This window comes from Bactrocera tryoni, chromosome 1 (genome assembly GCF_016617805.1).
Source record: "Bactrocera tryoni isolate S06 chromosome 1, CSIRO_BtryS06_freeze2, whole genome shotgun sequence".
In the NCBI taxonomy this organism is placed as follows: Eukaryota; Metazoa; Arthropoda; class Insecta; order Diptera; family Tephritidae; genus Bactrocera; species Bactrocera tryoni.
Genome location: NC_052499.1, coordinates 82,366,413 through 82,473,803, shown reverse-complemented (window position 1 = coordinate 82,473,803; position 107,391 = coordinate 82,366,413). Strand labels below are relative to the sequence as shown.

The 107,391-nt window shown below is 36.3% G+C and overlaps 4 protein-coding genes across 4 annotated transcripts; 3 read left to right on the top strand and 1 right to left on the bottom strand.

Annotated features, from left to right (window-relative positions):
• Positions 1 to 7,941: 7,941 nt before the first annotated feature.
• Positions 7,942 to 21,624, top strand: LOC120776083 (alkaline phosphatase 4). The gene is made up of 4 exons (XM_040106559.1): positions 7,942 to 8,558; positions 19,724 to 19,959; positions 20,016 to 20,696; positions 20,757 to 21,624. Exons 1-4 carry the CDS (start codon positions 8,360 to 8,362, stop codon positions 21,414 to 21,416), a joined length of 1,776 nt encoding a protein of 591 aa, XP_039962493.1. The 5' UTR covers positions 7,942 to 8,359; the 3' UTR covers positions 21,417 to 21,624.
• A 388-nt stretch (positions 21,625 to 22,012) lies between these two features.
• On the bottom strand, positions 22,013 to 23,222 carry LOC120776090 (MICOS complex subunit MIC25). The gene is made up of 3 exons (XM_040106571.1): positions 23,153 to 23,222; positions 22,925 to 23,076; positions 22,013 to 22,728 (listed from the first exon to the last, which is right to left on the bottom strand). Exons 2-3 carry the CDS (start codon positions 23,040 to 23,042, stop codon positions 22,211 to 22,213), a joined length of 636 nt encoding a protein of 211 aa, XP_039962505.1. The 5' UTR covers positions 23,043 to 23,076; positions 23,153 to 23,222; the 3' UTR covers positions 22,013 to 22,210.
• Positions 23,223 to 23,606: 384 nt separating this feature from the next.
• On the top strand, positions 23,607 to 25,743 carry LOC120766323 (stress response protein NST1). The gene is made up of 3 exons (XM_040091747.1): positions 23,607 to 23,757; positions 23,846 to 25,111; positions 25,311 to 25,743. The coding sequence occupies exons 1-3, from the start codon at positions 23,685 to 23,687 to the stop codon at positions 25,340 to 25,342; spliced, it is 1,371 nt and encodes a 456-aa protein (XP_039947681.1). The 5' UTR covers positions 23,607 to 23,684; the 3' UTR covers positions 25,343 to 25,743.
• An 8,957-nt stretch (positions 25,744 to 34,700) lies between these two features.
• LOC120782612 (neuroendocrine convertase 2) lies at positions 34,701 to 99,213 on the top strand. Its single transcript, XM_040114979.1, has 12 exons — positions 34,701 to 35,598; positions 86,350 to 86,457; positions 89,524 to 89,791; positions 89,857 to 89,894; positions 92,619 to 92,695; positions 93,010 to 93,098; positions 95,672 to 95,847; positions 96,205 to 96,518; positions 97,561 to 97,794; positions 97,879 to 98,043; positions 98,143 to 98,260; positions 98,335 to 99,213. Exons 1-12 carry the CDS (start codon positions 35,356 to 35,358, stop codon positions 98,494 to 98,496), a joined length of 1,992 nt encoding a protein of 663 aa, XP_039970913.1. The 5' UTR covers positions 34,701 to 35,355; the 3' UTR covers positions 98,497 to 99,213.
• Positions 99,214 to 107,391: the final 8,178 nt, after the last annotated feature.

The following is a 107,391-nucleotide window of genomic DNA, read 5'->3' as shown; positions in this document are numbered from 1 at the left end:
AGATAGAGATATATACTACATTTCTCTCACGTGCAAAAATCGTGTGTGGTCGCAGACTGTTAGCGACATTAAAATATCGTTGCTAGCAGTTATTACGAGCGGAGACGATTTAGCCGCGCTAGTCTGTCCGTTAATATATGTACATAATAATATTTTTTAGATATCAGTCTGAATTTCTGTACTCCTTGCCATTCAAACTAACCGATCAAAATCATGATAAAGATCTTTTTATTACTATTTCGAAACTGAATTTTATACAAAATACTCTCAGAGCTGGAGTGTTTTCCTCCATGCGGGCGACATACCTAGCCAGCGCAGTCGCTGTCTCATAATTCGCTGAATTAAGTCAATGTTGTCATATATCTCACATAACTTATCGTTCCATCGACTGTGATATTCGCTGCTGCTAAGGCACAAATTACCATAAAACTTCCGCAAAACTCCTTCTCTCGAAAACTCGTAACGCCGACTCATCGGATTTTTTCATCGTCCATGCTTCTGTACCATATGACAGGATGTAGAGTTTGGTCTTTGTTCGCCGAGAGAGGCCTTTACTTCTCAATTGCCTACTCAGTCCGAAGTAGCACCTGTTGGCAAGAGCTATTCTGCGTTGGATCTCGAGGCTGACATTGTTATTGGTGTTAATGCTGGTTCCAAGATAGACGAAATTATCTACGCCTCCGAAGCTATGACTGTCTACAGTGACGTGGGAGTCAACTCGCAAGTGCGACGACTGTTCATTTGATGACAGGAGATATTTCGTCTTGCCCTCGCTCACTACTAGACCCATTTGCTTCACTTTCTTAACCAGGCTGGAAAAAGCAGAACTAACGGCGCGATTGTCGATAATGATTGTAACTTCTCTATTCAGCTCTGCAGCTCGAATAATTTTTCCTGGAGTATATTGAAGAAGTCGCACGATAGGTTGTCACCTTGTCTGAAACCTCGTTTGGAGAGGTTTTTCTCGATCCTGACGAAGCTTTTGGTATTTTTCAACGTCAGTTTACTCAACCATATTAGTTTTGCGGATATTTCTCATTCGAGGCTGTTTTCTTCTTTTCATTGGAGGGTGTTTTTTTTTGGCTGGTCTCAAACCCAGCGCACAACCTTGGGGAGGGATGTTTCGTCAACAGAGAATTTTCTTCGCTTGCTGATTCCTTCCTCCACTACACCAACAAAAAATATTCAAATATTTAAATATTTTTTCAGTTGTGGTATAATTTTATCCCAATTTGTATAGGCTGTTAATTTAATAATCATTGTACCTTTTATGTAACTACAACAGCCATTAAATTTAGCGTAATGTTTAGCTATTTTCTTCATAACTCCAGCAAGATAACTATTTCTGAATAAGAACGGGACATTGAATTAGATATATAGTAAAAGTGACGCTCCCTGAGAACTACAAATATACATGGCTTAATTTTTAGTTATAAACGTAATTTAAAGTACGGCTCTTCTAACCGGACTCCAACGAAAATGAAATATTTAAGAACTAAATTTTTTTTCAATAGTCTTTTTTCATGTTAGTGATATTGTTTTTTTCAGAATTGTTTGTCAATTCATCAAGGTCAGACTTACACCTGAACAACGTTTACAAATCGTTCAACTTTATTACGAAAATTCACCTACTGTAAAGAATGTGTTGAGCCTACTATTCGTTACACCATCCATCTTGAGACCCCGCATTCATTACTGGATAATATTCGACCTAATAGACCACGTCCAGCACGCAGTGAAGAAAATCGGGTCGTTCGGTAGTTACCAGTCGAAAATTGGACTCAACGGATGGATCATCTGAGACGTCTTTCAAAAAATAAATGCCAACGAATGTTCCCCATTAAATTTGAAGTTTCTGTGTTTTTCCTTTAAAAAAGTAGGGAAGTTCGTAATTTCCTAATCTCGGCGATTTCCGAAGCAGAGTTCTTCTATAAATAATTTTTTCATAGAAAATCAATAACATCCAATTTAAAGTTTTCAGCAATCAGTTTTAGTCACTTTGTTCATACTTTGGATATGGATAAATTATGAAGATAGTATTAAGTATATTTGGCTTACTGTGTAACTGGCCAAACGTTTCGAGATTGGACAGCAAATGGTATAGTCTTATAGAACTTTTAGAATATCTTAATATATAGTATAATACTACAACTCCTTAACTATTAAACGGTTTATTATTGAAACTTTTAATTGCAAATCTACTCGTTCTTAGCATTAAGTAAACATAAATGAAATGTTTTGACGCATTTGACGACCTAAAACTGTCGATATGGCATTGCAAATGTATACATATGTACGTCAAAGAAATAATCACATAGATAAGTACGTGAGGCGATCATCCATGAGGCCTGTGATAATAGCCTTCATAACAAGTAATGCACAATTGCACTTTTATAGAACTTGTTCTTACAACAAAATACTCATTTTGTCCTCATTACAAACATGTATTCAAACAACTTGTTTTTGAAGAAGAGTTACTAATATGTATACATATATATAATAACATATATACATATAATATGTTTTATTATCTTTAAACAATACCCACTTTGTAGTAATAATAATAATTCCATATGTCTTACTGTAAGACTCTTACAGCACCGCTTTGGCGTATTATTACATTATCTACTACTGTGTTTGGTAGAAGGGGGGATCATAAAGATCAAATACTTTTTATGATATCAGGAAAATTGAAGTTTATGTGTAGATGACAACCTATTTAGTATACTAAATGTGACAAAAAAGTACCCGCAAATTTTAAATAAAACGCAAAATATTTAATTATTAATCAACATTTATTTTGTCGCCTTCAAAATAATTCCCACCAGATATAATATACTTATGCCATCGATTTTGACACACTTTTCATAAGTGCTTTTTGGGATGACTTTCAGCTTCTTCAGCGAATTTTGTTTTTTCTCCTCGATCGACTGAAAGCGGGTTCCACGGAGCGCCAATTTCAGTTTGGGGAACAAGAAAAAAGCATACGGGGCAAAAATGTGGTGAATACGGTGGTTGACCGATGGTATTCATTGCGTTTTTTGCTTTAAATTCGGTCACAATCGGGGCTTGATGTGATGGTGCATTATCATCGTGTAAAATGCATGAATTGATCTTCCACAATTCCGGTCGTTTTCGACGGATGTTCTCACGGAAATGCCTCAATACGGCCATATCGAGCATCACCTTGATTTTGAACGGTTTTTTCGTATTTTGTTTTTGTTTCGGGTTGTTTTTTCTCTCTATTCCGATGATTGTAGACTTGTTTGCATTTCAGACTCATAAACCCATATCATCATGTGGGATCGGAATTCGCAAGTGACCCGTTTACGATACTCTTTCTGAGCTCGGAATTCGCACAATCACAAATTCGCTTTTTCGGGACGAGTCGTGCAAAAACGGGTTTCATAACACAAATATCCAGCAAAATCATTTTAAGGAATTCTTAAGTACCATATCTTACACTATTTTTAATATTTTCATCAGTTGAAGGGGTCGAAGATCGTCCAGAATGCGGCTTGTCTTCAACGACCTCTCGACCGTCTTTGAAGGCTTTGTACCACTCGTACACTTACGTTTTTGATTAAACTGGATCACCGTTTCCAACATTCGAAACGATTCCGTACACGAAATTAGCTTAGAAATACAAAATCTTTGAGACAAATACTTTGTTCTATATATTTAGCCATTGTAAAAATGGCAACGCTTGATTTAAAGTTTTTTTTCTATACTTAAAAATGAGCTTCCTAAGAAAACAATTCAATATCGAATTGAAGAGGCTAAAGAAAAAATACAGTTTGGATATTATTATGATCTTGGTATCCAAAAAAACTTATTTTAGAAATATTTCATATTGTAATAATTCAGTCCTCTAACACTCCTTCTTCTGTGGTACATCCTCATTTACTTCTTAATTAACTCTGGTTATCAGAAGAATTTATATAAAGATTTAGTGAAGACAGTGTTGATTATTCATTCACTGCAATTTTTTGTGTTTATAAATTTATGTAAACATTTAAATATGATATTTGGTTGCTCTGCGCATTTCAGTTTTGTTTTTGTTTTTCAGATTTTGCACAAATCTTATCGTTTGACACCGTACCGTCTAATTCACGAGACTAGTTTCTGTGTAACCTTCCGCTTACCCATCAGTGACTATAAACATTAACGTTTGTTTGTATGTATGCAGATATTAAATACTCTATCGTTACACTCAAAAAGCTTTTGTAATTATTTCAACGACATGATATAAATGAACTCACGTGCGCGTCACGCCGTGATAAATGCCGCGGTCCCACTATTGTAATCGCACAGATAAATACTAAAAAAAGGTATTTCTGTAATCTTTACGTTTTACGTTTTACGTTGATTTTCATTTTCCTCCAGTCGTTGGGTGGTAGTAAATTTTTATTGAGTGCAATTTCTAATCTTTTATTAGAATATACAAAAATTAAAGAAGTCAACTTGAATAAATATAACAACAATAAGTTGTTACAATGCATTGGCGATGCTCTTATTTTCATTTGTTCATTCTCTTTTTGGCTGTGTAGGCATATCAACATACTAATATTTACATTTTGCTTATATGTATGACACTTTGACGTAGTAAGATATACAAGGAGCGTTCCAAAGTAAACAGGACTTTTTGAATCTAGTGCCCCCTGGTGGCGTCATTTATATGTCGACTGGTGCGTTAGAATCTGCTATCTTTATCGATTGTCCATTGAGAATTTCATGACATTTCATTGATTGGAAGTGAATTTATTGCGTTTTGAGTGTCAGTATGTTTGTGTTATCGGTGCCAAAATGAGCCTCCAACAAAGAGTCAACATTAAATTTTGTTTTAAAATTGGTAAAACTTTTACCGAAGCGTTTCAATTGATGGAACAAATTTATGGCGAAGATTGCCTATCCCGTAGCGCAGCGCACGAGTGGTTTTAACGTTTTCAAAGTGGTCGTGAGGACATAAATGGCGATCAACATGTGGGACAATCAAAATCCGTGATCACCAGAAAGTCCATCGAAACTGTGCGTGAATTCATCAGCTGAAATCATCATTGAAATTCATGAAAATGAAATTAAACATCTCCAAAACATCGATTTATCGCATTTTGGTCGAACATTTCCGCACAAATGGACTGACGTCCAAAAATTTCTCAGAATCCAACATTCGAAGGACATTATCAAAGAGGTTTATTTGACCAGAAACCACATTTTAACCATTAAACACCCGTATTCGCCGGATATGACACCGTGCGACTTCCTCCTTTTCGGAAAAATGCATTTGCCAATGAAAGGAAAGCGTTATGCAGACGTAGAGGCCATTCAAAAGTCTTGCACCGGCATACTGGCAGCCATACCGGCCAACGAGCTAAAACACTCGTTCGACATGCTTTTGGACCGTGCAGAAAACTGTATTGAAGCAAAAGGAGACCATTTTGAATAAAATAAATTGATTTTGCCGAAAAAACCCTGTTTTTTTAAGTCCTCTTTACTTTGGAACGCACCTTGTACGATATTCACACAAAAAACAATAGATTTGTTAACCTAAGGGTTTTCAAACTTCTGAAGGGATTATATCTACTTGTGAATTTCAAAAAATCCAATATACATATTCAAGTATTAGAAAATATTCACCGAAATTTTCAAGTTGTTCCGTCAATTAATTTATCCGGATATGAGCGTATTTGAAAGAGTTTTTTAATTTAGTGTAATCCCAAGACTTTATATGTGTTTTTCTCGAAAAGGTGATGACGATGATTTCTCCGACTCTCAGATATATTTGGAAGGTAATGCTCGAAGGAAATCGATTTTTTGATAATAATTTCGATTTAGGTCACTTTGAAGAGTAAACTTTTTTCAGAAAAATTACTTTTTTATGAAAACCGCTTTTTTTTCAAAAAACATTAAAAGTTTGACTTGTTCCCCCATCATTTCATCTAGAGTAATAATAAATTTCTTTGGTTTTTGAATCTCAGATAAGATAGGTTAAGTTATGGTAGTAGGCTTATGAGCCACGCATGGACCAGTTTTGGTTCTTTGCCCTACCAGATGGAGTTCAGTTCTTAGGTCCATAAGTAGTGGTCATCCTTTAGAACGCTCGCGCTTGACGCGACTTTTAACAAAAAGTGCGGCCTCACTATAGATGCTTCTTCTAGTGTATCATACCGTGGGGTCCCCTGATGCTTGCAGCGTAATTTTGCCAATGTGGGACAAGTGCACAAGAGATGCTGAATTCCTTCCCTAGTGCTTTGCTTTAGAAGAAGACTTATGATCCTTTGCGCGTTGGCCACGGCGAAAATAGCATTCGATGGAACGATGAGCTGTACGAGTTATACAGGCCATTTAACGAAACGAGAGGCTGCACATTCTGACCAATGCTAAAATTCTTAGGGCGCTTCTCAAAGAGTTGATTCACCACTTTGTACGAGTTATACAGCTCATCGTTCCTATGCTATATTCGCCGTGGTCAACGCGAAGAGGACCATAAATCTTCTTTGACAACATTGACATAGTTCAGCGAATTAAAAGACAGCGGCTACGCTGGCTAGGTCATGTTGTCTGAATGGGTGAAAACATTCCAGCTCTGAAAGCAGTTGACGCAATACCCGCCGGAGGAAGCAGAGGAAGGAGAAGACCTCTACTCCGTTGGAAAGACCTTGGAATTCCCAAATGGCGCCACGTTGCGGAAAGGAAGAGTTGTAAACTCGGCTATAATCGCGTATGCGGTGTCTACGCTAGTAAAGAAGTAGAAGAAGAAGCCTTGTTCTAGACTTTTCCTGCAGTCTTCTCGTTCTGAGAATCTGATTCTGAGAAAATTTCGAGCAGAAAAATCTTTCTTACTGTACGACAACTTCTTTCTGGAGTTTGGTTATAGGATCGTGGGAATTGAATAGTTTTTCAAAGTGAAGTTTCAGAGCAAAGCTCTGATGCAAAGCGAAGCAAAAGTTCTATGTACATTAGCCATTAGAGGATATAACCCCTTCAATTAGTCGAAATATGTTTTGGGCTCCGAAAGTCTTTCCCAGTAAGCAAGTTGAGTTTCGCTCTATAGTTTCCTAACTCTTCATCGCACTTTCACGTTTTATATCGCATATATAGGTCAAATTGTGAGGTTATAGCACATATTGAAATTAAAAAACAATAAGAAGGTTTCAATTTAATTTTATTTGGTAGTGTATATACATATTTTATTGGCCCACAATGAGTACTTTTTAGTACCATTATAAAAATTTGTTTGGAAGAAACTATGATGCTTTCATTACACTTCACTGCTTTTCTAGAGACGAACTCTTTGGCCTTGGAAATATTCCGTTATGTTTTAAAATTTCCATTTGCATTTTCAAGGGAGAGTAATAATATACCTAAATGTACAAACATAGGATTATAAACGTCAATTTCTAAGTAAACACGACAATAAAATACAATTTTAAATTTCACCGATCTATTCGCTCCACTGTAGGAAAGCTGATTAGAACACAGTTAATCCATTGCTCTAACGTTCTAACGCTCAAACCGCGCTCCGCCAAGACGGCGGGAATGCGTCTTTGCGCGAGCATATTCAACTGTTCGTGTCGCGACACTTTCACGCTGTCGCTGCAGCGTTCTTGCACTCGTTTATTGTCGTAAACGTTGATAGAGTGTTCTTGGTGTTGTTGTGCTTTTTGTTATTTAAGGTAGCAATATTACGAAATGTGCGCCACGCTCGGCGGGGGTTTGGGCGCAAAGCTTGGCGAATGCCTGTGGGGCGTTAACTTTGCGCAGTGCAGCAGAATTTTGCTAAACTTACTGCCTTTGTTGTTATTGTCATTGTTGTTGAAGCACTCTAGCGTTTGCGTATGTAGATTGTTGACTGTGTGTACGCGTGTGTGTGGTTACGGTTCATCGCAAGTCGACGTTTTGGAATCATAATGATATAACGGCGCCGGTGCTTCGAACAGATCGCAGTAGTCGCTGTGACTCCAGCGAATATATTACGCTCATTCGCGGCTAAAGGCCTCCGTCAGTAAGGCACTGTAGTGTGCAGCTTGTATTTTGAAAAAATATATACATACATACATAAATAACACACGTTATAACGGTGAACGGCATTTGTTTCGATTTGCTTCAGTTAACGCTTAGTTAGAGGCTTTCCGCGTGTCGACGCTCCGGAATTCAATAAATATTCTTGCGCTTGATTTCAATTCAGTTTTTGTTTTTGAAATTGCACCTGTGCAACGGTTTGCGCGCTCGTTAACGCATACGTTTTCGCTCACAAACGAGGCTGTGATATTTTTCAGTACCTTCTTCTTACAACAAGAATAGAAGATAGTCAATTAAACTACTATTACGAGCATACAATTGAGTTCCTTAAACGAAAATGTATAGTCTAAAATTAGTATGCGCGTGTGCCTTACTGTGTCAATACGTCATGGCGGCCTCGGTGGTGCCACACTCGCCGTTGCAGACAACTAACGCCACGGATCTCGGCGTGGAATTTGTGCCACTGGAGGCATCCACCACCGAGAAGGAGCACAAAGGCGCCGGCGACGCACAACAACCTGAAAAGCGAATTGAAGGTGAGTTGATCTCTGGGAGGCAAGAAATATTAATGCGTAGGCTACTTAAAGTATGCGGGATTGAGAAACGTGTTCCATTTTCAAGTTAACTAGTTGTGAAAATTGCTTGCTTTTGTTTATTTATAAATTCATTGTTATTTTGAAGCATTGTTTATATGAATAATGCGCGTTGTTTGGGTTGACCTTTGAGTTTTTTTTGTTGCTTACATAAGTTATTGAAGTACAAGTCAAAATTATAAAAAAAATTGTTATTGATACTTGTGTAAAAAAATATGAAAATATTTTAGATAATAAATAAAAATTTTAATTAAAATTATTTTCCTAAATTAATATAGCAATTCATAGTTGTAGGTATTCAAGTGAAATTAATTTGAGGAATTTTTCGTAGATTAAATTTAATATATCGTCAACAAAAATGTAAAATAACGTAACACCACTTTAGATAAGTTTACAGGCGAAGGTAAAACGATATAATAGCAACCAGTCATATTGAAATAAAATTTGAGTTTTGGTTATAAAATGGTTATACATTGGTTATAAAACGGTTATATATGGGTTAAAAAGTGGTTATATATTGGTTATAAAATGGTTATATATTGGTTAACATACACTCATATTGAAACAAAAAATTGTTTATATATTGGTTATTTTATCTAACAGCGATTTTCGGTTTTTTTGATGTTACGTTATTTTATATTTTAGGTGACGTTATGTATTTTCTGCTTTATTCGACTTGCTCTGGAAACTTTTATAGTATCTTTTTCAGATTTGTATTTTGAGTTCTCGAAGTTTAAATGTTCAAATAGTATTAGTTCAAATAGAATATAGCGCGATAGCAACGTCTTTTGTGCCGTCACGAACTTTAGTAATTAAACAATGAGAGTTTTTACAGCTGTATACACTAACTTAGTACTACCAGAACACTATCTCTGAATAGTTCTTAATTTTTGCACTATAAATGCCTTAATATACATATTTTGTAATCTACTACTAACATAATGTTTTTGGCAGCATGCTGGGTTTAAGTAAGCTTAGTCCGCCATTAAAAGTTATTAAGTAAAAGGTTATAAGTTAGGTTAGTTGGTCAGAGCAAGCAATGAGATCAACGTTTTTTTCAATATTTGTATACTTGCTCTATAATATGGCGATTAGATCTATATACAGTGGAACCTTCTAGTATATATTGACGACTACCTCAGCGAAATTGATATTTGAGCATCAAACTTTGTTTGTTTTTTTTTGCGAACTTTAACTTCATCAATTTTTTTTTTATAATTTATTTTGAACAGGTAATTAACAATGATATTTAATAAAAAAAATGTTTACATCAATTTGAATTATTTTATTAATAAAAATTAATTTGAAAATTTTCTTCAACGAAAGTTGATATTTGTGCAAAAGAAGGATTGGTAGAAAATAGGAACGAAATTAATTAATATTTACATACAACGTTTAAGTTGTTGATTAGATTAGTAACATATTGAGTCTCCCTTTCGTTCTGTAACCAATTTTAATCGTCTTGGCATTGAATTTACTAAAATTTAAAACTTATGCCGATAGCTGCCCATTTGTCAACAACGGTCTCTTTTAAGTCTTTTAAGTTATCAAATTGTCGTCCACATTCGTTAACTTTTGAGGAGAGAATGCCCCAAAGATCCTAAATTGCATTCAGGTCTGGACTTGCAGCTGTCCAATCCAATAGCGGGATACTTTTCGACTCGAGAAATTACTTCGTATACCTTGAAACTTATCTTATTGAAATATTCAGTCTTGGCCATGAAACATTTCCGCAAATGACATAAGTTCGCTTTCATGGAGACCCGTATAGATTTGTGATTCAATCCGGCCGGGTACAAAGCAAATCAAAGACTTTCCCAGTGAGCTAAAAGCTGTCCATACCATGAGAGTGTCACCACCATGGTTACGTTTATAGTAAGTCTGCCGGGTATGTCTTGGATCACGCCAATATTTCTGATTTCCATTTGGGCCATCCAAATTAAACTTTTTCTAATCACTGAAGATCACTTTTTTAAACTCATTTTCTCAAAACTTATATTTTTCGAAAATGCAAGTCGGGTCTTCTTATGTCAGGTAAAAGTTTTGAAGTCCGAACTTTGGCATCATATTTCAAGGGAAACGCCTTTCGGATAATATTATATTTTTTTTTGTCTTCAAATTAGCTTTCACGATTCCGTAAGGGCAATAAAAACACTGGAAGGATTTAGATTGTTGGTGGATTTTGGCATAACATAGTATTTAAGAGAAAACGACAGTCAACCACAAAATTTCAATGCAATATGCAGCCAACTTTTTTTCTTGAGGTCTTCTCACTTAATACTGCTGATTTAATAATTTTCAAGAGGCATTCGTTATACATAAAAGATTGATTACATCTCAAATATCCGATAGACTTTCAATATCTTTGAGCTTGGTTTTTGTGGAAATTTTAGTGAAGAACACTTTCTGGGCTGTTTGGCAACGTCGGTCATGCCCGCAACCGTTTTTGTTCGAAAATATATTCCCAACAGAACTTACTAGAAGAGAAACATCGATTAACAAGTAGCTAAATGAAATTTTGACAACACAAACTTTGGTTTTAGATTATAAATTCCTCAACTCAAAAAGCTAACTGTAAGTATTATAGAACGAAAACGTTTCAAATACGTAAAAAGATATACAAATAATTATACAAGAAGATCGGTTTTTTGAAAATATTGTTATTTGTCTTTTGACAGTTGTTAAGAGCTTCTCAAAGAACATACAGGCTGATTACAGATGTAAGATTTAAATTCCAATCTTAAAAATGTTGAATACTTTTACCGCTTTTACATACATACATATTATGTATCTTTTATTGGTCAATATTTTTTCAGTCTCTCTAGAATTCATAACTTTTTTGAAATTCCAGCGATTTCTGTTACGTCACTTTCAATTTTTCTCGCATGACATAATTTTTAAAAACCTTTCAAATTTTTACTTAAGCATTTCAACTTTAAAAATTCTTTAAAACAATTTTTTCCCCAATATCTCACTACATTGCATACAGTTTCTTATTGTAGAAAATTCAAAGTACAAACTGTCTTCTATTTGATTTGGTTTCATCCAGTTTTTATGAGTTTTCCTACCGCAAAAGATCAAATGCATATTTCCCTGTTTTAAAAAGTTAGTAACTAATTAAAATTCGTATAATTAGCTTTTAGCCTTCCGCGTAGTTGAGCCGTTAGGTCGAACGATTTACACACTCAATCGAACAAATTGAAAGCGGATACCACAGACAACTCACTCAAAGCAGTTATCACAGGATTTTATAGAAATAGTTGGCATTCGCGCCGCTTAACTAAGCAGAGATATTTAAAGCGATCAAAATACACTCTCACTTTTATACATACATATGTACACACACACATAAATACGCAGTTAAGTGATATGTGACTTAAGATATGCATAATTGAAATGAAAGCTTATATAGTTGCTACGTATGTATATAATAAGTGTATGTGAAAGATCTGCTTCACATGTAATGAGTCTAACTAATGAGCTGATTAGTTACTAAATAACACGATGATCTGTTCAAGCGATGCCCAGCTTGTTGTATGTAAACATGCTTAATCAAGTCGGCTAAATGACAAGCTTAGAGTCTGTACTTTAAAATCCAGAGCAAGCAACTACTACTTTTCTAGTTGATCCTTATAATATTATATTTCATATTATATTAAGTGGTTATGCCAGTCTAGGTCCAGACAATCTGAGCCGAAACCCTTTGCTGCATGTACATATGTAAAGGCAAACAGATTTATTGAAAGTCACATATGGTTACAGCCGCCTAAACAAGCTCAGATCAAATGCATGCATATAAAATCGATCAAAGCAATCATTCCCGTCAAAACTCATGATTCTCGCTTGATATACGACTAATAAGTAAAGTATGGGCATTTGACATTTTTTGGAAAAGTTGTTACGGTAATAGTTAGTTCGATGAAAGATCTGAACAAAGTCTATATTAAAATGAATGTATTTACCTAAAAAAACTATAATATTTCGAAGAAATCACTAATCAAAGTTCCTTTTATAATACATATCTATTCTCTCTCAAAAAATGCTCAACTAAGTAAAAACATTTTGGTTATCGAATTCACAATGAAATGTTCGTCTCCATGTATCGAAGTTTACAATCAAAGAATCTTAATTTATATTTTGAGTATATAAAAAAATTTCTAAAGAGCGATCCATTTCAAGGTTTCCTAATTTTTTAAAGAAAAAACATAGAAACTTCAAATTTAAGGAGATATGTTTATTATCATTTTTTTTTTGAAGATTATCTCTTTCAAATATTGGGCCCGGCTACAACTCAGATGGTCCAACCGTTGGGTCCAATTTTTGATGACTCGTTCGAGCTTCGTCTGGAAACTGGCGAATGCATCCGTGATGTTTTGCTAAAAGGCCCGAATCGAAGCGGGTTTGTTGGCACAGACTTTAAACTTTACATATGGCCCACAGGAAAAAGTCCAACGGTGTGATATCACACAATCTTGGTGACCAATCGACCGGCCATAAACGTGAAATTATCTGCTCACCGAAGTGTTCTCTCAATAAATCCATTGGTTGATGAGTTGTTTGGAAAATGGTGCCATCTTGTTGAAACCAAATATTGCCGAAATAACGAGCTTTAAATTTAGACATCAAATAGTCGCTTATCATGCGCGATAACGGTCGCCATTTACGGTTTTGTAATAAAGTTGAACGATTTGTAAATTCTGTTCAGGCTTAAGTCTTTCCATCATGAAATGCCAAACAATACTGAACTAAAAAAACATAACAACTTGACACGACTCACGCGTGATCTGTCAAAAACAGGCTATTGAAAAAAGTATCTCAACTTGGATCACCCGTTATATATAATATATAATATGCTAATAAATGGCGGCTACTGTCATAGGGATCGAACATTTATAGAGAAATATTCTTGGAAGTCGTCATCTGAAACGTAATAAAAAATGAAAAAGATTTCTCCCAATCAGTGGGTATCTTAAGAGTTTACCTTCGATTTTAAATTTTACATAGATCAAATAGACTTAAGTAGTATGAACGCCTTAAAACTGGAAACTTTTTACAGTTTTCTTAAGGAAAACTATTTGTTGCAGTCTTCAGCGTGGTTGAGAACAAAAAATATTGAACTCAGCAAGGTATAGCCAATAACCTAAGGTTGTAAAAAAAAAATCGAAATTCAAAAAATGTCGAACTTTTCTCAAAAATGAGATGATTTTTGGCATGCCAAAAGTACACTTTTCTTACAATCGAAAAACTTGAAGGTCATTGACAGTGAAACATATACAAAACAAGCAGAAAAATCGAAGAGATCGAATAATTTAACTTTAATTTTAATTTAAATTAAAAAAAAACCAAATTAGCTATGTATATGTACTTGTATATGTCTCAAAACTTTCATATTCGACAATAGTTATTTTTCCATAAGAGTAGATATTTTTGAGATCTGCAAAATTAGGCACCGAAATAATTGTAGAGTGATAAGAATCGTATACGGTGGCGTTAATTTATTCGTTGCTCAGATAAACGCGAAGATTTCAGAGATAAAAACAATTAAATAAAAAAAAAAAAATTCAAAATTAAAATGAGGTCAACAGTCGAAATACGTTTAGTACAAGTATATATTAATATATATACATATATAAGGTAGCAATTTAAATAAATGAGTACTTTTTTAAGTAAGTCGTGACCCATTAATCCAATCGATAAAACTAGTTAACAGTCATTTTGCGACTGTGGTGTCAGAGGCCGTTTCTTGGTAATTTTGGAATGCTATTACCGAAATTTGAAATAGGAAATCTTTACTTCCGAACACGTCGGAATTTCTGTGTTGTAGTCAAGGGATGCAAATCTGCAAACCAACAACATTCACTAAAATGGCAAAAATAGCAGTACGTGATGGGAAATATTTTAGCGCAAATTCGTTATCAGCTCAAATACCCCACAGACCGCTTAGCACGTCAGTCGCAAATTTTTCGTTCAAATTTGTTTAGTAATGTTATTTGATTATTCTGTATACTTTGATTCGTAATTAAGAAATTAAACGCACAACAAGATCACGCGGAGCCACTTTATTTTCTAAAAAAAAAAAAATTGGGTTCAGCCTGTTCTAAAATAATTAACTTTACACTTAAACAGGTATCTGCAATTATTTGCGCAGTTGCATTCCTTCTGACATTGTTCGTGTGATTCCCGTTGAATATTTAACACATTTCAGCAATGCAGGCCGACTTTTTTAAGTTTTATGGCGCGTATTCAGTCCGCAATTAAACCAAAACCACGTTCTTGACTTACTCATAGACTTATGTAGATGCAGAACGTATACAGCGGTAGAGGGGTTGGTGCAGATTAGAATCTGAAAAATGTTGAAACTTTCAAGCACTTTGAAGTTAAACAAAATTTTAGATCTACTATTTTTTACACGTGTTTATTTGTTGAAGATAAGGGAAAGTATCAATCAAACACTGAATAAAAACATGGAAACAGAGCTATTTGAAACAAAAGAATTGGATTCAGTTAGCGATAGTGAAGAAGAGAATATTAGAAGACAGGAAAGAAAGAGAGTTTTCTTGACAACCGAAAGTGAGACAGATTTAGAGGATCAACACTTCGAAACAGCAGCTGATGGAACAGTCTGGGAGACAGAAATAAATAGAAGTGCCGACTCTGGCAGGTTATCAGGATTTGTCAGGGCCAACAAGATATGCTAAGCTATATACATACATATAATGAAAGGACAAATGAACACGGCATTTGGGGTATTAGGGACTAAGTGAGAGTTAAATGCAACAAAAGTAGATGCACTCATTGCTTTTCTGTTTGCTCGTGACGCATATGGAACAAAAAATTTTTATATCTCTTATTTGTGAAATAAAAATTGGGCACCCGCTTTTTTTGAAAACAATGAGCCGAAACGACTTTACTGAAATTATGAAGTTTCTACGATTTGATAAGAAGAGCAAAAGAAATCAGCGTACACAAATCAATAAATTTGACATGATATCCACAACATGACATCGATTTATTGAAAATTCAAAAAATTGTTATAAACCTTCTTATAGTAATGTACATGGGTTTCTCTATTGCAAAGGGAAGGATGAAAGGAGAGATTGTTCAATTCCCCTTGGGGAGTTCGTTGTCCTAAAGCTAATGGATCCTTTAACAGAATGCTGCGGTAGGAACGTAACAACGGATAATTTTTGCTCGAGTGTATCATTAGCCATGAAATTGCTTTCAAAATAAAAACTACAATTCTTGGAACAATTCGTGGAAACAAGTCGAAAAAATCCTTCTTCCAAATCTTCAAGAATTATATCTCAAAAATCTGTGTAAAATTTTACGAAGATCGGTTAAGTAGTTCTCATGAAATCTTGCCAACCGACTTCAAAAAGACAGTTTCGAGAAAAACGCGTTTAAAGACGGCGCATTTAGTCCAGCTAGCCTCGAGCGCACAAGTTCTCAAGGCTGTATCTCCGAAACTAATACTCGGATCAACTAGAAAATTTAGTTCAATATTTTAGACATGTTGTAGAATTCAATAAGTTCATAAAAAACAATTTTTTTTTTTAAGCCCGTAAACCCCTGTAACTCCTTACTTAAGGGAAAGTTATCTTTTGTGAAGTTCAGTTTGCATGACAGTTATAATCTATAGTGAGCCGATCTGAATATTTTGCTCGGATATTGTAGCGTTTCTTTAGACAATAATTCATATCAAATTTCGTGAAGATTTAAAAAATAAAAAAATGTGTATAGAACATGATTTTGATCGTTCAGTTTGTATGACAGCAATTTTTTATAGTAGTCCGATATCGAAAGTGAGCAACTTTTTGGTTAGAGAAGAGCGTGCGCCAAATTTCAGATCGACATCTCATCGGCATATTTTCACTGAGTGCTTTCTAATGAAATTTGCACACAATTGAAAACAAAATTGTTTATTAAATATATTGAATTTACGTACTTGTCAGTATCAAGTTACAAGCTCTTTATCTTTCTATTTACGCAATTGCATTACAATTTTTTCCTTTTTGCATAAACAAATTTACTTTCTATGAAATATTAATTTTATTCAAAGATAATTAAAAAGTAAATAAATTCGCTCGTAATGATTTCCACTCATATTGAATATGCATAACTGCGCTATTTTTAAAAGCCAGATATGAGTATGAGTTGACCTTGAATGAAGGTGCCATTGACAAAAAAATTTTAATATGGTAGCGCTATGTGTTGACGGTTAAACACGCATACACACATACATTACATTTTGCCGGCAACATTTAGCCGCCTGCTCACGTGCCGCTACGGAAACGCTAAAATGAAACGACTTAACTGTAAATGTGCGAACATATTACCAATCATTTCTTTAAACCACATAACTCAATTCAAAGCAGCAACGTGTCCAACACAAGAGTGAGCGCAATGGATTGACGTATTGCTTTGTTTTAGAAAAAATTATTAAATATTTTTATAAAGCTGATACATTAGTTTCATATTATAGACCTCAAGCCATTCAACATTATTTTTGGTAATCATTTTCGACTTTTTTGAGTTATGACACTATTCATGTTTCTCTGTACAATGACCTTCCGATTTTTCGTTCGAATAAACAGAGTAATTTTGGCTTTTCAATAATTATATTATTTTGAGCAAAATGTTCCGTTTTTTCCAAACATGGAATACATTTTTGTCAGCAATGACTTAATGACTGCAACAGTGGGGGACTTTTTTTTAATAAGCTGAGAATTAGAGAATAGCTCCTAATGTTTTTTTAGTTTACAGTCTGTGATGTCAGACACTGTTTCTTGTTAATATTGAGTTGCTAACGAGAGCTGATGAGGGAAGCGAGACGCATTTGCAGAAAAAGAAAAGATAGAGGCCGAAATGCTTGAGTATGAAGAGCTGGACAAGCTGGCCGACAGTTGTAATGCTCGAAAATTCTACGAAAAGATGCGGCGACTAACAGAAGGTTTTAAGACCGGAGCATACGGGATTGATACTCAGAGCATACTAAAATTATGGAGCGAACACTTTTCCAGCTTGCTGAATGGCAGTGAAAGTATAACGCCAGGAGAGGGCGAACCCGATTCCCCAATCGATGATGATGGAGCGGACGTTCAATTTCCTGACCATGAAGAAGTTCGAATAGCAATTACGCCGCCAAAGAACAAAAAAAGCGGCGGATGCCGATGGATGGCCGGGCTATTCAAATACGGCGGCGAAGTACTAAGAAAGAGCATGCATCAGCGTTTTTGTGGAATATGGTCGGATGAAAGCATGCCGTACGATTGGAATTTAAGTGTGTTCTGCACAATCCACAAAGAGGGAGACAATCTGCACCAACTACGGTGAATAAACCTCCCCAGCATCGCATATAAGGTTCTATCAAGAGTATTGTGTGAAAGATTCAGATGTCAACAAACTGATTGAACGTTATCAGTGTGGCTTTAGGCCTGAAAAGTCAACAACCGACCAGATATTCACAATGCTCCAAACCTTGGGAAAGACTCGTGAAAAGAGAATCGACACACGCCACCTCTTCGTAGATTTTAAAGCTGCTTTTGACAGCATGAAAAGGAGCTGTCTTTATGCCGCTATGTCTGTATTTGGTATTCCCGCAAAAATAATATGGCTGTGCAAACTGATGTTGAGCAATACCAAAACCTCCGTCAGTAACGTAAAGAACCTCTTCGAGCCGTTCGATACCTAATGAGATTTCAGACAAGGCGACTCGCTTTCGTGCGACTTCTTCAATCTACTGATGGAGAAAATTATTCGAGCTGCAGAGCTTAATTCAGCACACAATCTTCTATAAGAGTGTAGAGCTACAGGCATACGCCGATGATGTTGATATCATTGGCCTCAACACCCGCGCCGTTAGTTCTGCTTTCGCCAGACTGAATAAGGAAGCGAAGCAAATGGGTCTGGTAATGAAGGAGAGTCTCGGAACCAGTACCAACAACAATGGCAGTCACGAAAGCCAACACAGAATAACTCTTGCCAACAGGTGCTAGTTCAGACTGAGTAGGCAATTGAGAAGTAAAGTCATTTCTCGACGAGCAAAGACCATCTCGTCCTGCTATATGGTGCAGAGGCATGGACGATGATAACACCTGACGAGTCGGCGTTACGAGTTTTCGAGAGAAAGGTTCGGAGAGAAAGGTCGGAAGATTTATGGTGCTTTGCGCATTGGCCACGGCGAATATCACATTCTTTGGAACGATGAGCTATATGAGTTATACGACGACATTGACATAGTTCAGCGAATTAAGAGACAGCGGCTACGTTGACTAGGTCATGTCGTTCGGATGGATGAAAATGCTCCAGCTCAGGAAGTACTCAAATTCGTAATCCGAACACCCCAAATACACTTCAGATCTCTTAGCACATCAGTCGCCAATTTTTCCTTCAGATTTGTTGTGCTGTGGTATTTCGAAATACATACTCAAAATCTTAAAGAATCCTATGCAATCATTTTCTTTAAAAAATCCCAAAGATAACATTTTTTCAAGCGGTCACACTAGATGTACGTTGCAAAAGTCTCTTCCAGCATTTCAAAGATGTGCAGTTTTGACTTATGTGCTTTTATAAAACACACTCTAAATATTTTTTGGAGGGTTGTCAAGTACGAATAGTGTATTGATAGTTGAAATGCATAGTGGTTAACCCTCGTAAATATTATACGTAAATGAAAGTATTAGCAAGTTTTAAATTAATTCAGGGTACCAATTTGACGCAATTATTTTGTATAACACACATACATACATACATACATACAAATATATATCAAACTGATTTCAATTTAGTATGCTTATTAATTCAATAATAATGAGTGATTTCGATCTAATTCTGACTAACATTGAACAATAAGGGGAACACCCTGTCGGGACTATTAGTTAGATAATTTTAGAAGTAGCAAGAGGTGATATACATATGTATGTATGTATTCTGGAAAGAATAAGATCAAGCTTTAAATCTTTTACGGAACAATTCAAGTCCGTGTAACATCATATTTAAATATTTGGGGATGCTAAGATTGACTTTATTTATATATTAATCCATTTATTCTAATGTTTTCAATTAAAAAATATTTACCGTTTATAATTTCATTTCTTCAACTAATTTAGACGCCGCTTTTTGGCATGAAATCGGCATGAAGCAACTTCGAAAAGCGATGAATATAGCCAAAAAATCAGGTGAATCGGCGCGGAAAGCCAAAAATATAATCGTGTTCGTTGGTGATGGCATGGGGCTGACAACCATAACTGCTGGACGCATTTTCAAAGGGCAATATTTGAAGCACGGCTTTGGTGAAGAGGAAATGTTAGCGTTCGATGAGTTTCCTTACACCGGTTTGGCCAAGGTCAGTTGAACCGAATAAATCATAACCTCAATGTTTGCAAATATAATGCTTTTCAGACCTACAATGTGGACAAACAAGTACCGGATTCGGCTGGCACTGCAACAGCGATGTTTTGTGGTATCAAAACTGACTATGGCGCCATTGGTATGGATACGCGACGTTCTAAGGTGGATGCCAACCAGGGTCGATTGAAGTCCATAATGGACTGGGCGCAAATGGAGGGCAAACGTACTGGCATCGTTACCACAACACGCATAACACACGCCACACCGGCATCCACGTATGCACGCATTTACCATCGTGACTGGGAGTGCGACACTAAGGTGCCCGCCGAATCCGTTGGAAAGCATGTCGATATTGCGCGGCAATTGGTAGAAAATGCGCCAGGTAATAAGTTTAATGTGATAATGGGTGGTGGTCTTTCGCCAATGGGTGCCTTGCGCGCAAATGAGCCGAACACTGTGCGCTTCCAAGGCGACACCGAAGAAGTGTGTGCACGAGGTGATGGTCGCAACCTTGTTCAGGAATGGCTGAAACTTGGCAAAAATGAATCCCGCGTATTTGTGCAGTCACAAGCGGAATTAAGTAAGGTAAACTTTGAGAAAACGGATCATTTGTTGGGTCTCTTCCGGAACAATCACATCACTTACTCCATTGCACGACAAGAAGGTGAACCCTCGCTAAAGGAAATGACAGAGGCGGCCATACGCGTGCTACAGCGACCAGATAATACGAAGGTATGGAAAATAATCTTCATTTAGTAGAAATTTTCTATTTTATTGTTAATCTTATGGTAGGGCTTTATGCTGATGGTGGAAGGTGGGCGAATCGATCAAGCACATCATCAGAATTACGCACGCGCAGCTATGCGTGAAGTGCTAGAGTTCGACATGGCGGTACAAGCAGCGTTGGATCTCACAGATGATGAGGAAACTTTAATTCTTGTAACTGCTGACCATTCACACTCGGTCACACTGAATGGCTACCCAAAGCGTGGAGCCGACATTCTTGGTTTTGCCAACAAGACCACCGAACGTGTAGTGTACGAGACAATATCTTATGCCAATGGCCCTGGCTATTATGATCATTTGGCGAACGATAGCGTGGGTGCAGTAGGCGCTGAAGTTTGGCTGCCACTTGAGAAATTCACAGCTCTTCAACGCATGTCGCCCACATATCGACACCGTGCCACTTTGCCGTTGGAAGACGAGACCCATGGTGGTGAGGATGTTATAGTGTTTGCAAATGGACCGGGAGCGAATATGGTTCGTGGCGTTTTCGAGCAGAATTATCTAGCTTACGTCATGAGCTATGCCGGTTGTATGGGCCCTGCTAAAGATACGGACGATAGTTGTAGGACGGTACTGAAACATAGCACAAGTGGCTCGAGTCAAGTAGCCCAACATAGTTTTCTCTTTTTGATTACATTATTTTTGTTGAGGGCATTCTATTCCTAAAGCAAATTAAATAAATAAAGTTGTTATGTTATTAATGATTTACTGTTATTATGAAATATACATGCGGATGTGTATATCACTTTCTCCTAACCCCATCGACAAATTGGACCTACCTTGTTATATTTTTTTCTAGAAGTCATAAGTGTAATCTAAGGCAATTGTATTAAGATGTAAAAACATAAATAAAAGTTGATCATATGAGAGTGTACCAAGTGTTGTTTTACTTTTGGATTCCTAATAAAAACAAGATACCCTTCACAATTACAAAAGATTCCTTACATGATTTCGTTCGGATATCTGAAAAACGGACGAACGAATTTTTATAACCCTAAACCACTTCATTTTCAAAAATGCTAGCTCAAAACTGATTTTAGACCCCTTATTTTCTTACTCGAAACTGTTCTGAATGATCTGTAGAACATTTCCCGCATACGCGATTTTTTAGTTTCTTGAACTCCCTGTAAATCAACTCGCTCTACTAAATCGACACAGATGTCATGCTGATCATTTATATTTTCCTCTGGTTGTTAAAATTTCGTCGCAACCTCAATATACACCGCTGAGGGTATAATTAGTTAACACATTTACAAAAGCGGTTTATGTCTTCAAATTATAATTTACTCTCGGACTTCATAAGCGATACATTATGTTCAGCAGAAGTTAAACTCTCATTTACTTTATACCTTTAAACTTATTTCACTGAAAATTAAATTTCAAAAAACCGGCTAGCACAGTGATTTCGTTACAGCACATTTTTCGATTAACCACTAAATCAAGTATAAGGCGGCGCACATTTAAGCTGCTTTGGCTATTGGTTTTGCATCTTCAGCATCAAGTTTCTTGATACGGTTTAAGTTAATGCATTCTCTGAAAGCTGCAACTTCTTCGGAACACTTCAAGGTTTGACCAGGATTTGCGCGATAACAAGCAATGACTTGTGCCTTGAGGTCCTGACACGGTGGTAATTGGTGTACAGGCGAAGCTGTAGCAAAGCGCTGACGAACATCCTCAAGTGCTGAGGAGTATTCTTTTTCCATGATTGTATTTGTTTTCTTGAGTGTCTCTTCAAGCGCAACCAAACGCTGACGCCACATCGCATCATTTTGCGTAAGTTCGGCCTCTTTTTGACGGACCATATCAGCTGCTGTGATCGTTGTGCCGCTTGGAGCAACGTAAACTGTCTGAGTTGCAGGTGCTTGGTAAACAACGGTTGGTGGTGCTACAGCTGGTGGTGTTGCCGGCTTAACGGGAATTGGGCGAACATCTTTGACTGGAGGGGCTGGTGCCGCTTCTGCCGCAGCACTTTCTTTCGCTAAAAATAAAATTAATAATATAAAATAATTCCAGTGTTAATTTTCAAAATATAGCAACAAAAATCGAATGGACATTGTCGCTGTTGCATAACAAATGCCAATAAGATTTGAGCAGATAACTAATGAATAATTATTGCTGCTTTTAGGGCCAACCTGCATACTTTTCGTTAGGAAATCAATTTGTATCGTATATACCTTGTTTGTTTATGCCTTTCTTTAAACGTTGCACAACCTCGTCGGATATGTCGATAACTCCAGGGTTCGGGTTGTCCATCGACACAGAGCGTGGTTCAGTTGAATGTGCCGCTCCCATTTCAGTAATTTCTTCGACAGTGACACAAAGAGTTCTGTAATAATATATTGTACAGATTAGTTACTTTTATAGCTGTAGGATATCTATAAGTATATATGACTTCAACATACAGTTCCAAAATTCGCTACCACAAATAAAAAAAAAAAAAACCTCAACGAACACACGCACGGCGGAACGTCATAATCAGCTGTGCTTACTGTCCATGCCATATTAAGATAATGTTACTATATTTTTTCAATTGCATCAATCAAATTATTTGTTCTATCATTTTCTAAAATATAATTTTTTATAATTGAAAATAAAAATTTGTTTGAAATACAGAGAGTATGCATTGGCTTATTAAATTATTTTAATCACTTGGAGTTTCGGTCGGCGTAGATTGGTTCAACAAGAATGCGGGATTTCAAAACAAACTGGCTGAGAACTACGGCAACTCTAGGGAACAACTGGTTCTAAATTATTTGGCATGCATACACACTGCTCTGTTCCATTCCACCCTATTCTTCTTTTTTATGGCACTAATTGTCTTGTAGTTACCGCGTATTTATGTTCAATTTGTTTTTGAAATCGAATTTCTCCAATAATTCATCTTCCAATATATGTATTATGATCTTTATACAATTGAATTTCGCGCAAAATTAAATGAAAATGGAAGGAACTCCTAGATTGAAAAAGAGAGGGTCGCTTACTTTGGGACGACATTACAAAAGAGATGGTATGTTGATATTAAATAGAACAATGGTTACAAAAAAAAAAAAAAAATCTGAAACCACGTATACGTATTTTTATTTTTTTTTTTCCAGCGTCTCCAATTATTTTACAAGGAAAAATGCGTTCATCCTCAATTAATAGCATCGATAATAACAATGATGACAACGACGAATATCAACTTTTAAGAACACCTAAAACGCCTTCAATTACTTCATTAAGTTCTGATAGAGGCATCGAATGTACACCGCCACACAAAAAATTCAATTTAGATGACAGTGTGGAATATTCCCCCAAATGCTTCGATAATAGTTTTTCGCCCGGCGGTTTGCTATCACAGACACTTTCTTCAAATAGTCCTGAAGTCGGTTGGAAATGGGGCCGTCGTTCCACCGATGACCCAGCAGAAACTGCCACTCCAGATTCGGCTTATGCAGCAGATAGCAGTTTTACTTCAGCTGGGTCTAGTAGCAAAGATGTAATTAGCAGATTAGGACGATTTCGTAGCGATTCCAATGCTCAACGGCTTGCTTATGAAATGCGAAAGGAGGAACAGCGCCGAAAACTGGAAATACAAATGCGACGAGCCGAAAAGCTACGAGCAGATGAATTATTAAAACAGCGTTGTGCTAAGCTACAGGAGCAACTAAGAGAAGCAGAGAAACGACGTAAGCAGGAAATGAAAAAAAAGTTAGAAATACAAGAGCAACTTCAAAGAGTAGAAGAAAACAAGAAATTTTTGGAAGCAACCGCAGAATCGGAAACCATAGCAGAATTAGCTGAAATAAATGATATTTTCGCAAATGCGAACGATACTTTAGATGACTTCTTCAATGATTCAGATTCTGATGATTTGCTACTTGAAGCCACGCAACAGGTAGAATCAAAAATAATAGAGCAAACACAGAAGCCAGAAATTAAAACAACAGTAACTTCCCAAACAACAACATTAGTTGCAAATAATTCAGTACAAACACATAATAAGGCACTAAATCAAGAGAATACGTCAACAACTCCAAATCGTGAAGAAAAGCGTTCGTCTCTTTATATGAAGTTTTTGGAGGATGACACCCCAGATGATTGGCTCTTTTCACTCGATGATGAAATTTTACAAGCCACACAGCAACCAAAGCCACGTAATTCGCTCCAAAGACACAATTCTATGCCTACTAATACTACTAATCCTTCGATGACTTCAGCTACTGGCGGTGCCGGAGCATCTAAAAGAATCTCAACTATTACCTCGTCTGCATTACAAACTTCTTCGAGTACGGCAAGTTGTAAAGCAGTTTCTTCGCCAAAAATCAAACGTCATTCGAGTTCAACAGCCCTCCGGCCCTCTACAAGTGCTGCCTCCGGTTGTAAGTAAATTATATTTTCTCAAAACACTTGTATTTGTGTATTCAGATTAAACATAGTCGTCTTGCATTACATCCTTTAAGGCTCAATTTGCATTAAATGAAGTGCGAGCTATTTTAGGAACTCCCTCTTTCTTGGTGCTTTCAATAGTGAACACAGTAAATTATATTTTTTTTTTGTTATATTTTTTTTTCATCATAGATCGTGGTCACCAGCCCTATAACAAGAAGTAAATTGGCCACAAATATAACCGGAGCGCCGTCGATTTTTATGTATCGAGTAAAAAATAACAATCTAGCAATTAATGAAGGAAATATATATATATTTTTGAAATATGGATATACATATGTACGTAATGTTTATGAAAAATCCGAAATCAAATTATTTAGCATTCATTTACAATGCCTTCATTTCACTTTCAATATCATCTATGTATGTATACGGAATAAATATAATTCATGATTGCATAAGCAAATAATTAAGTTATGATAAACATCTAGATGAAAGTTATGTTCTGTTTGAACGTGATAGTGATAGTGGTGTTCTGTTGAAAATTTTTCTGATAGTGTTAATTAATTGAAAGAGTTTGTGAGAAAAATAAACTATCTGTTAAGCCATAGTAATAATCAACTAAGTATTATAGTATTTTATTTTGTCTTGTTTTATGTATAATAATAACATCTACTCTATTAATTAGAGTTTTCAACTGAAATCCGTTGCTCACATGCAAAAATTTAGTTGTTTAGTTTATGTTAATATGTTAGAAATCCTTGATAATGCCGACTTCCGAACTGATTGTCGAGTTAAGTCATACGCATGCACGCATAAAGTTACCTACAGAACTTACATACATATATATTCGGTTTGTTCCTCATAATCTTCCTTATATTTAAGAGCTTCCTCATAACAATAAATACATTCATCGCTGATATTTCATTTATGGTTAAAATAATTTATTTTTAAAAACTAGTTGTATTTAAGCATGTGAACAAACAATTTTTTTTATTAAAATTTATATTTTTTATAAGTAATTATAAAACTTTCTAACAAAATACCAATTAAAGAAAGCGAAGTTTCAGGCTTTAAATCACTATTTTTTATTTCTCAAAATAATTAAAATATTTTTTGTTTTTATGAAAATATGTAAATATAAATGATCCATATACGTACAAATATACAAGATTTTCTACCAGTGTTGTTGTTGTTGTGGCGGCGAATTCTGCCGGGTTGACCGTCGTTGACCGAGTAAAAAATCCGGCTCCGTTCTGGTTACGTAGACCCGAGTGTCGTGGGACTACTAGTCTTCAATAACGGTTAGTAGTTTCTTCACTTTCGAAGCAGCAAGTAATTCCAATCCTTCTCCTCATGGTGTTTTCAACACCTTGGAGTCTTCCTTTTTTTTGCCATATTAAGTTCCTTTTATAGGTGGAGATGCATCCATTGCATATACATATGTATGTATGTCTGTATTTCTCTAACTTTTTTTTTGGTAATTTTAGTGTTTCACTGTGTTCTCGATATAGTCTGTTGTAGTTGTAGCAGCAGAATTCTTCCGAGTTTACAGTCCGGGTCCGTTCCGGTTATGTAGACTCGACCGCCTTGGCAACGGATATAGCTTGTTTTTCTTAACTGCTGTTGTTGTCGGCATAGTTAAGGAAGGACCTCTTGATGCTTCTGGGAGACGATTCCGCTACAAGCAGGTGATTGCTGGGATCCCAGCAGAAATTTATGTTAGGCTACAACAACAAAAATTTCTCTATTGTTTGCTAATTGGTTAGCTTAATAGATAGATTTTCGATACTAACATATGGGAGAGACTCATTTGTATGCTATGTATTCCAAACTTTTCATTATTCGAACAAATTAAAGATTTCCGTTTATAAAGGCCAAATATATGAATTTTACAAAGAAATTTTGAACCTTGATTTCGACTTTTAATGTTGACTGCTAAAACTTCTTTAAGTAGATTGAAGAAGGGTTTCGTTTTAAATCGGGAATCCTAAATTGTTCAAAAGGAATGGCCTATAAGTGAATCCACAGGCACAGTACAAAATGTGCCCGTGTCAGTGAGACAAAGAAGTGCCACTAGTGTCGAGAATATTGCTGCCGCTAGCGCATCAATTGAGGAAGACCCAAATCGGTCTCTCACACGTCGGTCTCAAGCGTTGGGCATCTCTGTGACGTCGTTGTTACGATTTTTGCGAAGAGATCTTGGCCTAAATCCTTACACGATCAAATTGATACAAGAACTGAAGTCGCTTGACCACCAGAATCGTCCTATGTTCGTGAATTGGGCTGAACAACAACTTGAAAATGGTCATTGGGCCTTGCTTCTTCCGTGATGATCAAGACCCGCACGTTACTATGGATGGAAATCGCTACCGTTCAATGATAACCGAATATTTTTGGCCCGAATTGGTTGACTTGGACTTGGACAATTCCAACAGGACGGCTCCACAAGCCACACAACGATTGTCACAATTGGTGAACGTGTTATCTCACAATTGGGCGTCTCGGTCGTGCGATTTCACGCCGTGAGACTATTTTCTGTGGGGCTACGTCAAGGCTATGGTTTAAGTCAACAAGCCAGCGACGATTGATGAACTTCGTATGAATATTGAACCTGAAATTGCAAAATTATCGGCCGATTTATGCTTGAACCGTCGAAAATTGGGTTCAGCGTCTGGACTTCTGCAAGCGTGCCCGTGGTGGCCATGCAAAAGAAGTCGAGTTCAATACATAATGACATCAAATGTAATTTCACAGGAATAAAGAATTTCATTAATATCGCAAACCGTTTTTGTTTTATTTAAAAAAAAAAAATTGTAGCGCTCTTATTGAAAAACCCGTTATTAAAATAATAATTATTAAAATGCTCTTCAAAAAACCAAAAAAAAAAACAAAAAAAAATATTTTTTCTAATTGCAAGTCTATACGTACATATGTACATATGTATGTACTATATGCCCTTAATAATATAATGGGTTGTCAAAAAAGTCTTGATTTTTTTTTAAATTTTTTTTTTATTGAAATTGAAATGAATTTTTTTTTTATTGAAATTGAAATGAATTTTTGATGACTCATGCCCAGCTCTTGACCGATGCTACGGCTGCTACTACGCCGGTCTCTTTCGACCAATTCAGCGATTTTATCGCAATTTTTGACGACAGGCCTTCCGGAGCGTGGCGCATCTTCGATCACCTCTACACCAGAACGAAAACGTCGAAACCATCGTTGTGCGGTGGAAATGGAAACTGTATCGGGTCCATAAACTGCACAAATTTTATTGGCGGCTTGAGATGCATTTTTGCCTTTATCGTAGTAGTACTGTAAAATATGCCGTATTTTCTCTTTATTTTGCTCCATGTATGCGACGCTATAACTTACGAACGACTTAAAAGAAACGACAATCAATCAAACACGTGTTAGCGCGTGAAATGAGCTTTCCAAAAAGGTATAGCATGACCCGATGCGACGAACAAAACTAGAACTACGCGCTTTCAGCGCCAACTAGCAAAAATACCGCAAGACTTTTTTGACAACCTATAGTATATAAAATCTCAATTGAATATAAATTATTGCATAAATATAAAATAACTGTTTCTTTTCCAGTGCAGCAACTATATGAATACCATTTGGGCCACTGCAAAAGACTTTTGCGTAGAATTCTAAGAAATCAAGAGCTCAAGCTGCGATCGTGTCGATGCAAGTCGGTTGGCTTTCGTTGAGTGCAATATTTTCGTTGATGATTTTATCATAATTGTTCCATTGTGTGGAAGCTACAACTCACATGTCTAATGCTTATCCTCTTTAAATAAGTATTTACCAATGGCTTTAACTTTGCTCTTGTTATTGTTGTTTTTCCTGTTATTGTTAATGTTGTTACTTGCTTTTATTCCAGGTTTTCCTAGTTTTTGCTTACATTCGGCTTGTTGTTTTTGTTTTTACAGTATGCCATATTCATTTTGCTGTTGTTGTTTTTTTACAGCACGTCATATTCATCTTGTTCCATCATTATGTTAATGCTTTTATTGTTGTTGCTTTCTAATCACCGTTAAAATAAACTGTTAATTATGCATAAATTGGTTTGTTTCGTTGAAGTTTATTTGTAACTGTCGCTGAATAACGGTGCGCACTGCGCATGCCCCATTCTTGTTTTTATTATTATTTGTTGTTGTGCACTCCATCATTGGCCATGCATTGAAGTCGCTCGCCACTGCCATATGTTCGCATTTTCTTCCTGCACACGTTGATATCAAAGTCCACACACGCACACACACGCTCGCTTTGGCTTTATTTCACTGATAAGCACAAATCAGCGCCGCCAATAAAGTTGGTCCTCCTTTTATTGCAAATCATTTATTTTAATTGTGATTGCGCAAATTATGGGAAAATCCGGCCATAAAGTCATTTGCTACTGTACATACATATGTACATATTTACAAATGCAATTGCGTGTGTGTGTGTATGTGTAAAGTAATATTTATACTCGCACAACCCGCTGCGTTGATAGTTCGCTCCATGTGCCGCTACTTTCCCGCATTTGTCATTTAATTTGTTTGTCCGTCTATGTGTGTGTGTGTGTGTTATTTGGCATGCTCTTAACCTGCTGAGTTGGAGCGTTGCGTGGCGGTTGTCGGTCGTCGGTAAGTGGATGTTTCGTGTTCTTTTTTCGTCTGCTGTCCATTTGACGTCACTCTGCTCCACAGCGAGTATGTATGTATGTATGTGTATTGTATCCCCATTTAACTGTGTACACATAAAGCTGCGCTGTGTGTGTGTGCTTGTTGGGGGTTTGCTTTTGCTCGCTTTGCTCTAGATAGAAGAATGCCAGCATATGTTTCAATTTGATTGTCAAAGAAGCTGTTGAATGGATTCTTTAATCCATTCAATGAAGTATACACAATAAAAATGAATGAGCCGAGATAAAAAAAAAATCGAACATACTTTCATGTGACCCTTTTGTTCGCAAACTCAATAAATTACTATTAAAAATAGTAGTGAAATCAACAATCAATGATAACCATTTTCTAACCGTTTGAGAACAAAAGTTACCTTTGACGCGACAATATCCATTGTCAGACGCCGTTATATCTAATTATAGAAAATAGGATAAAAGAGCCTAAGCTTCGCCTTAAAATGTGTTTTAATAAAAATAAATCCATTATTTTTCTAGTAGATGCTTTTACTAATCTATGTATGTCTCGCGTTGTATAACTCTGATCAGGTTGAGCTACATATGTACATACTTATGTATATGGCGTTTGAAAGATAAGATTTCTTATTAAGAAAAAATTCTCAGACAGTTATTTGACTTAATACTGTTAGAGCACGCGTCAAAGATGAATAACAGCAAAAAAAATTCGCCATATTTTACAGTTTTTCCTCAATAAAGTCGAAAAGGCAACTCAGACGACTGAAAATATACTTAAATAGCGTTTATAGTCCTGTAAGAGCTAATCATGCGTACCTCTGGTTTCGTCGATTTCGTTCCAGAAATTTTCATGCCATAGATGTTCCACGCTTTGGTGGACTAATTGTCGATTAAATAATGGAAATAGTTGAGTACGCGCTGAGCAGGCGCAAATGGTGACCAAGCCTGAATTGATGGCTAAGAAGATTTTGCTAAGTGTTTGGTGAGATAAGTAGAAAATCATCTCCAATCAATCAAACTCTTAATTCGGGTCTGTACTGTCATCAATAGAACAATCTAAAGGAAGTAGAAGCGACCAGCTTTAGTCAAAATAAGATAAATTCTGTTTCAGGTCACAATCATTGGAATAGCTCACCACACGCTCTGGGAGCCAAAATTTATATTATGTACTGTAAAAAATATTTGAATTTGATGGAGAACTTTGTACGAGAACCTTCGTTGAACAGTACAAGACATTTCTGAGGTAGTTTTAGGTCATCTTAAGTGAAGTTCGATTATCTAGTGTAGAAATGAGGCCATTTTGAGGCATGTCAGGTTAACTCGATCTGACTATTAATTCTTCAAACTCTCAAGTTAAATGCGTAAATTCATTAAATCTAGCTTTCAATGGCCCCGAGAAAGAAAAAAAGAGAGAGGGAGATATATTAAATTAGTGACACGCGCTTGGATCTGTATAGACTGAGTTAAGCACTACAGCGCAGTGTGCTTCGATAATTATTTCGATAAACGGACTTTTTAAATTTATACTTGTATGAATGATGTTTTGGGAGTCAAACTACCACCTAATGTAGGCGGAATGCCTCGGAAAGACCAGGCTTGACCTCATTGTACTAATCGAATCTAATTACACATTTGAATGCACGCATAAACCCAGTCATCGAAGAACACATTCTTTATGGTAAGGCTCAATGATTTCTTAAACCTACCGTTACATCACATCACTGTCTTATGAATTTGAATAACCCCTACAACATCTACAACAACAGAGGACTATACTTTTCGTCGAAAAACCTAAAGTAACTCCTAAGGTATCTAGTCTTGACTATTCTTGAATATCATTAATAGGTGGCAAGCTTAATCGAAGTAGTAACCGATTTTTGCCAAAAAGGTAGGCTAAAGTGGTGGTTAGTAAAGGACAATACTTTACAAACAACAAAGCAGAGAAAAGTATTGGATTGAAATGTAAACATATATTTCACACTCCACTATATCAACCAACCAAATAAGTAATAATTTGAGTTCGCTGATTTCAAATTTCACTCACGTAAATATGTTCATTTAAGGAGTTATATCCACTTTAGAATTTCAAAAAATCGATTCTTCGGCAACTTGTTTCAGAGATATGAGCGTATTTCTAAGAATTTTTGAGGGGTGATCCATTTCGAGGTTTCATATTATATTTTTTCTTTAAAGAAAAAACACACAAATCTCAAATTAAATGAGGAATGTTTATTGTAATTATTAACATTCTTTGTCTTTTATTTTTTGAAGATTATCTCTTTCAAATGTTGGCTGCGGCTACGTCTCAGATAGTCCATCTGTTTAGTCCAATCTTCGGTGACTGGTTCAAGCATTTCGACTAGTAACTGGCGTATGACACGCGTAATGTTTTGCTCCAAGGCCTGAATCGAAGCGGAAAAAGTCTAACTGTTTTATCTCACACGACTTTGGTGCCCAATCGATCGGCTTAAAACTTGAAAATATCTGCTCACCGAAGTATTCTCTCAACAAATCCATTGATTGATGAGCTGTGTGGAAAGTGGCGCCGTCTTGTTTGAACTTAACGTTGCCAAGGTCGCGAACTTCAATTTCAGGCAACAAATAGTCGGTTATCATGACGCGATTACGGTCGGCGTTGATGGTTGCGTTTCCACCGGCATCATATTAGAAGTTATAGTGAGTGATGATTTCACCGGCCTACAAATCACACCAAACCATTCTTTTTTCTGGATAAAATGGCAGCTCTTGAAGCTCTTCAGGTTGCTCTTCGTCACGAATGCGCCAATTTTGCTTGTTTACATACCCACTGAGCCAGAAATGGGCCTCATCGCCTAGCAAAATTTGGCTCGAAAGTGTCGGATCTTCTTGGAACTTTTCAAAAGCCCATAAAGCGAAGCGATGTCGTTTGGGAAGATCGAGCGGCTTCAATTATTGTACAATCAGTATTTTGTATGCTTTCTATTTAAGATCTCGACGTAAAATGCGCCAAGTCGTTCCATACGTCAGTCCGAGTTGCTGCGAACGCTGCTGAATCGACTCTCCACAGCTGCTATATTTTCTTCACTACGTGCTGGTCACGGCCTCTTTGATCCAACATCCAATAATGAATGCAGGGTCTCAAGATGAGTGATGGTGTTGCGAATAGCAGGTTCAGTAGGCCGATTATGTTGACCCTAAGTTGAGCGAAGCGCGGCTTCATAGAACGTGAATTTTCGTTATAAAATTGAACGATTTGTGAACGTTTTTCGCGCATAAGTCTTTCCATGATGAAATGCCAAACAATAGTGAACAAAAATAACATGGCAGCTTGACACGACTCACGCGTGATCCGTCAAAAAAAGGCTATGGAAAAAGATACCTCTAGGGGGGTCGCTCGAAAATTTATTGTAATGGGCTTAAAACCTTAAACGCGTCGGTGAGGAACATGGTTTTTGGATTTGAGATATTTTTAAGTTGAAATAAATTCCTAACCGACAGACTTGTTGTCGGAGCTCCTCCTGAGCGTCAGATATGGGATCAATGAGGCCCAACTGATTATTAAAGTACATTGAATTCTGTAAATGTACATAATTGTTCTTTATTTTTAAATTAAATGTCTTTTAAAACTTCCAGAAAAACGGTTTTCTGATTTGCAAGTGAGTATAATTCCTTAACAATAACAAATATTTGTGAAAAGTTTGTAAATTAAAATCTAAATTAAAGTGAGTGCTCAAGCACTCTCAACTTCCATACCGCCCTATCGTTTAAAAACTGTAAATAATCAGGAAACTTAATTTTTTGTATCATCCGCTTTTAATTAACCGGAAGTTAGTTACTAAAACATTGTATAAAGCTGAGAGTATTGCTTTGACTTATTGTTATAAATTAGCCGGAGGGGTTGCTTAGTACATCAAAGCAACAAGAGTGGCGAGTTTTAACCGGCAACCTTTGCTTGGAGTGAATTTCGTATGTGTCTATGTGTGCGTATGTGTTTGTGCGTGTGAGTGTTGGTGTGTGGAAAAGCGCTTTTTGCCAAATAACTGCACGCAGCGACAAGAGCACGAAGGGGAACAGCAGCAAAATACTCTAAGCGCTTGGGGGGCGGGTTGTAGGGGTGTGTGCGCAAAAATTGGTGACGTCTTCGTCAGCAAACTCTCGCGACGGTGCCAAAAGCGTACACCACAAAAAAGGCAGCCACACAAGCGTGCTGATAATGAAAACGACGCCAGTCAAGCAAGACATACATACGAACATGTACATGTATATATACGTTAATATAAGTACATATGTGTGCTTGCACGCAAAAACTGCTGCATATCTACACATACATACATACATGCGCATGCATATATTATTCATTTACATACATACATACACACCTATTTAGGCGACTGTTTATATTTAGTATACACATCATAGCTGCTTTGCTGCTTTTCAGCTGCTTTGGCGCGTTCTGCCACAGTCAAGCATACATTTAGGCGCACCACCTACCGCAAGAGGAAATTGCGTGGCCGCGTCTGCACCGCGCGCGCCATTCAAACAACACAACACGCACTGAAGTCATCCACAAAGCAATGCGACTGTGGCGCGCGGTGCGTGGGGCGGCAGCGGGCGTTAAGCTGCTGAGCAGATGATTGCCCGTCAATGCTGTGAATGAAGTCCACCAACCAAACAACACGAAGCTGCACGGCACAACAAGTGGGGTTGAATGAGCATTTACACACACACACACACAAACACAAAAAAATCCATGCTTGTATGTGTGCATGTCGAGCAGCACGGCCAGCCGTTTTGATGGGCGGCCGCAGCAGGCGCACTGTTGTATCGTGAGCTTTCGTAAGCTTTCGCTGCTGCATTTGCAGACCTGAAGCTTCGTCTGCTTTACAGCTGCTGCTCCGACTGTTTGGTATTCATTATGGCGTCGCTTCAGCAAATGCTGAACAGTTTCGTTCGGTTAGTGTAGCAGTTAAGTTCGTATAAGCGGCTAAAAACGGCACTACACACTTTACCGTCTTGTGAATTGAGTAGTACACAGTGTGAGCACAAATTAACTGCCAAAATATTGTGCAAATTGTAGTGAATTACCAGCCGTAAGCCGAATTATTGTTGTAAACTTAAACACGAAAAGTGATTGAGGAGAGTAGCAAACATTTGTAGCATACTTTTTGGCGTGGAAGCATATTGTGCATTAGCGAACATCAGCTGTGTTTGCGCAGAGTGGTTGAAAGAGTTTGGCCGCAGTGTACATATGGGCCACAGCTAAATTTGGCAAGTGTCAAAATAACGTTTGGCGTAAATTCGGGCGCAGTGTTGCCTACTCGCGAGTGTGAAGTGTGAATTTGCCCGTGGTGAAAAAAAATCAGTCTGAGCGCACAATTTACGAGCAGCGGACGCAAGGCATTCAGCAAGAAAGTTAATAAAAACAAAATAGTAATTAAATTCAGTGATTATAACGACGTCACCACAGACGATAACGGTAAAACGGGTAAAGAGCACGGGCAACTGGGCAATAATAAGTGAAATTGTGAGTTTTTCTACGAACGCAGCAGCAGCAGCAGCAGCAGCGGTGACAAGCGCCGCAAGCGTGTAAATCGCGGTTTCGATAAGTGTGCAATGGTCTTTGCTGCATGGGGCAATCCTTCGGGCCTGCTCATGTTCCTGGTATGCGCGCTGGTCGTGATCTTCGTCACTAATGTGCCCAGCGCTGTGGCCAAAGGCGGAAACGCTGCTCCGGCCGCGCTCAACGGCAGGAATGACGTATTCACCAGCTCGTTTCTGGTGCGCTTTAGGCGCAGCGTCGACAATGACCTAGCAGGCGAAGTGGCAGCGCGTTACGGATTCGATAACATTGGACCAGTAAGTACCCAATAGAGCGCAGTTAACAGTAAAGCAAATGCATTATTTTCATATGAGCAGTTTTGCTTGGCAAATCGATTAGGAAACGCAAGTGCGAAGGAACTTTCTGCTGTGCAAAGATTTTGCGTTGCAACTTCTAAATATAAAATGTGCATTCATGCGTTCAAATCACTCGTCTCATATGTGTGTTATGTTTGTGTTTGGTATAGCTGTAACTTGCCTTGTCCCTTGCCTGTGGGAAAAATCAATTCGGTTCCACACACTTGCAACATGACAACGTCACATTTAACCCTTGAAATGCCGGACAACACAACGACGACACAAGCGAATGGAAGCCAAAAAAGCAAATTAAAGAAAACAACAAGCAGAAAACAAATAAGCAACGAAAAAGCGTAGAAAAAAATGAATAAAGTTCAAAAGCGTCAAGCACTTCACTTCCCCCTCAGTGCGTTTGAAGCGGAGACTAAATGAAACCATACTTACACACACCTACATATAATTATGTATATATATAGATGTATTGTGTCTGTGTGTACGTGCAGAACAACATTGCGGTAGATGTATACCGTTACGTATAAATATATATGTACTTCCATATATGTCTACTCGAAACTTTGCACTTTGCCTTCATATGTATGTGTATGTGTCTACACACACAGCTCGGTGGGGCGGGGGCGGGGCACGTGTGTGGTGTTGGCTGGCGTATTTTTGTGATTTTCATCGCTTTCACAGCGTTGCTGAATTGGTTTTGCATTTAAATTGCCTTGTGCGTGTGCAATGAATTGCGGAGCACACTTTTCGGCAGTTATTCTTTTAATAATACAACAACAAAATCAAGCGCAGAGCTAAAAGAAAAATGTTTGCAAACTTTTAGCCTCCAACGTACGAGCCCCGTATTTGTGTGTTGTTTGTGTCTTTGTGCCTAAGCCAAATTCTTTTTAATAAGCCACAAAGTCAGCTCTCTAGCCACATTGCTGAAACATTCGTAATTTTTATGCAGTTTCATTGAAGTCAAGATGAAAAGCGAATTTCTCGAATATTATGAATATAAATGGAATTATTTGAAAATATCAAAACCCCACGCAAATCTGTATGTTTGTGCAAAGAATTTTAATTTTTTTTTCAACAGAATTGAGGGTGAGTTAGAAATTTGTATTTATGTTTGTTATATGTTTGTGTTAGTAACGTATGGTTCATAGTGTACGTAGTGGTCTAAACGCCTACTCAGATTTTGTTGCAACAGTTTGTTTTGCGAAAAGCTTGTTGAAGGTGCTATTAGTGAGAACTTGCTTTAAAATCCTAATTGCTGAAATGGGGAACATTCGAAAACAGCACGTAACAACGGTTATTTTTTGCCCTAGGTATCTTATAAATAGATGTTTTGTAAAAATACATTTCATAAATATGGTAGTCGAAAAAGTCTTTTCGCATTTTTAATCAAACTCAAACTATTTTTTTTTATTTATACTAACAAATAAATAAACAAAAATGTACCAATTTGCTCGACCACTTTATGTCATTTTTCCGATAAACACATTATTCGATCAGTGTAAACCTTTCATGAGTATAAATCGAAATTTCGAAATTTTCAGAACGAAAGCGAGCGAACCATTGTTGTGCTACACGAACTGATACAGCGTCGTCTCCGTGAACTTCATAAATTTCATTTGTGGCTTGCGTGGCACTCTTCCCTTTTTATACAAAAATTTCAAAATATAGCGAATATCTTCATACTTTTTTCAACTTCCCCGAATTAAAGTTTTTTTGGTCAAATGAAGCTTAAAATCTCACCTTTCCAACACTGTATGGTATGACACAATGTGATTGGTAACACTGGAGATATACGACTGCAACGACATCTATTATTAAATATTCCAGTCATTATAGTAAGTTCACCTCGGAATTCGATATACCCATTTCGTATATCGAATTCCGAGATTCCTACCTAATTTAAGCTTAAATGACTGGACTATAAAATACGAAAAGACTTTTTCGACTTACCAATATTTCCTATAAAAACTCATAAGACACACGGCAAAAATGCAAATTTCCATCGCCGACGGTCAAACGCTTTTAGACAAAACTTTTTCGATTTTCTTAGATTTTGCCACAACTGAGATTCGAACCTTATAATTTATTTTTCTTATAAAATATGCCAGGGTTTCCCATGTACATAAGCCGATATTTACATACAAAGGCTGAACTGATTGGTAGTTTTCTTGCTTAAGAAGTGCAAAGTAATATATGTACGACAAGTGTTCAATATATAACGGTTTTCGTGTTTTGAAAATAATAATTATTGCTTCGTCTACATTAATATTGTCGTCTTCAACATAGTCCCCTTTCGTTATTATACACCTATACCCGTTTTTCTTCTAATCGTCGAAACTCTTCTCAACTCGATTTTTGGGAATGCCTTTAGTTCTTTCAGCGATATTCATCTATCTTTAAGGTTCTCTTTATTTTTAGAATTTGTGACTGGGTCATCTTTACTGTTATGTTATGTGAGGCACGGCAAAAATTTCCATTCATTCTCATTGATTGGTCAAAAATATTGCATTTAATTTTATATCACAAATCTATGCAAAATGGTAGATCGTAGGTACCCAAAATGTCTATTGGCATTCGATAGAAGAGACTGTAGGAACATGTTCGGTATACTAACTGGTCACTGTCCCGGAGCTGACAGATCGAGAAGACTGTTGGAACTGTCTAAAGCAAGGCACCAGGGAAGCAATGCAACGTCTCTTGTTAACTTGACCCGCATTGACAAGACTACACTGTAAAAAAGAATGTAAAGAATACTCCTCATGGACATAGTAACTGAACTCTATTTGGTATCGCAAAGGACCAAAAGTAGCCTATACGTGGCTCATTGGCCTACCAGATTAACCTAACTTAACCTGGCATATCACAAATCTGGAAATATTTTCAGTTAAATCTTGCCAGAAACCGACTTTTAACCAAATTTCGTAATTGAATAAGTTTTTGAATTTTAGAAAACATTTATGTTATTCTTCTTTTTTTAGTCCTTTTCAAAGCTGTAAACTTTATTAATAGTTTTTGTTAAAATTTCCATAGGGAGACCTCCTAATAGTAACAGATCATTACTGGTATCCTTTTATTATTATTTTGATCTGGCAATCGAAATTATGTTAATTTTTATAAAGAATTTAAAGTAGCGCAATTGCTTACAAACAAATGTTAATAGTTACTAAATAATTCGACTTTAAAAAAATAACTGGTTCACAGACAACACGTTCTATAATAATAATCGATGAAGAAATATCTAATAAAATATGATATTAGTTAAGAGAATGAGCTCAATGAAACACGGAAATTTTAATATTAAAATATAACTTTTATTCCCTGAAAAGGGTAGATTAAGTTTGCCACGAATTTTGTAACAGTCAGAAGGAAACCTCGGAGACCGTATAAATGATCAATGTGAAGACCTTTGTTGATTTAGCCATGTCCGTCGGTATAAACGCGAATTGTCCCTTCAGTTTTTGGGATAATGCTCTGAAATTTTCCATTTCTCATCAAGGAAGCTGTTCATTTGTAGGTGCCGTCGGTATTGATTGTAAAATAAACTACAAAGGTAATGTGCAACAAAAGTTGTATGACTTGTTTTATATAAAATTTGACTTCTCTAGACTTGTGCTTCACTATGTGAAAATGCGTTAACGATTTCAGAATGTTTGCTTTATGTAAATGGCGCTTAAAAACTGTAACCTCTAAAGAAATTACGAGCGCATGCCAATTAACTGACAACAGGAGCCTATTACGACGTAGTAAAACGGCCATAATCAACCGTGGGTGCCGTTATGCGTTGGTGTTGAAAGGATATCATACCTATTCACATATATAAATACCCACATAATGCTCTAACCTCACTTTTTTCTGCGTTTCTGTGAATTTCGCTTACCGAATGTTTGACGATTATTATCGATATCGAGTTATCCTAAGCTGAGCAGGATTACGACACAATGAAATGGTTATGATTGCTTTTGCATGTTTCTGACAAAGTGGAAACTTATCCATCACAACTTTGACAATGCCAGATTGACATTTGTTTACACTATGTACATGGATACATATCTACATATTCATAGTATTCATGTACTCGTTTATGCGAGTGTTTTTCGTTCATTGACATCGATTTTGCTGCTATGAACACAATGAAATATTTATTTGCATATATGTATGTAGGTAATATTCATATAAATATTAAAGTGGTTGTTATAGTAGTTATACGCCTTAACAAAACATTTACATTCTGTTTCAACATATGGCGGCGGTTTCGAGAATTCCTGCCGCTGTTGTTGATTTTTGGGTATACCAAACAACAAATTTTTGTTATTGTTCTCTGGAAATACTCTAAAAAACGTATCAAATGTAGTCTACCACACACTCAGTAGTCTTTCCTATGCTTTTGGTCTCATTATACCGACGGAACTCTATATAAAAATGTAGCCTTTGTGAAAGGTAACGCTGTCTACTCCTGCTTCTCCTCGTTCAAAAAACATAGTTCCATTTTACCCTCGCTGAGATATAATGATTAGAACATTTTTGGGGAGATTTGTGAAATCTTCAGTGAAATGATTCTACTATAGTATGCAGTTTTACACTGCATTTTCAAGCATAAAGATGCGACGTAATTAAGGTTTAGAGACTTCAATCAATTGCGAGTCTTAATTTGCTTTTTTTCCTTATAAAAATTATCCAGAAACCCAGAAACGTCAACATTTAATGTCGAATGTTTATTATCATTCGAAAGAACATTCTTTGGCATTTATTTTTTGAAGATTATCTCTTTCATCCATTTCGATTGGTAACTGTCCGCATAGACTTAAGACTTTTTATATCACCACAGGCAAAAGTTTAAAGGTGTGATATTATACGATCTTGGTGGCCAATCGACCGGCCCAAAACAAGAAATTATCTGTTTACCGAAGTGTTATCTCAATAAATACATTGATTGATGCGATGTGTGGGAAATGGCGCCTTCTTGTTGAAACCAAATGTCGTCGAGATCATGAGCTTCAATTTCAGGCATCAAATAGTCCGTTATCATGACGCGATAACGGTCGCCAGTGACGGTTACGTTCTCACTGGCATAATTTTTGAAGAAATACGGACCGATGATTTCACCGGCCATAAACCATACCAAACTGTTGTTTTTTCTGGATAAAATGGCAGCTCTTGAATATCTTCGGGTTGCTCTTCGTCCTAAATGCGGCAATTTTGCTTGTTTATAAAATAAAAACGTTTTCTATTTAAGGATTTGATTCGGATCGTTTAGCTTGTATTGCAGCTATCTGCTATACTTGTTCGATATCAGTTCCGACAAATGAGCAACTTCTTGAACACAAAAGCACATTTGTAAGATTTTAGATCCATACTTAAACCAATTGTCGAATTACTTTTACCATTGTGATTGAGTTATCTCCAAAACATGCCATTTGAACGCAACAAGCACCTCTTCAGGTGTGATGAGCTCTTAGTTTATTTTTGACGGAAATAAAAAAAAAGTCATCCGGTGTCAAGTGTAAATTACATATATGGAGAATTACTCTTCAAATCAACATTTTGAGTGCTCAAAAATGGAGTTTTTTCAGCCGATGTATGAGAACTAGCACTGTTGTGGATCGACTCACCCGTCTTCTGCGGTTGGTTTTCTAGATTTCTTGAAAGACAACTGGCAAACAATCGGTTCTATACCACTCAGAATTTACTGTGCTGGTTTGCTCCAATGATATGGCTGCGACATGTCCAGTTTTTCCAAAAAAAATAGGCAACCATTAGCTTGGAAGTGCTCGTGCGCGAACAACTTTGTTGGATTCGACTTATCTTGTATCACTAATACAACTCATTGCTGTTTACTTTCGGACTTATACGCGTAAATCCACGATTCATCATCCTTCACGATGTCGTAGACGTGTTTCGAAGCATCGCTATCGTATTTTATTAACACTTCTCTCGACCAATCTACACGAGCTTTTTTTTTTAGCGATTGACAAATTTTGTGTCATCCAACTTGAACAATTTTTTTTTACACTGAAATGCAGGGTGGCTGTATGCAAGTCCCAATAATGTCCATAGTTGTTTTAAGTGACCTATCGTGTAGTCACATGACGTTCTTGCAATATCAGTTTGCGCACAGCATCAATAGTTTCCGGTACAACAACTGAAGGCACAAAAGAGCCTAGGTCTCAATGCAATACCTCATTATTAACTATCTATCTAACAACTGATTTCGGACGACTTTCACGAAATTTGTCTTGTAGTGTTCTACGTTCTCGATTGAACTCACCATAACATCTATAACCACTAGTTCGTGATGGAGGAACTTTGCTTCATTTGACTTCTTGGTTATGCCACTGCTATTATTTCGAACACAGTTGTATGTATACATATATATTTTTATAGGTTACCACGTTTTCTTCTGGGTGTTACGAACTTCATAGTAAACTTACTACATCTTCCGCTGAGTATAAAAAGTAAATTATACGCGAGTGTGCGGAATGTCAATATCAATACAATCATAGTATTTGAGCATCCGATTGTGAATATTTACGATGCTGAAATTGCTCTGCTTTATGTGCAGTGCCATGTTAGTTTTAATACATGCGAAACGTGCGCTGCGCCATAAAATTCTTGTTTATACTCGTAAATAGGCCAATAAGATTTTTTTCAACTTTGAACTATGCATTTCCTGTGGGTTGACCGATTTTCATACACTTTTCCTACCTATTTTGCATCGATATCTCTTCAAAGTTTACACCGCCCGCCCCGCTTACCAAACCAGGTAACGTTTTGCCTTTTTAACGGTGTTTTCTGTAATGGAAAACGTAGCTGGCACAACATTTCACTCAGCTGACAGAGCTGTTTGTTGTTTTTTGCATTACATTTACCGTTAATTAGATTCGTTGCTGCTCTTGTAAGACCGGATCGCCGGACGTTGGTTTCCGTTGCAGTTTTTTGTGCCGTCAGCGACCGTGTTCCTTCAACGCCGATGTGGTGCACTGCACTGCCAATCGATGGAGGTTCAACAGATGCATACATTTCAGGTAAAAACATGTATGTCTTTCTGTGTGTGTGTGTGTGTGTTGGTTTTGACGTCGCCCCTTCGTTAGTTATCGTCATCAATGCAGAACTTGACGCATTCGCACCTACATACAAACAAACATATTTGTGCCCTAATCAGCTCGGTAACTACGCAGCAGAAGCAATGACACAAATAGGTCAACCTTGGCTCTGTGGCCCAGCGAAGTCCCCGCAGTGCTTTCATTGTGCATTCGTGTTGATCACTAACCTCTTGCTCGTGCCGCCCCTTGCTGGCGTTAAGCAACATTTGTGTCAACATTTGTCTTTTAACAGAACTTTATTGCAATGTTTTTGTTTCAGCAAGTACAATAACAACACTGCGGTAGTGCAATATGCGCGTAAGTACTGGCCAGCCTTTGCCATAATCCCCGCTGTCGCTTTATAACTGCGCTGCGTTGCGTCGGCATCCACCAACCAAAGTTTAATTTGCTTCTTCTGCTTTCGCACAAAAAACACACACACACATATATATGCATGTGTATATAAGAGTTCGTGTTTGTTTGCGTTCAGTTTCCTTTCTCTGCGACATTTCTTTGAGCTTTTTTTCAGTTTTACTTTTAATTAAATGTGAAAATCTTCGTCCGCCATTGAATGCATGAAGAAAATATATCAGCTCACATACACACACGTATTTATATGTATTTATACTATATAGTTTTAAATAAAAAAGCATCCACAAAAGTCAAGTCAGTAATGGCAATGGGAATATGAGCAGCACCGCAGCGTCGACGTCGCTCGGCAAGAGCTGGCAGCCTCATCATCCGCATCCCCCAGAACAGCATGAGCCCGTCTCTGCTTTCTTTGCGTTGTGCTGTCAGCTCTCGAGGAGTTCTACGCGGGTTCTGCGAATGGCAGCGCCAACAAAGGCAAGCCTCGCAAAGGAACGTGAGCTCTAAGGAACCAGTCTTTGCAATAACAATAAAAGTATTTGTGTGGTCGCTTCTGTGATTAACTGTGATATTAACAATAAGTTGCGTGTCTTTTTTTTTTGTTTTTGCAAAGTGTCCTGAATTTCCTTTCACCTATTCGCTGTAAAGACTTGCTTTCTCGTCGTCCTTTCAACTGATTAAATTTCATTGTGCTACATTTGTTTATCTACAAGTATGTCTACAAGTACTATACATATATTGTCAATAACATTTTAAACCTTTTTATTAACCTCATTTAGTTCATTTTTATGCTCGAGGCACGTGTTGTATAGGCCTTCTGTTAGAGTTGCTCCGTTAGCAGGTGTAACGGATGCTTTTATTCATTTCGCGAGAGAAAGAGCTAGCCTCTCAACTTGTCTATGTAACTGTTTACTTGAGCTCAACCTTGGAATCAACGTCAACACTGAAAACAGTTCCAGTTTAAAATCTAACCTTGATTTAGGCTGGTCACCAAACACAGACCAACTTTAAATTAATTCAATTCAGCGTCCGCTGGAATTCTTTTTCTTAGAAAGACGATATGCAAAAGAAGAACTTGTTTACAGATGGTAGTTATTACGAAGATCCCCATATTGGGTACACGATAGATCAGATAAATAGATGAGGATTGCACTTACAACGATCCACTTAGCTCCAGCATATTGATAAATTCCAATATCCTGTTTGGAGCTAATGAGGAGATGAAATCCCTATTTAGAAACATGGATTCAAAGGCCTTTATCCTGCGTCTGCAGACTTTTATGCATTCAATTAGCAGGTGTTCTGGGGTTTCAGGCTCCCTGTCGCAGAACCGGCACAAGAAGTTAGGCCCATGTTATGCCAGTGTAGAATGCGACAAGTAGCCTGAGTTTGTCCTTAGGAAGGTTGATTACATATTTAAACCTTCTGAGGTTGTAACCCTCCATTAGCAACATGGCATGGGACACGCCTTGGAGTTGTTGCTAATACCCTCTCTGCCTACTCCTTCCTCCTTTCGGAGCAGCTCCTTTATGGAATGAGGACACATCCCGATGAAGGGTTCAGGTCCTACCATGTTAGTGAATGCTGCGAATCGGGCGAGCTCATCAGCCAGTTCGTTCCCGGTTATACTTTTGTGACCGGACATTCAGATAAGGTGCATTTGGTTACATTCCACTAGACTATTCAGCCGTCCTTTACACTCCTCCACCAGTAGTGATTTGCTCGTAGGCAGAGATTGATTTAAGTGCCGCTTGACTGTCGATAAGCTATACGTTCGTTGCGATAGTTGCCTTGAAGGTTTATCTTTACAGGTCGACTTATGGTAAAGGCGTCTGTTTGAAATATGCTCGGAAAACTTCCCATAAGTATGGAGAGTTTAGTGCGTGGTTCTGCGACTCCCAACCAATTCCCTTTGACGTTTTCGAGCCTTTCGTGCACCACTTAATTGTACTATCCCTAATCATTCCGTTGAACTTCTTAGTGGCGTATCGTGCGACTTCTTCAATCTACTCCTGGAGCTGCAGAGCTCAAAAGATTGTACAGCCGCTGGCGTACGCAGATGATATTGATCATCGGCCTCGAGAACCGCCGTTAATTCTGCTTTATTTAGACTGGAAAGGAAGAGAAGCAAATGGGTATTGTAGTGAACGAGACGAAATATCTTCTTTCATCAAACAAACAGTCGTCGCACTCGCAGCTTGGCTCCCATGCCACTGTTGACAGTCATAACTTTGAAGTCGTAGATCATTTCGGCTGTCTTGGAATCAGTAACTTTTGCTAACAGGTGCTACTTGGGACTTAGTAGGCAGTTGAGTGGTAAAGTCCTCTCTCGACGATCAAAAACCAAATTTCACAATTCACTTATTATCCCCGTCCAGTTATACGGTGCAGAGGCATAAGCGATGATGGTATTAAATTAGTACTAATAATGCCTGCTCGATCTGCGTCGAGTTTATTTATAGTCTACCTAACTTCGATCATAGTAACTTTTATCTAGTTAACTTACAATTTGTCAGCGCTTTTAACTTGTAAGATAGCTGTAGTCACACCAAGGTTGAAAGAAGATTTGTCTTAGTATATTATTTTTATATCAAGTTACTGACTTTATTAATATTTCCAGAGCACACAAGCTGATGAAACTAAAGTATATGAACAAATATACTTACAAACATACATATGTGTCTATCTACAATAAGTAATAAAATCAAGAGAAACATTTCGATGATTTTTATATTCGCAACCTTATCTGAATACCAATATATGTATGTATGGTATAAACGTATAGAAATCTAAAAATATACATACATATATACTTGATTAGCTGAGAGTTAAGTTGATAGCATCAAATATTATCGAATATATCAGCCCACTGCCACAAAATTGACTGATTGGTAACGTCATTAAGTGTTCACTTTGGCATGGGGCGTAAATAAATCGAGGCCATAAATGCTTTTGAAAACGATCAGCGGAAGTACATAAATATAGTCGCATAAAATTTGGGCGCTGAAACGATGAGAACAATCATTTGGTTCTACAGCTAGACAGCCAGTCAATAAAAATGGTGCTTAAATCGAAAGCGACATATTTCTAGGAATGAGTAATAACAAAATTAATCGTAACCATTGAAAAAACCGTCATGTTTAAGAAATCGAATCTACGTATGTACATTTAGTATAGAGTCCCAAGTGGAGCGTAGAGTCTCAACATGATTATTCCTGATTTTTCTTCAGAGTGCGGCGTGGCATGCTAGTGCTGTAGTTGGTGTATTTATGTATGTAGACTAATTTAAGAATCTCCATCATCAACGGTACTCGTTAAAAGCAATCATCGTCTATAATAACATTTGTCTACCTAGCAAATGTGTTTATGTGTTTATGAGTTATGGGTTTTGCGTTATTATTGTTGTTGTTGTTGCTTTTATTTGTTTGTGTGAAAAAATTATTGGCAATTTGATGGCATCATTTGGGAAATACCAATAAAATCGAAGATTTTATCGCAACGTGTTGTAATTTCCATAGACATGTGGGCTAAATGCAAATAAGAAGTAATAAATATTATTAGTGTATTTTCGTAGAGCTAGAGAATCTACATATAAAAGGTGTATTCCCATCGGTAGTGTGGGCTTTTATGAACTGAAACCTGTTTAAGTTTCCAACAAGTCGGAAATCTGCAGCAATTTTTATTTCTGACTTTGTATTCTTGAAGTTGAAATTCCAGGCCACTTGATCTGATGAAATTTTGGCAAGAACGTATACGTACTTCATAAGCGATTTTTACGATTATCGAGTCATACAGCTTCTTAAATATTTAAAAACAATGCCAGCCCATGTACCGAGTAGATTTTCAGAAGAGTGTTTTATGAGACAGACTCTTTTATAGGTAATACCTTTATTTTTGGGTGTCATGGTTTCGATTCGCCTCAAAAATTTTCAATGAAGAACTATAAGCTGACATATACTCTGTAAAATCATATTTGAACCTTTACCTAATACATTCGAATTTTATTTAGTGTTCGTCCGATGACAAGATCTTTTTTGTGAACTTATTTCGAACTAATTTATAAGGCATGTTCGAAAGGGGTTATGGAACATTATATTATATTTGGTAAGATAATTTTGATTGCCTCTACGACTCTTCTTGACTCTTCTCTTTCTAACTTATTTAACACACTTTAAGATATTTGTTTATTTGGAAATATATTAATCTCTATCCAACTATAGAGAAACTATAGGCTAGATTAGGTTCATCGGTAGGCCGATAAGCCATGCATAGATCAGGTTTGGTCCTTTGCGATATCAGATGGAGTTTAGTTGCTAGAGGAGTAGTGATCCGTTATGACGTCTACGCTCTGCGACCTCACTATTGATACCTACTCCAGTGTATCAAACCGTGGGATCCCCAGTTGCTTACAGCGTAGTCTTGCCAATGCGGGACAAGGGCACAAGAAATGATCCATGCAGTCTTTTCGCATTCATCCGCTTGCACTTACATATGTACTGACTTTTTGAGATATCGATTGGAAATTGTGCTAACTCCCTTTTCTCCCCAAGACTCTACTAATACACATTTGTGGCAAATCGCTGATATCTGACCACTATAGCATATAGCTGCCATACAAAAGTACCAAAAGAACGTTTATATCAATTATCATTGGTAGGGACATCTAGCAAAACTTTCCCGTTGGATATAAACCGTTAGTCGGTCTCGGTCTCGTTTTCAGTTTTAGCTATACACGGTGTACCGGTAAGAGATTAGCGTTTTTTTGTGAAAATGAAATACTAATTTTGGATGGGATACCGCATTTTTCGACTTCTTCGTAAGAATCGAAGGAGCCTTTGGTGATGTCTAAAAAAACGTTTACAAGTGGTATAGTGAGTTCAAAGCCGGCCGTGAACGTGTCGAAGACGAAGAGCGTCCAGGGCGACCATCACCGATGAAGCTCACGTTCATCAAATCAAAGATTTGGTGTTGAAAAACCATCGATTGACAATTAGAGACCTTGCTGATGAAATTGGCATATCGAAAGGCTCAGCCAATACTATTTTGAAGGATGTTTTGGGCCTCAAGCGCGGCAAATCTCGACTGGTACCGAAAACATTGAATTTTTTGGAAAAAAGGCGTCGCGTTAAAGTGTCTGGAACTATGCTTTCCGACTGCCAGGGTGTTATGAAACGCATTATAACTGGGGATGAGAGTTGGATCTATGCTTACGACCCCGAAACAACCGATCAATCGAGCGAATATCGTGCCAAAAGAGAGCCGAGACCAAAAAAATCGCGACAAAGTCGCTCAAAAATCAAGGTCATGTTGACTGTTTTCTGTTTTATCGTGGTGTTGTGCATTATGAATTCCTTCCAACCGGTCAAACAGTCAATAAGGAATATTATTTGAACGTTATGCGTCGTTTGCGTAACGCTATCCGCCTAAAAAGGCCGGAATTGTGGAAAGACAATTCTTGGTTTTTACACCACGATAATGCACCATCCCATACTGTCCTCGTAATTCGTGAACATTTCGCCAAAAACTCAACCCATATCGTTCCGCAACCACCGTATTCATCTGATCTGGCGCCGTGCGACTTCCGGCTGTTCACCAAGCTCAAAAGACCGCTCCGGGGACACCGTTTTTATACGATAGAAGAGATTCGAGCCGCAGCGAAGACGGAACTGAAGGCCATCCCGGAAAGTGACTACAACCAGTGTTTCGAAGATTGGAAAATCCGTTGGCATAAGTGCATTGCATCGGGAGGGGATTATAGTAGTATGTAGTATGTATAAAATTACCCATGTAACCCCTTCATACCGGTACATCTGGTACAGTTGTTATAAGGGATGCACCTGCTACGGTATTATAACTTTGGTGCTGCCGAAGTTAATTTGTTTCCCTTTTCTACAATTTTTAGCAATATTTTCCACTCATTAGAGCTTTATACATAGATATAAAAACACGTATGTATAATATATATTTTATTGCAGCATGACTAGAAATATTAAGCGAGCATATTGACGGCTTGATGAATCGACACAAAATAACCCTAAATGAATCATTGTTTTTTACATGGACATAACACCTAAACATGCAGATTCGTAGATATTTTATGAAAGATAATAAATTTGTACTTAAGTGCTGCCATTTTGCCTAATGCATTGCTGATTAAACCTGCACCTTTGCTTATATGTGTGTTTGCAGATATTCGTGTAGGTGTGTGTGTGTACTCATAGAGTTATGTAAATCAAATTTTTCATACCAAAATAAGTGTTGAAGATATGCAATATTTACAATCAATGTCAGCCCACGCTGACGTGTACACGACATTGATTTCCTTATCACTATAAGTGCGTGCGCGATAACCGGTTCCAACCCGCTGCCCCCACGCAACCCGCTCCATGAATGTATGTATGTAGTTGTGTATTTGTTTGCGTTCGCTACGTGCATAATGCCGTAAGTACTTAAGCGTCAGGCAAACTCCTTTTTATTATATTCTATAAATCAGCTTGTATACTCCGAATGCTTTCTAATCTCGCTAAGCGCATTTGCGTGCAGTTCGCTCCAGCGCCATCGCTCCACGTCCAACTTTCGCAGTCGCTGCAGTCACTTTGTCGCATATTTTGCACAGACGTCGTTTGTTTAACGGCAGGCGCTAAGATTGTTTCAATCGGCTTGTGTGAAACTTAGCACTGTACCGCCATTGTCTATGTGTTCGAGTGTAAGTGTGTGTGTGTGTGTGTGTGGATGTGCTTATGAGTTTGTGCTGCTTGCTTAAGCATTGTTATAAATACTTCTGTGACACAATGTGGATGCGATGCTGGAAATCCTTTGAGCAGCGCTGAAAGTTACTCATGTAAACAATCCTACCTGTTGGATTTGTTGCAGTTGTTGTAAGCACCTGCTGGCGGTTGTTGCGATAACACGGTAATACTATTACGTACATTTACGTGCACAACTAGATATTTATATTTCTGTTGCTCTTGTTTGCAATCAGTTTTGGTTGCGCAAGTTTCTGTTATTACAGTAGTCTTAAGACTCCTCATTTAATTTCAATACTTCTAACGGATTTAAAGTAGTGCTATATATATTATTATATGTACATATATACATATATATAAATCTATATTAAAATGATGTCTAAGAGAAATCTTAAAATTTTTAAAGTCGTCTTCAACATTATAATTAGGATACATTTGTAATGACTTTTTTTCCCAATAAAAACTTTTCATTACTAACAAAGGTGATCCACAGAAATTTCCAATTTAGTGGGGAGTGTTTATTATCATTCGAAAGAACATTCTTTGGCATTTATTTTTTGAAGAATATCTCTCTTAAATATTGGGCTCGGCTACAACTCATATGGTCCAATCGTTGGGTCCAATTTTAGATGACTCGTTCGAGCTTCGTTTGGTAACTGGCGAATGACACTTGTGATGTTTTGCTCTAAGGCCTGAATCGAAGCGTGATTGTCTGCATAGACCTTAGACTTTACACATGCCCACGTGAAAAAGTCTAACGATGTGATATCACACGATCTTGGTGGCCAATCAATAAAGCCATTGATTGGTGCAATGAGTGGGAAATGACGAAGTCTTGTTGAAACCAAAAGTCGCCGAGATAACGAGCTTCGATTTCAAGCTATCGAGGCGTGATAGTGGTCGCCATTGACAGTTACGTTCTCACCGGCATCATTTTTGAAGAAATATGGATCGATGATTACATGGGTTCACAAACCACACCAAACCGTGTTTTTACTGGATGAAATGACAGCTTCGTTCCAAACGCGGCAATTTTGCTTGTTTACCTACCCATTGAGCCCGAAATGAGCATTATCGCTAAAGAAAATTTGGCTCGAAAACGTCGAATCTTCTTTGAAATTTTCAAGAGCCCATAGAGCGGAGCGATATCGCTTGGGATGATCGAGAGGCTTCAGTTCTTGCACAAGCTGTATTTCAATTTAAGATCTTGAACGATGAAATACCAAACAATATTGAACAAAAATAACATAAAAAAAAACCTATGGAAAAATATTAATCTACTTGGATCACCCGTTATTATAATAAATGAAATATAAGACTGAACAGGTTAAAAACAGAGGTCTTTCAAAAATATTTTGTTTAGAGTTGCAACCTGAATCAACTTCACTTTGAAACTTCCTGACTACGTTAGTGTTGTTGTTAAAAAAGTTGGTACTGGATCTATTTTTCCGAAGCGCTCTTTCAGAATGGTGACAATTCACCCCAAAGTATAACGTCGATGCAAGCTCACTGACTATATGGCCAAGACTAGTGTAGAGTTGATTGGACTTCTTATCTCCGGCTCCGAGTTGCTGCATGATTAGACTGATATGTCAGCAATACTGTAGGAAAGTGTTAGGTTGATGAGCTTGCTAGGAATGGCAACTGGTAGGAGCTCCGTTGGCTTCTTGGCTCACTAGTAGATGGCTGGTTCTCAGATTAGCTCAAAAAGCTGAGAATTATTACAGCTACAGCTATTGTGCAGTCGCAAGGCCTTTCTGGCTCAGGGTGAATCGTAAGAGGTGTCATCAAAATTCACTTTTCAATAGTTGCACCAGTTAGTTAGTTGTATATTCCAATTGGGATTCATGTGGTAAGTTGGATAGTTTTACCGGATGTCAGTTGCATAATCCGCTTAAAAGAAGTTGAACTTACTCTTACTTTAGGAGTGGCCAATGCTACAAATCTTTGGTTGAAGGAGCGGAAATAAAAAGAAAGCAACTGAGCAGATTTGTAACGGGTTCAAGGCGCTTTGTCGATTGCTGTTGTCCAAGTACAGGTGCATTTCTCAAGCTTTACAAAGAATGAAACAGTGTAATTGTGATCCCCCGCATGAGCATTCTAACCTAAACTGTCACCTGCCTTTAAGCATTAAGGAACAAAGCTATTATGTCAATAGTTAGAACAAGATGAGTAAAAAACAGTTTTCGTAAAAATTAATTGCCGGTAAATAAAAAAATTGATTTTAAAAATTTTTGAGTTGTCACTCTTTTGCAGTTAGTAATATTGAGTTAGTGTGCGATATGTACATGTGTGTTCATTTTAAATTCATTTTGCGTTTTGTTTACTCAATTCCAGTGTAACATGGCTCCAGTGCGTATTTGCAGAGCGTTATGTGAATGTAAATCTAATTGAAAAAGGAGCATGGTTTTAGGCCATTGTTTGCCGAGTAAAACGTGACTAAAATGACATTTGTAATATTAGTTGCTTTTAATGCTCGGCCATTGGGCTTTTGTGATTGTACGATTGTTTGGGTATATATGGTATGTACATAGACAAACACATACATATGTATATACATTTGTTTATTGAGAAAGCATGAGTGTGAGAATGTGAAGAATAATTTTCAAATATTTCTAAAACATATTAATTTAAGTCTACAGTTTTCCATATGAAAGTGAAATTAGGCAAGCGTGATTGCAGTTCCCTTGTGCACTAAAAAATCACATTTAATTGAACACTTACAATACACTGCAAGCAACAGCAACAACACACAATATTTACAATTTAATATTCTAAGAAAGTTGTTCACCTAACAGTACAATAAAATCTTATGAGAATTTAATGTGTGCAGTTGTAATAAGACTCTTTTGCCAATAATGCAGTGCAGCCTGTGCAGGCTGTGTTTATGTGGCTGCTATGCGCATATGTATATGGGTATGTAAGCACATTTTGCGGCGAAAATCGATCTGCATTCATGTAATAGCAATCTCACAGATTAGAATAGAAGCGGTTGTGTATGCTTATTATGCAACAAAAGCATTCAATTAATATTTTTCACCATAGGCTGCGGCAGAAAATAAAGAAATTAAATAATGTGTAGAAAATAAGCGCCATAAAAAAGTGCTAATAAAAAATAGAGGCAATAAAAGTTGTTATTGGCTATAAAGGAGAAGTTGTGCTCATATAGAAGCATAATAAATTCACCTTCGCTCGTTAAGTCTTGAATATTGAATTCAATATTCTTATATTGAGAAGTTTTTGCTCCAAGATCTGAATCGGAGTGGGAATGTCCGCATAATCTTTAGATTTTACATATCTCTACAAGAAAAAAGTCTAACGGTGCGATATTACACGATAATCACCAGTAATAGGTCCCATCGCTGAACAAAATTTGGCTCGAAAACGTCGGATCTTCTTGGTACATTTCAAAAGCCCATAGAGCGAAACGATGTTGATTCTGAAAGTAGAGGGGATTCTTGCACAAGCTGTATTTTGAACGCTTTCATTGAAGATCTCGACGTAAAATGTGCCAATTCGTTCAATACGTCAGTCTCCACGGTCTTCGTGTATACTCTCAGCTACGGATGTTATATTTTCTCACGTGCTGGACGTGGTCTACTTGGTTGAATATTATCCAATAATGAATGCTGGGTCTCAAGATGGGTGATGGTGTTGCGAATGTTACGCTCAGTAGACCGCTTATGTTGACCATTAGTTGAGCAATGTGCGCGAAATACAGTCTTGTCATAATGAAATGCCAAAAAATAGTGAACAAAAATAACATGACGGATTGACAGTATTGACGCGTGGTCTGTCAAAAAGCCTACTCAAAAATATTTTCAACTGTTGGCCTTTTTTAGATTGGCCAGTTTAAAACTTCCAATCATCTATTCTTCCTGGGAATTTACGCTCTCCTTTTTTTTATATGTAGAAGATGGAAAGATATTCATGATTTTCTTTCTTGAAAACACAAACACTGCAGCTATAAATATTTCTGGGTACAATAACTACCGTTTTCCGTTGCAACAGCCGTCTATATGCATTTTTTCATTCTCTTGAGAACTCTAGATTATCAAAATGTTAGTAACAATATCAAGCCTCATATTTCTTCTTCAATAGAGTTTTAAAATTTTTTAATTGGATTTGAGTGGCGTTAAACGTTGACTTTTATTCAATTTACCTTTCACCAATAAATTCAATGAAGAATATTTCTTGCATACCAAAATTAGTTGGTAATATCTTTATTTTAACAATTTGACACATGAGTGCGCTCACAGACCAAAAAAAAAAAACTATCTAAAAGCTATACTAAACAGAAACTATACTTTCCAAAAGTTTTCAAGTTTTTAAGAACCTAACTCTCTGCTGTTCATTTGTAGTAAGAGAATTGTTTTTAACTTTCAAGCTTTAGATCAATATTGAATAATTTATTAAAATGGCAAGCGCTCTAAAAGGTCCCAAATCACATAAATTGACACCTTGATTTTGACACTTGCCATTATGCGTGACTGCGGCTGGCCATTTTGCTTAGAAGCGTATACTTTTAATCTAAATATCACTCAACGCACTTTTTCTTCCTTTCACCGACTGAATCCTTTATACACTTGTTTGCCACTTACTTTCTGGCCACTCACGCGCATATTAAAGAATTTTGAGGAAAGTAAATAATAACAACGCTATTAAGTTGTGTAAACGAGCGACCAGTGCGTGCAGGCAGCTGGTGCTGACAGCCGTCGGCAATATTTTGACTCTACTCTTCGCCATTTTCGGTTGTTTTGTGGTTACTTGTAATTAATGTTAGTCTCGTTTGAGTTTTTGGATAAGTATTCGTCGTCATCACATTAAGAAATTTTCGAAAGTAATCTAAAAACCAAAAATTTATGGAAAAAAATTAATTGAACTTTTCGGAAAAATTATGGTGTGGGATTTATGGAAAAAATATTGGAATATCTCTGACATTTTCGTAAAACCAAGAAGTATAGTTGTTACTAAAGAATATGAACGTTTGAGAAAATCCATTTCATCTTTAAAACTCCTCCAAAAATCAGTTTATATTAAAGCCCTCGATGTTGTCCTATGTCTAATGAAACCATAACTTAATTAAAAGAATATTATCCGCGATTAATTGATAACCAGTTCTTTAGATTTTGTCCCATACTCTTGCTGAAGTGTCACAATAGCTACAAGTCTTCGAAGCACGCCCATTTTCGTATAATAAGTGATTTCTATCAACATAAAATCAATAAAAAATCAAACATTATTTTGCCACAAGTATGAAAAAGGTTCCTTAAAGTAATTATTGCCTTATTAATGCCTGTCAACATTTATCGCTAACTGCAATAACAAGGTTAATTATGACAATCCTAGCAAGGCATGTTTTACTAATGCGCTAGGATTGGTTTTTCGGCTTAATATGTCCTCAAAATACACCGTTATGTACACACAAAGTTTACAATTCATTAGCGAAATATTCATGTAAACAATTTAATGGTAACTCTTACTCCCACATATTTCGGATAAACGAGTAACTTAGTTGTATGGGCTTTGAACCGAAACAGAGTTAATAACGATGCCTTGTTTAGCTTAGTAAATGATTGTACATATATATGTATGTATAAATGAATGTGTATATATATGCGTGCTTGTATGTTTATAAGTATATTTGAACAGTTCAATATTCGAAGAGGTAAATGTATTGTATTTAATTGACAGTTGTGTGTATATTCACCTGTCAGCTTTTGATTGGTGTCGACACGTGTCGAAAAAATTAATATTTAATGACAATATTAGTTGCTGTTTTTGTTAGAATTTCGATCATAACGCTACATTTTTTGATTTATTTGTACACAGGTAAAGAAGGATTAAAGTATTGTAAGACGTTGACGAGTGCACAGCGAAGGCTTGTCGAGACTTTATTAACCATAAGTGTGTCTGAAGTTAGGAGCATGGTGTAATGAGTAAATTAGTAAGAAAATTGTAAAACCTAAATTTATGATTAATTGATTAGGGAGTAGCAATTACGCTGAGATTTATAATGACTTGAGATCATTATAGTCAATGGAAGCTAACTGAAAAATAATTATAAAAAAATGAAAAAAAAATAAAAATTAAAATTTTGAAGACTTTTGAAAAATAATGTTGTTTTTGTTTCCGCTTAAACTTTCTGTAGAAGTTAGACTATAGTCCGTCATCTATCTGACAATTATAAAAATTGTTTCGTAGTAGGAAATGCAGCTCATAATTGAGCTCATGCTGAGACCGAAATCGAATAGTTCCTGGAACGATTTGTTCGTAGAGAACGTTTCTTATTTCTTTTATAATTCGTATCAAATATTTTATATTTGATTGATTTTAAATGAAAAGCGCAACTAATTTGCAAAAGTATGTCTTTGTTTAGATTTGAATAAATTTACCACTCAATATGTTACCGAAGTTCGCTTAATCCCACAAATATCGGTTTGAGTATGTATGTGTGTGTTCAAGAAAAAATCTGTCAATTCTAGAACACACTTAAACATGCGTCTGCTTATAAAGTTAAAAATAAATAAGTTATCTTCAATATGTTTGGTGTGAATGCTCGTCTTTGAGGTGCAATTACATCGAACTGCTGGTGCGGTGCGGATTTGATGTGTTGACAGGCTGAGCTGTTAAATTATTCACAACATGAGTATGCTGGCGAAGGCTGCCAATTTGCATATCCCGTTATTTGCTTTTTAACCCTGGTTGCTATGTTAGTATAAAGTATACATATATAATGTCGAATATATAGGTAAAAATGTATGTATGTAAATACATTTGTGCGTATGTAGTCGTTCTGTCAACTGAATAAAAATAAGTTGCTGAGAATACTGTATACTGTATTAAATAATGTCTGTTTTAGTTGTAAGTAAAGTTAAACATTTTCAAATAAGAGTTGTTTTAAATATGTATTACTTATTTATGATGTGAATTTTTAATATACATATGTTAAGTAAAGAGGTACAAGTGATAAAATAATAAAAATAACAAAGTTTTTCCACAGATTCTGAGAGAGTAGAGTAACAAAGCTCAAGGAAACTAAAACTGCATCACTGCATGTTGAGTTCAAGCTTTGTTGCATTCATTGGTCTGCTCTATAGCATATTAGAAGATAATGTAGAATATTTTTAATGCACTTGAGTTTCTTCTAAAATATTTTTGCATCTTTGTTAGAAAAATAACAAAAATACACAATTATTAGGGATACAAAAGGTTGGAGTGTGCTCAAAATTATTATCTTTTAAGAAAAAACTTAATCGTGTGAATCTGTAAGCATACTTTTTATAAATTCTGTAATAATATGGATATTTGCTTGCACTTATATTGTTTCTTAGTGCGAAGAGAGCATTCTGATTATACTACGCGGGTCACGCGGCACTAGTTACCACTGAAAGAACGTGTACATAATTTTTTGATGTCAGCTGAAATTATAGGGAATCTATATTTGCTTCTTAGAATATTCAAAACTTATTTCGAATGTGCTAAAAATTAACAAAAAATTTTTACGGTTTATGCAAAAATTTAGAATTTTATCTTTATATAAAGCAAGTAATGAAGGATTAAGTTCGGGTGTAGCCAAAAATTTATGTTCGGGTTAAAATTATTTTACATTTTCATTTTTTTCAAAAATATATCTGATGGATTGATTGATAGTTTAGGTAAAAAGTTCGTAGTTGGAACTCGGTTCCACATATTCGGTATCTTGGACATGGACTGATTTCATCTATTTTCGCATTTTAATGTCAGCATAATATTACCTACCAAATATGATTGATATTGGTAAAGTAAGCCCCGAGATATGGGTCTCGGATAAAAAATCCGGGTTCGTTCCGGTAACGTAGACCCGACTGTCGTGTGAACGATGGGTCCTTATAATATATAAAGTCCTTTCGTACCATCTCAGATTTACAATTTTGTGCCTCTGGCGCATTTAGTTGTAGGTTTGTCGCATTTTAAGTAGTTTTTAATAAAACCGTTATATTGGGAGTAGTGGGGCTATAAGCCGAATTCGCCCATTTTCAATAAGTAGGTAGCGATGGGAAAGTATTTGCCCATTATTTGTCAAGAGATATGTACATTAAACTAATTAGAGTGCGGAGCTACTCCCAGCTTTTACAAAAACATATATGCTCGCGCTAATGCGACTCGTTGTACTAAATAACAGTCTTGTGTGGTGAAGCTTAGTAGTGGAGAAATGTTTGTTTTCGATTTTTGGCGCGTTGTGGGAGTCGGACAATGGTCAGATTTCGCTCCAATATCAACCCTGGAATCAACCCAAATACAAATGGAAGAGTGAATTTTTACTTCGTGTGTTTTTTTCGAATCGGTAAATTTTTATTTCTGTAAGTTGGTAGTACTCTTATTGCCATCTATGCTAAGTTACACGTCAAAATATTCATTCGCATTTGATATACGCGTCGTTTTGTGAGGCTCTAAAAGTCAATTCTTCGATTTGTACTATTTCTGAATTTATTGAACAAAGAAGTGCGCTAATGCATTATCTTATACTGCATCGGTTATTCATGATCAACGTGCCACAACCACCGCATTCGTCTGATTTACCTTCGTGTAACCTCTGGCTATTCAGCAAATTCACATGACCACTCCAAGGACACTGTTCAGACTCAATTGAAGATATAAAAGCTGAATCGAAGAAGGCTCTGATGGCCATCGCGACGGAGGATTTTTCCAAGTGTTATGATGACTGGGGAATTCGTTGGCATAAGTGTTTTGCAGCGGGAGGAGACTACTTTGTTGGAGATGAAATGGACAAAATTCACATTTCAATACCAATAAAAATACCAATAGTATACATGTTTCATCCGGTTATCTCAATTTTTATTGAAGTTATCGCTTGCATAGACTAACAGACAGACAATTGGACGTACCGATAGACAGACGGATGGACGGAGAAATATATTTATACGGAATTCAACTCATCTCGTCACCCTGGTCATTTATATATGTATAACCCTATATCTATCTAGATTTGTTTAGTTTGTTAAAAATTTATAAAATTGATCAAAAAGTTTGGAAGATATGAATTCTTGAAAAAAGAAACCCAACACTTATTTTCAGCATATCGTCATGTTCGCCACTATTAAAATTGCTCACATTTAAGCTTATGGTAAAAGTAATGAATGAGGAACCATTATTTTCCAAGGTTTCAGACAAATCAGAAGACCATTGCAAATCCTTATTTTCCGATAGGCTCTTACCCAAATACAAACATAAATTTTCAAGCCATCATTGCAACTTTATATTTTCTATTAATATTTTCATTTATTTTTTATTTATTTTTCACACTTTTCCGTTAGTATAAGTCGCCGTTGTTGTATCAACACATAGTTTTCCATAAACATGCAAATCGACATAGCTACATATATTCAATATTGTTTTTAGGTCAAAGCAAGCCAAGTACCATCCAATACACCTTCGCGAGCACATTCGACAAATAAAAAATTGAATAAAAATAAAAGAAAAATCTCAAAAAATAACTGTTAAATAGTGACATTCGTGTTTTACAATTCTTTGTTATTTAGAACAAACAAATTTTGTGTCAGTTTGGCGCCTTCACGCTTAACGCCTCTCACCAATACCGAATAATTACTAACGGTGAATACAATGTGAAAACAAATACATACATATGTATGTTTGTATGTAGGTGTGTAATATGCAAAGTGGCATTGACACGCTCTCATTTGAGCGCGAACTCAACTGAAAGTGATGTGTGTGCCCACTGACACCAATGAAGCCGCGTGGTGCACAAGCTGAAAGCGAATTTACCATTGCTAACATATGTGCGTTTTATAAATACATTTCAATGCACTTAAATGTGAGTGTGTGTCTATTTTTTATGACTGTAAACATTTGAAAACGCGCAGATAAATTAGCTTATTTTGCTGGCATTCCAAACTTCAAATTGGCACAGTTCTTGAAAATATGCACGAGTGCACTATTTTTTCATAGAGATTACATACACACACGCCTAGAACGTATTTACTTAAATGGCAGAAGTATTTAGAGGAAAAACTGTTGGAGGTGGACGCTTCAAAATTTCTATTTTTAGATGAGTGTTATTCAAAGAGTTAGTAATTGCATGAAAACTTTTATGAATTTAGAACAATGTTTTCGAAAACGCCGAAAATCGTTATCGAATATTTTGTGGCACAATGAAACTCCATTTCAGCGCATAGTGTGTATCTGATACCTCAGTAAGTTTTATAAATCCGTTTACTAAAGTTCAAATCGACTTTTGCTTCCTGGTTTAAAGAATAAGATTCCCTAAGCTACTCTCTAAATCATATGTAATAATTATTTAATTGTTTTATTTGCTAGCTGCGTTCAGTCAGCAAATTATTAGTTAATTATTTCATAAAAAGTGTGGTGAATATGTAGGTGTGTGTGTGTGGGTATGATGCACAATAAAATTACTGCCACAATTTGCTACTAAATTACCTAACTCTTAATCAATGCAATAACTGTTATTATTGCTAATCTGCTATTTACCTGTAGTTATCGCAAGTTATATATGCGCAACTCACAAATTAAATAATCAAGCAAAGAACTCAGTGTGTTGCCATATCAACAAGTGTTGTCAGCTGTAATTGGTAGCCAGCAGAAGTCATTAAAGTGGCGTGCTTATATTGATGACTGCCGCCTCTTAGAATGAAGATTAGGTGATCGATTTTGATTTAAGCAATTAAACTTAGTTTGGCAGCATAAAAAGAGCGATTTTCGGGAAGAAAGAAATAAAATCACGGTAACCAGTACAAATTACAGATGACTCCACTAAGGAAAATATATAGGTTGTCAAAAAAGTCTTGCGGTATTTTCGCTAGTTGGCGCTGAAAGCGCGTAGTTCTAGTTTTATTCGTCGCATCGGGTCATGCTATACCTTTTTGGAAAGCTCATTTCACGCGCTAACACGTGTTTGATTGATTGTCGTTTCTTTTAAGTCGTTCGTAAGTTATAGCGTCGCATACATGGAGCAAAATAAAGAGAAAATACGGCATATTTTATAGTACTACTATGGACCCGATACAGTTTCCATTTCCACCGCACAACGATGGTTTCAACGTTTTCGTTCTGGTGTAGAGGTGGTCGCAGATGCGCCACGCTCCGGAAGGCCTGTCGTCAAAAATTGCGATAAAATCGCTGAATTGGTCGAAAGAGACCGGCATAGTAGCAGCCGTAGCATCGGTCAAGAGCTGGGTATGAGTCATCAAAAATTCATTTCAATTTCAATAAAAAATTTCAATAAAAATACCGCAAGACTTTTTTGACAACCCATTATATAAATTTTACAGTTTTTTATTTTCATAACTCTCGTATGAGTTTATAGTATTTAGATACCTATACGATAATGACTTATGCACTTTCATAATAAATACCGCAATTGCGTATGCGTAACAAAATTGTAAGTTTTTCCACTTTATAAAATGTGTAAATATCATAACTCGCTCATGAGCGAAGTAGATTTTGTCAAGAAAACACCTTTTATATCAGTACAACAAGGGCCACCAATGCCTATGAGTAACAATATTGTTAGTTATTTCACTAAGCAGAAAATTCTATTTAAATACAAAATACCACAAAGTTTATATAAAAACTTAGATATGCATATATTTACACTATACTTAAATTCATTTAAAACCTTTTAAAGTCAGTGTAAAAATTGTTGACTCAAATTTCCTAAATTTCAATGTAAAGTCGAATTTGTCTTTAATTAACATTTTGCATGGAGACCACTTGTATGCCTATGATTAACTTTATAAAATGTTTTAACATCATAACTCGTCAAAAACGAAGCATATTTTGTCATATAAAACATTCGTATATACTGGTATAAGAAGGACCACCAGTGCGTATGAGTAACAAAAGTATTAGTTTCCATTGAATTTAATTAAAATACCATTATTTACTTAGTAAATTAAAAATAGCACAGTTATTGTAAAATTAATATATTTTAACTCTATTAATTCTGTAATCTCCTACACTCTATGTAGTTATATTTGCAGGAAAAACAAAATCTGCTCATTTTCTATATAAAATCAAACTTTTATTTATTTAGTGCTTACTTTTGTGCAATATTTTAGTCTCATAAACGAAAAATATACAGTTAGAAAAAATTAATTTAGCCAGAAGTTAATAAGAATCACCAGTGCGTATGAGTAACAAAATTTAATAGTATTTAATTGAAATACCATTATTTATTTAGGAAATTAAAAGTTAGCGCCGTTATTGTAAAATTAATGTATTTTTAATCTTTTTCTTCTTTCATCTTCTACGAGTACATGCAATGGTATAGTTCTTATGCTAAAATTAAAATATCCACCTTTTCGTAACAAAAACTAATTGTTCTTTATTATTATATTGTTTACAAAGAACCGTAGTAACTCAATGCTTTTTTTATATACATTTTAGTCTCACAAGTGAAAAATATGCAGTTAGAAAAAACCAATTTTCCAAAGAGATAATAAGGACCATCGGTGCGTATGAGTAACCAAACTGAAAATGTTCAATTTGAAATTTTAGAATATAGTAGCGGGGATAAAAAAACGAATATATTTTTGCGCTTGCTCCTCTATATAAAAATAGATTTTTAGACATCTCTTTAAGGATTTAACTTCTTTTCTTATTATCAGATAGAAAAATTAAAATCTCGCTTCCAACTACTTGAAAAAATATCTCGCTTTCAATAACCTACCCTCGTATATATGTTGTATAATGTAAAATACTAACCGATTTTGAGGTATTTTAAATACATAAATGTAAGCCGGTTTTCAAAAACCATTTTTAAAACATTATAATGCATTATTGTTAGCACGCTGTGATTTATTTTGTTTACGAGAAACACTTGTTGACCAACCATTTTTATACTCTCGCAACAAAGTTGCTAAGGAGAGTATTATAGTTTTGTTCACATAACGGTTGTTTGTATGTCCTAAAACTAAAAGAGTCAGATATAGGGTTATATATACCAAAGTGATCAGGGTGACGAGTAGAGTTGAAATCCGGATGTCTGTCTGTCCGTCCGTCCGTCCGTGCAAGCTGTAACTTGAGTAAAAATTAAGATATCATGATGAAACTTGGTACACGTATTCCTTGGCTCCATAAGAAGGTTAAATTCGAAGATGGGCAAAATCGGCCCACTGCCACGCCCACAAAATGGCGGAAACCGAAAACCTATAAAGTGTCATAACTAAGCCATAAATAAAGATATTAATGTGAAATTTGGCACAAAGGATCGTAGTAGGGAGGGGCATATTTGGACGTAATTTTTTTGGAAAATTGGGCGTGGCCCCGCCCCCTACTAAGTTTTTTGTACATATCTCGGAAACTACCATAGCTATCTCAACCAAATTCTATAGAGTCGTTTCCTTCAGGCATTTCTATATACAGCTCAAAAATTTAAGAAATCAGATAATAACCTCGCCCACCTCCCATACAAAGGTTATGTTAAAAATCACTAAAAGTGCGTTAACCGACTAACAAAAAACGTCAGAAACACTAAATATTACGGAAGAAGTAACAGAAGGAAGCTGCACCCAGGCTTTTTTTTTAAATTGAAAATGGGCGTGGCGTCGCCCACTTATGGACCAAAACCCATATCTCGGGAACTACTCAACCGATTTCAATGAAATTCGGTATATAATATTTTTTTAACACCCTGATGATATGTACAAAATATGGGTGAAATCGGTTCACAACCACGCCTTCTTCCAATACAACGCTATTTTGCATTCCATCTGTTGCCTTCTCTGTATAATATATACATTAGGAACCAATGATGATAGCGGAATAAAACTTTACACAAATACGGTATTTGAAAAATATGTAAATGACGAATAATGAAATCTCGATTATCACTTTATCATGCGAGAGTACAAAATGTTCGGTGACACCCGAACTTAGCCCTTCCTTACTTGTTTTAGCAAGGTTTTTCGTAAAAATATATACAAACTATTTCTTAATACGTCGACCTGTAGCGCAGAGAAAGTATACGCAATTTTTTCATTCAATAATAAAGTGTAAAGTGGCAGCCTGTTACAACTGATTTATTGCGCTGGCTTGCTGGCAGAATTTCCATTTCCACAGTACACTCTTGCACTGCGACAGGAGGGATGAAGAGCAAGCAAGACAAGGAGACAGTGCGAAGGTGTAATGATGAATGAGTGATTACCTGAACGTTGACGAATGCCTCCTAAGTGCTATGGCTGTCCACTAAAATCGACGCTTGAGTTTATGTCGACGTCTTCGCTAATGACGGGGGGGGATACGAACGGCGTAAATACGCGTTTATAAAGATTTAACAATTCTCTGTTGTGCTATGTGCGATTGCTTTTACTTTTTCTGCCTGCCCACGGAATGACTTTGGCGCGTGACGCTTTTTTACAAATCATTGTCGAGTCTATAGTGCGTGGTTAGCGGCATTCGATTAGCTATTTTGCTTATCACATAATTTTGTCATTTATCTAAAGAGATGATTATATACGCTATAGAAAAAGTGAATTGAAAGCAAAGAAAGTGACAGGAAAAATGTTAAGAGTTTGTGTGGACAGTGGGTGGTTTAAGTGGTCGTCTTAAAGACATGGAAATGTCGGGTGAGCCAACAAAATTGGTTGTGTTGCTTTATCATAGAAGTAATTCAAAGCTTTATATTCAATAATACGCAGGCATACTTTTGTGCAAATGCTTACCAAGCTAGCTAACACAGGCTAAATTTTAATAACTCACAGCTTTAGAGAGAGCTAAACGCTTTGAGTGGATATTCTAAAATATCCCAGAGGGAATTTGGAGCGTTTTAAGTTATTGATAGGACAAGAATAAAAAATATTTTTACAAAAAATATTTACTAAAATTTTTTACTAACATTTTTTTTTATAATTTTTTATTTCATAAAAAAATAATTAATAATATTTTTTTTTATTTTAGCAGAATATATTAATATCATAACTCATGAAAGAGGAATATACAGTCAGAAGTAACAAATTTAGCAACGAAAATAATAAGGACCACGAGTGCGTATGAGTAACCAAACGGCAGTAATTACTATTTTTCAATATTCATGTCAATTTTGAGATAAAAATAATAATTAATATTTTTTTTTTTTAATTTAGCAGGATATATTAATATCATAACTAGCTTACAGCAGAAATAATACATTTAGAAGAAATAAAAACGATCACCAGTGCGTATGAGTAACTAAATTAAACATTTTCAATATTCATGCCAATTTTGAAATAATCTATTGATTACAACCGCATCAAAAAAGTAGTTTCGAGAAAAACTCGTTTAAAGCTCTTACGGAAGTTGGGTCAACCCATTTCAAGTGGGACCCAGTAAATCTCCCGAGTTGCCATGACACTAAAAAATCACTAGAATTAAAAAAAAAATAAATTTCATGAAATCCTTTTAAGGAAGAATATTTGAATATCTAAACCACCGACATGTGACAAAAATTTTTAATTTTTTTTTTTTAATTTCTGGATTCCAATACCCTTTTAAGCCTAAGGCACTCAAGGATATGCTACTACATATATGTGCACACACATACGCAAGTTTGAGCGTTAACATTGACTTGCGTCGCAAACTTGCAGTCGCCCACGGTGGGGTAAATAGAAAAGCTATCTGATACCGTTAAAGCCACTTTATCGCGTCGAAATGAACTGTATACGAACTAATAAAAACATTAGTTTATCCTTTGGGTACCGAAATATTAATGGCAAGGACTTTATTAGCAACAACAGCGACTTCAACACGTATTATTTGAGTACACATAGTACTTAAATACCACTGTGTATGTGTATGTGCGTGTATTTGTTTACGCAATGAGATAAAACTTTGTGCGGACTTTTGCTATTGTTATTACTTTCCATCACAGCTTGGTTTCGCTTGGAATAATTCTAACATTACTCTTTATAAACGCAGCATATGGAATGATATGACGAAAGCGTCAAAGCGTGAAAGCGTGTGCGTGCGTGAAAGCACACATAGCGGCACCAGTACAGCAGGCACCAGCGCGCTCGTCTGAATGGCGGTCGGTAGGTGCAACGGAGTGAATGAAAATGCGAAAAAGCGGGCATACATGAATATGCGTTTACGCATGTGTGTGTGTGTTAGTGAATGCGGGAGGACATTTAGTACAAAATAAAGCCAACTCACACATATGCACACACAATGTGTCGCAAACATTTGGACCGACGCAAGTTGGTTGAATTTGCCCACGCTTCGGATGGTTGGCGGCCACAAAGATTGCCACATATGCACGCATGTGGGAGCGATTACATACATATATGCCTATAAGTATGTATATATTAGGGTGAGTCGAAATAAAAACGTATATATATTGTTTTTTTTTATTTGTTTTTCGCTTGGTTCACTGAAAACTGTTTCTTAGATAGCTCAAAAAAGTCTCTGCAAGCATAAGTTCTTAATTTTAATGGGAGTAAACTATGAAACGTGATATTTTTCCAAGTAGTTGGAAGTTAAAATGTAATTATTTTATATGATATTAAGATACAATTTAGAGCTCATATTTGGATATTCACTTTTAGAAGTGTCTAAGAACCTATTTTTGAGAGTAGCAGAGGAAAGAAAAATCGTAATTTTTCGAACCACCCTAGTATATAAGAATAAAAATATCTGTGCAGAAGTTTATGCCGCTTTTAATGAAACATATTCTTTCATTGTGTTCTGCTGACGCTTTTAGGTGCTGAAACTTGTCGGCAATCACACAAACATATGTATATACATTATTATATTGTATATGTATACATACGCAATCGGTGAACGCTTATTCTGCCAAGGGAATGCGCATACGTTATCTACATTAGCAAAATAAAAATCTCAACACATTTATATTTTAGTTTTGTGGTGCAAATATTTACTCTACAACAACAATACACATGCTGTTGTCTGAGTGCACGTTTATTAAAAATAATAATGTTGTTTTGCGCGACACGCTGTGAAAGTGGCCACTAATTATCTCCTCAGGGCGCTCGAACTGCCTTTGTTGACCAGCATATCAAATAAAAAACAATTATGGTAAATGTTGTGTGCTTTGTAGGTGCGTACGTTGATCGCAGTCATTAGCCGCCGGTTGCGGAGAAGTTACATTAAACAAAAAACAAGATTTTTAAAAGTTTTTTAGACCATATTTCGACATTTTTTTATATGTCACTAACCTACAAAAGTTTGCAATATTCGAACAGCAATGTGACTATTACGAGATAAGTTTATCACCTTTACGTACTGTATATCCGAATGCAAATATTTACATTATTGTTTAAAATTGGAGTTTTTGTTAGGGTACTTCATGCACTTCCACTTGTTGTCATATCTTTAGAGACTCCAGATTTAATTTTTGGGCTTGTCGAACTCGATTTTCAAAAATCCAAAAATTTTACTGTATTCATTGAATGCAGGCCTTTCAACTTCGTTGTGTTCGCAACTACTTAATGTCGTTCTCAATATATTCTAGATTCTAGTACGAGTTTAACATTGACAGGTTTCATACCTAAAATATTAACCAATATAATAACCAAAATATTAACCATATTATTAACCAAAATGTGTTGACTTGATCCTTAACAGATGTTGAGATCCTTTACTATCTACTGCTTCTCTAACTTTTTCGTCATTAAGAGACCTCAAACTTTGCACGAATATAAAAACGGTTCTACTTAAATAACTTGAAAAAAACATTAACTTAAGTTGCATCGAAGAATACCACCAGTCGCTCTAAAGCGCCTATTTTTCAGGTATTATTGTATTATTGGTTAAGATGAGCAGCTTCTTGGGAGAAAAGAACGGATCGGATCGGATATTTACTATGTAGGCTTGTCAAGCCTCACGTTTGTCACTCACGAATTTCGATCTCTCTATTTATCTGTCTGCAAATGTGTCTAGCTTCCCTCTTCAACTCTCGGTATCTATCCCATCCCGCACGTGTTGTGGTCGATTGTAACGTTGTGTTGGTAAGCAATCTGTTTTTTTCCACTGTGACACGGCATTCCTCATAGTACCAGCTCGAACGAACGAACCTTAACCCATTTGGGTATATTTCATCACGGACGTTGAATGTACCGACCATTGTGGGCAAGCCTGGCGTTAAAGTCGTCAAGCACGATTTTAACATCGTGGCGGGGGGCAGCTCTCATAAGTGCGCTTAAAGCGTCCAAATCCTTATTTTCCGTCGGGGCGTGGGTGAAGAAATTCGCTATGAAGCGGATTGTGGTTAGATGTTCATCCACCAGGGTGAATGTCAGGACACGTCGATGGAGTCTCTCTACCACCATGAAGCCCAACCCGAATTTGCGCTCCTTTATGTGGCCACTGTAGTAAAGGCTATAAGGACCTACTCGTCTCAGTCCTTGTCCCGTCCAACGCACTTCTTGGACGGCGGTGATGCCAGCTTTTACTTTTACGTGAACATCAAACCTTGCACCCTGTCGTCGTCAAAAAGGGGGTCTCTCATCCGAGGCTGTTTTCCACTTTTCATTGGGGATGTTTTCTACGTGGCTGATCCCAAACTCAGTGCGAAATCCTGGGTAGGGATGTTCTGCTTTCTCACTTCAGCTCGTCTTCAATCCTCTACACAGAGGATTTTTGGTCTTAGTCCGGATCTCGTGAGCTGTTTGAGCCATATGTAAAAGAAACGTTTCTGGCCACTCTCAAGTGAATGGCGCTCAGAGAACTTTTCTCGCTTGCGTGAACTTATACAAATGGCTCCATCCTCCTCTAGGTTGTTCAAAACGCTCTGAATCTTTTAAACTTGCTTTTATATTCACGTGTACTAGTCTCATCGTTGAAATAATCAAAAAGTAAGAAGTTTTACGGCAACAACCATTAGTTGAACGTATTCATGAAGCGCGGAAACATTAAATAATGAACTCTTACTTTTTGATGACAAGCCTGCGCACGAAAGCCACCTGTTGCTCTTTGAAATGAACATTTCAATAAATAATTTATGACATTAAAAATTCCCTTCCTTTCGTTGGTATTCTTGTTTTGACGCACACTAATGGTCAACGTACTAAAAGCAGACAGAAGGCGGTGTATTGCCACGGCAATTACCATTCATCATTTTGTCATTGCTGAATAACCAGCCACATTTTTAGCTAAACTTCTTGTCTCTTATACCAAAAACTGCCATTAGGAGGAGGAGCTGGGGCTCAAACAATTATTCATTTGTATGAGAGCTTTAAAGATTTTTCCGTCTCGCTGTACGTCGCCAAAAGCGTGGAAATGCTTTTATTTGCTCTCTTTCTTCTTCTTCTTTAGAGAACTGTGTAAAAATTTTAAATAAATGTTGGCACCGCCAGGCTCAAAAGTAAGTGGTTTTGCGCTTAGTCATATTGCATATATACCGTCATTCATTTAGTCACTTACGATAATTTCATCGTGCGGCTTAGTCGTTGCTCTTTCCATTTGTGTCAAGCTTAGGTGTTTGGCTGCTTAAAATCTTGCTTACTTGCTGCGTTGTTGTGGTTGTGTTGTTGCTGTCTCACCAAAAATAGCCGCAGCTGCTTATCAGCTGTCAACTCTAATGTTGTTATTCAGTCATTCAGTCTATTCCCTCAACCGACTTCACTGTCAACTGCTAATGGTCCTCAGCCGCCAGTGCGCTATCTTCTGGTTTACTTTATGATGCATTGGATTTGCGCTTTCTACTTTTAATGAGAGTGAAAGTGGTTATTTGTTGAGATTGCACAAAAGATGATGAATAATAACGTTAAGTGCAATTTAATTAATTCCTTTCTAAAAATATCTTAATGAAATTGTGGTCTCTGTAAATTTGATTAATTAGTCTGGAAAAGTTTATTTTGACTTTCTTGTTATTTAAAAGCGCCCCTTCGCAATGCTTTTTCGCCTGTAAGGTAACGGTGTATAGAAATCCAAATTATCTTTGCAGAAAAGCAGAAAATATTTGTATATAATTTAAAAGCTTTTAAAATTTCAATATTTCTTTACGGTTTTTTTGTATTAAGCTGTGTTTACTTTTCTTTATTCCTTTTTATATCAATCGCATATGAATATTCATATTTATTTACATACATGCATGAATAATATGTGTAAGAAAACATTTTTTCTATCTTTTTTAGTCACTTCCTTCTTATTGTCCAACTTTGTGACCTTTTGGTCTGTTTTCGTTCCACCCAAAGTGCTTCCTTTTGTCCGTTAATTAAAAAATCCGTAAGCCGCCCATTCACATTTTGGGTTTCCGAATCGCTTTGTGACCTTTTTCCTGATTGAAAACATTTTAACGCTTATGAAAACATAAAATTGATTGAACAAAAATTTCCATTCATTTATACAAACATTTTCAAAATTATTCGTTTTTATGTAAGTTAAAACGATTTGGAGGAAGTCCACAAAATTTGTGAGGCTTATTTAATATAAATATCATATTTTAACCAAAATTGGTTTACTGCTTTACTCTTATACCCAAAAGTTTTATATCGGTTTGGAAATGTCCAAAAACAAATAGGACGTATAGATCTAAATATATATTTAAAGAAGGATGTGAACTTGCCTGATGACACATTCATTTGTATAGGTTAAAAAGTAAAAGGTCTTCTGATGGAATATTGCCGAGATAGCAGTAGAAAGAAAGCAGGCATTCTCAACATATTTTCTGAGCGAGTCAAAACATATTAGTAGCACTTAAACTAATTTTTGAAAAAAAAACTTGGTTCTGAGAGGTCAGTTTCTACGAAAACTATATGTCATAGAGACTTGATCTAAACAATTTCTTCGGATATTGCACCAAAATGCTAAATTTCGTGTAAATTTCGATAAAGGAACGGTTTCCTGGTGAGAAAAGCACTTGTCCAAAGTTTCAAAGCGATAACTCAGTGTTGTATATAAGTTATATAACCTTGCTTTGTAAAACAACAAAAAGCATAAGGAATGAAGTTCAGAACTCCATTCCATAGATTGTGTAAAATTTTATAGATTTTATAAATGTTCTCCAAAACGAATAACGTACCATGCAAGATCGGTTTGGTTCAAATCTTACACTTGGTGCAGAACTTCACTATTATTAAGCAAATACACACACCTAAAACGCTGAAAAACAGTTTCTGATTAAAATGTGAGTAAATCTGAAAGAGTGCAGCTACGAAATTTCAGATATGCATAAAATTGATTGCGTAACACAACAAAGCACTCGCATTTGGTTTGCACATAACTGCATTTATTGCTGAGATTGCCAGCGGACATCAAATTCCACATAAATGTGAACGATATATTTTCAAATAAATACATTTCAGGACGAACCAGTATATTTTGTATATCCATATTATTGCAAAAGCGACTTCATGTTGTGTGTATATTCATACATATATATTTACGAGCAATTTAAGAAAGCAATATGCACAAGCCAAATGTCAAGAGGTTACGAGTTCGTCTCAAATTATAGCTTGACGCAGTAATGCAGATGTGATTTTTGGTATCTTTTAATGCTTTGTCACTTGATTCGATAACAGCTGTTGACTTTCACTCGTTCATTTGTATGTGTGTGTGTGTGTGCGAGTATTTCTGTGTACTTTTGCATGTTTATTGAAGTCGTATTTTTAATGGAAATTCTCATATGCAATTGTGTGAGCTAATGGTGGGCATTATTTCTTGAAAGTATATACCATACATGGTTTTGTACGATTATGTAAACGTGTATACAGACTTCCACGTATTTTTATATAGTATAACAAAAGCTGGATATATCAAATAAGGTAAAACCTTTCTAAATTTGAATGTAAGCAGATTAAGGCGAGTACGAGGATTACTGCGACGAATAATATTAGTGTTGCATCACAAAAGCTTAACTTTTTCAAAATCACAAAGAATGCGCAGTATACTCGTTATGTAAATAATCTCTCAAAAACAGTTGGAAGAAAATAATTTTTACAAATTTTAAGACATCAAGCAATTTATTTGTTTATTTTTTATTTGATCTTTCTTCATATTCGTTATTGTACATTACATCGAAATCGTCGCTATAAAGTGAATTTATATAACCTTTTAAGCGCATTATGGGAATTTGAGCAATGAAGTGATTCAAGCTAAATTTTATGCCAAAGTGTAGTGTATAAATATATATTTATATACCAATAGCTACGACTACAAATGACAGAATATACAGGAATATACATATACAGGTCGTACGCAAAACCCTAGAGTATAAATTATTTTCGATTTATTTAAATTGCTTTCTCTTAGGCAATAAAGTTTAAATAACTTTAACGATGTAATATACATACACACATATGTAAGGTGAGGTTAGCTTTAACTGGTAGGCTAATGAGCCACGCATAGACCAGTTTTGGTTCTTTGCGATACCAAAAGGAGTTCAGTTCCTAGGTCCAAGAGAAGAAGGCACAAAAGATGCTCCATTGTTTCCTTGGTAGCCTGGTCTAAACATTTCCTTCTGTCATCTCGGGCGTGTGTCGCCGCCAGACAGTGATCATGTTCCTACAGTCGCTTCTATGTAGTGCCAAAAGGAATTTTGCACATGACTTTCGCAGTCTTTCACTCAGGTAGATCGTTCCTCGAGATCGCCATATAGACAATGCATGGGTTTACTTATGTTTATCACGTTTTCGGATGTTAGCCGTACACCATTCTTGGCAATATCGTCCACTATTTCGTTGCCCTCGATGCCTTTGTGACCTGGCACACAGTAGAATGGAAGTTGCTTATTTCTGGCAACATTTTCCACTGCTGCCTCGATACCAAAGACATTTATGGCCGATATGCGCTACGTGGTTACTGTCTTAATTGCTGTTTGGCTGTCTATGTATGTAGATGTTGACTTCGGAATTGCCTGCAGGTGCATTCGAGACCAGATCCGCATCTTTCGCAATGCCAAAGACCTCAGTATAAATATATTGCAGTGGTCCGGCAACTTAAAAGGTTGCATTATGCCTAACTCTGGACAGTATGTTCCCGCACCAACTCGATCGTCCATTTTCGAGCCATCAGTATAGATGTTTAGAGTGTTGCGCGTAGCTAACATACCTTTATACCAGCCATCTATGTTTAACTCAAATTTCTTTCCCAGATGAAAAGTGGGGTCACGTAGTCGGTGTTTTCCCAACCGCCAATAACCATTGAGCTATGCCCGAAGGTTCTATATGTAAATTCTCCTGCAACCAGTAGTCGTCCCGCCGATTTTGCTGCGGAGTTTTCAACGAAGAGGTTATATGTGGCAGGTTTAGTACGAGTTCAAGAGTCGCCGTTGGAGTTGTCCTTAAAGCTCCCGTTATGGATAGCGCAGCGAGCCTCTGAAACCCTTTCCATTGGCTTCCGGTAGGTGGATTTCCGTACGCCTGTCCACCATACTACTGCACCGTAGAACACAATTGGTATAACAATAGATGTGTCGCACCAGTGCATGAGAGTGGGAGAGAGCTTCCAGGTTATGTCGATAATCTATCTCCACGCATATAAAGCATTGCTAGCCTTCCTCACTCTTTCTTCCACGTTGTGCTCTTACAGCAGTTTGCTGTGTACGACTACTCCAAGGTACTTGGTACGGTCTCTGAGAGAGAGATACATATGTGCCATTTGCTTTTATATATAGTTATATATGTGTATGCCGATACATTAGTTGTCTTACTAATGATTGGAATTCTGTTTAAGATTTATTACTTTATACTATATACATACTTTATTATTACAATATGCCCACATGTGCGTATTGAGGTATCCATTATTTCCCAACTTGATGTTTTTTATGCTGACACCCCCTGAAATTCCAGTTTTTGCTCTAGATAAAATGATCAAATGCAAACAAATTCTTTATTTGCATTGCTTCAATCATGTTACTTTGCCCATGTACACACATAAAATTAAATGTTTTTGCTCTTTGTCGTTAAGCAAAGAAACCTACAATTTTGAAAAATGAATTTGCTACTAAAAAATTTTGCGTTTTACAAACAAACATGCCTTTAAAAGTGATGCGCAGTTAAAGTTATGCATGAACGACTGAAGTCATATGGTTCCCCATTGCGTATGAGTAATAGAGCATTTATAAGAGAATTGTACGAGTGCTCAGTATGTACATATATTTGATGTACTTATGACTTTAACAGTTTATAACTGCTGCAAGAGCTTTTTAACTTTGGATCATTTTTTTTAAGCAAAAAATGAAAATCCAGAAGGCTACAAAGAAAAAAAAAATAGCTTGGAAAATATGTATATGTATGTATATATATTAAAAGCATCATTTCAATTTCCACAGCATTAACAATCACATTACTTAAAAATTGGTGAAAAGTCAGCAAGTAACATTTTTATATTATAAAAAAGTTCACAAACGCTAAACAATCCAAGTCTTATGATATTTGAAGCTAAACAAAGATTTTTTCCTTAGAGAGTAGACACCTCTTCTGTGTAATTGGAATAAGCTCCCAAGAAAAGTCGCATAATCTTCTTCTACTTTCAGCTTAACGTTGAAAAGTTTGTTAAATTTTGCTAAAGTGCATAATTAGGAAATATTAGTGGAATTGTTGTGAAGAGAGAGTGAGAGAGCGGGGGAGTGGGGGAGGGAGAGAGATAGTGAGTGTAGGTAAAGCTTGCGTGTTTCGCTCCCTTGCACTTTTGTATATACATAGCTGCCTTGCATATTGAAGGATCAAAATTAAGCCTTTGGTCTATATTTGACCAGATATCTTGACGATATTTGGCATATAGTATTGTTCAAGGTAACACCATAATCTTCGAACAAATTGTTTAGATGGGAGCACTATATATGTGGCATATAGCTGACATTCAAAATGACCGATTAAAAACAAGATCTTCATAAAAGATATTTCGTAACGGGTTTTCCAATAGAAACGATACAAAAGTAAATCGATAGGGAGTCGAAATTATTAAAATTAACTACCGAAATTCGGAGTCAATGGCCATAATCTATTTGGATTTTCAGATCTTGTCAGATCAGCAAATGAGCGTCTGGGGGAGAAATTTGAATCCACAGGCACAGTACAAAATGTGCCCGTGCCTGTGAGACAAAGAAGTGCCCGTAGTGTCGATAATTTTGCTGCCGCTAGTGCATCAATTGAAGAAGGCCCAAATCAGTCTCTCACACGTCGTTCTCAAGCGTTGGCCATCTCTGTGACGTCGTTGTGGCGGGCTTTGTGAAAAGATCCTGACCTACATCCTTACAAGAACAAAGCCTGAAGCCTGAACTGAAGCCGCTTGACCACCAGAATCGTCGTATGTTCAAATCATTTCTGGTTGAATGGCTTCGTCAATAAGCAAAGTATGCGTTATTGGTCAGGCAGCTTCGTTCGTGCGATTTGACGCCGTTTGACTATTTCCTGTGGGACTAAGTCAAGTCTATGGTTCAAGTGAACAAGCCAGCGACGATTGATGAACTTCGTATGAATATTGAACCTGAAATTGCAAAACTATCAGCCGATTTATGATTGAAAAACGTCGAAAATCGGGTTCAGCGTCTGGGCTTCTGCAAGCGTGCTCGTGGTGGCCATGCAAAAGAAATCGGGTTCCATGCATAATGCCATCGAATGTACTTTCACAGGAATAAATAACTTTATTGATATCTCAAACCTTTGTCACGCTCTTATTGAAAAACCCCTTACCTTTTGAATAACCATATTTTGACGAAAAGGTCAGTGTAAGCAATAACCTACCAATCTTTGCTAAACGAATTACAATTTGGTTCTAAGCGATTTGCGTTCCTGCCATTTAAAAAACGGCTATTATCTAATTTAAATATAGGTCTTGCAGCTTTCTTACAACCTTAAGGCAACATAGAAGTGGTCACATCCTTTAAAGTTTTACTCAAACTGTTGGTAACTTTATGTGCCAAGAATTTTTTGTTTCCTTAATAACAATTTGTACTTTTAAGTAATCATTTGTATTAGTTTAAAGCTCGTATGATAAATGTTGAATTATCTGAGTCAATTATTCTTACGGTATTCCAAGTAATCTGCAAATTGCTGCTCAGCGCTATGACAAAATGATGACGATGGTGGCATCAAGTTGCCCCTCCATAACGTAACAACGTATTTGTATGCTCATAATGGTGCCTTTACATGGTTACAAAACATACAAATGTACAGTATGTAGGCAAACCACTCACTCTTTGCCTTACTTTCCTCTCCAACTCCTCCATCTTCAGAGCGTATTTTAAATCGCTTTAAGTATATACTTGTACACAGAAATAAAACAGAAATAAAGTGAAATTTGCATTGCAAAACGTTCGCCTTCAGTTTTGTACGCTCAGTCGAGGAGAATGGATTTAAATTACACTTGAACACACACGCTCGCTCGCTCATGATTATAAAAATGAAGTTTGTACAAGACGAAGAACACCCACGAGCAAAGCAAACTTTATCCATAAGAGTGATACTTAAGTGAGTATGTTTTCAGGCATAAACTGAAAATGATAAGAAATATTCTACTACTACTACTCATATTTTGTGTGTGTGTTATTGAAAGTGAAATTAAATTTGTGTTGGCGCCACCTTGTACCTGTGCAAATATTGTTAAGCACACACATATGCTCAACACTTTGTTGCTATGTATATATTTAGAGGTAAAAACAGTGTGTTTGTGTGTGAGTTTGTGGCACATTACTGCTGCATGAACGAGTCACCGTCAACCTGTTGGACCCCGAGGCGTCAAGTAATCGTCAAGCTGATTAAAGCGCACCACACGAAGGCCATTTGCGTGCTGGCGGCATCATTCCAAGGAAAATTCGTTTGGACAGCTTGTAGGCGTTGCTTCAACACTTTCGATCGTTTGCTAATTTTATCCATAAATTATGTAAATTTTGCAGCGAAAGATGTATTTTTTAAAGCTGTGGGTATAAGTTCCTAGAACCGAAAGCAAATCGAGCATAATGCTGAAGTAAAAACTAGTAAATCCCACTGCAGTATTGGTAGTACCATACTAATTAACGATGTCAAATTAGAGTGAGGAGCTTTAGTATACATATATATACATATTCATAGCTGTACACATATTCATATCCATACATATGTACATATACCAGTAGTATTTATAAACATTGCTATTTATTGTTTATAATAGCAAATCCCTAAGTTATTTATAAGACAAAGCACAAAATGTAAACAGGTGCGGTGGCAGCTGCGTCTGTGGCACGTGTGGTAATGAATTTTTAATAGAAACAGAAAAACAAAATATTGGCACATGTGACTAAATTTGGATTTCTGAAAAGTTAAAAGCGTGGGAAATTGCTCGTTGCTGCCGTAAAACTTTATCGTAAACAAGCTAGGAAAAGCTGTGCTCGAGTGCAGCGAACATTAGAAACTTTAAGCAATTTGTGAGAATTAAAGGCGTAGTTTGGTACTCGACTTGCACTCCTGCTCTCTGAGAGCACTCATCAACAACTCGGTATAAGGGAACTGTGCGACGGTATTTCAAGCTCAAGAATTTTTTGTAAAAGAACAGCTCGCAACGTTACAATCGACCACGACACGTGTGGGAAGTGATAAATACCGCGAGCCGAAGAGGGAAGCGAGATGTATTTGCAGACAAAAAGGGAGAGATACCGAAATGCTTGAGTATGAAGAGCTTGACAAGCTGGCCGACAGTTGTAATGCTCGAAAATTCTATGAAAAGATGCGGCGACTAACAGAAGGTTTCAAAACCGGAGCATACACTTGTAGAACCTCCAGAGGTGATCTAGTGATTGATGCCCAAAGCATACTGAAATTATAGAGGGAACACTTCTCCAGCTTGCTGAATGGCAGTGAAAGCATAACGCTAGGAGAAGGCGAACCTGATTCCCCAATCGATGACGATGGAGCAGAATAGCAATTATCCGCCTGAAGAACAACAAACGGCCGTTCTATTCAAATATCGCGGCGAAGAACTGATATGGAGCATGGATCAGCTTCTTTGTTGAATATGGTCGGATGAAATCATGCCCGACGATAGGAATGTAAGTGTGCTCTGCCCAATCCACAAAAAGGGTGACCCACAATCTGCGCCGACTACAGTGGGATAAGCCTCCTCAACATTGCATATAAGGTTCTATCGAGTTTAGTGTATAAAATATTAAATCTCTCAACAAGCTAGTTGGCCCTTATCAGTGTGGCTTTAAGCCTGGAAAATCGAAAACTGATCAGATATTCCCCATAGCTCGAAAATCATCTTCGAAATTCAACGCAGTATAGCGCTTGCCAACAGGTGCTAGTTTGGACTGAGTAGAAAATTCAGAAGTAAAGCCTCTCTCGAGGAAAAAAGAATAAACTCCACAAGTCATTCATCATCCCCAACCTGCTATATGGTGTGGAAGCATGGACGATGACAACATTTGATGAGTTGGCGTTACGAGTTTTCGAGAGAATGATCCTCTGCGCATTGGTAACGGCGAATACCACAGTCGATGGAACGATGAGCTGTACGAGATTTACGACGGCATTGACATAGTTCAGCGAAGTAAGAGACAGCGGCTACGCTGGCTTGGTCATGTCGCTCGAATGGATGAAAACACTCTAGCTCCGAGAGTATTCGAAGCAGTACCCACCGGGGAAAACGCAGGAAGAGGAAGACCTCCACTCCGTTGGAAAGACTAGTTGAAGAACAACCAGGCTACATTTGGAATCTCCAATTTGCGCCAAACAGCGTAAAGGAAGAACGACTGGCACACTGTTGTAATCTCGACTATAACCGCGTAAGCGGTGTCTACGTCAATAAAGAAGATGAAGAAGAAAAGCGCAATTTGCGTTTAGTTTTATTCTGATATCTTAACTGATGCCAGATTTATTTATTATACGGTGAAACGATCTGATGAAATTTAAAATGGCTATTTATGTAAGCTGTCGCTTGTCTGATATAACCGCATTCTTTGTTCGGCTTTCAAGCAAAAATAAAACTATTTTACTCTTGTGTAACGTGTTGCGTGGGTCCAAAATTACTCACTTCGGCAGGCAAAAGATTGAATTGAGTAGTTGGGTAAGTTGGGTAGAGAGGCATGCTTGTGTTCTCAGTTGCATGGTTACACGTGATTACACTTAAAAAACACTCGTATGTACTCACCCTTAAGGCTTCGTACATCGATCAATCGCACACAGAATGTATCAACGGTTAATTGTGATTTCGTGTTGAGCACTTTATCTCCCAATTAATTATAACATAATTAAAGATACGCGTGAAAGATTGTTTGTTTTTTTCTACAAGGGTACAAAAAGAGCACTTGCCACTAATAAATGGACGCGTAATGCATTAGGCATATTATTAATGTGACAAAATAAGGCTGGAGTTCTGCGGAAATTAGCGAAATTGTGAGCGTGTAAATCATTAATGAGCACATTGTTGCTAATACAAAAGTCGTATTTCAGAGTATAACTCGCTGAAACAACAAATAATTGTAGTTATTAAACGAAAAAATCTATTTGCAAATATTATTTTGTGAAAAAATTATTTGTAAATATTACATTGTGCCTAAGTTAAACATAAACGTGAGCAAAGCATATTGCTTTCATTATTTATTCATATACGAGTAGTGTGTATGCAAGGTTAATTATTTTTTGGCTTCGTTTACCTATTTGAACACAAATTAATGCAATTTAGTTCGCACGCCGTACTATTTACCTTTGTGTGCGCACAAATTTCACAAATTTTAAAGCTTTTTATACTAGTTTTTATGCTCGCCCTGAAAGGTCATCCTATGTGAAGGTCTGTTTATTTAGAGACATTTTAGGATCTTTTTTCTACCTCAGGTAAACAGTTAGAGCTTTATATTTATTAGCATTTACTATATTTAGACAGTGTAAACATAAATTTTAAGATATTTTTATTTGAAACAAAAAAATTAGCTGTGTTTAAATCTGCAAGCCTAACTGCGCGGAATGGACTATTGACAAATGAATATACCTAAAATTGGATGTTTGGTAGATATTTGAAAAAAGAAAGTTTCAAATTTTGCGCTTTTTGTTGTTTGCTTTAAAAAAATTAAAATTTTGCAATTTTTTTATTGATAGTAGTCATTCCGGGCACAGTTTTGAGAAAAACGCATTTAAAATATCTAGTTCACACTCAGCGCTCCGAACAGATCCTTCTTGTAACTGCTCCACCTTTAAAACGAGTTAGAATTAAAAAGAAACACTTTATTTCTATGAACAATAACTCATACCAAAATTTCGTGAAGAAAAATCGTCAAATAAGGAAGTTTATCATGCAAGCATTTGATTCCAATCGTTCAGTTTGTATGGCAGCTAAGTATATGCTAAAGCCGATCTGAACAATTTCTTCGCATATTACATTATTATCTTACAAAATAGCCTGTGCCAACTTTTGTGAAGATACATTGCCAAATGTGAAAGTTTTCCATACAAGTCCTTGATTCCGATCGTTCGGTTTGTATGGAAGCTATATATTATAGTGGTCCGATATTGGCAGTTCCGACAAATGAGCAGCTTCTTGAAGAGAAAATGACGTTTGCAAAATTTCAAACTATATCTTAAAAACTGAAGGACTAGTTCGAATGTATACAGACGGACAGACAACTGTCAATGTGTTTTACGTGGGTATCTGCCTGCGAAGGCTCAAATCCACGGTGCTATCTATTGCTAGTAGCACATAGATCAAATTAATGCGTTGATCAGCGCCCCAAAGTGGCGGCTGCTCCCCGTGGTACCATGTTTTAGTCTTTGGTGTGACCTGTAGCCCAAGCTTGCGCTTAAGCTACTGCCAGTCGAGCCCCCAAAAATTCCGAGGAATTCTTAAGAACCCGACTGTATGATTTTTTTGTTATCCCTTCAATTTTAGTGTTTGTTATATAATCGCAAGCCCATTCAATGAATTGATAGTAATTCAATATAGCACTTTTCTGACATCTCTGACCATGCCGACATTCAATAAACCAGACATGCGAATGTCGGACATAGTGCATTTGGATTTTATGCCTCATACGACAGGCATGCCTTACCGCGGGAATATTCTTATCTCCCTCCCCGCAGGGAGAAACGGACAGACAGGCGGACATGGCTAAATCGACTCAGCTCAACATACTGATCATTTATATATATACGCTATAGGGTCTCAGACGCTTCCTTCTGCGAGTTACAAACATCGTGGCAAACTTAATATATCCTGTTCAGGGTATAAAGATGTACTATTTTTTGCCCGCAGCAGTATAGTGTTAGTATTCATTGTAGTATGTTCAATGAATAATTCTTTTCATTATGTTTTTTGCAAAACAAATCGTACTGACTAGAATGATTGTCGCTTTTGTGGGCACACTGTGTGAAGGACTTTATCTATATTGGCCTGAGTCATCGATTCAGTAATTAATTCAACTTAGCTTTCTGAAAAGAAACCTATTTCAGCCATATTTGAGTATAATGGATTAGCTTGTCAGAGAATTCAACAGATTAGGTACTAAAAACTAATCTGTAGTATATTAAATTTATTAAATTGTATCAAAATTTTACAAGCCAACGCTCAAAATATATTAGTGCAGAGTTTCCTGTCTTAGAAGTCTCACGTTCCAGAGGTTTTTGTGCATCCTCTTAGTCCTTAGATAAAATATTGATCTACATTATTTAGAACCAGTATTGGATGCATAACGCCGCTAGAAACTTAAGCAAAACCTCAGTAATAAAATAAAACTGGACTGCTCGTGTCTAATGGACTCTTCAAAACTAAGTTCTCATAATTGCACACTTCATAATCTGCGATAGTGAATGTGGCAACTAAATTTGAAGCGAAAATCTTTTGCGTACAAACAATTTCAAATTTAATTGGCTTTTTAAACAACTACTTAGAGTGTGCCAGCTCATTTTGCAGCTACGTCGGAAACTTTCACAATTGACTGACACTACAAAGCCAACATTTACGCAACGCACACATTCGTTTTAATTAAGTTTGGTTGCGTTGCTGAAATTCTCATGCGCCCGGCCGAACGCCTGTGGTCCCGAATAACCCACAAATGCGACACATTGCACACACTTGGCATAATTAATTTCCATTTCTTGCCGTTGCACGTCTGACCGACTCGTGATTATGGAAGTTTCGGCTGTAACTGCTGTCATTTGTCATCGCTAATACGCTCTTATGACTTGTCAAAAGAATTTTCCAACTTACATCTCGTAGGATGACGGCACTGAGGGAGAGAGTCAATAAAATGTCAATTGTGCTCTTCCGTCATGATGTCCGTCAGCTGCTGTCCGCGTTCATGACGAAGCATCAGAAGCATTGTGTGAAAAGTTGAAGAGTGTCAGCTTCAAGTTTTTGTTGAATAAATAATGCAAATAATCCGTAAATTTAAATAATTGTAATTTATTTTTTGGGATTTTCATTAAAGAGCGCAATTGGTGGGATAATAGATGAGGCGTTCGCAGAGGTCAGGCATGCTTGTCGAATGTTTGCGCATTTGTCTTCATGGAATTGTATTTAACTTAGTATATTGTTTTGTATATACTAAATATATATGTATATGTATATGCGACCATCAGTATATATATATGTATATTAGGGTGGTCAAAAAAAAAATTTTTTTTTCACTTCGTCTTCTGAAGAATTGATTGATATAGTCCTCTAAGAAAGGGTTCTACAAAATCTATGAAATGAAATATTTATTGAAGTAGTTGGAAGCAAGATAAAAATTTTCTATCTGACAATAAGAAAAAAAATGTAAAACCGTTAAGCAAAGAACCTTCCCGTCACGACTCTTACTTGAAAAGCATATCTTAGAGGTGTCTATCAACCAAGCGAAAAAAATATTATTAAATTTTTTTTATTTTTTACCCGCCCTAGTATATATGTATATTCGTTCAGAGTATCATGCGAAAAAATTTGATTTTCTTACCCACCCTACTATATATACATATATATAAATATATATATATTTTTATATCTTTCCGTCATTGAACCAATGCGAGTATATATACATAAGTAGAAAACAAAGTTTTTGTTTAGCTAAATTCTTAAGATCAACATTGTTGTTATTTACTCCTGGACTTAAGCACCCCCAAGACTTTACATAGTTTCGTTTATGAATATACAAATAGTATATATACATACATATATATATAATTATGTGTATGTATGCTGCTAAATCGCTGGCCTTAAGTTTGCGTCATGCTCATGATGGTTAATTATCCGTTATGCGGCGATATAGTGTTTCCCACGGGATGGCTAGATTATTGAATTGCAGTTTTCCAACTTTCTATCGCTTGTGTGGTGTGTTGAATTACCATCGCTCCCTTGTGTTGTTTGGCGATTTGGATATGAAGCATACAATTTTCGTTTTTGGGCAAAGTAAGTTTATGTATTACTTATGTAGCTCTGCGTCTTGGTATATAAGTGATAGATATTTCTTGCCAATTTATTTCGTATTGTAGTTAAATTGCGTTATTAATTATATATGCACGCTCGCATGGGCAGTTTTCTATGCTGCTAGTTTATGTTATGTGTGTGCTAAGTAATTTGATAACAGTCGAACATATTTATATTCAATGACTTTATTAACCTTTATATAGTAATTCTACGCCTGACATATGGATCAAACGAATTTATGAAATAGGAGCTCACGGTTTTCTCTACAATAATGCATAAAATTGTGAGGTTATGATTTAGAAAATATAAATTATGTTGCTTTTCAGTTCGAATATATTTCAGCTCGGCTTACTTCCCCTGCAAAAAAAAAAAAATCATTTCAGTTTTGCAAGTCATTTTGATAAATTTTGAGGCTCAAAGGATGTAAAAAGGTACTATTCGGTCACAAAATACAAATACTAATGTTTTCCTTCAAATCAGTTCGTTTCCCACGACCTTTAAATAATTTCTTTATTTGATTGTCATACTCAATATCTCAGCATTCTTCTTAAATTGAAAGCTTGTGCAAGCACAGAAACCGCTCGAGTTTCCCAAGAGACATCGTTTCGTTGAAAAGTTCCAAGAAGATCCGACGTTTTCGAGGCAAATTTGTTCAGCGATGAGGCCTATTTTTGGCTCGATGGGTATGTAGCCAAGCAAAATTGTCGTATTTGGGACGAAGAGCAACCAGAAGAGATTCAAGACTTGCCATTTCATTTAGAACAAACAACGGTTTGGTATGGTTTGTGGGGCGGTGGAATCATAGATCCATATTTCTTTAAAAATGATGCCGGTGAAAACAAAACCGTCAATGGTGACCGTTATCACGCCCTGATAATCGATTATTTGATGCCTGAAGTTAGAACTCATGATCTTTTCGACATTTGGTTTCAACAAGACGGCGACACTTCTCACACAACGCAACAATCAGTGGATTTATTGAGAGAACCTTCGTTGAGCAGATAATTTCATGTTTTGGGCCGGTCGAATAGCCACTAAGATCGTGTGATGTCACACCGTTAGACTTTTTCCTGTGGAGATATATAAAGTCTAACGTCTATGCGAACAATCCCGCTTCGATTCTGGTCTTGGCAAAACATCACGCGTGTCATTCGCCAGTAATCAGTCGAAATGCGCGAACCAGTCATCGAAAGTTGGACTCAAGTGATGAACCATCATCCTACATTTAAAAGAGATAATATTCAAAAAGTAAATACGAAATAATGTTCTTTCGAATGAAAAGAAACGTTCCCCATTGAGTTTGAAATTTCTGTGTTTTTTTTCTAAAGAATTGAACCACGAAATGGATCACTAAACTTGCTTCGAAATTGAATTTGCTGCAGAAGACATGGCATAGCGTGGCCCGAATGCTACATTGTTGCCCTCTGACAACATCTTCATTGTCAAGTCGTAATCAATGATAAGAGATTCAAGAGATAAAGCATGGCTATCAAAGTCTGCCTCATCAAGTAATCAAAATAAATAACTATGTAGGTGTACTAGCGTGTTCCTTAAAATAAATTAAATCATTTTAGCAAAGACGTTGGAACATCGTATTTAAAAACATTATTCTCACATTTAAGGATCACCTTCATGCATATGTGAATGTAATAATAATATAGCGCATTAAACATTTAAGTCCCACATCTCTCACGTGTGTAATTCCAAAATGCACAACGCCATATTATTGCTGTAATCGATGTCGTCGCCGTTGACATTGTCATAGTTGCCACTGCGAGCTTTTCTTGGCTACTCAATTAAATTAAAAGTACAACTTGTTAAGTTCGTTATTTGTTTCTGCGTTTTCTTTGCTCACTTGACGCGAACACAATCATAATAAGTCTTATTACATTATATTACCGGCCAGCGTCGAGCAACGCGCACACTTCTCCTCTCAGGACATGTTCGCATATTCAACATACAGATTCATACACATGAACTTATTCAGGGCTGTGGAGCGTGAAATTCGTTTTGTTCGTACTTGATTATATTTATGTTTTCAACGTTATGGAATTCTGTCTGAAACTCCGCATAGAGTTTTATTTATTTCATGTGCTCGGAAAACGAAGAATTTTCCACTGTAATAAGATGGATAGACGTTGAGGAAACCAGTTGCAAGTCAACTCGGGAAAAATGTCCTTAATAATTATTGATGTCACCAAGGAAAAAATAAAAGAACTTTCTTACTACCTTTTTGATATTGAGCTTCGAAATCTAAAATACCCATTTTTACCCTTCTTAAACATGAGAGCTCAGTTCCTAGTATTTATATAAATAATATATTTTTCGGTGAAGCTTTGAAATGACAGACCAATGCAAGTTTAATTCAGATGAGAAATGTTTTCGTATATATTGGTTTCAAAGCGGGATCCATTTCGAGGAAAGAAACGGAGAATTTAATAGGGAATGTTTATTATCATTAGAAAGAACATCTTGCGTATTTATTTATCTCTTTCAAATGTCTGTTGAGTCCAATTTTCGATGACTCGTTCGAGAAGTGGCACCGTCTTGTTGAAACCAAATGTCGCCGAGATCACGAGCTTCAATTTAGGAATCAAATAGTCGGTTATCATGCTGCGATAACGGTCACCATTGGCTGTTACGTTCTCACCGGCATCATTTTTGAAGAAATATGGACCGATGATTCCTCCGACCCACAAACCACACTAATCTGTTGTTTTTTCTAGATGAAAAGGCGGCTTTTGAATCTTTTCAGATTGCTCTTCGCCCTAACTGTGGCAATTTTGCTTGTTTACATACCGATTGTGCCAGAAATGGGCTTCATCGCAGAACAAAATTTGGCAAGAGCCCATAGAGCGAAGCGATGTCGCTTGAGAAGGTTTCAGTTCTTGCACAAACTGTATTTTATACGCTTTCAATTTAAGATCTCGACGTTAAATGCGCTAAGTCAGTCCGAGTTGCTCCGAATCGTCTCAATCCGAATCTGTCCAACCGCTTTTGCACTGGTCTACTGTCCAATTAGTCTTCTTCTATAAACACAAAATAACATTAGTTGACTAGAGAATATTGTAGTAGTGATTTCATGTCGCCTTGGCGGGAATATGCAGATTTTGTCTACTTCTTCATTCTCTCGATTGAGGGGATAATATTTGTATGTATGTATGTATATAAATATATTTGTATTAATTTAATATTGATTGCTTCTTTTCTATTGTTAATTGCAGTTAGTTGGAGGAAACGGAAACGAGTACCACTTCAAGCACAGGACATTGCCACACGCTCGCACAAGGCGAAGCATCACACACACGCGACTCTTGAAGAGCCATCCATTGGTGAGTAGAAGTTTTAGCACAATTTGAAATTTGAATTGAAATTTGAATTGAAATTTGTGTGACAATTTTTGATATATGACTATATAAACTTCATAAATAGCAGGAGGGTGTGAGGTATATTCGTAATAAGTTTATACCAAAAGTTTTAGGTTCGAAATACATATAGTTGTTTCTGAAGTGAAGTTCCACAAAAAATTTGTCTCTCGAGTTGTTAGTTCGTGGCTAGATATGACGCCGTTGTCGGGTCCGGCTTCTCTTCTTGTATACCATAAAACTTAATGAGAAATCATCTGAGACATTTTTTCATCACGTTTCGGTTCAAAAACGTTCATTTAGTCGGCATTGTTGATCGTTTCTATTTGTTAACGTGAGTTAAGGAATGTATTCCTTATAATAGTAACAAACATCAAAACAATCTTTTGTTTCAGTAAACAGAATGCAGAAACAACCTTGAGTTAGAACAATTGATGTGCACTGTCACTACAACAAATAATCCTAAACAAACAAGTATCAAAACAACATTGAGTTTGAATACCACAACCTTATCTTAGAACAAAGCAATTGTATCTAAGCAAGCAATATATATATAAACAAACCTAAACAAATAATATAATCTGTATCTTAACAAACTATCAACTAGTAATAAGTAAACATATTAGTTAGTATAAATAGAAGTAAGAACCATGTAATAAGTTAGTCTTAAGAGTATAAATAAAGAGTACACATTTCGGTGCAGCTCAAAATATATTCTTTTGACTCATTTTTACTTATGGTAAAAATTAACTCGTGTGTAGAAGATCCTCAGGTGTACTTTACACTTAGGGCGATATGCAGAAACTCTGAATGTGGGCATATTTGCATATTTCAGTTCATTTCAATCTACCTGCATATTAATCAAATTTCATTGAACCACAGGCAATGAAATGACTGTTGAATTGTATAATATGATTCGAATGCTAGGAAATTGCATTCAGTAGCAGTCCTTTGAAGTAAAGGTTTACCCACACGTAGCGACAGCCAGACGTATGTATGTACATAGCCAGGCGCATGACGAGTAATGCAACGCAAATACAAATGTAAATACCAGATTGCCAGTCGATTAACTCTGCGGTAGTTATACGCCAACACAACCAGCAATCACGCATCAATCGGTGAATCATCGGAGGAGTAGGATTTGCATTTGCTTCCGGCATGCTCGGCATGTGGGTGTAGATATGCTCGAAAGGCTTACAGCGGGCTTATTATTTCTATTTTAACGAGAGGCAACTTGAGGTTTTGTATTTTGGTTATGTTTGGTTTTGGATTCGTGGTCACGGAGAGAAGTAAAGTCAGCAGTTTAGTTTCTCACTCACATATAGACGCTTATATAGTTAAAGACGATATTGGTGACTTCTGTGCGTATGTAACAGTACTTAATTAATGCTGGCTTAATGATTACGTGTCTGTTACATAAGTGCAGATGTCATAGATAAGACTCCAAAGCTTAAACCCACATTTGCATGCTCGTACATCTACAATACGTCCGTTAAATACGTAAAACTTTTATTGAACAGCCTTGACATGTGATAGAATATGATCTGCGTTAAAATCAGTGCTGTTACATATGTAAATATGTGTGATTAAATGTCTTGCGGGAATTCTTAGAAGGTCTGTGTACTTGTTTACATTGTACAAGTATAAGCAGCAAGCATACAAAGCTCTAAGTGTTCAGTCAGTGTCTACACGGAGTATTTCTGTAAACAGAAAGTCTTATTGAACATGGAGAAACATGAAAGATAGGAGAAGTAGAGTGTTTGAAAACGCTATTGGAAGTTAATGTAATTTAAAATATTTTATTCTAAGGATGTGGAAGGCATTAGGAATGGTAGATAGAGCACTATCTACAAATTTGATATGGACATTGAGATGCTCAGAGAAGTTGAAGATTGAAGAAAGAGAAAAATGATGTGATGTACTAACAAAGAGTAGCTTATGATATCAATGAAATTCTTTTTTCCTATGAAAGTACATTCGATGACAATATGTATGGATCTCGATTTCGTTTGCAATGGCCACCACCGGCAAGATATTCGTACGAAGTTCTTCAATCGGCGCTGGCTTGTTGGCATAGATCATAGGCTTGACGTAGCCCTATAGAAAATAGTCTAACGGCGTCAAATCGCATGATCGAGGCGGCCAATTGACTGGGCCATAAACCGCACCAAACCGTAAATCATAATCGCGAAACAATGATGACTCATGGAGTACGTGTGGGTTGTTGCCTGACCAATGTCGCATATTTTGCTTATTGACGAAGCCATTCAGCGAGTTTGAATTTTCGATGAAAGTCTGGATCATTTTCAAGTTCTTGCTCAGCCAAATTCACGAACATACGATGATTCTGGTGGTTCAGCGGCTTCAGTTTTTGCGTCAATTTGATCTTGTAAAAATGTAGGCGAAGATCTTTTCGCAAATATGACGTCACAGAGATGCCCAACGCTTGAGAACGACGTGTGAGAGACTGATTTGGGTCTTCCTCAATTGGTGCGCTAGCGGCAGCAACATTCTAGACACTACGGGCACTTCTTTGTCTTACTGGCACGGGAACATTTTGTACTGTGCCTGTGGATTTAAATTTTTCCAACAGACGCTCAATTGTTGATCTAACAGGACGATTATGACGGCCTTAAGTTGAACGCAGCGCTCTTAAAGTTGAGGCCTTTGACTACGAATTTCGGTAGTGAATTTTAATAATTTCGACTCGTTGTTGGATCGTATATCTTTCCATGACAAAATGGCAAACTTTTCTGAAGAGAAATGCCCAAAGAGCAGGAAAAACTATGGCGTCGTTTGTTGTCCCTATCTGTCTACTTTTATAGCGTCCCTATTGTAAAACTCGTTATATCAAATCCCATTGACAGTAGACGGCTTCGACCCTATAGAGCTTGCCTACCTCTGCTGAGTCTCTCAATCTAATATTAAAGAAATGGTATATATGTATTAATCAACAGTAAGCTTAAAAGTCAGCATATATGGTTTCGACTTTTTCTTCTAGAATACTATACTAATATACGAATTTACTTACAGGTTCACACGGCAGTTCAACAGCCGGGATTCAAGCGCGTCAAACGTGGTCTGCGGCCGGCGATTCCCGCTATTCATGGTCTCCCATTTGAGTCCACTTTTGGCGCAAAACCGATTGGACTTGAACCAAGTGATCCGTATTTCCCCTTGCAATGGTATCTGAAGAACACGGGTCAAAATGGTGGCAAAATGCGTTTGGATCTCAATGTGCAGGCCGCTTGGGATCAAGGTATAACTGGCAAAAATGTTACGACCGCAATAATGGACGACGGTGAGTGTAAAGAACGAAACGAACTAAACGGTCCTTTAACTTCTTGTTTATTTGTTTTCTTGTAGGTGTGGACTACATGCATCCTGACTTGAAGTTCAACTATGTAAGTATAATAGTACTATATACTATTTCTAGGTTACAAATGATTTGTTTTTGTAAAGTTATGCTGTACTAAATTGGTGAGCTAGAGTGGAGATAAATCATGAAAACTTAGCAATACCTACATAATAGCACTATTCGTCACTTTTAGAGCGTAAACAAAGTTTGTTCATTGTCCTGTTTAGACACAGCGAACCCTCAATATTATGCGAAATGTTTATTTTTAACGAAAAGCCGGCCATTAGCTCGCTGGACCGACGGAACCCCTTTGCCATTCATTATTTTTAACTTTTATTTCGGTTCTTTTTGCACATTTCATGCTCAAAGTCACTCACACGTACCCACTTTACATACCTAAAAATATTATATACCTACCTACTCTCTACACTTGTCAGGGTACGAATTTATACGAGTCACGCACATCAAGTAGCTGCCTTTATAATTGTTGTGACAATGCACTTTTGACTGTGTTTACTTAAGAGCTCGTTACAGTTTTGAATGTTTAACGTTTCGCCTTTTAGGGCAACCTTCACGACTGCCTCTTTATAGTGTTTGTTGTTGTCGGCATTAAAATGCGGGCAAATGGCAGTCTACTGCTATGTGACACGTGAGGCCATTTCGTGAGTGTTGCGGAGGCAAAGTGCACATTTCTTCATGTTTATGGTTCATTTTTCACATTAATTATTTGCACGCAACTATTCGCGAAATATTCGCACTAGCGCCATTGCGAGAGGTTGGGTTATGGTCATAGAACAAGTCTGCGTCGTCTATAGTAAGCATGTATGTGATACCAGATGCTTGAGCAAGTGCTGCCACTCGAAAAATGCAGTAATGCACAAAGGTGATCCATTTCGAGGATCCCTACTTAAAAAAAAAAAATACAGAGACTTCAAATTTAATGGGAAATGTTTATTATCATCGAATGAACATTCTTTGACATTTATTTTTTAAAGATTATGTTTTTCAAATATTGTCCGGGTACGTCCAATTTTTGTTGACTCGTTAGAGCAATTCGACTTTCCAAGACCTGTATCGAAGCGGAATTGTCCGTATAGACTTTAGACTTTCATTTTCTTACAGGAAAAAGTCTGACAGTGTGAAATCACATGACCTTGGTCGATTGGCCACCGGCCCAAAACGTGAAATTATTAGCCCTCCAAAGTGTTCTCTCAATAAAACCATTGATTGATGAGAAGTGTGTGAAGTAGCGCTGTGTTGTTGAAACCAAAAAAAGTCGCCGAGGTCACGAGCTTCAATTTCAGACATAAAATAGTCGGTTATCGTAACGCAATAACGGATATTATTTTTGAAGAAATATGGACCGATGATTCCACTGGCTCACAAACCACATTAAACCGTTGTTTTTTCTGGATGAAGTGACAACTCTTGAATCTCTTCACGTGCGTCTTTGTCCCAAATGCGACAATTTTGCTTGTTTACATACCCATTAAGCCATGAAATGGTGCTCATCGCTGAACAAAATTTAGTTCGAAAGCGTCGGATCTTCTTGGAACTTTTCAAAAGCCCAAAGATTGAAGAGATGTCGCTTGGAAAGGTCGAGCGGCTTCATTTCTTGCACAAGCTGTATTTTGTACACTTCCAATTTAAGATATCGACGTGAAATGCGCAAAGTCGTTCCATACGTCGGTTCGAGTTGCTGCGAACGGCGCCGAATCGACTCTCCTTGGTCTTCGTGTACAATCTCAGCTTCGGTTGCTATATTTTCTTCACAGCGTGCTAGACGTGGTCTATTCGGTCGAATATTATCCCATAAGGAATGCTGGGTCTCAAGATGGGTGACGGTGTTGCGAATAATACGTTTAGTAGGACGATTATGATGAAATTAAATTAAATTTTCGTAATGAAATTGAACGATTTGTAAACGTTGTTAAGACATCAGTCTTTCCATGATGAAATGCCAAACAATACTGAATAAAAGCTACGAAACATGGACTCAGGCGTGATCTGTCAAGAAAAGGTTATTCAAAAAAGTACCTCTACTTGGATCATTCCGTTATATACAAGTATATGTATACTTTGTTATCCTACTGAATTTCGTTTGTTCCGCGATCGCCACTAGCACCCAGTCTTAAGAAAGTTCGCTTCAAAACATTATACCATTATAATTAATTTTTTATCAACCAAATTTCATAACTGGTTATAATATTATTTCTTTGTATTTTTCAACACACACACTCGTCTGAATTGTACTCCAAATTTTAACCATTTGTATTCGTAACTTTTTAAAATATTCTAACAGTTGGCAAAGTGAGAAAGTCAACCCTTTAGTTTCAGTAGCCTATCAGCTTAAGCATTTTGTGAGATTAAAATAATCAGCAAATTAGCGGTATTTAAAGCGGTTTAGCCACAAAAAGGTAGCTTGGAAAATGCAAATTCAGTCAACCACATACATTTTTGAGTACCTTCGCGTAAATAGAAGGCCTACAGTTTACGTGTTTACAAAGAAGAAAGGAGATTTTTCCAATTAAAGAGAATCTTAAAAGCTTTAAACTTTTTTAATTAGAATTTAAATTCGGCTTCCCTATAATTTTTTTCAGGCCGAAAAAGAAAACCGATAATAAAAGTATAATCAGAAAAGGCTTTCTATTCTTCTGTTGTGTTACATTATGCTGCGTAGCATTTTTGGTTTAAAAATTACATTGTATTTATAAGCATATAAAATATTTAAAGCTTTATTTCAAACATTTTTTATGCTATTGCCTTTCAGAATGCCGAGGCTAGCTACGACTTCAGCAGCAATGATCCCTTCCCTTATCCGCGTTACACCGATGACTGGTTCAATAGGTGAGCTAATCTCTTCGTAAGCCTTCTACGAGCTTTTATGTACACAAATAAACACAAATAAACATGTACATATATACACATATTATTACTATGGCATATTGTAATATGAAAGAGTGCGCAAAGGCGTTCAACAGACATAAATACTGCTGACACACATTTTATGTCACTATTATGACACTCCAATGAGTGTCCACCTGTAAAATATTCATACTTTTAAGATGCGCCCTTGGCGTTTATTTCCTCCCCCTTCGTCAACCACTATTCGGGTATTATGCCATTCGTTTAATTTCGTCTTCTCCCCTTTTCGCTTGTAGTCATGGCACTCGTTGCGCTGGCGAAGTGGCTGCTGCCAGAGATAACGGTATATGCGGCGTTGGCGTGGCTTATGACAGTAAAATTGCAGGTAAGTTTCATCTTTGGGTCACGCTTACATATAAGTACTTGTGTGTGTGTGTTTTGGCCTTAAGGAAAATGGGTAATGTGTTGCGAAATCGTTTATTCCCTTCGTAGATTGTATGTCGTAAAGATTATTACATGGATTTTATTATGTATGTATTAGGGTAGGTAAAAGAAACATTTTTTTTTTTGCTTGGTACTCTGAAAGTTAATTTCTAGGCACCTTTGAGAAAATCTCTTCAAGTGTGAGCTTGAACTTCATAGATTTTGTAGAAATTGAATGCTCTTCAAAAAAGGTCTATTACAATATCGGTTGAAGTTTGTCTATTTTAAGGCAAATTTTCCTAGAGTTGAGAGAACATGTCTCTCAATGTACCAAGCGCAAAAATGTAGGTTTTTTTGATCCACCATAATATATGTATGCCATAGTAGGCATGCATGTGTGGGTATACTAACATTTTGTGTTTTCAAAATCGAAATAACAAAATTGTTCTGAATTTCAATCCGATAAAAATGTGTGGAATTGAAATAAATTGAGGTATTCTGTATATATGAATAAATTATTCATAAAGAAAATATGTGAAAATAAATAGCACACCATTAGGGCTTTAGTCGCCTGAACCAAGGTCAGGTCAGCATGCTGCTCAAATCTACCTTTCTGCCCCCAAATGTAAGGTTCCTGTGGCAGGGCAGAAACCTACGCCACGTGAACGAGACCACCATCCTTTTGCCAGGCTTAAACCTCTTTGTATTAAGTTGCAGAGAGTATCCTCGAACTAGAAAAACTAGTAGGTCGTTCACGAAAGCCACCCGCGGAGACTTTCTTGAATGAAGCCATAGCTCACTTGATTGAGTGCGCAGTAAACAATTGCCTTGCGACTACCCAATCTAAGCGAGATGGCTTGTGTTCGCCTAGATACTGGTCTTCATGAATTGATTCCGGAAAGTGCGCCCGTAGAAGTGACGTCGCTCTTTCTCCCGCGTTGGTCGTATACGTCCCGTCGCATCTTTGAGTCGCTAATACTGCGTCAGACTTGCCTCTGGTCAGAGACTTGTGCAGCATAGCCGCTTCTGGTGTAGAGGTGGCTATTTAACAGAATCTCCTAAAGTTTGCCTGTTTTGCAGAGCTAATCTCCTTGTTATATGACGTTAGACTTTATTTATATTCCTCCCACATCCAAGTATGTTTCACCTTATTGAAGCACCTCCGTACCTTTTTCCTAAGTTTTGAGAGTTCGCTTTACAGTTGCGCCTGTTGGTGATCGCCTTTAGGGGCATCTGCAATGCTAAGCGCCTTTGATGAACTGGTTTAGCGCAGACAGTCGGCGTTCCAGTCCTGGACCCGTAACAATTCTGCCTATTTGCCCCTCTCCGCTCACATTCATACTTAGCGTATCCCAGAAGGTATTCCAGTTTGAGTTCCGGGGATTATGTTTGGAAGGGAGTTGCTAAACTTCTATTTCTAGCGCGAACTTTAAGATGCTATGATCTGACAAAGAGGGCTCTGCTGACACTCTCCTTTGTGACATTATTCTATTCATATGGTCGTTACCCAAAGTGATGTCGAGCACTTCCCTCCTACTTATACTGACGAAAGTGGGTTCACAACCCACATTTTCGATAGCTAAGTTGCTGATATATATGTATATACTCTAAAAGGGACTCACCTCGTGTTGTGTTGCAGTCCGTACTGCTCAATTCCGTGTGATCGGCGTTCACATTACATCCCAGAATCAAGGGCAGCTGATGTCGCCTGCAGTGACTCATAAGTCTGTCAACAGCCTCTGGGTGTGCTGTGGATCTGCTCCTTCATCTCGGCTTCAAATCGTTCTTGTTGGTTAACTGATGTCGATAAATGGTTAATAACACTATTTCCTATTGCAAAATATCGATGAAATTTCGGAATCCCACCGATGTTTAAGTGGGTGCATTTGGCTTGATTAGAGTCTTTAATGCGCAATACTCCCCAAATTAAAGAGAGGCTTTTGGGAAAAATAATTACACCGCTCCAAAAGTCTTTTAAAGTGAAAAAAAGATCTTGAAAATTTCTGTCAGGACTCTCCAAAACGTGAAAACAAAGAATTATTCCGATTGTTCAGTTTGAATGGCAGCTCTTTTGGTCCTATATCGGCGGTTCTGACGAATGAGCAGCTTCATGGAAAGAAAAAGGGTTTCAGTTCGGTATTTCAAAATAAAACTTTTCCAATTGCCATTAGTAAAATTTTTGGGAGGAAAGTAGAAACATCTAACTACTTTGAATTTGAAAAACATTCCCTGGCAATGTAGAAATGTTGCGTTTTGACGACCACAAGGGGGTTTGAAGCTTATTTTCATTCTGAAAGCATTTTAGTTTAAATCTGATTATGGCAAAATGTTCGGCAACTAAAATGTAAAATCCAGCGCAAATATTGTCACAGCTTTTAGCTTCCTAAAAGCACTAATTGATTCACATATCTACATATACGTATGTATATACCTATATACATAACATTTGCGTATGCGGTTTTTGCAACCGTTAACCATATGTTGCCACTGTTGCCACGCATATCCTTGACTCAATTTCACTTTTACATTCCGTAGGCATACGCATGCTGGATCAGCCGTACATGACCGACTTAATCGAGGCCAATTCGATGGGTCATGAACCGCATAAAATACATATTTACAGCGCATCCTGGGGACCCACCGACGATGGCAAAACCGTGGACGGACCGCGCAACGCCACCATGCGTGCTATAGTACAAGGCGTGAACGAGGTAAGTGAATTAATGAGTGGAGGCGGGCTATAAAGGCATACCTATGTATGTGCATACTCAGGCGAGCTAAATCAATTTCTGTACTGGCACATGCCCATACATACATACAAACATACGGGGAATTAAGTGAAACTTGTTACAATCACCAACATCCCGAATATTACTCGACATATATATACATATGTTGGTGTAAGTGCTTATGTATGTACATACATATGTGTTGTTATGTTTATACAAGTGGCTTTTAACGTCCGCACATATGTTTGTATGTACGTATGTGAGTACATGGGCTTGTGCTGTGAGCATATGGCATCCGCCTAACTTCGTTAACATGTAATATTCGTTGTTCTCCCGCAGGGTCGCAATGGTTTGGGCAACATTTACGTGTGGGCATCGGGCGACGGCGGCGAGGAGGACGACTGCAATTGCGATGGCTATGCGGCGTCTATGTGGACAATTTCCATTAACAGCGCCATTAACGATGGACAGAATGCGCATTACGATGAGAGTTGTAGTTCAACGTTGGCCAGCACATTTAGTAACGGTGCCAAGGATCCCAACACTGGCGTGGCCACCACGGATTTGTACGGCAAATGCACAACCACACATTCCGGCACGAGTGCGGCGGCACCGGAGGCAGCCGGCGTGTTTGCGCTGGCACTCGAGGCAAAGTAAGTAGAGGCTGAATCAAGTGGTAATTTTACTAAGTATGCATTTAGTAAAGAGCTCTGCTAAATTGCTGTAAATATTACTTTAAATTCGGAAAACGTCTCATGAACGGGCGGCCGCACCGAATTAGTGGAAAAGTATATTAAGGCATATTGTTTGACGGTACTCCGTATACTGTCAGAGTTGGAGTGTTTTCATTTGTTCGGACGACATGTCCTAGCCGGCGTAACCGATGTCTCTTAACCCGCTGAATTATGTGAATCTCGTGTTATATGTTGTACAGTTCCATCGAATGCGATATTCGCCGTAGCCAACGTGCAAAGGACCATAAATTTTCCGCAGAATCTTTTTCTCGAAAACTTGTAAATTCGACTCATCAGATGTTGTCATCGTCCATGCCTTTTCACCATATAGAAGGACGGGAATAATGAGTGACTTATAGAGTTTGGTCTTTGTTCGTCGAGAGAGAACTTTACTTCCTAATTGCCTACTCAGTTCGGAGTAGCACCTGTTGGCAAGAATTATCCTGCGTTATATTTCAAGACTGGCATTGTTGTTGCTGTTAATGCTGGTTCCAAGATAGACGAAGTTATCTACAACTTCGAAGTTATGTCTGTCAACAGTGAGGTGGCAGGTCGCACTCGGGACGACGATTGTTTGTTTGATGACAGTAGATATTTCGTCTTACCTTCGTTCACTAGCAGACCCATTTGTTTCGCTTCAGCGCGGATGTTGAGGCTATTAATATTAATATCATCGGCGTGCGCCAGTGGCTGTATACTCTTATACATGATTGTACCTTCTCTATTAAGGTCTGCAGCTTGATTTATTATCTCCAGCAGTAGATTGAAGAAATCGCATGAAACGGAGTCGTCTGAAACCTCGTTTGGTATCGAACGGTTCGGAGACGTCCTTCTCGGTCCTGACGGATTAGTTCGGTTAAAAAACCACAGCTGATCCCCTATTTAAAGAATCCATTGCAGATCCCAAATTTAATCGAAAAGATTTAATCACTAATACTCCGCAATTCATTTTTATTTGCAGTCCATCGCTCACATGGCGCGACATACAGCATTTGACTGTGCTGACTTCCAAGCGTAATTCACTATTCGACGCTAAGAATCGCTTCCACTGGACAATGAATGGAGTGGGTCTGGAGTTCAATCACCTTTTCGGCTTTGGAGTTTTGGACGCTGGCGCTATGGTGACCTTGTCCAAGCAATGGCGGTCAGTGCCGGCGCGGTATCACTGTGAAGCTGGGGAAATTGTGGAACCAAAGTGAGTAGAAACGGTGTAAAAGTGGGATGAAATACCTATGTATATTATATATATACTTTTATTCAATATATATTTATATTTTAGTCCAATTTATACCGGACGCTCAATGTTTCTGGAAATAAAAACGGATTCTTGCAAAGGCACTGACACCGAAGTGAACTATCTGGAGCATGTGCAGGCGGTGATCTCGGCCAATGCCACGAGACGAGGAGACTTAGAGCTATTCCTCACTTCGCCGATGGGTACTAGGTGAGCGTTTAAAACTAGCGACTGACTTTGTTTAAAGAATACCATATTTACTAAGTTTTCATTGTTAAATTATTTTTTATTATTATACTTTCATTGTAGATCAATGATATTGTCGCGTCGCGCCAATGACGATGATCATCGTGATGGCTTCACAAAATGGCCGTTCATGACCACACACTCATGGGGCGAGTACCCACACGGCACGTGGAAATTGGAGGTACGCAACGACGTTCTCTCTTCATTTTCTTTTTAAATTTATTTAAACATTTGTATGTGTGTTTGCATGTATAGGCACGTTTCAATTCACCGCAACCACGCTCAGGCTGGCTCATCGAATGGTCGCTTGTGCTGCACGGCACCAAGGAGGCGCCCTATCGCACACTCTCACCCGCTTCGCCGCACTCCAAGCTGGCCATCGTGAAAAAGGCGCACGAAGACCGCAAGATGAAGTAGACAGATCAACCACCGAAAAGCGAAAAATTCACCAGAATTTACTAAAGCAAAATTCCATATGCGAGAGGAGGAGGATCAGGGCCGAAATACAGCAGAATAAACAAAATGAGAAATGTGTGGTTACAAGAAGAACCCAAAGTTAATGCAGGTGGCAAGGCCGCAAACCAGAGTTTCAATAGAAAAGCAAATACAATTTTTCAGTTGTCAAACACATAAAGAAACAAAAACAACATACAATGCTTTAACAAAGCATTGCAAACAACAAATCTGAGCAACAACAACTGGCGTGAAGGATTCGAGTGAGCAACTTGCTGCAGGAAAACTGAGCGCGAGCAATCTGTTTGGGAAATTTCGCACTTCAAAATTTTTTTTTACATTTTCGGTATTTTTTTAAATTTGTACTAAAAAGTTCAAACCATTTTTTATTTCTTCCTAAATTAAAAAAATTGTATAAATATATATAGACAATTTCTCCGTTTCATAGTAAATGCCTAAGCTGTTTTATCTTCGAAAATGTGATTGTAAATACATACCTACATACTTACATACATACTTTTAGCGCTAACATAATATGTTTAAAATTTTCTTTCAATAAAATAAATTTGTCTACAATTGCAAAACACTTCTGTGAATAATTGTCTTACACTTACAACGCACATGAAGCTTAGAGACATTATATTTAAATGAAAAATACATACATACAAATTTATTGTAATTATAAAAAACATTTATTTATTTAATTATTATATTATTTTTATATTTATTTTTATAGAAAAAATATTAAAAAAATATATTTTATTTTATAATTATTGATTATTAATGAGTATTAATAAATAATTAAATTTATATATTTATTATATCAATCTTCATAATTTTTAATTTTTTAAAATTATTTTTATTTTTTCTTGTTTTAAGCATTTTTCTTTATTTTTGGGCGTTTATTTTACATAAAAACGTAATTTAAAAAGAATTCGAAAAATATATGCATACATACAAATATATATGTACATATGTATATAATACATAATTTTTTAATATACATACATATATGACAATTATAACAAAAAAAAATTTGAATTATAAAAAATATTTTTTTTTATTTTCTACTTTGAAATATTTAGTTTTTCTCTTTGTGGTTTAATTTAATAAAAAAATAAATAAAAGATACATATATGAAATTGAAATATACATATTTTTTTAATATTCATATATGTATAACCCGCATTAAAAAGTTGTAATTATGAAAACAGAAAACTAAAATCGTTTATAAAAAAATTTTTGAATTAAATATATTACATTCTGTATTATGAAACTTTTTTTTACTGTTTGTCGCTTCATTTAATAAAAAATTAATTATTAAAAAGTGTATGAAATAAAAATATATGTATATATTTTTTAAGATTTATATAATAAACAATATGACAAAAAAAATTAAATACAAAAAAAGTTATTACATTTTATATTTTAATTTTATTTACATTAAATTTTATATTTTACAGCTTTTATTTTTGTTTTTTTTTGTATCAATTAACTACGAAAACAGTATTGTTAAAATTTAAAAGAAATTAAAAATATCTATATTCTTGGTTATTATATGGTATATACATATACATATGTATATACATATATGCTAATAAAAGGAGATAAAAAAAATTTCATTATAAATAATAATTATTATAATTATTAAAAATTTTAATTATTAAAAAAAAATAAATATTATTTTGAATATAAAAAAATAAAAAATTATAATAATAAAAATTAATTTTTTTAATAATTACAACGGTTTTATTTTTCTATTATATTCATATTTATAATAATAAAAATATCGATACTTTTAACTTTTTTGTTAGAAATTTTAATAATGTTTTTGTAATTAAATGGCAAAAAAAAAAAAAAAAAACTTTAAAATATAAAATATAATATAAAAATAATAGTTTTTGTGTTTTGTATAATTAAAATTTTCATTTCTTCTATTTTCCGATTAATTAAAAAATATAAATGTTAAAATCTAAAGGAATAAAACATATATATTTTTTAAGACACATACAATATAATATAATACGCGGGTTACTGAAAATCTAATAAAATTAAAAATACATGTTTTGCCATTTCAATAAAAGATAAAAAAATGTTTAGTTAATTTAAAAATTATTTGTTAACTAAATTAAAAAAATTTGATCGTTTCTTAATTTAATTAACAAACAATTTTTTAATTAATTAAAAATATATGTTTTTTAAATAATGTATAACTTAAATGGTAAACATATTTTTTAATTTGTTTACTTCAAATTTATTTTTTTTTAATTTCATTAAAAAGAAATCTTTGAAATTGAAATGAAAAAAATAAAAATATATGATTTTTGTTTTTAAAAAATGCTGTAATATTTATTTAAAAAAATACTTTAAAATTTAATTTAAAATGAATAAAAAAAAATAAAATTGATTTTTAAAATAATTAATTTTTGTAAATTTTCTTTTTGTTCCTTTTATTATTTTTTTAACATAATGAAACTCATTTCACTTGCTTACACATATAGACCCTGGTGTCTATAAAATGGCACCCTTTTTAATATTTTTTAACTTTTTAAAAATGACCAAAAAAGCGCAGTAAATGTCGTTTTAGCACACTTCTTCATCTTAACCTTACTAACAGTATATTCAGCAAACATAATACACATAACTGCATATATGTATATGTGTTCTTCCACGCAGAGTATATATACATATGTATGAAAGTTAACTAATTATATTGTTAATTTAATATAAATAAAAAGTGTAAACAAAATTCACTCACCAACACATATATGTATTTGTATGTATACTAAGAACCACACCGAAAAATTTGATTTTTAATAAAATGCCTAAAACATATTTTTAAAAACAAATTTCTAAAAACAAAAAATATAAATAAATAAACAAATGTAATATAACTATACATACATATAAACGCAACTATCTAAACGCCTAAATATATACAACTGTATTAACAAATTAATTAAACTTTAATACTTTAACTTGAGGCCATTTAGGATCTCCTAGCTGTAACTATATACATACATATTTACATATATACAAATTAAGTTTTAATTTTATGGCTGAAATTTCTTTTCCAACTGTTTCTTTATATTTATATATATGTATATGAACTCCAACTGTAAACATATAAACATTCTATATCTAAACATATACTTATATATATAATATACGTACATATATATATGTATAAAAAACTATAAATAATGCGTATAAAAGAGAAAACACTCATTTAGTGACCAAGCACTGTATTTAAAAATTATATAATCTACATATACATACATATGTACATGTACATGTAAAATGTGAAACGAGTGGAGGAGCGTATGTATATTTAGTTGAATTTTATGTAGAGTTTAGCTCTTAGCTTGTTGCAACATGCAAAGTGTAATGAATGTCTTCAGCACAGTGGGGCAAAATGTGATGCTCACGGTACAAAGTGCAAAAAAACCAACAACAACAAAAAAATTAAAAAAAAAAAATATTAGAAAAAGCTAAATAAAATTTATAAATAATGTTTGCCTAGGCGTTTGCATATTTGTTTAGATTATTTTTTTCTGAAACTGCCAGGGCTAGATTTTCCGTTAGAATATTTTCCAGCAACATTTGATTTCTTTCGGGGGCCAAAAACAATTTTTTTTTAGAAATTCGTATTTCTTCGCGTTTATGCAGTTCTAAATAAAAAACAAAACAAAAAAAAAAAAAACAATAAGCAACGTATTCTTGTAGGTGTGTCGCAGGTGAACACACTCATTGAGATTCTGTATGTCAAATGTTATGCAATGAGTGGTGAATAGCAGTCGATGTTAATTGTTAAAGTTTGTGGACGGAAGCATATACATACATACATACATACAAACAATAAACCAATTGCACATGCACACACATATGCAAATTGAGAAATAATATTAAAAGCAAGAAAAATAGCAACAAATGTATATGCAAAGTATATAAAATGAAGATAAATGTTTATAAAAGTAAATAAAAAAAGAAATAAAATAAAAATAAAGAAAGTATCATATATATATAATTTATATATATACATATATAAATAGAGAATGGTGTATTACTTGTATGTATATGAGATGAAATGTGCAAGAATTAATTGTATAGAATTAAATAAGCTAAAACAGGCATAAAATAATATTTACAGCATAAGTACATACATACATACATATATATATATTAATATACAAACACATACCTAAATATAATATAATATAATAACAATAATAATAATCAATATAATCCTTTGATGTTGTAGATACTATTTTAGTTAAAAAATACAAACATATATTTATTTGCAAGCATACCAATACATACGTAATATTTATTTCAATTGATTTCACCGAGCCACAAACACCCACACACACACACACATACATATGCACACCTATACATAATATGTAGCAAGCGTACTCGTAGTTTAGTATGTTTAGTTTGTTTTTTTTTCGAATTCTAAATACATATTTACTAGGTTTTGTAAATAAATAAAAAGTTCTATTAATTATGGTATACTCATTGCAAATGGTTTCCACTACTTTAGAATATCTGCTGTCTATCGCAATCTTGTTGTACATACTGTGTGCAAAAAATAGTAAGACTTTTAAATTTAAATTTCGGGCGAAAACACATTCGTCGAAATATTTTGTTTTCTAGGTTGATAAACAATGAAAATAATCGCTAGCGTTTAGTAGACGCCTGTCTTCTTGAAGTCGAAAGGATCAGTGAAAACCATTTTGAAAGATCATTTGGTCCTTAGAAAAGTGAAAGCACGATTGATTCCAAAATCACTAAATTAAAAAAAAACAGTGTCGCGTTAACGTCCTTGACACAATGTTTTCTGACTACCAGGATGTCATGAAACGTATTATTACTGGCAATGAGTCTTGGATCTATGCTTACGACCCAGAAACAGATGATCAATCGGCCGAATATCGAAGCAGAGGTGAACCGAAGCCGTAAAACCACGTCAAAGCAGGTCAATAATCAAAGACATGTTGAGAGTTTTCTTCGATTATCAAGGTGTGGTGCACTCCGAATTCCTTCCGACAGGCCAACTGTCAACAAGGAATACTCTTTGAGGTTACACTACGTTTGCGTGAAATTATTCGGAACAAGAGGCTGGAATAATGGGCAGACAACTCTTGGTTTTTGCACTGCGATAATGCACCATCGCATACTACATTGATTCTTAATGAGCTTTTCGCCCAATTTTCCACCAATATCGTGCCGCAACCACCATATACAGCTGGTTTAGCTCCGTGTGACTTCTGGCTGTTAAGCAAACTCAAACGACCGTTCCGGGGAAATCGTTTTGAGTCAATTGAAGACATAAAAACTGAATTAAAGGAAAAAGCATATTTCCGAAATTGGCTTTAACAAATGTTTCCAGAATTGGTAGAAACGTTTGCACAAGTGTATTGGGACCAAGGGTGACATAGATTTTGAAGAATAAATTATGAACAAAGTCTTACTATTATTTGCTCATAATTCCAAATTCTTTCCGGGACCAGCTGGTGTTTTGAGTGAAACTTCAGACCTTAGTTTCCATAAATGAAAGTATTATGCCTTGAAATGTTTTCGGTTCAATCCGTTCCAATCAAGTAAGCAGTCGAAACAGTGGCAATCTCTAATCCAACATCATTCTAAGGTCAATGCAATACATATGAAACACATTCCAATTTTCAGGTATGAGAAACTTTTTCTAAGCTCCTTTAGGCACTCGCGAGCTTAAATGAAGAGTACTTACAACTAATAAATGCCATAAAAGGATACTTAACAATTTAAAAATTCAATACATTTTTGATATATTAAAATAGATATAAAAAGAGGTCTCAGAAGTGTCAAATATTGCTATTTAAAAGTTTGAATGTTTTATGAGGGCCGACCTTTATAACACACAGATGCATTTCTTATAGGAACTAAATCTGATACCGTAGTTAACGGCCAACGGTTAGCATCGAACGGAGAACTAACAAAGTTCTTTTAAGCACGCTTTTTGATGTCAACACGAACTATGGTTACTTAGTAAAGAAAAAATATATTTTATGAAGATCTTTTACCTTATTTTGATGACTCAGGCAGCTATACGATATAGTGTTTCAATTTAAATAATATGTTCGTAGATGTGAGCGTTGCCAACTCAAATGTAATCTATGTATGTCAAATTTCGTCCAGCTTGAAAAAAATTTTTTCATAACAAAGCATGGTTTTCATATAATTTTTTATTTTTTTATGCTAAAGTGGTCCAATATCGACGGTTCTGATGAATGATCCAACCTACTAATACAACTTGGTAGCATAACCGCTTCAGGGTATAAATATTCATCCAAGATAAGGTAAGAATAGTAAAGACAAACATTTTTTGTGAAAATGAGATACTAATTTTGAAAGGTTAAGTAAAAAAAAAAATTATTCAAAGTTTTGACCATCGCTTTTACAAATTTTGACCACTTTTATTGCAATTTGTGGATACCATGCCAATAGAAATGTTCGTCTATGAGGATTGAAATGCTGCTCAGCCAATGCGTGTCCAATCGATGAAAACAAATGGTAACCGGTGAATACGACGGGTGGAGTAGCAGCTCTCAGCCAAGTACTTTGATTATATCCTGAACCGATTTTGCTTCGTGCAGGTGCATTGTAGTGTAACAAAATTACTTTGCCGTGTCTTCTGACACATTCTGGTCGTTTTTCGATCAATGCATGGTTTAAATTGATCATTTGTTATCTATAGCGATTAGTATTAACAGTTTCAACAGGTTTTAAAAGCTCATGATATATCTCATATATCTGATTCCACCAAACACAGAGCATTGCCTTCTTACCTCATCGATCTGTTTTTGCAGTCGATGTTTGTTCGGATTAACCCGTGATGTTCTCCGTTTAGGATTCTTAAAATAAATTAATTTTTCATCGCCAGTGAAAATTCGTTGCAAAACTGATTTTCTTTTGTGTCTTTGAAGCAAAATTTCACAAGTATTTTTTCGGGTTTCCATTTGTCTTTCATTCAATTCATATGACAGCCATTTTTTGCAATTTTGGATCCCTTCCTCGAGCTTCGTATGGTCTGAAATTGTTTGCTGTGGAACACTTAACATGGCTGCAATTTACTTTTAACTCAAAATGTCATCTTAATCCAATATTTCTCGCAGTTCAGCGTCTTCAAACATCTTTGGTGGTCTTCCGCGTTCTTCATTTCTCACATCAAAATCATTATCACCGTTGAAACCATCTTTGATATGCATTCTCCGTTATGAATCTACATTCTCTATGGCAGTTGACTGCTCGCTATAATGAAGCTTAAAGCTTTTTCCGAAGCTTTTTATGGTTCAATGGGTGTATGCCTAGCTAAAACACGATGCGTGTATATTATGGAATGAAACAACAGAGTAGCGAGTGGAACAAGAGAAAGTTGCACAATACAGGCTGTTGTTGTTTCACAAATTTGGAGTTAGTTATTTCCCATCCTACATTTTCCTAAAAAGTGCTTATGCAGCTGACCTCCGACCATTATGAGTTAAAGATTTTTCAACATTTCTGCAACGCTTTCGAAAACCAACAATGGTTTTTAAGTAAAATTAATTTCAAAGACTATTTGCAAAAACCATATTTCACAAATGAATTTAGTAATGATGAGCCAAAAGAACCGATTATTGGAAAACAATTAGTGCAGCAATTAATTTTCGAAAAATTGACCGAACCAACAACGCAAGCTTCTTCTGTTCGTATGTCTTCTAGCAGGGCGTTGACAGAGCATATCTGTAGCTATGTGTGTGCAGGAGCCTGTGGTTGTTGAGAGCAAACACCTTCAATTGTATTACTCGCCGTCGGTTGGAATACTTTCAGCATGCCTATGCCAACAACAACAATAATACAACCAAACATTTAAGCATTTGGAATGCAGGTCAAGCGCACCACTGACCGACCAACAACAACAACAACATAAATAGTAGGTAACAGCAACAGCCACCAAATGAATGAAGCAACAAGCGACAACGGAAATATTAAACGCAGCTACTGGCTCGATAATGGCCATAAGCGAGTGCGGGCGGAAGCGCGAGAGAATTGCGTGAAACGGAAGAAATAGCTTAGTTGCGTTCGGGGCGTTGTCGCGGCATCCGATGCGTTCGTCGGGCTGGCGGGCGCCACGTGGTACGGGGTGGACGCGCTTTGGCCGCTGCTTACCTACTCTCATAAATCATTTTGCCCACATGGATGATAAATTTTCATGCTAATTGTTTTTCGGTTCAGAGTTTGCAAGAAATTCGTGTAATTCTAGGAGCAGCAAGCGAGATTCTTCCTTTGAACAGCACGCAGTTTTTTTGTGGCATCTGTTGGTCGTGTGCAAGTTTTTGCTTTCGCTGGGGTTTTTCTTTTCTTTAAGATTGCTTGTAGGCGCTGCTTCTTTACATATGTAACCTTAACCGAGAACACAAAAGCTACAAATACTAGTACTTGTTTATATATGTACTTTAAGTGAATGTAAAAACTTCTTAAGAAGTAGATATGAGAACATTTTCTAGGAATTTTTTTTCTAACAGGTTTGTAAGCGATTAAATTAACGCTTTGATTAATTGCTATAACAATAAATTAATATTTGATGATGAAACTTTTAATCAATATGAATAGAACCATAAATAGATTGGTATTTGGCAGAAGTCATCTAGCCTACATAAATATTGGCAAAAAATATCACAGCTCTACAAAAAAATGTCTCTTGTCCTGGACATAATAATAAATTTTGATGTTTTCAAGTGTCCAAATTACTGTTATATTCATGGAGGTATTGAATGTGCTTTCTTTTTATGAATATTTTATATTTTGATAAATTATTAGTTTGTTAATGACAAAATTTGT

Coding starts and splice junctions, on each gene's coding strand:
- LOC120776083 (XM_040106559.1), top strand. CDS start 8,360: ATGTATAGTCTAAAATTAGTATGCGCGTGTGCCTTACTGTGTCAATAC. Junction 19,960..20,015: donor CTTACACCGGTTTGGCCAAG/GTCAGTTGAACC, acceptor AATGCTTTTCAG/ACCTACAATGTGGACAAACA. Junction 20,697..20,756: donor AGCGACCAGATAATACGAAG/GTATGGAAAATA, acceptor ATCTTATGGTAG/GGCTTTATGCTGATGGTGGA.
- LOC120776090 (XM_040106571.1), bottom strand. CDS start 23,042: ATGGGAGCGGCACATTCAACTGAACCACGCTCTGTGTCGATGGACAAC. Junction 22,729..22,924: donor GAAAGGCATAAACAAACAAG/GTATATACGATA, acceptor TTTTATTTTTAG/CGAAAGAAAGTGCTGCGGCA.
- LOC120766323 (XM_040091747.1), top strand. CDS start 23,685: ATGAAAATGGAAGGAACTCCTAGATTGAAAAAGAGAGGGTCGCTTACT. Junction 23,758..23,845: donor ACGACATTACAAAAGAGATG/GTATGTTGATAT, acceptor TTTTTTTTCCAG/CGTCTCCAATTATTTTACAA. Junction 25,112..25,310: donor TACAAGTGCTGCCTCCGGTT/GTAAGTAAATTA, acceptor TTTTCATCATAG/ATCGTGGTCACCAGCCCTAT.
- LOC120782612 (XM_040114979.1), top strand. CDS start 35,356: ATGGTCTTTGCTGCATGGGGCAATCCTTCGGGCCTGCTCATGTTCCTG. Junction 89,792..89,856: donor GACCGCAATAATGGACGACG/GTGAGTGTAAAG, acceptor GTTTTCTTGTAG/GTGTGGACTACATGCATCCT. Junction 98,044..98,142: donor ACTTCGCCGATGGGTACTAG/GTGAGCGTTTAA, acceptor CTTTCATTGTAG/ATCAATGATATTGTCGCGTC.